Below are 144,179 nucleotides of genomic sequence, written 5' to 3'. Positions count from 1 at the left end.
CAGCAGAAATCTCTCCTCCTAATTTCCCAGACTCCGAGCTGGACCCAGAGTGGTTGGTCGGGAGCCAGAGGATGCCGGGACGATGCCTATTGAACGCCGCAGCAATGGAACGCAGCCACTAGCTGGTCTTTGGTGCCTGTGCCGGGAAATACGACTTTGTATCTGTATAAGGAAACCCAATGTTCTACATTGCATCTAGAGAATTCAATTGTTACCTCAACACAAGTTGATATCAATTAAATTCATATAAATGATGTATTTACTTTTGAGAAGCTAATATAGACTGATTAACGATAGTATAGCTATACTGAAGCAAATTCTTTGTTTGTATCTCTTCGTGTTTTGCATCTCTTTGTAATTTTATACCTTGCACTTTGATAACCCTCACTGTAAGATCTGGCACCTGTTTCCAGGCAGACTGTTATATGTTTTATATTCAAAATTTATATATTAATAAATAATATATCTCGTTTATTGAATCTGTGTGTGTGCATCATTGATCGATTGATTTTCTAATAGCCCTAACGAATTACCTTGTGATTACTGCTATAATTAATTAATTGTCCCAGTAAATTCACAAACCCCCAGAATTTACCACCCCACATTTGCATGTTATAAACAGTGGTAACGTGAAAATATATTGAAATTGTATTACATTAATAATAAGCATATACAATGTGTTATAGACAGTGGTAACATAATAATATATTGAAATTGTATTACATTAATAATAAGCATATGTCATGTGATTTCACTACCTCCATTGCTCCTCATACTGTATATCTGCTTTCTCCCATTCAGATTGAGCTGTGACACCTCATGATTTACAAATTACTAACTGCAGACAATCATATAATCTTCCAACATTTACATAACTAGACCTTACTAGTGATGGGTTGGGCTGGTTTACAGGTCTGCTGGATACAGCTACTGTATGAACTACTACTGTATGAGTTAATTTAAGGAGAACATAGCTTAGACTGTACTACATTACAGGCCCTGGACAAACAAGTTGTGTGGTAGCTTCTTCATAGGCCCAATGAAGGGCCTGCAAAGGAACAGAACTGGCCTACTGAACCAGTGCTGAAGAGTGGGGTATTGCTTGCTAAGGTAATAGTATATCTTCACCTAAAAGCTGAGATATTAGAAGCTAGACAGCAAATGTTGACAAGACAAGAGATATGTTTACCCAAAATATTTATTGTAACTTTGTTTTGTTTTTTTGGTTTGGTATGGTTTTTGGTATCACTTTTAATGTAGTTCAGGTGAGTAGCTGCAACAGCATGTGTAGGCTGCAAAGAAACAAGTAATAGGTTTATTCCATGCTGAAAAGAGAAGAAAGAAAACACAAAGTTTCGGCTGTGGAGCCTTCTTACACCAAAGTGTGTTTGTTCTAGATGCAATTAACCCACATCATCACAGAGTCACAGTGTAAATATGAAACAATAATAATAATACATTAAAATAATAAGTTGCATTTTATGCTCTGTGTCAGTGCCCTTAACAGTGTGTATATTTTGTTGTGCTCTTAGCATAGGTGGAAATGTTATTTATAATAAATGTAAGTTTGTTTAGGATAAACCTGTTTTCCATGATGTAAAAAATACTTATTGAATAATATATTACATTGTACTCATTCATACTTATTTCTTGATTACAAATACAATTTTTTAGCTGTAAAGAAAAAAATTAGATATATGAGATCATGCAAGCTTCTCCTACATAACATAACGCTGCAATGCCGCCTGTCGGATCTTGCTGATTAGTTCAACCAAATCCATAAAACATCAAAATTCAGATGTGTGTTCACCCTTGTAATATAGTAAATGTTGATATTGGTGTTTACTAGTTATATGGAATTAAAAATAACACACTATACCAGGAAAAGATCAAGCCAGTAATGTTGCAGAATTAAAAGTCCAGTTGCAAACAAATGTCCTGCTGCAAACAAATCCCTTAAAGCAAAATATTATAAACAAAAAAATATATTTTGAGAACATTCCTGATGTTGCAAGATGAGTAAAAAGTAGTCCTTCAATTGTATCTCAATCCAATCTGGATACTGCTAATTCAGCTAACAATTTTATAGCTGAATTCTGTATGTCCTAGGAAAACAGTATTGAAAAGCCAAAAGTAATAGTGGAACATTAACTGATGTTTTGCATGCTTCTCTGCAATAGGTACAGAGTAGAGCAATGAATTTTGTCCCTGGTCTTAAAGGAATGTCCTATTCTAATAGGCTAAAAGTTGAACCGTATTAGTCTCAAACATAGAAGAATAAGAATGGAACTGGTCCAAGTATTCAAAATTTAAAAAAGGCATTGGCAAAGTCAACCCAGTTAACTTCTTCAGTATCAACAGTGAAACATGAATAAGAGAGGTGTGGAAATAAGATGTGGAAATTATGTGGAAGTGCAGTTTAATTTCAGAAAAGGAGGCACTTAACTTTATTTACTGAAAAGGTGATGGGAGCCATGCTGTTGAAGCTGAAATGCTAAGATCTTTTGAGAAATGGCTGGATGAGATCCTTGGGTCAATTAGATATTAATTGACAAATGGACTAGATAGGTTAGACAAGCATCTCTTGGTTTTAATCTTTCTAATGATTTTATTTTCTTATACTAAGAAATCAAGAAGTATTGTTAGCATAACATAATACTAAAGGTTAAGAAAAAAAAACCTGGACCGTTTCAATGACTTTCATTATGAAAACAGCATAATGGTGCAAATTGTTAAAATATGTTCAACTGTCCTATTCAAATTATATATAATTTTAATTTTTCTAAATGTTCAAAACCAGTTCAAACTCCAAAATATATTTAATCAAAATATTTATGTTATTTAACTCCTCGTATACTCAGTAAATCAGTAAAACCTTGGTATTCAAAAGGGATAGAGTCCTTGAAGTCCTTGTGAATGGCAAATTTGTGAATGCAGAACTTAATACCTTATCGTCATTGTCCAGTGACTCAAGAAACCAGCATTTTCGTAGTAACATTTTTGTTATAATAATTAACTGTTTCAAAAATGGTGTTAGTAATTATTGGTAGTAAGTATTTTAATGTGAAAACACTGTTATTATTGTTACTGTTATTGTATTATTTTTCTTAGAAATAATATGATATAAATTTTTCATATTTTCTTTACTTTTTACTTTTTGATATTACTTTTATAAATACAGAATTATTGTACTGTAACAAAGTTTATTGGAGCACAGTAATAACGGACAAGAAAGCAAAATTAATGTACTCATTTTTCACTCAACCAACTCATTCTCCTATTCCAGCTGTTTATCAAATTCATTTTTCTAATTTATTTTATTTTTATCCTTTTCTGCGAGACAGATGAGAACTGAGACTGTGATAATGTAGTGTACCATGGATGTTTTCTTTTGTTATTGATCTTTCCTTTTATTTTGCACAGATTCATATGCAGGCATCTTTCTGATAACAATAAAGCACATCTACAGATGCAGCAATTCAAAATGCGCGGGCGATACCGCATTATTTTCCGGTACGCTGTACGCAGTCTACCGCGAGTTACCGGTAAGTACCGCAAGTTACCGGTAAATACCGCTAGCAAAATAATAGTATCTGGAATTTCCGCAAGGTGGAGCTAATAAAGCTCAACCTCTCATGTTTGAGCTGTAGCCATCAAAGTCTTTAACGAAGATATTACTAATAGTATTAATAATAAATGACCTTGGACAAGCTGTAAACTCAAAGTATTGCCCTGGTCCACATTATTTTTTCATTGACCGTCTTTGTAAAAGTAACACCACAGCATTTTGCAATCACGCATTTTTTTCCAATCATGCAAAGTACAGAAATTTTTGAGAATCGATTCACCATGCCTTTCACATGCTCATAAAAGAGATTGATTTAGGAACATAGACATATTACCGTATGCAAACTGTACTGTATACAGTATGTACATGTATATTTAATGTCTTAACTGTGCCCGTTTAAGTATTGAATATTTATATGGAATTTTACCACTGAAGGGAAATCTTAGTGCCTGAGCATAAAAAGAATAGGAGCATACTGCAACACGTGTGAAAGCCATAAACGATATTAATTTTGGAACATAAACATACAGTATATGGCTGGTCTCGGTACTTTAAAGAAAACATACACGAAACATGGTTTCATTATGACCAGAATCGGTCTTGAGATATTTTTAACTTGATTTACAGTATTTGAGAGGTATGTCTTGACACCGATACTACGTAAATACTGCTCACGTACTGTATATGTTTCTAGGTTTATATTATACATTTCATACGGTCAAATTACTTTTGAGCAACTGATAAGAAGCGTGAAACGGTATGCCCAGGGCGTTTTAGTTTCGTTTTGTGCGGGGACTGCTTTAACTATATCGCCGTGGATTGATTAGAGATATCAAGTACATACAAGTCATTTTTTAAATGTTGTAATTCGTCTTGTAAAAATGTTACGAGAACATCATCTGTCAACAATTACACAGGTTCTGTTTCCATATTGCGGATTTTGGTTACGTAATATTATTTTCTAATTTCACGTTGTGAATATATGATTTGGGCAAACAGAGCCGCAAAGAAGTACATTATGGGTTGTTGGTTTTTTTTGCAGTTTTATCTAGAACAAGCGACGCTTAAACCTTTGTCTGATTCTTGTGAAACTATCCACATGACAGTTACCTACAGTAGGAGTTGACTTCAGTGATGTCACTGATGGGATGTTTCTAAAAATCCATCCTCTGTAAAACGTCTTCTCTAGTTGTCCTGCATATGTATTCGCTAATGAAGCTGTGTGTTCTGAGCCTGGTTCTCTACATTTCTGTATGAACCAGCTTAGAGGGCTAAAGACAGCTAAATGACTTTATTTTTTAACACACATTTCTTTGAAAAAATTAATTTCCCTTGGTCAGAGATTAAATAAAACCTCACTCGCACCAAACAAATTTATATTTCTAAATATCACAACATGATCGAATTTAAGTCTTTTTAATAACAATGAATAGTCACCTATGCGTTACAAAATAAACATTTATATTGATTTGAATCGCGTTTTGATTTAAATCGTAAACGCGTGTTTAAATATATGTGTTTAAAGGCGATATACTGTATAAAAGCGCTGATTCTTATGGAATGTGTTCCGCCGGGAATTCAAAAAAATTATTTTTTTTAATCGCGTATCTAAGGAAAATTGCAGTATAACTTTGTTCATACACAAACAGTGGCATGTTACATTATAATTTGGGTGTCTCCTCTTGCCAGAAAGCTCTAAATTGCATTTTGAGTGCGGTTTTTGCCTTTTTCTAAATTGCAACCCATAAATAAAGCTGATACAGTTTAGACTTACTGTATTCTAAACTGTATTACAACAGCACATTGGACAATGCAACGTAAATTGCAAAAATACACTTGGAATCTGTCCAAGCCCTACTACGAAAAATATTTAAACTGCGACACTTATCATTCATCTTTAAATAAACTTTATTTTATATAGCATTTTAAGCGAATAGGTAATTAGATTGCTTATAAACCTAATCGCTTTTTCTACATAAACACAGCGTGATTGCTCTCTGAAAATGCTTTTCCTTTATATTTAGGCTCAGATTTCAACTATAGATCGTATTATTATAAACTTTCTTGGAAAAATGTCTTTTATGTAAACCATGTTTGCTATTAATTCATTTAGGGCTAAAATACGTTCATTGTCTTCCAATCGAGTCGAGTTGACATTGGAAGCTTGCCACGCCCGGACTGTTACACCAACGCATTAGCATGTTAAAGCGATTTCATTGAGGAGCCTAGCTACTAGTTAACACTGTACTTCCTACTTTGAAAATACCTGTGAAACTGGTTTAATTCGTCACAGCCAGCACTCCGGCAGAGAGGGGGTTGTACTTGTTAATGTCCGATGACATACAAGTGGAAAGATTACAGATTTTAATCGTCTTTTTTCTGAACCAGGGAAAATCTGATCATGTTTCTCTATAACAATAATAAAAAACTTTATTTTACATATCACCTTTAAAAGTGGCATCTCAAAACAATACAGTAGATGTAAACCACAGATTACAAGGTAAATACCCAGACAAACGCAAACGCGTTTTTAATAAAATGCTTTCATTCATTCAACAGAGAGAGAGCGTAAAACCTGGGTGTAACAGCTGTTCCTTTTTCTGATCACTCGCTCTCTGAGATACATGGGAATCCAGGCTTTTTTTTATCAACGCTTTCTTTTCCCTATACCAGATTTTATGGAACCACTTCAGAAGGGTGTCAGCCAGTCAGATTCCAGGAATCGGTACTTTAAAGGAAAAATACACACCGGTATTCCATTTCTCCCTAAACATTTTAAGCATCGAAGTATTTAACTAACATGTGAAATAGCGTGTGAAAAAGTGGTAGTTTTAAGCTTTTCTGCTAATATAATATGGAATCGCGTATCTAAAGAATTTAATAACGATATGATTATATTCGTGTACTGCGACAGGGCTGTGTAGGGCTGTTTCGCCTCTCTCTTCATGCGACTGTACCAGGAAGAGGATTTCTTTCTATTCGAAACGTGTATTTTAAAAGTTTAAGAAGTAAAAACCTTACAGCGTACACAGATTTCTAAACTGATCAGGATCGTTATCTTTGTCTTATGCATAATAATGTTCACCGCTCTGTCCAGCAAATTAATAATAAACTTTATTTTATATAGCGTTTTAAACGAATAAGTAATTAGATTGCTCATAAACCTAATCACTTGCTTTTTCTTTTTATTTAGGCTCAGATTTCAACTATAGATCGTATTATTAATAACCATAATAACAACCAACCAACAAAAACAACCATATAAACATAATACCAACCAAAAACATAGATAACAACCACAATACAAAATCAAATATATCAAACCATTATACTCTCGCAAATTCCTCCAATTATCATAATCCCGCCCCTTATGCAAAACCAAACCCTCCTCCCATCCCAGTTTATCCTCTTTATCATAAACAAAATCCACCTCAATTTTCAACATAAAGCATTACACAAAATCAATACCTCAACACTCCATACTCAACAACGATAATTCACAAACAGCCAGAACATGTAACTCCACATTCCCAAACAGACGTTATTTCCATAGCCCAACCCCTTTTGCAAAACCAACATCCCTCCCCTGTTCTCTCTCTCCCCTGGCATTTGTAATCGTTTTTATTTTCAAATAAATTTTAGCAAAGTCATGTATTTTAAAAATCTTAAGATTTCTATATTTATGTCTTTATTTAGTGGTTTCATTAGTGACAAAGGCTAAACTTTCTTGGAAAAATGTCTTTTATGTAAACTATGTTTGCTATTAATTCATTCAGGGCTAAAATATGTTCATTGTCTTCAAATGAAAGAAGGGTTCCTTTTGCCGTGGTCGGGTTGAAATTAGAAGCTTGCCACGCCCCGACTGTTACACCAACGTATTAGCATGTTAAAGCGATTTCATTGAGGAGCCTAGCCTTTCTTAACTAGCACTGTACTTACTGGGTTTTTGAGGGGGGGGAGGTGTCTTTCGCTGTGAAACCAGTTCAGAAAAAAGACGATTAAATTTAATAAACGATTAAGGGTATTTACCTTGTAATCTGTGGTTTACATCTACTGTATTGTTTTGAGATGCCACTTTTAAAGGTGATATGTAAAATAAAGTTTTTTATTATTGTTATAGAGAAACATGATCAGATTTTCCCTGGTTCAAAAAAAAGACGATTAAAATCTGTAATCTTTGCACTTGTACAGTATGTCATCGGAAAATACAATCAGTTTCTGCTTTGTGTAAGGATGGTTTCAAAAAGTAATCTAAGTGGTGAGAAAGCTGTGCTCCTCAAAGCGCTTTACAGGATAAAAACAATAACAACAATAGTGGCTGGGCAAACGATTTTTTTTATAGAAATACAAAATGAGATACTGTATAATGATGTGCATGAACAAAGTTATACTGCTATTTTCCTTAGATACGCGATTAAAAAAAAAATTTTTTTTGAATCCCCAGCGGAACACATTCCATAAGAATCAGCGCTTTTATATATCGCCTTTAAACACATATATTTAAACACGCGTTTACGATTTAAATCAAAACGCGATTCAAAACAATATAAATGTTTATTTTGTAACGCATAGGTGACTATTCATTGTTATTAAAAAGACTTAAATATGATCATGTTGTGATATTTAGAAATATAAATTTGTTTGGTGTGAGTGAGGTTTTATTTAATCTCTGTCCAAGGGAAACATTTCATTTTTTCAAAGAAATGTTTGTTAAAAAATAAAGTCATAGTTCCATGGGATTCGATCACAGACCGTGTGACATGGGAGTCAGGAACCTAACCCAGTCACATGCAGAGTGCTGAAAAAGCACTACAGAAACATTATCGACAGATAATAGCGTGTACTATTCTTGTGTTGCGGTACATGAATATAATTATATCGTTATTAATTTTGTTAGATATGCGATTCCATATTATATTCCCTTTTAATCAATTTCTAAAAGTATGCTTGTTGACTCCGGTATCTCTTTAGTTAAAGACTTCGATGCTTAAAATGTTTAGGGAGAAATGGAATACTGGTGTGTATTTTTTCTTTAGAGTACCAAGACCAGCCATATACTGTATGTTTATGTTCCAAAATAAATATCATTTATGGCCTTCACACGCGTTACAGTATGCTCCTATTCTTTTTATGCTCAGCTACTAAGATTTCCCTTTAGTGGTAAAATTCAATATCTACAACGGGCACAGCAAAGACGTTTACTGTAAGTCTTTCTACGACAGACCAACGGACCACGAGTGCCCCTGTCGGTCAACCAATCACGTACCGCGGTACCGAGCGTCATCTTGCGTCACAATGCGCGACGCCACCTGCGGTACGTGTCTGGAACGCGCACTTTGAATGGCTGCATCTGTACACACAAACTTCCCTGACGGAAACTGAATAACTAAAGTGTAACCCATGTTGCTCTTCTACATAAACATACTGTAACTCTTTATTAACCATAATTTTTTACTTGCAAATGACTACATAGACTGATGTAGGTCGAGTTAAGTATATCAGAAAGATGAAGGTGTGTAGCATCAAGGTACCTTGTTCAAGAAAGATTTCTAGTAATTTTTCTTGGGCCTCTGTGTAAAAGCAGAGGAATGCAGCTAAAAGGGGGCATCTGATAAGAAACATCTACCAGGTCTGGAACACAGACAAGGACATAGTAAAGCTGTGTCGATTCTGAAACACCCCAATGACATACAGTGATGTGAAAAATTAGATTAAAATTAATCTTAAATTTCTAAGGTTTTCCTTTTTAAAACATATCTAACCTTCACCTAGTGCTCACCAGATAAATCTAAACTGATGAAACAAGTAACACACGTACATTTTTTTGGCATTATTTATTAATTTATTAAACAAAAAAAATCAGCCAGCATTCAGAAGCCTTGTGTGAAATTGTTAAGAAGTTAAAAAGGTAATTAGAATCAGGTCCTGCTGAACAAATGCACATGATTAGTTGATCGTCAGGAAGAGATTCCACCTGTATATAAAGTCAAAAACGTGTCTGGAGCATACAGGTGTGTGGTAACATATCATGACTAGGTCAAAAGATATCTGTGACGGTCTCAGAGAATGAATCATTGCTGCTATTTCCAAACAATATGAAGCCCATCACTCCACAAAGAGAAAAATAATTTATAAATGAAGAAAGTTCGAGATGGTTGCTAATCTTCCCAGGAGTGGGTATTTCAGCAAATTTACCCCAAGATCAGACCGTATGATGCTCCTAGAGATTGCACAGAACCCCAAAGCTACATCAAGGGATTTACAGGCCTCTGTCAATAGGGTAAATGTTAGAGTTCATGATTGTACCTTAAGGAAGAGACTTAACAAGAACACCTTTCGTGAAAGGGTAGCCAGGAGAAAACTCCTTCTCTTCAAAAAGAACATTGCTGCATGGCATGGGTTTGCAAAACAGCACCTGAATGAACCACAAGGCTTCTGGAATAATGTTCTCTGGACTGATGAGACCAAGATGGAGTTGTTTGGTCATAATGCAAAACAACATGATTTACAAAAACCAAACACTGCGTATCTTATCTTATCACAAGAACCTCTACCAATTCTCAAGCATGGTGGTGGAGGGGTGAAGATTTGGATCTGCATTACAATGGCAGGACCTGGATGCTTTACAATCATTAAGTCCACTATGAATTTATTTCTATACCAATGGATTATATAGGAAAGTGTGAGACCATCAAACAGCAGTAAATCTACTACTGAATGGCCTAAAAAGAAAAGAATCAGAAATTTTTGAATGGCCAACTCAAAGTCCAGAACTCAACGCCAATGAGATGCAGTGGCGGGAACTAAACATCAATGAGCTGAGACAATTTTGTAAAGAGGAGTGGGTCAAAATTACTTCCAGGCAACATGAAAGATTGACAGACTTCTACAGGAAACATTCACTTCAAGTTATTGCTGGTAAAGGGGGTTCTACATGTTAGCATTTCACAAAGTAGGTTCTACTTTTTCACACAAGGATTCTGAATGTAGGCTGATTTTTTTTGGGTTAATAAAAAATTACAAAGTAAAATTTGTGTGTGTTATCTGTCACATGAGGTTAGATGTATCTACTGTTAGGACTTTGTGAGGACTATCCTGGCACTCTGACTTTCCTAAACACGTGATTGCAGGCAGTCAGAGTCAAGATGCCAAGCTGAGAGTGAGTCAGTAAATAATAGTGTTCTGTCCAAGATATTCTTTCTGAAACATAAGAAATCTTGTGTTCGGTGAACTAATTGCTATTTTTGCCTGATCAACAAAATTAAGAAAGTTTGACTTTTTATTAACATTCTGAAAATCCAGGCATATTTAGTAAAGTACTATAGCTAGGAAGAAATCTGTTTCTGCCCCATTCTTACTTGCAGCCATACCAAAGCAGACAGCTGTGCACAGACAATGCTAAGTTGTTGCAGAGCTATCCTCGGCAGCCCTAGGTAAAGTTCTCTATCTCTCTCATAATGGCACCAAAAAACTCCCAGTAAAGAGCAAGTAGTTGACAAGTAGAACCATTGACCAATCAGCTGTGTCCTAGCAGAAGTTTAAACTCATTAAGAAATGTCTCACCTAAAGATCTTTGTGTATATAACCTCTTTATTTACTTTATAATTCTTGAGAGTTGAACTATTACTCCAAACACATCTGACAGTTTACTTCATGAAGGTAAAATAATTTACTTGTATGGCAGAATATAGATGGGATTTATTTAGATTAGGCTGATAAAACTATGAGACAATAACACATTATAGTCGATATATTTTGACTCTGATGTTATTAATTCTTGTCTTTGCAAGCTTTGATTGAATGTTATTATTAATTTACTGTTTGAATTTCCAATCAGTATATTGAAATGATCACATTGCTTCATGTGCAAGAGGTTGCCTGTATTTACTTTTCTACTGTGCAGTCCACGAACAGACAAATTTGGACTGCAAATCCAGAAATAGTGGTCACTTACAAACCAACAAATGTAGAACTCATGAATTGAAATTTTACTGTACATAGATTTTTCCAAGATCTTTACAGTTTAATTCAATCCATGCTTATTGTAAGTCTTATAGACATCGTTGGTCATTGTGGAGAGAAAAACCAGTCACTCTACTGTTGTGCAGTAAATAGCAATGAGGTATTTCCATTCCACATATGGAATCCTAGCCCTTAATAATCCATAGCACTATTAGTAAAAACTCAGGTGATAACCCCCAGGTTCTGGTGAAATAATACTCTAAGCTTGCAAAATCAGGTCTACTCCAGGTATCTGCATCAATTCTGTGTTGCATATGTAAGTTAACTACTATGTGTCTAGTGCTTTGGGCTAAAAATATATTGTTCTTAAATTTAAATATAAATTATATAAATAATAAATATATTGAACAGTTCTTATGTCACTTAGTCACTGAGCTCCCTGGTACCCACTATATACAGTTTAAACCATTAAGAGTGAAACATTCCTTTAAGCTTAGGAAATATATTTGTTTGCTCTGCCGTGGACAGAATCCAGAGCAGCTATTATCATATCAGGGTAACCGAAACTGAGAACAATACCTGACATATTTTACTAGTATTAACAGTCCAATGTACAATTTAACAAAATATAAGTTGATTTGATTTAATTTGTACTGTTTTAATTACAGATGCAGCCATTCAAAATGCATGAAACAAACCTGTACCGCACGCAACTACCAACAAGCCACTGCGTTGTACCACGGTACGTGATTGGCTGGCCAAAATGACCGACAGGGACACTCATGGTGCATTGGTCGTTAGTGAAAAGAATTAATCATTTAATCTCTTTACTGTGCACGTTTTAATCCACTTAGTATTGAATGTTTATCTGAAATTTTACAATTAAAGGGAAATTTTAGTAGTTCAGCATAAAAAGAAGAGGAGCATAATGCGTCTGATGATCATAAACGATATTAATTTAGGAACATAAACATTATGTAAACAGCATATGGCTGGTATTGGTAGTTTAAAGAAAAAATATACACCACTATTCCACTTTCTTCCTAAACATTTTAAACATCAAAGTCTTACATGTGGTTATTTCGGAAATGTTTTTATGTGCTAAATAGATCCTTAAATTAATATTGTTATAATTTCTTTAGATATGCAATTCCATATTATATTCCCTATTAATCAAATTCTAAAAGTATACTTTTATTTACTCCAATAATGAGCATATTCGCAGAAAAGGATAAAACATCATGACTTTTCACAACGTATATAAACTTAATATGGTCAGAAGGAGCACATAAAAACATTTCTGAAATAACCACATGTAAGACTTTGATGCTTAAAATGTTTAGGAAGAAAGTGGAATACTGATGTGTATTTTTTTTCTTTAAACTACCAATACCAGCCATATACAGTTTACATAATATGTTCCTAAATTAATATCGTTTATGGTGGTGTATTGTGGTGTTACTTTTTGTCAATAAAAAAATAAAGTATTTTGTTTATAAAGACAGTTACAAAGAAAGTGGACCACAGTGATACTTTGAGCTTACAGCCTGTCGAAGGTCATTCATTATTAATACTATTAGTAATATCTTCCGTAAAGACTTTGATGCATAAAATATTTCTGCATAATTAAAATATTTATGATAAAGGTGGTAGGTTGTGTACTTTTGCCCAACTGAGCAATCTTGCTTTTATAAAATATACCGACTTTTTAATGTTTAATGATTAATATGCTGTAATACACAGTTTAAAATTATTAAAAGTCTAAAGAGTATACAACTTAAATTAATTGGAAAAAGACTGTCCTTCAGCAGTGACCAGGATTTGAAACCATGTGTTTTCTAGCAACAGCTCAAATGCTGTATATGAGAGGTTAAGCTTTATTAGCTCCACCTGGTGGTGATTCCAGATACTATTATCATAACTGCGGTATTATACAGTATGACGCGATAAGACGCGATATGATGTGTTATGACGCGTTGTGATGTGACACGCCCACCGTATTTTACCACAGCGTACCCCACTCGTTTTGAATGGTTGCATCTGTACATATCCTTACATTCTGTTGGCTGGTTTTATTGCGTATCCAATATGTTGTAAGTCATACAATATTCATTTCTTGCTATCAAGTAAGTCTTCGTGTCTGCATCTCTGAAAAATGGGGGATTTGTTATTCCTTGTTGTACCACAAAGACTAGAAGAACTGTGAACCTGTCACTCAAGGAGAGATAAAAGTTGCACAGACACAGACACAAAACCATTTGCCATTAGCAAAGTAGGTCTGGTGATTCTCAAGTCAAGAGAAGAGAATCATCAATACCAAACACAAGGCCATAAATGTGGGGTCACTATTTAGTAAGGAATGTAAGGAAGGACTTTTGCTAATCTTTAGTTTCAAGAAACTGAGCAACCATACCTTAAAATCATCCATATATACTGTATATGCTATGTACCACAAACACCGTGTTCAAACCTGTTCCTCTCATGTCTTTAGTATGAGGTTCGGGGAGCCCAGAAAAAGAGGGTCACAGCCTGAGAAGAGGAGACAGAGGAAGTGCTGTACGAGGGTGACAAAGTACAAGCTACAACTGCATTCTACAAAGAGCGCTTTTCAGAAAAGCAAATAGAGGTGGAGGCAGGCAATACTTTTCTGAAGGGGCCAAAATCAAGAGTGCCGGAGAAGTTGAGGGAGGACTTGAAGGGTCAGATTACAGCGGAGGAGCTGAGCGCCACACTTTGGTCCATGGAGAACGGCAAAGTGCCAGGGCCAGACGGACTCCCCAAGGAATTCTACACCTGCTTCTGGGACACCAGATCTGGTGAAGGTGGCACAGGAGATCTTCCTACAGGGGAAAGTAGGAGATACCATGAGGGAAGGCTTCGTCTCCCTTCTCTTCAAGGGGGGTACGCTGCAGACCTCAAAAACTGGAGGCCTATAATAATGTTCTATGTGGAAGTCAAGATCCTGTCCAAGCTACTGGCCAGTAGACTGAGAACCGACTTGCCCCACATCATCAACAGTGACCAGACATGTGGGGTGGAAGGGCAATCTGTCAGCTGGAACCTCCAGCTCACCAGGGATGCCATCGCCTGGGCCGAGGACCGGAATGTGCCCATGATAGTGGTTCTCTTCACAGAACCATTAGCAGAGGCAGTGAGTCAGAACCCTGTCATTGTCGGCCTGGCGATACAAGGAGATGCGGGAGAAACACTCAAGATCTACAAGTATGCAGACGACACAACGCTTATCCTGAACTTGGACAGGTGGTTGAAGAGAGTCCTGTAGGTCATGGAGCAATACTCCAGGGCCTCAGGATCTAAGCTCAACTGCCGAAAGAGCAAACATAAGTTCTTCAGACCCTAGAAGGACAGAATGACAGCACGGGAAGGTCTTGAGCTCTGCATGGAGCATCTTAAGATATTGGAGGTTTCATTCCAGAACCAGTACAACAAGACCATCAACTGGACTTAGTGTATTGCCAAGATGAACGCAAAGGTGGGTCTGTGGAAAACGAGGTCACTGTCCCTCATGGGGAAAGTGATGGTGTTAAATGCAGATATCCTGCTAGCTGTGGTTTACCTGGCTATTGTGTACCCGCTTCCGGCCAGACTCGGATAAGCAGTACAAGGGATGGTTTTCAAGTTCATCCGGAGCAGCAGGTACGAGTACATCACAAGGAACTGGATGTGCCAGCCAGTCGAGGAAGGGGGGAGAGACGTGCCTCATTATCCTCTGAAACTAGACTGCATCTTTTTCTGCAAGCTCTGTTGGGCGCTGCGAAAGCACATCAGCCACAAGTACCAGTACTTTGTCAGGCTGTGGGTCTCCTTCCCAATGAGGCATCTGGTCCCAGGTCCAGTGGACAAACACTGAGCCCAAAGCAGAAAAGCTATAGGAGACCTACACCCACGCTGTCAAGTGGAGCAGGAGTTATGAGGCCACGAAACAGCCAGAGCTCTGCACTAACCACAGAGCCCTGTACAAGGTGCAGGAGCAACTGGTCACCGATGAAAGGGTTCCCAGACAAGTCTGGGAAAGAACGCAGCCGAAAGAATTAGACAACAAGCTGAAAGACCTCAACTGGATGGCAGTACACTAGAGGCTCGCAACCAGATAGGTACTTTACAGACACTCGCTCACTAAGAATCTGCATTGCCCCTGGGACATGTTTTGTTGAGGAGATGCAGAAGCACGTGTTCTGTCTGGAGCTGTCCCTTCACCAGAGTGGTGTGGGGCAGAATGGACAATACTATGCAACTCCTGGGAGTGGAAGCAGTGCTGGGGCTGGCACAAACTGGACTGGAAAAGGGGAAACAGTACTTGCTCTAGCTACTAACAAAACAAGGACTGTGGAACGCGAGGAACACTCTCGTCCAGCACAACACAGAGTGGGGGGTGAGGGAGCTGGGGGAGAGGATCCAATCAGGATCCAAGATGTCCATCCGATCAGGGACCTGCAGGGTGTGGGTACCCACTCCACTTGGTAGCTTATTGACAAATCATCAACCGTATTTTCACCAGTTAAAAAGTGGTTTCACCTCTAACTCTGCCAACCTCCTCTCTCCACTGAATCAACAAAACCATGTATCTGCTGCACTTGTTGTCTGAACTTTGGGACTTAAACTTTTCCTGAAGCACCCGAAGTTAGAGGGTGAGCCCATACATAAAGACTGAATTCAAGGTCTAACCTGCAGCAGGACCTTGAAAAAAGCTAGCTACTACCATGTGTCTGCTTGCAATTGGACTTTTTGTTGACATGCCTGAATAGAGCTTTATTCAGTAGTAGTCGCTACGCTGGGAGCAAACCGAGTTTCTTCCCATTTTGTGTGGCTCGCCCTGACAAAACAGTCACCACCCTGTGTTTGGACTTTATCTCAGTTCAGCTCGATGCTAACCGGACATCCATTTGAGGGTATCAACTGTCCCCGACACCTCAAGCTGCCTCAGGACTGGAGTGACACCAAGCCAGCAGAGCACAGATTGGAAAGTGCTGCGAAGGACATTGTCAGCTGTTCCCCATTCTTGTGCACAGGAGTTATGAATCAATGGTTGTGTTTGAATATAATTCAATTTTCACCTTCTCGAGAATGAAATTGTTGCATTTACACATTAATATCAATTTAATGCATTTAAGTAGTTGTAGTTACTTAAGAGCACCTGAAAGTTGATTATTCTAATGAGACTGATGATGAGGAAGTAAGTGAAATCAATGGTATGCTAACATAGTATCCATGTTTTTATGCATCTTTTCTGTATCAGTTTGATATTTTGAATATTTTTGTACATATTGTTTCTATATATCAATAAATATTTTCTGTGTTGTAAGTCCTTGTGAAGACTCCATGTTGCTCTCCTAAATGATTCCTAATACCCAAGTTAAATTCACTCAATTTACTGTTACAACTAAATATCATGCCAGTAAATTCACAAAACCCTTACACATATAATAGAAGTAAAACATATATTTGAGGGACGGGTGGAAGTTGGTGAAATGGTGCAGGAAGAACTCAAGCTGATCGTTGGAGCATACATCAAAGACACCAACCACGTGCTCCAACTTTTTAATGATTTCCAATTTCAGGGTACCGAATGCTACATTTTTACCATGGACATCACATCTCTGTACACCGTCATTCCCCATATTGACGGCCTTACAGCCCTCAAGCACACGCTGGACAAACGCACAGTGCTTGATCCACCCACCCACACCCTGGTACGCCTTGCAGAATTGGTCCTTACAAGATTAACTTGGATGTTGACTGCAGTGTCATCACTTTCAACATTATAATATCTTGAGATTTTTATTCAGTGTTGGAACAGGATATTCTAGCCATTCATTCACTTATCTGATCAATGAGGTGGCAATGTAGTATGGGATACATTGCCACTAACAGGTTTCACACACAGAATTGGCTTGTGAAAAGTAGTCCTTGGTTTTTCTGACATAATGAACCACAGATAAGACACTGTAGGTAAAAATGTATTTCTGATATTAATTTGTTTTTAAAGGAAAGCAATGCTTTCTGTCATGTGTGATATGATAGCAAGTTCGTTATCCATAATAAACTTATAATGTGGATTTTATTATTAGAATATAAATATAAATTGAAACATCAGCTGAATAAAGGAGGAAATAAAGTTCAGTCAAAATTGTGAATATTTCCAGGAAAAAAAGACCTTAACAGCTAGATAATTCTGTAATATACTGTGTTTATTTTAAAATATGTACTCTGAATTAATGAACATGTCTTAATAAACATTATTTTGAAATCAGATTAAATGTCAAATTTAAAGTACAATGGCATTATGTGTTGGTTAGGATGTTGTATGTGTTAGGTGTATTGTAGGCTTGTTATTTAATTTTATGGCCCTTGTGGCACCTGTGTCATTTGAATTTCCAGCTAGACTTAGATAAAATCTATTGACAGTGCTTTCAAAGGTCAGAACTATCTGACCAGATAAACAGCCACCAATTCAGACATACAGTATGTGGCTAGATAGCAGCCTCCACAACCTTTGAGAATGGAATTTTCTGGATCAGCCAAACTTGGGTGACAGATAGTGTACTTAAATTAATAACACAAAATGACATAAGAGGAAAAAAGCAAAGGCGAAATGAAAAGAGGGGGGTGAAGACCTTTTTGCACTGCAATCTTTTTGGATTCCTAAATGATGGACCAAAACCTTCCATAATATAAAAAAGGTTATTATTGTTCTTATTACTGAATGCATTGACCTTAGGCGTATGCAATGCAGTTTTTTGTTCTGATATCCATTTATTAATTTGCATTAATTTCCATGTTTTTACACTGCTGGGCAATACTTGTCACTCTTGTTTGTAATTGGATGTATTTTGATGAAAGCTTATATTGTGTTTATAATCTGTTTACAGTATGGACTAACCAAAGGAGAATTACTTATTTTATGAAAATAGATTAATTTTACTATATTATGATTTGTGTCTGTTTTTAAGTCTATTAGGATTTGTCAATGTGAGTATCTGAATGAAAAAAGACATTCATATTTTTCACCCCATAGAATTCTAAAGTACTTTCCATTTTGGAAAGGACCCATTTTATCCACTACTGATGCACTCGCCTGACTGAGAAACAGTGAGAAATAAATAGGCAATAGTTTAAAACAGTAGTGTTAGCACCTTACATCTTGATTAACTTTATTTCACAGATATTAAAAACTGGGTCTGGTTATGGGACTGTGTTAGGATTCCACCAAGGAAATCTAGATAGCTTACACAGAGAGTTTGGGAAGCTCAATCTCTCTCTCATCCTAGCGTTAATCCCGCATCAGCAGGGTCCGCTTGTCGGCACGCCCGTCTCTATTTGGTGGTTTGAACCAAATCTTTGAGCTGACATTACCATTAAATGTGACCGAGAATACTCCAACTGGTGCATTGGCGCCTGCTGTCGGAGTAGTTTGGAAAGCTCAATGGCTTCATGCGATTATTGCCTAAAAGGGAAATGCAACAAAGTACTACATTTTACACTTTGAATTTTACTTAAAATTAATACATTACAATACTTACAGACTATCTCAGTTCAGATATCTCAGTAGAACACAAAGCGTGTTCTAATATAATCAATTGTAAGAGTGGGAATAAAAATAAAACGTATATTACTGTATAGTGTACTTGTCCCTCATATCAATATCCTGACCATAAATACAAATTGCTTGCCTGTTATGCAGAAACAACAGTTTTACCTTGTTGCCTCAATACATTTTGGGGGCAATTTAAATCCAGTCTGTGACTACAGAAACACCACAAAGTTCATGCCAGCCAAATTGTAGTATCTCCAGGGATATTTGTTGTAGCGGCAATGCTTAATAATAAAACAGAATTAAGTGTTGCTGTGCTTTTCCCAGTGAGGCCCCATCTCTCTCTCATAGACCACAGAGAAGCCATTAATTCTGTGTATTGTTTCAGGAATGTTTGCCATCCTGATAAGGAACAGTTCCCAGGATGGGGTTGCACCCATCTAGTCATGATGGACAGCCATTCCTGGCACCTCATTGTCTTAGTGAGACACTAATCCCAACTGGTTTATGGTCCTAGAGTTAGAGGTCATGGTTACTCATTCCTAAAGTTGGCCAACCAAGCCTGCAGCAAAGACTTCGTGAACTGCTAGCAGTTCATCTGCCTGATAAACGGAGTCATAAGGTTGGAGCTTTGTTGACATCCGGATACTTTTATTCAGAAGCAGCCTCTACGCCGGAAGCAAACCAAGTTTCTTCCCCCTTAATAGTGACTTGTTTTGACAGACGCAGTCAACCCTTGTGCACAGAGAGTTTCCTAGTTCAGTTCAAGGCTAACTAGCCGGTCCCTAGAGAGCAACCACTGCCAGTGTGAAGCAGCAGAAAGTTCTTGGTAACCCTCACAATAAGATCTGCCATCTGTATCCAAGAAGACTGTTATATGTTTTTACATGCACAATTTTATGTATTAATTAATGTATTTAGTGTATTTGAACGCCCATGTGTGTATTGCTGATTGTTCTGATGATTGATTCTTAATAGCCAGAACAACCACCAAGTAATTTACTGTTACAATTAATAAATTGTCCCAGTAAATTCACAAAACTCCTACACTGTTATTTGCATTTTTAATTGGCATATTTAAGTAGTAGTTACATGAAAAATGAAACCCGAAAATGAAAATGTATTCTGAAAATAAAACAAATAGTGAATATTAATAATCAACCAGAAAGCATGTGATTCTTTATATACTGTATCTGCTTTTGAAGGAAATAATGTTGCATTCATTTTTTTGGTAAAATCCCATTGTGTATTTCATTATCTCTCTGATTTAATTTTTTAATGTGAATATTTAAGCTTCATCAGAGTTTTATCACATCTCTTACACTTTACTGAAAATTTATACTGAAATGGAAAACACTTGCTAAATGACTTATAAGAAAAGGCTTTCTTTTAAAATGACAGCTGAAGGCAAGAATCTCAACTCAAGCTATGATAACCTTTGTGCAGGATTATTTTAAAGACATGCTCCAGTAGGCAAACCAGTCAGGGATAAACAGGAATTTTCAGGTGAAGTGTTATGATTATATGTCCAAAAACAAAGCCAAAGCCAAAGTCGCACTTTATGAAAATAAATTAGCAGTCAATAGCATCTCAGACAGACTTGCTTAATGACTACCATCATTTGCATCCTGATTTTGCAGGAATTGGACTGATTTAAACATTTCTGGGAAGGTTCTTCAATGCATATTCTAATGCAGAAATTCCAAAGAAACCTTGGTCTGCAAATGTAAGATGATACATTTATATCTGGATTATATATCTATTAATGTCTCTGTTACGCTCCTTAGTGGCCAAATGAAAATACTAAAAACAAGTCCAGATATTGTGATATTTAATACAAAAACAGCGTATTTCCAAAAAAGTGGTAGTTCTTTATACTTTTCACTACAAAGTGGTGGAAATGCATTACTAATACAATTATCAAGCACATATAAGAATCTGGAAAACAAAATTACTCCAGGTGGCCCAAAGGTCCATTTTATAGCTACCTACTTAAAAAGGTTCAAAATAATGATATAATGAACATGTTTTTGCAATCAACATTTTATTTTAGAAACAAAAAAATAACATTCAAACAACAACAAAATTCTCCCCCACTGAGAACAAACAATGAATATGTTCATTAATTTTAAATTACTAAATTTAATGTACAAGCAAAAATCATCTGAACTGAATCCAGATGAATGCTCAGGAAAAGAGTGGAAAACTAAACATTTGGTTTTATATGTACTGTAACTCATTGTATTAGTGATATGTTTATCATAAAATAAATCATAAAAATAGAGTTAAAATTTTAAAGGACTATTACTTTTTGAAGCACTTACTGTATGTACTGTATACCATGAGAGCTGCATGATCTTTGACACTGTTGCATAATGGTGGATATCAAACATGTTTAAATTTTATATAAAAAGAATCCCCATTCTAAAATTACAGTCTTGAATGATAATGATGTGCAGCCTTGCAAATACTTGTGTAAAATGAATCCTTATATTATCATCTCATTTGAGGCAATCACAGTAACCAGAGATCCAGATGGCCAAACAATAGTAGGAATTTTTAACTTGGACTAGAACCACTCAATTTAAATTGTTTATTTAGTTTAAACAATCAACAAAGACTAGATAAAAAGCACACAGAAGGGTAGAGGCAGAAAAAAATGTTGTAGCAGAAATGTTTATTAATAAACCAATTTATAACAGAATTATTTGTTGCTGTGGGTCTCCAGTGAGGCTGCTCTCAGTGATCTTAGCCACAGTGGTCTTTGCGTGTTGGAAAGTAAAGGAGATGAGTTTGTGTTTTGGATAAGGATCGTTTCCAGAATAGTGACACAACCCAGTACCAGTACACTTAATGATGAATGTCCAACGCTGGCACCTGGAGGTCTAGCAGAGAGCCACATCTGGATGATGAACTTAAAGTCACAGGTCATGGTCAATCTTCCAGAACGATGACCAACAAATCATGGACCTGCAACATATAGAGACCCACTCCACCTGGTGACTTCTTAACCAATCACCAACCAGATTTCCCCAGTTAAAAAGCAGTTTAGATCTCTCCTAACAATCTTCTCTCTAGTGAACCAACATGACTGGTTGACAATGGAAGCACATGACTGCCATAACTGTTGTCTAAGCTTTGGGATTTAAAATTTTTGCCTGAAGTGCTGAGTTAGAAAGTGACCCTGTATGTAAAGACATCTCAACCAGCACTGTACATCCACTTGATCATTGGAGCAATATGGTTGGACTTTCATCTACATGCCTGAATAATCCATTATTCAGAAGTAATCACTATCCCAGGAGCAATCTGAGTTTCTCCCCATCTGTGACTCACCTTCACAGGCAGTCACCTTTCTGCACAGACTTTGACCCAGGGACTCATTGCTAACCCAGACATTCCACTGGAAAGCAGAGACTGTCAGTATGATGCTACTGTAGATATCTAGAACCACTCAATTTCTGAGTAGTATTTGATATAAATATATCACAAGCTTCCACAGTGTTAGTACATGGATGAGTTGTATGTTTGGGAGAAGGGAGAAGGGAGAAAAATATGTTTACATTCATTTCTTCAAGCATGATTCCACTATAAGCTCTTACATGAATTGTTATTACTAATATCCTTTACATAGCTCAATACTCAATACTAGTTCCTATACCACCTCTGCAGTATGCTAACGAAAATGCTTATCAACTTTATAATTTCATCAGGATCAGTACAACATCCTCAATAACCAAATATGGAATACCAATTGTCAAATCCAATCCCAAGGTTTCAGACCACTCATATGAACATCTGAGCCAAACAGCCTAAAGCTTGTGATCAAGAATTTCTACAATTGTAGAACTCTACTTCAGTGTTATGGCATTTTTAGGTGCTTTTTGAGTCCTATTTCATTTCCATCACTTTAATTATGATTTGAACAAACTACTGAAATGGAGTTTCTAAACTGTAATTCAGTACAAAGTTAAATTTAATATCAAATATTTCTGCTCCCCTATGTACAAATATCTTTTCTCCTGAATGTCTCTTCATTCATTTTTCTCTCTCTACCTCATATTCACCCTTGTAGTAGCTCTCTGTCTCACTCTTAAAAAAGTAAGGGTTTAGCATAGTCCAAATACATTTAGTTTTTTTCTCTCTGTTTCATTAATTAGGATTTGAACAACTAGTGTATTGGCAGTTATTTTAAAAAACTCAGTTGTCAATCAAACTCAATGATTTTTTGAAAGTGCATTTGATTAAATGCATAAATAACACTTTTTGCTTCATGAACATATCATCATTACACATCAATCAAGCACATACAGTGGGTGTAGAAAGTACTTTATGTACCGCCTCTTGGCCCTTTGCCACATTTTGCTGTGTTACCACCTCGAATTGCAACTAATGTAAACAGTATTTTTTGTATGATAAACAAAACATACTTAACATGTTGATGGGACATAAACATTTTTATTATCAAAGAAATTTTTCAAAAAATAGAAATCCGGAAAATCCAACTTGGAAAAGTATTAACCCCCCTGAGACTTTAAGCATTTATTATTTAGTTGCCCCCTTTTAACAGCAATTACAGCCTCGAGTCTTTTGTGATATGTTGTTACCAGCTTTTCATATCTTTATTTTAATTTTTGCTCACACTTCCTTGCAGAATTGCCCCAGCTTTTGCAGGTTACTGAGGGAACAGTGATGTAAAGCAATCTTCGGTTTCCGTCACAGATTTTCTATGGGAAATAAGTCTGGACTTTGAATGGGCCACTCTAGGACTTCCATCTTTTTAAGCCACTCAATCGTTGCTTTAGCTTCGTGTTTGGGGTCATTGTCCTGTTGAAATATGACTCTCCATTCTAATTTCAGTTCTTTTGCAGACTGTTCCAGGTTTTGTCCAGATTCTGTCCATATTTTGCTCCATCCATTCTGCCCTGTATTTTGACAAGCTAACCAGTCCCTGCCAATGTAAACCAACCCTACAACATTATGCTGTCACTGCCATGCTTCAAACATGGGATAGTTGTCACATAGTTGTCACAATAATGCACTACTATATCTGTTTTTAGATTAAAACAAGTTATTAAAAAGTCATTTCTGCAACATTTTTAGTGACTGGTGCTCTTTCTAATCATATATTGTTACAGCTTAAGGTGACCAAAACAGTGTCTATTAAAGTTTATATAAAAGTTTGTGACACTTGGCAGAGTAAACACTACTAGCTTCAAAACTGTCTGGGGTTTCCTTGAGCAGAAACAATTGTAAAGTTTACCTCAGTATACCTAGGTAAGTTGTAAGTTGTAGTTGATTGTCAAAAAGCAGTACAGACACACAATATAAGATCACATTATGAACACAAGGAAAGGAATAGGGAGGAAAAAGAAGCAGGGAAGGTGAGGTGAGAGTTCAGAGGAAGTGGGACTTGAAGCTTATGCCAGGAGAGAACCCCTACTCCATGATCATCCAAACTAAACCTGACTGGAGCTAAGTATTTGAACCATGCTAGAGAGAGCTTGCTATTCTGTGTTTTTAGGGAACTTGGGTTTCCTGGGTAAAAGATACCTCAGTTAGAAATATCTTTCCTGCTTGTGTGTTGTATGTATTGTTGTGTGTGGTGTAGTTCATGTCTTGTCATTGTAATAAATATTTGTTAAACCAAGTGTGCCTACACTCACAAAAGCTTTGCAAGAGAACAAAGAATTCACATTACTCTAATTATACCAGCCGCTCAGGTATATTGCAAAAAAAAAAACTAAAAAAATGGTGTTTATGAAGAATTATTATTATTTTACTTATTGACTAAACCTCTTGGTCAATTCCTGATTTGCATTTATACTTGGACCAAGAAAAGTCTATTTGAAGTGCAACATTATTCCTAAGAGAATACAATGATGAAGAAAAGCAGGAAAAGACACCAATAAAAACAAAGTTAAAATACTGAAATACAATATGCATGTTGTTTTTTTTTCCTATCAACCATATCTATGAGATTTTCCTGTGTGATGAATGATTTCAGTGTTACCACTTTCTAGCTTGATGTCATCAAAAATATTTGAAGCTAAGTAAGGAGGGTCAATAGGATAATGAGAGATCTTTAATGCTGTACTCTTCCCATAGACCAGAATTTCCAAACCAATGCCCAGCTATGACAACAATGGAAAGTGTGCTGTAGGATGTCCCATTCTTTGAAGGGAATATAAAATTGAGTTCCTGACTACCTGGCCAGCAGAAACTGGTTTGAAAGAGTAGGGCTCTTTGACTCATTGTGATGAAAATCACTATACAGATTCAAATAATTATGGTTATGAATCCTTTGTTTTGTATGGTGGAGGACTAGTAGTTATCTAGAAAAATAATTAGACAAACTAAGCTTCTTCGAAATCTGAGTTCCAGGAATCTTCACAGGTGAATTGTTAAATATCTGCACTGCAGCTGCAGTAGCTGGAAACAAACCAGAAAAAAATAAAAGAAAGAATACACATATAACATGGCAAACAAAGCAGTGGCAAACAAAAGAATAAGCACTTTCATTCATTTCATTAGTGATATTCACATAGTCACTTCAAGTGAATTTTAATTTTCCTTGTGTAATCAAAAGGATAGTTTTTTTTACATTTCCGTGTGAGCGAAGTGAAAGGGATTATTTTTGACCAAAGAAGAAGCAGAGCACGTACACTATGTAATGTAAAAGCATGCTGACATTTGTCTTCAGATGTGATGACACTGGGGTGTATGACATGTATCAGACAAGCAAGTCAGAATCTTTACATAATGGTATAACAAATAATTTAAATAAAATAAAAAAAACTTAATTGACGGCTATGTTTGGAGTAGTTGAAACCCCTTTCTGTTGGTGTACAATATTTTGAGTGCAAGTGTCAGAATGAATTATGAGAAAGCAGCAATTATTTTTAAACTCTGTCTCTATGTTCATTCAGTTGAAAAAATAGACAAAATGAAAGAGGTAATATTTATTGTCACATTTATGTATGTGTATGAGATTTATGGGCTATTTATTTAAGCACAGGAGATGTATGGGCTATGTTTGTTAAAAATGTATTTGTTCATGTGCATTTGGATTTTTCTGTCATTTTTTTCTTTTCTATACACTTACATTTTAGATGAGTTTGAGCTGTTAATTAGCAATGTTGTAAAAAGAAAGAAACTATGCCAGTGATAAATATGCAGTGTGTGCAGCTGTGGTGTTTGTTGAAAGTGCTGTTTTGTAAACCTTTTTATTGCAAGCAAACAATAGTCCATAGGGAATAACTTTATTGTCAAAGTCAGATAAAATGGCTTCCATTCTTCTGAAAATACATTTGGTGTTTCTTGAACAATAAAACTATAGGGTTCAGTTTAAATTTTGAATATACTCCCAAAAGCTTTTGCTATGGTTATCTAAGTGCTTAATAAATTATCTTTAATTCTTCATGCCCTTGAGTGGTTACTCATTTGGATTGTGTATTCAGTATTAATTATGTTTTTTTTTCATGGAAGGTTACATACTAAGAATAGATTTAAAATGCAGCAGAAAAAATAATTACTGAAGTAATAAAATTTGTATAATGTTGAATTTATTTTATCATATTCTTTTTGCATGTACTGCATTTCAGATTAAAATATTTTTGCTTCAAACTATTTAAAAGCTTCTGTTCTAACTGTAGCCTGTGAAATAAAAATGTTATTCAGCTGCTATCGTTTTGAGGGCAATGCAGAGCATAAAAATTGAATTCATTGTTAAAAAGATGCTTCTATTACACACAATATGATTCTGCAATAAGAGAAATAGAGCGTCTCATTCTGCCCAACTCAATCAGGCTACAAATATAGACCAGGCCATGGATGAGTTCACTTGCTTGCACAGGTCAGTTTTGAAAGATTTTTTCCTGCTCCTTCATGTGCATGGTCAGTAAATCCTTTGGTTTACTTTTAAGTACTTTAGATGCATGGTCATGCTTGCTTTGTTTTGCACTGATTCAAGTACTGCCTAATCTAGTGTTTACATACTGATGTATGCATTAATGATGCATATGCATTTAAATTCAGTTTTCCTTAAAAAAGAAGCAGTGTTTACTTAGAAGAAACAATGATTAACAACTGTAGAGAATTATTTTTCTTAAATGCCAGGTGCCTTCTGAAATATACCCAAATTTATTAATTTTCCTAATCTGGGATACTTCTAGAATATTATTTTAACAGCATTGCATGGACTTTAAATACCTTAGCTATATGGCTGAGATATTAAAAATGTGAAATGTATCTCATCTGTTTTCATAATTGTTTTGAAATTAGCAGTTTTAGTGTATTTACTAGTGAAATCACCAAAAAGAAATGTTCAAGAGATATTGCAGGATAAAAAAAACACAGAAAATATTTACCACTATTTTATAAAACTCAATGGTATAAAAACAATACATTTTAACTAACTACAGTAATTAAAAAATTATAAATTGAAAAAATAAATTAGAACACAAGATGGATTATTAAAGAAACCAAGTCATATGGCCCACTTAGTTCTAAACATAAGAAATGAATCAATAGAGTAACTTATGTACTACTACTGCTACTTTCTGATGCCTGGCAAAGAATGTGCATGGCGTCCATTGGTGTGCCACAGTAGACACTACGGTGTACAAAGGTGAGGTGTGGTACTGTACCTCGGTGGTGGTGGAGGAGAGTCCCCATTACCTGTAAAGCGCTTTGAGTGGAGTGTCCAGAAAAGCGTTATATAAGTGTAAGCAATTATTATTATTATTATTATTATTATTACTACCTTATCCTTATTTTTCCACATTTGTCACATGTAAGACTGCACTACTCTGTAACACCTCCAGGTACTGCAGGACTTAATTTTTCCAACCACCATCCTGCTGCACACTGGAGTGCTGTCAGTCAGGGTCAACTGTGTGTGTCAAACATTTTAAAAAATAAATGAATGTAAATGTATAAACCACTCAAAAATAAAAAGTCATTAAAATAAAAAAACATAAAAAGCATATTAAGGATGGCTGCTTTTCTTGATCACATCATGAATGTGGTCATCAAAATGTTTTTTGTTTATTTTTGACTTCTGGGAAAGTGGTGTGTAGTGAGATTTAATAATTTTGTGTGCTGCAGGTGGAAAAATTGTGGAAATTTTGTTACCATAAGAGTACACTATAGTTGTGTGTGATCAACAGAAAAAAAATACTATAGTGAATCATAAATATTTAGTGTTAGTTTAAGTGCTTTTATGCACTGACCATATACTAGCAACAAAAATTGGTTGAACAACATAAACCCCTTTTCAGCATCACTGCCACAGTGACAATACCAAATGCAATTTATCACAATGTAACAATGATACTAAAATGACCAATTTTATAAGCACAGCATACTGTATACAATTATTAATTATTGTGCACACACAGCCATTCAGAATACGTCAAAAACCCCTGTGTGCAGCAAGTTAGCTGTGTCATACCACTTCCGAATTAAACTTTTCATTGGCCAAAAAAAGATTAATAGATGGCACTTGTGGTGTATTGGATGTTAGTGTTACGAAGTGTTTTTCAGGACCTTATGCAGACAGTAGAACCCGGAAGGGAGTGCAACAAACACCGGGAGGAGACGACGAGGAACTGGGCAGGTTGACGAACAGGCGGACGTGACAACAGTACACTGGTGCTTGGGGGGGCATGGTCCAGGTGAACAAGTCCGAGGGAGTCCAGGGGGGGAAACTGGGGCAAAGTCCAATAGTCCAAAAAAACGTGAAATCCAGAAAACAACAAGACAAAGTTAAAAACCAGAACGGGATCCGTGCAGGGAGAGGGAATAAAAATGGGAGTGATGAGGCCAGGCGCTCTGAGCCCCAGACTCAGCTAGGTCAGGACGTGGATAGGAGGCCTATGCCTTCAAGCCACGGGCGCAGGGTGACTTGGTTGTAGGCAGGCCTCTGGGCGTCTGTCTTCCATTGCAGAGCCCGGAACAGAGTGAGCGTCTGGCTTTTGAGGTAGGCTGGATAGGAGGCAGGTGCACAAAATCAACTAAAATGTGAAAAAGCCCCTAAGGGGGAGGGATTACAATTGTGACAGTTAGCCTCTGTAGCCTCATTTAATCTATAGTACTACTTCTTTTAATCCACTAAAAATGGAATAAAGTAACTAAAGGGAAATCTTGGTGGCTGAAAATAAGAATAACCAAAGTTTAATAACATTTTTTGACATCATTAACATCATTTTTAATAGAAATATAATATATTTATATATCCAGTAGTGGTAGATGAAAATAAAAAGTAAAGTACACAACAGTATTCCACCTTCTTAGCGAACATTTTCTGCATCAAATTCTTTAACTCAGTCACTTGCTGTGGTTATTTTGTAAAAAGTTTTGACATGTTTGTTTTAACTTCATTTTTTCATGAACAGTTGTTGTTGTTATTGTAATGTTAAATGATACACTTAGGGTTTCAATTAACCTTTTGTAGAAAATGGGAAAATGCTACCTTTTTTTATTTTGCTTGTCCAAGCATAGTGACACTGTGAAAAATCCCAGCACCTAAGCCACAAACTGTAGCCCTTAGCCAACATATCACTAGATCATGCATGCACAATTCGGTGGTCTGTCTCTGTTGGCTAGCAGAATCCCTTTTGGGGGATCAGAATCCCTTTTCGGAGAACCCTGTACAGTCCAAAAAGCTACTCCATCACAAATATATTAGCCAGTGAAGGTTCTTCTTCTCCTGTAGAATAACTCTTCAGTCTTTTATTTCACTGGAAGAGCCAGAACAGATGGATTCCTGCTAAACTACTTAGTTCTCCATTACTCTTCCTCGCCAAAATATAAACTCTTCCTTTTTATTGCCTGGAACCCCTGGCACTCTCACATCCATGGCAAGTCTTCATTTACCAGGAAGCAACCTGTCCCATACTTACTCTAGCACACTCAACTGGGCTTACCCATCCACAGGTGGTCTTCTCTTCACTGGAAGATACACATTCCCCATCTCATCGGAGATGGTACATCTTACCCGACTGGTACACCTTACCCGACTTAACCTCTAGTGCCCAGTTAACAACTATTAACAACACTATCTAGTACCCTACAGACTAGAGACTGCAGAGAAAAATTAATCCAGAACAAAAATGAGAAAAAATGCTAAATTCACTCTTTCATCTTTCTTTACTAAATCCAAATCCATAACAAAAAGCTACTCATACATTTAAACTTAAAACTGGAGTAGGACTGCCACCTGACTGCTGACATTAAAGCACAAGTATTGAATAAGCACTGCTTTTGTGCTTTTCTTTTGGATATGTCTTTCTAGTGTGTGTACTGGGTAACAGGTATTAAAAAATCTGATGCATCAGACCTGAAAACTAAGGGTTCAATTTAAGCCCTTAACCAGGCCACTATACATTATACACTATACATCCACTATACAAAGTTATTACAAAATGTGTAAGGGGATATCATTCCAGATGGAAAACACTTCTGGAGGTCTGTAACAAATAAGAGTAGTAAAAGGCTAAACTATTCTCTACTATTCAGGATACTAGTAAAACACCCACCTTCCCTGAACTACAGGAGCTTAGACACCCCCCCTACCCTGTGCTTTACAGATCAAACCATTCAGAATGCACAGCGAACAATCCAGCAAAATGCAGTGTACACAGTACACCACAGCAAACTGCGCTTTTAAAAAATATCCTGTTGCGGGACTGCACTACTTTGTAAATCACCAGATGGTGCAGTGAATGCTTAATGTGGCACGTGAAAGCATTTGCACTGTCAGCACTAACAGATTCCTCCATTTAAAATGTACAGTGAATAATCTAGAAAAATGTGGTGTACTCTCTCCTGAACTCCAGGTGCAGGCTCACAGAATAGTCTCCTTCTGGAAACTTCAGAAATGCTATTAAGAAATGAAGCAGGGTGATTAAAAATAGGTTATGGACAAGCTGGCTTGAATATAGTTACAGTAAAATCACCCTGCAACTCACAACTGGCACCCTCTGAAGCTCAAGAAGTGTGAGCCAAACAGGGGCATATCCAGGAATTGATTTTTGGGTGGGACTGTGCAAAAGTGGTTGGCCAAGGCTCTAACTGAACATCCTGTCAGCCTAGGGGGACCCCTCCAACAATTTACAATCCAATCCTCATGCAGTATAATCAAACAGCAGAATAAGTGGAACCTTATATATATATATTGTAGCGCAACGGGGTTGATGAGGATGGAAACAGGAACTTAGGCTCTTTTATTTATTTATATAACTTGGCGCTTTATTAGTCGTGCGTCCGGTGCAGCAACAACAACAGAGGAAGTAAAACTGGAGAAAGCAGGGTACAACACACTAGTGTCATTTTTGGTACAGGTACATGGGTACAGAATGGTAAGTGGGTACAGGTATAAAAGGGGGTGCAAAACCGGGGAAACAATTTTCAGGGATCTGGGCAACTTTTACACCTGTTCACCCATTCCAGATGGTCAGCGGCACTGGATACTGGCTCCCTTAGTCCCCTCCCTGGCTACTGTTCCGTCCTGCCCTTCGCCACGCACCTACAAATGCAGCCATTCAAAGTGCGCGTTACAGTCACGTACCGCAGGTGGCATCGCGCATTGTGACGCAAGATGACGCGCGGCACCGCAGTACGTGATTGGTTGACCGACAGGGGCACTCGTGGTCCGTTGCTCTGTCGTAGAAAGACTTACAGTAAACGTCTTTGCTGTGCCCGTTGTAGATATTGAATTTTACCACTGAAGGGAAATCTTAGTAGCTGAGCATAAAAAGAATAGGAGCATACTGTAACGCGTGTGAAGGCCATAAACTATATTAATTTTGGAACATAAACATACAGTACTGTATATGGCTGGTCTTGGTACTTTAAAGAAAAAATACACACCAGTATTCCATTTCTCCCTAAACATTTTAAGCATCAAAGTCTTTAACTAAAGAGATACCGGAGTCAACAAGCATACTTTTAGAATTTGATTAAAAGGGAATATAATATTGAATCGCATATATATTTTATGAAAGCAAGATTGCTCAGCTGGACAAAAGTACACAACCTACCTTCATCAGAAATATTTATGCATCAAAGCCTTTACCGAAGATATTACTAATAGTATTAATAATGAATGACTTTGGACAAGCTGTATACTCAAAGTATAATTTCTTTAGCACATTTGTACAAGCACTAGGAATCTGTCCAAGCCATACTTTGTCAGGCATTTTGTTTTACTTCAACGGGCATAAAAACTCCCTTGCTTTTAACAGGGCGTTTCATAATTTCTAACTACGAAAATGATTTAAAATGCGACACTTATCATTCAACTAGAGCTCAAAATATCACAAGTATCCTCAAGAGCACAGCAAAGACTGTATTAAAAGATACTTGTATGAGATACATGAGAATCCAGGCTTTTTTTATCAATGCTTTCTTTTCCGTATACCAGATTTTATGGAACCACTTCAGAAGGGTGTCAGCCAGTCAGATTCCAGGAATCGGTACTTTAAAGGAAAAATACACACCGGTATTCCATTTCTCCCTAAACATTTCAAGTATCGAAGTATTTAACTAGCATGTGAAATAGCGTGTGAAAAAGTGGTAGTTTTAAGCTTTTCTGCTAATATAATATGGAATCGTGTATCTAAAGAATTTAATAACGTTATGATTATATTCGTGTACTGCGACAGGGGTGTGTAGGGCTGTTTTGCCTCTTTCTTCATGCAATTTCCCCTGTAGCCTACTGGTCTACGTGCCCGCTTACCAACTCACGGGTTGTGTGTTCAAATCCAGCTGGTGCTGGACTTTTCTTTTAACAAACATTTCTTCGAAAAAATAGAATAGCGATATTATGGACAATCAATTGACTTTTATATTTCAAAATATCACAACATGATCGATTCTAAGTCATTTTTGATAACAATGAATAGCCACCTTCTTCCCTTCTGACAACGGTCCCTGCTTCTGCTTCCTGCTTCTATTGTGTATGTGTGTGTGTGTAATAGAGTAAATTTTTATAGAGAAATGGAGGCTGGACAGTATGCGATACAATATAAACATTTATATTGATTTAAATCGTGTTTTGATTTAAATCGCAAATGCGTGTTTAATTATATGTGTTTTTTTAATCATAATCAGGCTAATACAACATAAATTGATACAGTATCTCTGTCTTATTTTTAGTAAATAAAGTGCATTTTTGCACACTATATGTGCAAACGTTTTATGATATGTCGCTGTTGTGAATGTCTGTGGACATGTGCTGGCTGGACAGGAGGCTCCACTGTATACAGAGAGCTTAGAAGACAAAGATATCAATTTATTTTAGTCAAAAATTTATATATCACCTTTAAAAGTGGAATCTCAAAGCAAAGTAAATACCCAACACTGATTGAACCCATCTGGCATGCTAATAAAACACCTTGAATTGAATTGAATTGAGGGAAAGAGGGGGGGAGGCAAATAAGATACACTCCACAGGCATCCACAACAGCAACATATGAAACGTTTGCACATATAGTTAAGTTATTACTTGGTTTTCAAAGTCGGGAGACATTAGAGGCTTGCCACACCCGGACTGTTAAACCAACGCATTAGCACGTCAAAGCCCATTGAGGACCCGGGCGCAATAATTGTTTTGTCCCTTGATTTACTGATCTGCATTAATTATGGAAATCGAGTTCCTGCTCTGTGCAGACGACCTGGTCCCGCTGTCGCCCACAGAACAGAGGCTGCGCCAGAACCTGGCACTGCTGGAGCAGCACTGTCAGACCTGGGCGCCGACAGTCAATCTGGACAAGACCAGTTATGGTTTTCCAGAAAAAAAGCCAGACCTCAGGGAAACAGGTACAAATTCACACCTAACAACGGGAGCAGGGACGAATTAGGCCAGTACCCACTATTGTTAAACATACAGAAAAGGATATTAAAGTATTGAATATTAGTATTGGCTTTAGTGTTAGCCATACAGAACATTAAAGTGCCCCTTTTCCATTCAGCGGGTGCCTGAGCCGCTGTGTCCTATCTTCTGACAGTCGCCGTTGTGAACAAACATTTCTTTGAAAAAATGAGACGTTTCCCTTGGTCAGAGATATAAATATATAATATATAAATAAATTAAATTTAACTAACATGTGAAATAGCGTGTGAAAAAGTGGTAGTTTAAGCTTTTCTGCTAATATAATATGGAATCGCGTATCTAAAGAATTTAATAACGATATGATTATATTCGTGTACTGCGACAGGGCTGTGTAGGGCTGTTTCGCCTCTCTCTTCATGCGACTGTACCAGGAAGAGGATTTCTTTCTATTCGAAACGTGTATTTTAAAAGTTTAAGAAGTAAAAACCTTACAGCGTACACAGATTTCTAAACTGATCAGGATCGTTATCTTTGTCTTATGCATAATAATGTTCACCGCTCTGTCCAGCAAATTAATAATAAACTTTATTTTATATAGCGTTTTAAACGAATAAGTAATTAGATTGCTCATAAACCTAATCACTTGCTTTTTCTTTTTATTTAGGCTCAGATTTCAACTATAGATCGTATTATTAATAACCATAATAACAACCAACCAACAAAAACAACCATATAAACATAATACCAACTAAAAACATAGATAACGACCACAATACAAAATCAAATATATCAAACCATTATACTCTCGCAAATTCCTCCAATTATCATAATCCCTCCCCTTATGCAAAACCAAACCCTCCTCCCATCCCAGTTTATCCTCTTTATCATAAACAAAATCCACCTCAATTTTCAACATAAAGCATTACTGCTTACTGGGTTTTTGGGGGGGGGGGGGAGTTGTCTTTCGCTGGAAATCTCGCCTGCTTCTACTTTACGAGTACAACCCCCTCTCTGCAGGAGTGCTGACTGTGACGAATTAAACCGGTTTCACAGGTATTTTCAAAGTAGGAAGTACAGTGTAAACTGGTAGCTGGGCTCCTCAATGAAATCGCTTTAACATGCTAATGCGTTGGTGTAACAGTCCGGGAGTGGTAAGCTTCTAATGTCAACTCGACTCGATTGGAAGACAATGAACGTATTTTAGCCCTAAATGAATTAATAGCAAACATGGTTTACATAAAAGACATTTTTCCAAGAAAGTTTATAATAATGCGATCTATAGTTGAAATCTGAGCCTAAATATAAAGGAAAAGCATTTTCAGAGAGCAATCACGCTGTGTTTATGTAGTAAAAGCGATTAAGTTTATGAGCAATCTAATTACCTATTCGCCTAAAACGCTATATAAAATAAAGTTTATTTAGAGATGAATGATCAGTGTCGCAGTTTAAATAATTTTCGTAGGAGAGCTTGGACAGATTCCAAGTGCATTTTTGCAATTTACGTTGTAATACAGTTTAGAATACAGTTAGTCTAAGCTTTATCAGCTTTATTTATGGGTTGCAATTTAGAAAAAGTCAAAAACCGCACTCAAAATGCAATTTAGAGCTTTCTGGCAAGGGGAGACACCCAAATTATAATGTAACATGCCACTGTTTGTGCATGAACAAAGTTATACTGCAATTTTCCTTAGATACGCGATTAAAAAAAATAAATTTTTTGAATCCCCGGCGGAACACACTCCATAAGAATCAGCGCTTTTATACAGTATATCGCCTTTAAACACATATATTTAAACACGCGTTTACGATTTAAATCAAAACTCGATTCAAATCAATATAAATGTTTATCTTGTAACGCATAGGTGACTATTCATTGTTATTAAAAAGACTTAAATTCGATCATGTTGTGATATTTAGAAATATAAATTTGTTTGGTGCGAGTGAGGTTTTATTTAATCTCTGACCAAGGGAAACGTTTCATTTTTTCAAAGAAATGTTTGTTAAAATATAAAGTCATACAGTAGTTCCATGGGATTCAATCACAGACCATGTGACATGGGAGTCAGGAAACTAACACACAGCGCCACCAGATTTGATAACGCTATAAAAACGCTATAAAATAATGTGACTAGGCACAGAACAAGTTTACAGCACAGTACAATAATAAATGCTGACCATGACTTTAGAAGCATAAATTACCTTACACTCAATTTAAACACAAGCTCTCTTTAGCCCTCTAAGCTGGTTCATACAGAAATGTAGAGATCCAGGCTCAGAACACACAGCTTCATTAGCGAATACTGTACATATGCAGGACAACTAGAGAAGACGTTTTACAGAGGATGGATTTTTAGAAACATCCCATCAGTGACATCACTGAAGTCAACTCCTACTGTAGGTAACTGTCATGTGGATAGTTTCACAAGAATCAGACAAAGGTTTAAGCATCGCTTGTTCTAGATAAAACTGCAAAAAAAAACAACAACCCATAATGTACTTCTTTGCGGCTCTGTTTGCCCAAATCATATATTCACAACGTGAAGTTAGAAAATAATATTACGTAACCAAAATCCGCAATATGGAAACAGAATCTGTGTAATTGTTGACAGATGATGTAACATTTTTACAAGACAAACTACAACATTTAAAAAATGACTTATATGTACTTGATATCTCTAATCAATCCACGGCGATATAGTTAAAGCAGTCCCCGCACAAAAGGAAACTAAAACGCCCTGGGCATACCGTTTCGCGCTTCTTATCAGTTGCTCAAAAGTAATTTGACCGTATGAAATGCATAATATAAACCTAGAAACATATACAGTACGTGAGCAGTATTTACGTAGTATCGGTGTCAAGACATACCTCTCAAATACTGTAAATCAAGTTAAAAATATCTCAAGACCGATTCTGGTCATAATGAAACCATGTTTCGTGTATGTTTTCTTTAAAGTACCGAGACCAGCCATATACTGTATGTTTATGTTCCAAAATTAATATCGTTTATGGCCTTCACACGTGTTGCAGTATGCTCCTATTCTTTTTATGCTCAGGCACTAAGATTTCCCTTCAGTGGTATAATTCCATATAAATATTTAATGCTTAAACGGGCACAGTTAAGACATTAAATATACATATACATACTGTATACAGTACAGTTTGCATACGGTAATATGTTTATGTTCCTAAATCAATCTCTTTTATGAGCATGTGAAAGGCATGGTGAATCGATTCTCAAAAATTACTGTACTTTGCATGATTGGAAAAAAATGCGTGATTGCGAAATGCTGTGGTATTACTTTTACAAAGACGGTCAATGAAAAAAAGAATGTGGACCAGGGCAATACTTTGAGTTTACAGCTTGTTCAAGGTCATTTATTATTAATACTATTAGTAATATCTTCGTTAAAGACTTTGATGGCTACAGCTCAAACATGAGAGGTTGAGCTTTATTAGCTCCACCTTGCGGAAATTCCAGATACTATTATTTTGCTAGCGGTATTTACCGGTAACTTGCGGTATTTACCGGTAACTTGCCGTAGACTGCGTACAGCGTACTGGAAAATAATGCGGTATCGCCCGCGCATTTTGAATGGCTGCAGCTGTAAGCCGGGCACTCTTCAGCCGCAACGCCAGGCAAGGGCGCCACAATATATACATACTATCTCTCTCTCTCACACACACACACATTTTAAGCAACAACTACCTAGGCTGCCAAATGCTACTGTGCCACGGTGGACACACACACAAAAAGACAGTCAGTGCCTACTTTTGTTGTGAGGTTTTGGCCTTCTAGACCAGACGCAGGTGTCGGGGCTTGGAATTGAATATTGTGATAATCTTGTCACTGTCTAGAGAGTCGGCAAGCTCCCGTTCAAATGATAGTATAGACAAGTTGTTCAATCAATCTGATGACATTGAGGATTGTAAACGCGTCTTGATCTGATTAACAGTTGAAAAGAGTCTCTCAACACTGCAAGACGTACTTGGAAGCATGACTATTACTCTCAACAGTGCGTTAACTTGCTAATAAACCAAAAACCTAGTGCTAGATAGCTCTAAGAGTGTCTGATGATGACAATAGCCAATTAGGCTACGCCTGCACCGCCCTACTGCAATTACATAATTTTCTTATTGGTTGGTCACAAAAGATACAGTGAGCCAATAGCAAATTACATACTATTAAAAAATCATTTAACGCAAACAAGGAAAAAAAATCTTAAATTACTTTGGACTGATTTGGTAGGCCTAGGATCAATCAAAGTGGGCACTACACCCCTCGAGCCAAGCCAGTAATTGGACCCTCTGAGAAAGCTAAGGTTGCTGGTGGAAGAGGTGGAAGTGGAATTCATTGTGCCCAAGGATAGTGAAGGGAAGGACTAAACTGTAAAAAGGCTATGTTTTTCGGAAGAGATATATAACCCAGGTCCTGACTCTTCATAGTCATTGAAAATCCCAGTGTTTGTCTCAAAAAAAGTAAGGGTTTGTTAAACCCGGTGTTCTGGCCAACCCCATGCCTTTACCAATCCTGGCCTCGAAATACTCCCCATCTGCCCATCTCTTAAGTGCTTTCAGCTAAGTGTCCAGAAAAGTGATATATAAGCAAAAAAAAATATTATTATTATTTATTATAGCTCTTAGAATTATTACTAAGCCGGGAAAGAGTTGAATAATTTTAAATCCCTTCTTCATAAACGTTTTCTGCATCAAAGTCTTTAACTCAGTCACTTACTGTGGTTATTTTGGAAAAGTTTTGACATGCTGGTTCTCACTATATTAAGCTTATATACTTTAAAAAAGCTATAATGTTTTAACCTTTTCTATGAACACTTGCTGTTGTTATTGTTGTAAAATACTTGTTCTTTTTTTAAATCCACTTGATATGGAACATTAATATGGACTCATATAACTAAAGAAATTAATAACAATATTAATTTAAAGATCTAAATATAATATATTTATATAGCTTGTAATATTACCAGATTCCACTTTGTAAACATCTGCATCAATTTCAATTTCAACATTTTGACATGTCTGTTTCTGCTATGTTACTGAGCAGAGCTTTGGTACAGTAGGTAAGTGTGTATCTATCACCCAGAAGGTCCTGTGTTTGATTATTGATCTCCAATCTCTGATTATTATTTACAATATTCATTTATTATTTCAAAATTGTTGTATTTTGTTCAGGTTAATTTGTTTTCTCTGGCTTTCATAACCTTTGCTTTCTTATTAAAATGCCTATTTTTGAGAAACAATGTTTCAGATGTCAATAACTTTGCAAACAAAGGACACAGAGCCTTCAAACCACAGGCATATTAAAGAAAATTTTCACAGCTTTTATTTAAACATCCAGTAACTGGTTGCATTTTTGGAAACCTTAGTTTGAATAAAGCTGATCCCTGTTGAAAAAGAGTTCATAATGTGAGAATTACAATTCAAATGCTATGTATATGAAACACCTGAACAAATCAATCAAAATAACACAAACACAAGTTTCACAAATTTCTCTATTTTCTGTTTTTACTCAGATAAGAATAAACTACATGTGCAATTCTTTTGATAGAAGTAAAGGTGTTCTGTGCTCAATAGCTGTTTCACTACAGCACACATTCTGTTACATCTTTTACGCATCAGTTGAAGCATTCTGAAGTCTCTCAAATACGTAAAAGAATGTAACATAATGTAACAGATATCACAGTTGAGTTCACATTAAGTTTTAAATACAAATTTTAATGGCACTTCTTATACTTTTAAATGATAACATTTAAAATCTAAATTTTCAATTGTATTGTTTTTTTGCTACCCTTTTTTTCTTCCTAGTAGTTGATATTATTTATCAGTTTATATTATATTACATTAGTAGTTTTTATCATCAAATTTGTTAGAAATAGTTTTACAAATACATAAGAACAACAAAAGTGCACTTGTGGGGCATAGTACCTATTTCATCTTAACTTTTCTGATGTAGCACTGGAAGGCGTGTTCCCTGCCTTGAGGGTGTGTTCTCGCAATAGGGGAAGGGTTTTTTATTTTTAAATAAAATTTTCTCTCTGGTCATGTCCCAATTCTTGCACTGCGCTCCAAGTCCTTCCTCCAAGTCCACACTTCTGTGATGTAGCACAAGTGTACACTTAAAGTGCATGAGCATTCAAGGGCGCACCATTATAAAAATGGTAATTGTACACACTTGCGTGATGTCACTTGTTTATTACATGGCTCAGAGTCAAAATGCTTCCTGTTGATGCTTTTCACTGCTTTTCCAGTGGCTAAGTGTATGTCTATTGATATTTATTTTAAAAAAGCGTTTTTCATTCTCCGCTCGAAGTTTGATAAAATTGAATGCCATCAAGACTATCCCTGCACAAAAGTAGTGACACATCATGTTCATTCATGGTGAGCAGACTTAACTCAAAACAGGTGAAGTAAACTAAGTAAACCTTGGCAATATCACTCTCTGTTTATTCAAAACTGTGCATTACTAGATACATTTCTTATCATCTGTGCCAGTACAAAAATGACCATATGAGGAGTATAACACATTCATTCATGTTCATTGAAAGTAAACTAAATAAGGTGAACTTGGCAATACCTCAAACATTTGTACTGTTAAATACGTGTAACACTAAATATTCAGTTTACAAAATACATCACAGGTAAACGAAGATTCATCAGTCAAAATGGGGTGATGAAATAAAAGCTTTATGTCAATACTTCGTACCTAGAATACATACAGTTTGAATCTAAAGTACCCTAATGAAATTTTGTTTTCACATAAAATATTATGCATTTTAGAACTGCAAAACATTTGTGAACATTTTATTCTTCATATCAACTTTTCTCCACTTTGATAGGTTAGAAAGTGAAATGTTACCATTCTGCGAGGAATGTCTCTCCAAATCATTAATTTTTAAATTATTTCAGATGTTGTTTACTGTATTGCATGTAGTTCTGCGTTCAAGGCTCTATGAAGTGTAAATTATGGTACTTGTGGAATGCCTCATTTTCATATTTTCATTTTATAATTATCTTTAAAATTGTCATGGATAGAGGATCAGATCATAATTCAAATATTTAAAACTATTGGAAGATTCTGCTTTTATACATTCATGTTAACTTTGAAAGTAAAAAAAAAATATTGAAGCTTAAAAACCTATATCTAAAACACAAACAAAATTGCCAAAATATAAATTAAAAGACAAATTGTGAATATATTCTTGCCCTCATATGTAAATAGGAACAGTTGACAAAGTGATGCAGTCCAAGGTTACCCCAAATATTTTTGTGTATTTAATATCTCAACTTCAACTGTCTATTTTTTTTTCAAAATTGTTAGTCTTTTACTTGACAATGTTGTTATTTGTTATAGATTTTAAAATGCATAGGATAGTTTTTACTTATCTAATATGTCATGAGCAGCTTGTTTTCAATTTATATGGCTGAAGGTCTATCTAGATAAAAGAACAAATGGAGTTTCTAAGTTATCATTTCTACTCCAAATGAGAAAATAAAAATTGTGAGGCTGCCTGAAAAGTCTAATAATCTAATAATGTTAAAGAACTAGCTGTCAGCATTCCTTCTTAGTAACAGAATAATGTTGTTTACCTAAGAAAGGGAACCCAATCTCTAGAACAACAGCTGCTATGTACCCCTTGGTATTCTCTGTTTTATGTAGGAAACAATGCTGTGTATCTGTTATATCTCTAAAAACGCAGCACTTGTCAACATGCTCCCATAGTATTGACTGAGAATAGTTTTGGACTAATGGAAAATATTTCAATTGAATGACAGGTTTTTAAAAATAAAATTATTTATTTATTTTGGTGGTCACAAATATGTTAAATACCATGGATTCTGTATGTTTGTACATCTTCCAAATACACTGCACTGCTAAAAATACAAATGAAGAAATGTTATGAAAATGGGTATTTATATATAGTTAAAAATTGTATGAAAATGTATGTACCTGCATTCCATGATTTAATTTATCAGCCGTATGAAGTAGTTTAAGAGATGGATGTCCTGTTAAACAGATTTGTTCTTTTCATCTCACACTACTTTAATAAAGTGAGTGAAGAAAGAAGTACAAAATTGACTTAATTTTCCGATTCATTGCTCATACTGTATGACATATTGTAATTGTTGTTTCACATTTAACAGAAGAAAGTTTGGCACTTCATATTAAAATATAAATGTTAGTTCTTGGTTATTTAGTTTCAGAAACGCAAGGAGGTTTTGTTTCACAGCAATCACACACCTAAACATTACAAAACTATTTGTGCTGTATTAAATATCTAATTTCTCTTCCTGTTGCTCTCAATTGTATTTTCCTTTCTATAATAAAAAGTGCATGAAATATGATACCTGAATGTACTTGTACTAGGACTTTTTAATCAGGAACTTAATTACATCTAATACATGTGTGATTTTAATAATAATGTCTAGTTTCATCAGACATTAGTGTGCTATTTTACAAAAAAAATATCACTATTAATATTTAATATTTTCACAAGTAATCTTGATTTCCTTGAGCTTTTTCATAGAACTTTAATTTCATTACTTACTTTGAAGCAACATAAGAGTGAGCTATTAATGACAAAAAGAAATTAGTGCAGTAAAACAGCACGCTTCATTGCACAAGTAGCTTTGTAATTTAAAAGATCAAAGAACAATTTTATCACCACGTGGCAATTACATTAACTTTGTAAAAAGAACCAAGGTCTGACTAAACAAAGGATAATTTAGGCTGTGGTAATATTCTCGTTGGTGATTTTCATTGGTTTAAACTAATGTTGTGTTTACATCTCATCAAAACTTTTGTTTTAACTAGTTGATTCAATGCTGATCTGTACTGAAGGAACCTATGTCTGTAAGGTGTTAACAATTTTGTGCTCAAGAACTGTTTTACTGTTTTGTACACTCCCGGCTGGCCTAGGTTTCTTTGAGGTCTCTTAAGTGGAGGTGTAACTCATGTATCCTGTGTATGATTTACTGTAGCAACATGAAAGGGAATAGGATCTTAGTTTATTAGGGGTCTTGGTTAATTGCCCAAGGCTGACCTATCTTCCTAACTTTCCAACCTTGTTTACACCTTATATGGTAAGAAAGGCCTACTAACCAGTCATAAATTTGTGTTTTTGTAGGAATATTCTGCTCATCTTCAAGAGTAAAGGCCTGTTGTTGTTCTTAGAAAAGCAAGTGAGAGACAAGAATGTGCTAACTTTGTCTGACCTCTTTATTTTACTATAATAAAATATCCAGCTTGATTTACCAGAGTCATGTGGTTAACTGAGAAGAATCTAACAGTATGATAGGACTTTGCACTTCATTTTGAAAATTGATACGTTTTTATAATTTTGTAGTATTCAGTTATACATAGTTCTTTTATGTCAGTAGTATTAGAGTAGTTTATTGCCATATGTACACGTACATTAGAATTCTTAATCACGCTGATCTCTCGGGACATACAGTACAACAGACAACACCACACAATGTAGACAGTACATTACAAGCATAATAAATAATACAAACATAATAAAAAGGAACAATAAATATGTTGTGGACAATAAATATGTAGTAGTGAGCAAATAAAATCATGGTAGGCCATGCAAAAAGTGCATAGTGCTGATTATATTGAGTCAGAGGCATTGCAGTTAGCTGTTAAGGATGTGTACTGCAGTGGGATAGAAGCTGTTCTTGAGTCGGGTGGTCCTTGCTTTAATAGTGCGGTACTGCTTGCCAGAACGCAGGGGGGAGAACTGTTTGTGGCCAGGATGGATGGGATCCTGAATGATGGATTGGACTGTATTGCAACAGTGGATGGTGTGAATCTCACCGATTGATGGTAAATCAGATCCTATAATCTGTGCCGTTGCCACAACCCTTGTAGTGCATCTCATGTCATGCATTGAAGTATTGCTGTAACATACAGTGATGCCACTAGTGAAGACACTTTCTATAGTGTTGCGGTAAAAGTTCATCAGGAACTGTTTCCCCATACCACATATCTTTAAACATCGCAGAAAATGCAAGCACTGCTGTGCCTTTTTCAGACTGGCTACAGTGCTGTGAGACCAAGTCAAGTCAGTGGAGATCTGCAGGCTGACGAACCTGAAGCAACCTGAACTTGAACCTGCCATCAATTATGATTGGGGCGTGACTGTCTCTGGGTCTCCTGAAGTCTACAATGAGTTATTTTTGTCTTGTTGACATTCAGGGCCAGATTGTTGTCAAGGCACCATCTTGTATGGTGCTCCACCTCACTCCTGTATGCAGAATCATCTTTGTTGTTGATCAGCCCAATAATAGTGGTGTCATCTGCAAACTTAATAATGTGGTTGCTGCTATGAGTGGCTGTACAGTCGTAGGTGAACAAAGAATATAGCCTAGGACTGAGACAGCAGTCTTGGGGAGCGCCTGTGTTTAGGATCATTCTAGAGGAGATATTGTTGCCAATTTTCACCACCTGAGGTCTTCACATCAGGAAATCCAGTATCCCGTTGCAGATAGAGTTGCACGAGCCCAGATTTCTGAGTTTTGGGACCAGTATAGCGGTAACAATTGTGTTGAAGGCCAAGTTGTAATTTATAAACAGCATCCTAACATAGGTACCCGCCTGTCTAAATGTTCTAGGGCGTAGTGTAGTGTTAGAGATATGACATCATCAACTGACCTATTTGGGCAGTAAGCAAACTGAAGTGGGTCAAGGGAGTCTGGGACAGTGCAATATATATATATTTGACAATAATAGGTTTAACGTGCTGTTTTTTTGGTGAATTTCATGCAAGATTCTCGAAACACTGTGGGTACCTTTGGTTTCACTTGCTCTGCAAGCAATTAAAACATTAACAATTTTAATTTTTTGTTGTTCTTCTATTGTCTGGCTTCTGATCAGGTAATGTAGCATAAGTCGTATTATTTGATGTTAGGGTGTGCTTGTACTCAGTTCTACTGACTAATCAGACTAATCTCTGTCTAATGGGGGATTTGTTATTCCTTGTGGCTCCACCAAGGCTACAAGAACTGTTAACCACTCTCTCCAGGAGAGATAAGAATTGCACAGCCATAAAACTATTTGGCTATGAATAAAGTAGGCTATGTGATTCTCAATGAACAGAAGAGATTCACCAACACCAGAGACAAGGCCATACCTTTGGGGCCACACCTTTGCAAGGAATGCAAGGAAAGACTTTTGTAAATTGCAGTCTCAAGAAACTGAGCAAACACACCATAAATCATCCATATATATATATATCCTATGTAGTTCAGGTGAAGAAAACACCTGAAGACACCTGAACCCTTGGAAGTTAGGCCTGGGTAAATTATGTCCGGAATTTAGGCCCATGAGGTCTGGGAAGTTAGGTCCAAGAGGACTGGATGTCAAGACCCAAGAAAGCCAGCACACAAAGGAGAAGAAGTAACAGAGAAATCAACTGAACCAGGAAAGCAAAGTCTGATATGCTGCTCCAGCCAGCAGCCCATCTACTTGCGCTCGACAGCAATGCTGGATCAGCTCCAGACCAGGGTCATAGCACTCCTCGCCTAACAATTCTCCACAGATCAAGTTATGCCCGCTATGCATAAACAGAAGCAACCCTGATTTGAATTCATGCAGCTCAACCTCACTGCCATCTTGAATTTGGACTGTTAAGCATTATGTTAATTATCACATTAATCCGGCTTTGTTTTCAGAGGACAAGGTCATATAAGAGTTGGTGTGGTGATTATCACTAGATCACGAGACCTGTTTTATACCTGCTCTTGGTCTTTCAGTAACCTAGGTCACATCGTATGGGCCTTCTGGTCTGGTCATTTTATTTTAATCTGGCCTCCGTTTTGTTTTATATACAGTATATAAATAACAGAATATAATCACAAAAACTCTATTATACATAGTAGCTTTAAAAATAGTATATAAAAGCAAATATGCATGTATAAATCTTAATTTTGATTTTTGTTTAAGGGCATCTTTAAATTCCGTAATTCTCTCTGAGCATCCTGGAGATTGTCTTGGAATCAAATGACTGGTATGACTTGTTTTCTTAATCCTCCAGTGGCAGTATTCACATTTTTGCTAACTCTGAATCTGATTTATATAATTATTACATTTATTATTAATATTACCTTAATATTTAACATACTGTGGTATATAACATTAATAAAAATGTCAATAAAGAGTACATACAGTATTATTTATTAGGAACAAGTAAAGGTTTATTCCATGCTGAAAAGAGATGAAAAGAAACAACTTTTCATCTGTGAAGCCTCCTTCAGGTGTATGTATATTATTTATTATAGTTTAGTATTAAAGAAAGAGTATATTGTGCCAAAGGGAGCAATTTACAACTTGCTCATTGGCTGTGAATCAATATGGCAGGTGAGAATTCTACCTCTGAACTGTCAATGCATTGGTCTGATTAAATGAGCTAAATCTAACTACAAGAGTAATTTCCCCTTACAACAGTGATGACATGCTCATGGGAAATGTAGTTAAAACTAAAATCTTTCCAAAAATAACCAAAGCAATTGACTGAGTTAAAGAATTCGATGTAGAAAATGTTTATGAAGAAGGTGGAATACTGTTGTTTACCTTATTTTTATTTTAATCTATCAATACCAACAATATAAATATATTTATGTTCATAAATTAATTCACGAATTTGCCTAGAGAAGACACTACCGGTTGATCAAAACCAAAACCACCTGGCATCTGAACAGCTTCCTCCCCATGGCTATCACCCTTCTTAACCAGAACACATGAATATGAATGTAGTGTGTACATAAGTATTGACTCGTGTACGTTTCTGAGTGTGGTGTATATGTATTATTGTTTCTATGTTTTTGAACCGAGACTAGATCAGATTCCTTGTACATGTAACATACTTGACAGATAGAATGAGAACTGATTCATGATAACAAATTACTAGCAGCTGCTTATATAATGAATGCTTATATACTTCAATGATGAGTTATAAAAGCTATGATGTTTATTATCTGATCTCTGTACATATCAGGTTTCCCCTAGGAAAATATGAATAAGTGATTTGATTTTTGCTTTGTTATTTTTTGAAATTCATGCAATGATACTCCCAAATTTTTTTATTTTGGTAAAAGACATGATTATTGTGGAAATTGGGCAATCTGGAGAATCTAATTATTGCCTAATCTATATAATTATTATTATATATATTGAGAGGTCATGATATCTTAGGGCCTACCCAGAAAGCATAGCATAAAGGCTAGAACTACACTTTGGACAAAACTGTTGCAGAGTAAACACACACAAGCAAAATTTAGGAACACCAGATAACCTAGCCATATATAGATTTTTGGGATGTAGGTGAAACCTAAATACCTATTGAAAACCAACATGAACAACATGTAAACTCTGTCAATATGTTAAATATTTTAAAAAAATATTTAATTTTTTTAAAGTATTAATTGTTTACTGTTTTTCCTTGTTTATTATACTTCTAATACGTCTTATTCGAAAAAAATGAAATAAATGCTATATTTACTGTTAATCATATTTCATATTTATATCAACCAAATTACTTTGCCACAAATATTTATATTTTTACTTTTTACTCAATTATTTATGATAACAATTTTATTGTGAATACTTCAAAAGGCCTAGTATTAGTAAAAGTGTCCAATCAGCAGACTGTATCTCGATTGAATTACATCTTTGTATATTTATTTAATGTATTCCACTTCTTACTGTACAGTGTTTTTACAGTATAAGCTTCTGAAACTTTCTTTGATGTTCTTGAAAAATGTACTTCAATATACGTTTTAAGGCCTCTCTGATTATAAAACAAATTATGTTTGTTTGATTTTAAACACCTGTTGTTATTTTTTTCTATGTGCCACAGGGTACATTTCACTTGAAAATATTTTTAAGAGCTTTTTTCGTCATTAAGATCCCATCTTGTGGATAATTGAAGTAACACCATAGTACAGCATTATTCTAATGTAGTACACTTGCTGTGATTTTCTTCAAATATCCAGAAAATGCCACACAAGCATAAGGACTGTAAAAGGAAAGTCACTGATATTGTTAGAGTCCAATGGATACCATAGATCCCGAGAAGGAAATATTACAATTCAACATGTATAGAAAGTCTTAACTAGTATAAGATTTGGCATGAGACAGAATGTAGTCTGACGTGTTTCAGCTAGTGAGGATGTGCAAAACTGGTACTGTTAATAATACAATCTGTTGAGGCAGAAAACTTAGGCTCTCTAAAAGTGGTTATGTACCCTAGACTTTGTTCTGTATACATGATAGATGACAATACCTAAAAGTGGTCTCAATGGATGAAATATATGTTTGCTGCCAATTTCAAATATTCGGTTTGATTACATCGCCTTCTCTTTTGGGCATATACAGTATGCACTCAATAAGGACTTAGCACTAATCAGAAGTGAAGTAATGTAATTTCCACCTAAAATTCAATGTCTTCTATAACCATAACTTCACAAATATCACAGAGTACTCCTATGCATAGTTGCCATACTTTTTATTGAACTGGAATGTTGATTGGATAGGAAAGAGCAATATTTAAAATGTTTCTCTTTTTCAATTATTTCAGATGCCCAAATGCCCTGTGAGGTGGTATTATAGCATTATTAGATATAATTTTTTCCTGTCTGTGGTTGCTAAGAAACACTAATATTGCATTAAAATCAATCTGTTCATCCATTATTTGAAAGCCTGTCTTAAGTGAGAGTCACTACAAGTCAGAACCTTTCCCTGCAGCACAGGGTACAATTCTGGACTGAAAGCACATGACAGCTGTGCCTCTGGAAAGAATAAAAGTCCATTAAAGGACCATGGTGAAACGGAAAATGTAAATAGGTAATTAAACCTATCCAGCATGTATTTTGGAGATGAAGGGAGACACAAAGAAAACCACCACGAACTTTAGACCACATGCACACAGACATTCACCTGAGGCTGAAATTGGCTTTAGGACCCTGGAACTGTAAAGCAGTATCTCTACCTTATACACCATCATGTTAGCCTATTAAAAGCCTAAATTACTCGATTCCATAATTATACCATATACTTAAAAGAAAAAAAATATTACTGTAATGGAAAACAAAAGTAACATTTTTAACATTTTAGTTTTATGAATTCACAAGACAGTGATCATGCAAAAAATTATTAAGTCAATGTTGTTAGATATCTACTTAGTAATGTAGCAGCTTCAAAAGCTATATTATTCTCTATATAGGGAAAATTGTTTTACAACAGTCCATTGCAACAATACAACAAGCAACAATCATATGTGAAGCCTTTCTGAAACTTTGTTTTAATGTTTATAATTCTTATTTTTCAACAATATTTCATTGGTAAATTTGAATTGCTAAAACCACTCACATTCTGATTTTCTGTATCTTTTTTTAAAGTTGTACTGTCTACTTCTTCAATTTGTAAAGTTTCATAGTTTTGTAATTGCTTGCAAGATGTGAATTTCAGCATCTGAATGTATTTTTCTAAAACTGTAATTAATTTGACATTCACTTTGACATAATACTGCTGCTAAAGTTGAAGTTTAGGGCAATGAAGCATTGCACTATCACAAATGCTCCCAGTTCTTCTATTATCTAACATACTTCAGGTCAAAGTAGGTGATTGTTTTGCATAACACAATTACATTTTGTCATATCTGATGCCATCCATCTGTTTTTATTTAATATTATTCATTGGCACCACTTAAAATGTCCAGTGAAAACTAAGTGTTTACCTAGAATATGGTTTCACATAAAGCTTTGAATCCCTAACACAAATAGATTGATTACAAAAACAAAAAGGAGGGGGAAAATGATATTAAGCATCTGTTTCCTTGAAAAAAGCTACATTGAGTGATATATAGTTGACTATTTCTATTAAATGGTTATTAAGGTTAATTTCGATTGTGATGCCCAAGGTTTGTGTAATACCAAGAGAAAAGAGGAAGGAGAGATAATGGAGAAATATGTTTGATCGCCAATGGGTAATTTTAAAATGCTTCACTTTTAAAATAAAAAATGAAGATAAATGTACATAAGTGCTTTGAGTTGCATCCTTTCTGTAAATACAGTGGTTAAGAGAATATTTAAAGGAAGTGTCACAAAAATGAAAAACTGGACTCTCAATCTAAGTAAAAACTACTTCTTTAAAGTGTGAACCATTTAAATAGCCCACCCATTTCAATTCCAGTGGTAGAAATTTCCTGAAGTTCCTAAGCATGATTTAAGACCATTACAAATTCTGACTTGTGATGCAAACCCATCTTCTTTGAAGACAGAAATCATCTTCCCCTAATGGATTTTCTTCAAAAAAATACTAACAAAGATCATACAATAATACAAATCTAAGAATTCTGGACATGTACAGTAGTTCAAGGATGATAAAAATATTTTTTTTACAGAAATATTTTATTTTTAAAGAACTTTGAAGTATTGGGCTGCAAACCTTAATATAATCAAAAAAATATATTTGCTGAAACTTAGGATTTCACTTAAAAGTAAGTACTGGTCAAGAACAAAAAGAGTTAATAATAATTCGTAACTATAAGGTAGGTTTAAGACATAATTTTTATTTTTTTCCCCCATTACATGGCATTTTACTGAAGCTTTTAAGCACACTGGTGTTTAAATCAGTTAGCGGTGCAGGAAGATCCCTATCTGACATACAATCTAATCACTAGAGAAACTTTGACCTTGCAGTAATCCCAGTTCTGTAAAAGATAAGGCACTCAGGGGCTAAGAATGGTTCTCTTTCCTTGATGGATCAGTAAGTGCAGTTTCTGCTACAAAATGAATTGGTCTCAACTGGCTGCATTTAAACAACTGAAACCCTTTAATTTGGAGATCTGAGACTTTGTCTTCCTAAACATAAGCTTTTAAGAGATTAAATATTTAAAAGATGAGCATTTATTGTCTTTGTGTTCGTCCTGGAGTCTGAAAGCTTTTCACAAATGCACCAGCTATTGTGAAGGATGCATAACAACAGTGAAGTTTAAATGAAGACTTAAATGTTTGTAAACTAATTTTAAGGCTTTATTGGCTTTATTTATAGGCTGAAATTTCTCAAAATTACATAAGAATATTTGTGCATGACACATAGCCATTTAAATAACTAAAATAAACACAGAAATGCACTGGTTAAAATTGAGCTTTTTAACTAATGTAAAATTGTAATTGTAGCTTTGTAACTAATAGAAACTTTCATATTTGCTACAGTACAATTTTACTTTCAATTATTGTTATATTACAAGTTTCTAGATATGCACTTAGTCTAAAAATCTTGTTTGGTGAAGACTAATAATGTAAAATTCAAATTTAAAAAAAATTATTGTCAGAGTTTATACAGTGTTTACCAGTGTATTTTTTAATAAATACATTTATTTACCTTAGAATACAGGACATAAAGAGATGTTATTTGTTCAGATTGCAATAAAGAGAATCATCTTTTCTAAATCCGATTTTTGCATAAAGCCAAATATCATGCTAATTACAGTACTGCCATAATAATGGCTGTTAAATGTAAGCTTTTCATATGCAAAAAGTGGAATTAGAAGTAACTTTTGATGGTTCAGCCCCTTTCAGCATTGTGAAACAGCCATAATTCCTAGCAACTGATCTTAATCTGATCAGCTGCTGTCTATCAATTAGATAATCTGTTATTGATCACCTGATTATTTTAGTAACATTCGTGTAACATTTCTACACATACTGTGAAATGTGTTATATTTTTGATCTGCTTCTAATCTAAAACATTATAAAAGTGCCTTTTTGAGGTACTGTATGTGAGTGAAGCATATTTCCATCTAGTTTCTCACTGCTTTATCCAATATATGGTTGTGGGGGAGCAAGCAAAAGGCACAAGGTGAGGTACATCCTAGATGGGACACCAGTCCATTGCAGGGCACACACAGACACAAACATGCACGCACTCACACAACAACCAGTTTTCCCACAAGCCAATTCACCTACCAATATGTCTTTGGACTGTGGGAGAAACCCAGAAGAAACTTGTGCAAACAAGGGGAGAACATACAAACTCTATCCAGATAGCACCCCAGATCTGGAATTCAAACCAGGGCTCCAGTTCTGTGAGGCAGCAATGCTAACCACTGCACCACCATGCTGCCCTGAAGCATATTTAAATATCTAAAATTAATTATATAATTTGTTAAAGTTTTGCACTTTTTCAACATGAATACCTGAAATTTTAATCAGTATTTCTCTTCAGGGTTAATATCTCATGTGATGTAAGATATGCTTTCTAATAAACCTCCCTGACAAATTTAAAGTCTGTAATAGGATGAATATAATTACATTCCATTTAAATCTCCTGGTCTGTGGGCAGCAGACCTGGTGAGATCCAAGTTTAAAGTACGTTAAGACTAAAACAATGAAAAGAGTTTGTTATCTTTATTTTTCTTTCTTTACCTATATCTATTTCAACTGTATTATTACTGAAATCTTTATGCTAGTATATTTACGTTTACTATATAGCTAATACAAGAAAAATGAAAGTGAAAATGAATTCCACTTTCCCTCTCAATTCATATGGTGAATTGAACGCATCGTAAAAGCTTTCATTAAATTGAACCCCATTACTTTTATATCTTTTCTATTAAACTGACAGACATTTAGAAATTGAAACTGTTTCTCATCTGTATATTCAGCCAGAACAAAATTTCCAATTACAATTAAATAATCTAATCATGCATCTGAATGTTCACTATAAACTTATATTAAATATTCTGTTAGTGACTGCTAGTGAGAGTAAATTATATATCATAGACCTCACATTTGTTAATCATAGGATGTACTTTACTTCAAAGCAAAATATAAAAATAGTTGTTCAATTAGTGGTTGTAAATTTTATGTTATGTTAATTTCCATAACCTCTAAAATGATAAACATCACCATGTGTCACTTTTACAGAGACCTTGCAAAACAAATCATATCATCAGTAAATTCTCTTATCAGTATCCAAATGCCAGCTAAAACCTCTGAGCTGAATTTTAAGGAAAGATCTGCATTTTCTCCTGTCTTTCACAATCCTGATTAATTAATGTGTTCTATTTATATAGTAGTCATAAACGCTGTGTTAATGTCACAGAGTGCCAAGACTGAAGAAGGGAAAAGGCTTAAGGACTGTGATTAATTGAGTTTGCATATAGTGGCCAGTGATTGTGTCAGTATCAGTGTGTTTGTTTCGTCCCCATAATCAAAATTGTCAAATGCAGACAGTAGGGCAGGAAGTAATTAACAAAGATAAAGGAACACAATATTTGCTCAGTTTCCACAGTTTGACATAGAAGTGTCAAGTGGTGCCGAACCAGTTTGGACTAGACCTTGGGCAGAGGAGGTCAAGGAAGGAAATAAAAGACTGATAGGGTGCTATAATACCCGGAGATCTGCATACAAACAGCTCTCAAACAACTCATCATTGTTTTGCCAAGCTTCCTCTTATAACCAACTGGACAATCAACTGCCCCTATCTGAGACAATACCAAAAAAAAACTCAGACTGAAAATGGTCAGCTGAAAAAGAACATAAGAAACCTGGTTAAAGGAGCTTTAATAAAAAATGAGCTGAAAAAAGAGTGGTTAGGGAGGACACCGGGGACACCTTGTTCAGAATGCCTGGGCTGAAGAAGATACCAAAGAACCAATTTAGGAGATACATGGAGGACAGAACTGCTGGACTGTATATTTGAGATATTTGTTATGGTAACTGGGTTCCAACGGAGTACTTGAATGTTTGCTACTTGAAGAGTTTGTGTCATGGGTTCTGGAAATTGGATAGATACTGTAGGATTTTGTAATTGCTAGAGAATGAAAAGGGCACTTAAGAAATACTAACTTTGTCTGGTCTGTGGCTCTACTGGTGGTTCTTGAGATGAAAAGGCCTGCATCAAAAGAAGAAGGTTCCTAGCAACATTTATAATTGCTAAGTGGGACTGTCATGCAAAAAAGCAAAAGGGGTTACCATTCCATGATATTAACATTTTAAAAGAGTAATTTAGCATTTGTTTCAAAACTGCATGCTTTCCCATATTGCTATTGCTTCTGAAATTTAGTAGACGGTACCAAAAGTTTAAAAATCTTCTATTCCAGTAATATCATAATCATGCATAATCAAAGACCACTGAATTATTAATTTGTATTCACTGTAACATCGTGGGAGTGGGAAGAGCGAACAGCGGTTAAAAGTTGACTCACCTAACTGAGAGACGGAAGCACCAGTGTGAGGTTAGCGAGAACCAAAAATAACACAAAGAAGGTAAAAAATAAGAACAAAAGACAAAAAGAAAAACCTGCCTCTCTGCATCACGAAATCCAGGCTGTACTTACCCTATTTAATGGGATCCAGCCTGGATGAAAAGGGAGTGCAAGGCCAAAACAAAATAAAAACTTAATGTGTGAAAAATGTCAGCCTGCCCCGACAGAGATACCTGATAGGATGAGCAAAAAGAAAAAAAAATAAAGAAAAATGACAGCCTTACACTTGGATACAATCCCTTCTGGGACTGCCAGTGAAAGTTCCTCTCCTTCTGGGATTTGCCCTGCTCAGCCCTTAGGGGGGTGTTCAGTGTGCTTTTATAGAGCCCTCACAGCTGTCGCTTATCCTCAGGCAGCCAGAACAGCTGTGGCTACTAAGGCAATGTGTCGCCTTTCATCTAAAGCTCCACCTCCACACTAAACACACCCCTGCGTAATACCACACCACATACATTGATCTTGTCTGCATTAAAAAAAAGATTATACTGAAATTAAATCTTTTTCCTGGAGATATCCTATAAGATATCTCCAGCAGAGATCCACTTATTCCTTAATATTATGCTGAACTTATGTTCATTGCACAAATGACAACAAAATGACACGAAGCCTTAACAAAGCACAACAATAAATCTTTGTTGTTGCCATAGTGTCTCCCCTCATCAATATCAGAATTCAGATATACATTTATATATATATATTTGGTAAAAATACCACATAGATCTTCAGAGTTTTTTATGACAAGTGATTCACTCAGACATTAGGTAAAATGTTGTGAATTACCAGCATAGCATTAAACATTTACACCATGCTTATGAATTTGACATTCAATGCATAACAAAAATACTATCAGACCAGGAGGATGCCATTGTTAATATTTGCTAATCTTGATATTGTTGTGGGAAATCCTTCATCAAAGGAGCAGGACACAGTCTTGCATGGATTCAGTTGTTTTATTGAGCTCAATAATGACATCAACACGCGTTGGGTCTGCCCCTCAGAACAGACGAAACTGCAAGGGTTTCCCAGCTCTTATATACAGTATATCAAAGGAAGAAGTTTTGTTTTACCGCTTCATGGGTATTCGTCTTGCCCTTTTGATATGTAGCATGAGTTGACCAGTTGGTCCTGTCCCAAGTCCTGTCCTTTGATGTGTAGCTGTCCTTTGGTATGTAGCATGAGTAGACCTGCTAAGTCCTGTCCCAAGTCCTGTCCTTTGATGTGTAGCTGTAATTGTTGGAGCTGCTTAAGATATGTTAAGAAAGCCGACATATTACACAATGTGCTTGAATTAATACTGCAGTGTTGAATACAGCTAAATTATATATGTATATTTTCCATCAATAATATATATATAAGTGTTTTATGTTCTACTGTGTGCTTAACATAACCCTGGGAAACCTATTAAAATCAAATTAGCACACCAACCACATCTTCAGGGACCATGGGAAAATATTCAGATAGATTTTACGGGTCCTCTACCCAAGGATAAGGGGAAAACATATTGTCTGTTAATTCTAGATCATTTCACAAGGTGGGTGGAAGCTTTCCCAACACAGGATTGTACTGCACAAACAGCAGCCAGAATTCTAGCAGAGGAACTAATTCCACGCTGGGGTGTCCCCCTTCAAATGGATTCAGATCAGGGCACCCATTTCACTGGTAAAGTGATGAAGCAAGCCTGTCAGTTGCTTGGGGTCAAACAGCGTTTTCATGTCCCATATCATCCACAGAGTTCAGGGATGGTGGAGCGCATGAACAGAACGCTAAAAACAGCATTAGCTAAAGCCATTGCGGAAACTGGCAAGGGTTGAGTTGACACCCTGCCTGCCATCCTGATGCGGCTCAGAGCTACCCCGAACCGCATAATTAAGCTCACCCCATTTGAATTAATGACAGGTAGGGCCATGAGGTTTCCGGAAGGCGTTCTAACAGCCCAAGGAGAAACTGGCTCTTTCCGAGACAGGTTGCGCCAATATCTGGTTAGGCTCTGCCAACAGCTGAAAAGTCTGAAAGACATAGCACAAGAACAACAAAAACTAGAAGATCAGAGAGTTGCAGAGTCAGGCTCTGCTCTTAGTCTTCCAGATATTGGGGATAAAGTCTTAGTAAAAATCCTACATCAAAGGACTGGTTTCGAACCATGATGGACCGGCCCACACACAGTAGTGCTTACCAGTGATACATGCGTATGTTTAGATCTCCCGGGAGGTAGTAGGTGGAAACATTGGACACAGATCAAACCTTATAAACCATGTTCTGTTTCTTCCAACAGGAGGGTGGATAGGCGGTGTCTAAATTATTTCATTTCAGGTGTCCTGGAAAAACCCTCAGCTCTAGGATGAAACTACCTGTCCCGCTTCTGGCCTTGATGTTCCAGGCAACCCAGGGAATTCATGTGTGGTATCCCAGGGTCACTAGGATTTCAAAAACACAATGCCTCAAAGAAGGACAATACATTCAATTGCCAAAGAGAGAGGGACCTCAGGAACGCTGGGGATGGGTAACACTGACTCCATACAACAATCACTCTAAAGGAATGTGGCTGCTCACAGACAAGAAGTCATGCCTCTGGAGCACGGAGTCTAACAGACTGACCCCTATATCTGTATGTAAAAATGTCTCATACTGTTCAGAGTGTGTATGGGACTGGGAGAAACATAGTGGGAGCATTCTCGAAACTCCTGACCTTCAGGGTGGAGGAGGCCTGGGACTTGGAAAATGGGTAAAGGGTAAAGAACGGCCTCACTGTCGTCCCTCCTATCAGTTCGTCACAGACGTGAAACCCGAAACCCCAAAAAGACTCAGGGAACCACTCCCAAAATATACCTTCCCTGGTGTCCTAGTGCATATTCCTCTAAATACAACGCACACCAGGTGCCCCTCGCAAGTCCCATCACCTGACCATGGGATTATTATAGAACCCACAACGAAGCATATGATTCAAAACTCCCACTTGGTAACACAGAGGATTGTATATAATGTATCTACTATTTTGTCTGTTTTAAATATTGAATGTGGTAACATGTCCGACGCTAGAGACTGGGCCAAGTCTCAGCTGCAGATGAGCATGGACAGGGCTAGCAGACAGGCACAAAGACATAAGAAAAGAGACCTCCTGGATACCGTTCTAGGTGGTTTTGGTACCGCAAATTCTATCAGTAACTCTTTTGCTCTGTGGAGTGAAAAGGGTTATTCTGAATGGATTGCCAAAGCCGCCGCACAGGGCATCCAGGAATTAGCAAATGGTGGTGACTCTACATTAGCCGCCCTTACACTCCAGTCCAAATCGGTGCTTAGTTTAGCCACCACAGTCTATCAGCATTCCAGGTATATCAATTACCATCAGGCCTGCTTAGATTATGCTCAAGATTTAGTCTGTAGAGTTAATCAGGATCTGATGGAACTTAAGCTTGGCCAAATTCCCAATCATGCTTTACAAGATGTGCGAGCTATAGTCTCAGAATGGTTCAACTCTCCTGAAGCTCAATCACCCCATTACGATGAATTAATAACTGCCAGGTCGGTACTAAACAAACCTTCTTTAGCTGGGACCGTCACCTTTGACCTAATCTGGCCACAATATCTCCCAAGTATGACTTTTGCGGTCTCCTGATTCCAGTCCATGGGCAGAGTAATAGGTGATCACGTATTGCGATTGGGTAGAAAGGGATACATCAGACAGACCCCCAACATCACCTACGTGTCGACCTCCGACTGTTGTCATGAGAGTCCTTCATGGGTGCTATGTACCTGTTCCACATGAGACCGTTCCATCTCAATGAAATGGTGACATGGGACTGGATACCACTAGCCAAGGGTGAAGGCATGTGGCAAGTCGGTGGAACACAGTGGTGTATAATCAGCAGCCAAACAAGCTTTCTTTATGGACATCTACACTGCCCTGCGACTAACCGCTCCTTCTGTATTGAAATACTGGACCCCCTCACAATGGGAGAACTGCATGTTCCCCCATTCCCTAAACACCAAGTTATCAGTCCATGGTGGGAAGATACCCTTACAGAGGCCAACTCTAAACTTTTACAAGAGATGATACAGACAATACAAAAGGACACCATTTTAATCCAAGGTCTCACACAACGTGCTAAGATTGCCATTAATGCAGCTCAATAAACGGCATGGGCCTTGGAACATACAGTAAACAAAAAGTTTTACTATGGCACCTGGTGGGACTGGTTTGTGTGTGGAATTTGTGGAGTATTAATTTTACTGGTGGCATATAATACTTGTTTGTGTTGTATTATGTGAAAGCTTAACAAGAAGTTACACTTTACCTTTGTCTCTGCCCGTACCTCAGTCTTCCTACCTAACACTGCCAACCAGTCGATATCTCAAACAAGCTATGCCTTATAACCTACCCGTGCTTTCACTGGTTGGATAACAGGAGGGACTAAAGTAGAACATAAAACACTTATATATATATATTATTGATGGAAAATATATATATATAATTTATCTGTATTTAACACTGCAATATTAATTCAAGCACATTGTGTAATATGTTGGCTTTCTTAACATATCTTAATCAGCTACAACAATTACAGCTACACATCAAAGGACAGGACTTGGGACAGGACCAACTGGTCAACTCATGCTACATATCAAAAGGGCAAGACGAATACCCATGAAGCGGTAAAACAAAACTTCTTCCTTTGATATACTGTATATAAGAGCTGGGAAACCCTTGCAGTTTCGTCTGTTCTGAGGGGCAGACCCAACGTGCGTTTATGTCATTATTGAGCTCAGTAAAACAACTGAATCCACGCAAGACTGTGTCCTGCTCCTTTGATGAAGGATTTCCCACAACAATATAAATGCCACCAGTAAAACAAAGAATTGTCTCTTTTGTGTGACTCTGTTCTCTAGCCTTGGTCCCAAAGAAGTCTACTACAGCAGCTTTTATACATAGCTTTTGAAACATCAATACTTTCAAAATGCCCATAATAAACTTAACATTGATGAATTACACAGGTACTGTGTTCAATAAAAGTGCTGCAGAGATCATTTAGAAGAAAAATCTGAATATCCTTCAGCCCTCAAGAACCAGTGATCCTTTCATAGAAACATGACTTGCTTAAATAAGTGTTCCTAATATTTATGTAGCAGATGATTTAGCATTACCTAATTCATCTGTTATATAATTATTATATTATTAAGAATACTTGGATTGGGACTCTCCAGGACCAGGGTTAGAGTCCCCAGACTTGAGCTATAATCAAAACAACTAAACAAATTTACTGCTAGACTAACCCATCCTTTAAGAATAATTATTCATATGCCTTTTAATAGTGTAAACCCCCTCTTGCTAGGTGCAGGCAGAATAGAATAAAATGCTAAATTGATTAAAGATATTAAGATCTATTATGACAAAATATGAACTAGACCCTTAGAGATGATTAAATCTGAGATGTCCCCACAATTTTGAATGACCCTTATCAAGGGAAATACCATGAAAGGGCATTTTTTCCAATGTATTTTTACAGGATGTCTTGGGGGGGATTGTTATTCATGCCGCATGAGTGAATCAGAATTGCTCCTGATGTTAAATTTAGGGACAGAATAGCAGCCTTAAGTTTAGAGTACATTCATCAAATTAGTCTCCTGTTTATCAAGTGAAAATGGAAAATAATTATTGTATTCCAGCTCCTCTATAGTAACAAAGGGGAAGATCAGGATAGAGTTGTGAGTCTGTGCTTCTAAAGTAGAAAATAAGGGGCCCACCACAATCTGACCTAAACACACAAACCCCACAGGTCTAGAATGATCAAAAATGTATTAAATAAATTTTTGAGATTTTCTTATATCTGCCAAAGTTCTTTACGTATATGTTTTTCCATAGGAACCATTTAAGTTCTTGGATAGCATTGAAGTTTTGAATGTAAAAACAATTAGAAACTCCAAACAAAATAATTTCAGCTACTTATTACAAAGCATATATAACATTGCATTATCATTAGCTGGAGACATTGCTTTAAAATTAAAATACGCAAAGATAGTTAACAAGATGCCTAAGCTATTACACTTTCAAAAATTATATCAATTAAGATATGATTAAATTAAATGTTATTTTATTTTATTATTTTATTATTTATTATTAGTCCAAATCCTGATCTTATGTGTATTTGAAGGAAGGACCAGTCAGTCATTTAGTTACCCCTTAATCCTTCTGCCAGATCTCAATTAAACATGACCCACCGGAAGCCACAATCACCCATTACTCCAACTATGGCTAAAACACAATCACATGTAAGTGTAGACCACAGTTACTAACAGTTACTAACTATCCTTCCTACTGTAACTGGCACAGACACATCCTGCTATGGGCAACTGGATGACTCTCTTGGAACTTTTCCTAACCCTCCTTTTGGGATTAGAGTAAGCAATCACCACCACATGTGGGTGGACAACAAAGTCTAGTCAGCAAGACTTGTTGAACCCATTGTCAGACATTAGCTGTTTGTGATTGTTTTGTACCTGGGGATTTTTTTAGTTTAATGTTTTCCACACTAAATTCCAGTAAGGCTTAATTTCTTCAGAAGATCTACTATTATTAGCTTTTACCTCCCACACATAACATCCAATTAATTCACCAACAATACTAAAAGCATGATAAGAACTGTTAATCTTAAATTGAGAATAAAAAATGTAAATTTGTTGCACTTCGCACTTTTTGTGTGGTCTACCATTTTTTTTCTCACCACAACATATTTATTGTTCCTGTTGTTATTATGTATTATATTTGTAATGTACTGTCGATGTTGTGTAGTGTTGTCTGTTGTACTGTGTATGTCCCGAGAGATCAGCATGATTAAGAATTCCAATGTACGTGTACATATGCCCATAAACTACTCTAATCTACATGTAATAGAACCCTAGAATTATTAGTCTTCCGTTACATACTTGGTCTAGAATTATATCATTTGGTTTTGTCATTTTTATGGATTGATGCAACATTAAGAATTGTTGTACATTTTGTAAACAAAATACATATCCTTGTATTCACTTACTAGTACAGTGACATGATTTTAACAACCCCACCAATCATATTGCAGCACTATAAAAAATCATGTATAACAATGCTGTTTAGTTTCCATTTAGTACATTTAATACTTGATCAACTTGTTGAATCCTCAAACCGATACATTATTACAACTAGTTACTTTTTTATATGATCCACCATTAAAAAAGTGGATTATAAAAGTGCCAAATTTCAATAGACTGTGGTGATATTGCTAAGCCTACTAGACTAATAGTGCTGTTAATAGTCTTCTTCACCTTTTATTTTAGTCCTCTAGGTATGAATAAGATTTTAATTTATCTGTACACTGTCCAAGATATACAAAAGATGTAAACAAAATATATGATGATTTGTGAGTTAGGGGCATCTTTTAAGTAAATATTAAATTCTAATTCTAATAGACAAAATACTAAATACCGAGTTTTGTCCTCCCACTTATGCTCTTGGTGTTGAGTTTAATATGCATTACTATGTAATGGCTGGTCATTTTAATATGATAGGTATCTGTTTTCAATTCTACTCAGATATAATAATCGAATATCAAACTTGGTAAATCAATGCCATGAAAGTAACTGCAGATAAGAATGATTGCACCATGTTAATCTTTGAAATATTGTTTTCAGAGGTTATATTCAGTCGCCCCATTCCACATTATATTGCATAACAATCAATTATCATACTGTATGTTGTTTATGTGACTGATACACCTGTAATCAAATAAAAAAGTTTTTTGTATAAATACAGTACAGTCTCGATTATCTGACCTTCGATTATCCAACATTCCGTTTTATCTGACAAAACCAATCAACGTTATATACTGTATGCGTGTGCATGCATAATATTTTGCCCAGTCCCATACTGCTTTGTCTCTCAGTGTGTCACATATTGCCATTGATGTACAGATGCAGCCATTCAAAATGGGTGGGGTATTTCGCGGTATACCCCGGTGGGCGTGTCGCATCAAAACGCAGTATAACGAGGTATATCGCGTCATTTGACGTCATGCCGGAAAGTATCCGGCATCACCTTGTAAAACCGCCAGGAGGAGCCAATAAAGCTTAACCTCTCATGTACAGCATTTGAGCTTTTAAATTTAAACTGTGTATTACAGCATGTTAATCATCAGTCATTAAGAAGTTGGTATATTTTATGAAAGCAAGATTGCTCAGTTGGACAAAAGTACACAACCTACCTTTATCAGAAGTATTTATGCATCAAAGCCTTTACCGAAGATATTACTAATAGTATTAATAATGAATGACTTTGGACAAGCTGTAAACTCAAAGTATAATTTCTTTAGCACATTTGTACAAGCACTTGGAATCTGTCCAAGCCCTACTTTGTCAGGCATTTTCTTTTACTGCAACGGACATAAAAACTCCCTTGCTTTTAAAAGAGCGTTTCATAATTTCTAACTACGAAAATTATTTAAACTGCGACACTTATCATTCAACCAGAGCTCAAAATATCACAAGGATCCTCAAGAGCACAGCAAAGACTGTATTAAAAGATAATTGTATCAGATACATGATAATCCAGGCTTTTTTATCAACACTTTCTTTTCCGTATATCAGATATTATGGAACCACTTCAGAATGATGTCAGCCAGTCAGATTCCAGGAATCGGTACTTTAAAGAAAAAATACATACCGGTATTCCATTTCTCCCTAAACATTTTTAATCATCGAAATCTTTAACTAACATGTGAAATATCTAAAGAAATTAATAACGATATGATTATATTCGTGTACTGCGACAGGGCTGTGTAGGGCTGTTTTGCCTCTCTCTTCATGTGACTTCCCTATTAGCCCACTGGTCTACGTGCCTGATTACTAACCTACAGGTTGTGTGTTCAAATCCAGCTGGTGCTGTGACTTTTCTTTTAACAAACATTTCTTCGAAAAAATAGAATAGCAATATTATGGACAATCAATTGACTATTAGATTTCTAAATATCACAACATGATCGAATTTAAGTCATTTTTGATAACAATGAATAGTCACCTTCTTCCCTTCTGACAACGGTCCCTGCTTCTGCTTCCTGCTTCTATTGTGTGTGTGTGTGTTGGGGGGGGATCCCTTTAGATCACCCTTCAGATTTAAAAGGTTATTAATCATATCTTCGGTGTCACATCTTACCAGTGCAGCTGATCTTTTGCTGCCTGGGTCAACTATCACAAAGCTTTAGAGAACCTAACATTTCTATTAACAAATTGTAAATATGATGTTTACATTGGCATTATTAATATTTCACATGGGTGTATGGAGGATTGTCAGCTGTCACTGACAGTGGACCCCCCTCTTAGGCTGCACACACGATCTTTTAAATTTTTATAGAGAAATGGAGGCTGTACAGTATGCGTTACAATATAAACATTTATATTGATTTAAATCGAGTTTTGATTTAAATCGCAAATGCATGTTTAATTATATGTGCTTTTTTAATCATAATCAGACAAATGCAACATAAATTGATACAGTATCTTTGTCTTCTAAGTATCTTAATAAACTTTCAGCATAGCTTTCTCCCCATTTAGACTTATTTTTCTTGGAATTTTGGGATCAAACATGGAAGGATTAGATTGTAATCGTTTTTATTTTTTAAATACATTTTAGAAAAGTGTAATCTATACTAAAAAGCTGTACACCACCTGCTATACAGATACATATTGTAATACTTTCGGGTTTGGATAGGACGGACACAAGAACTCAGACTTGCGGAGTTAAAGCAAGTTAAAGCCTTTATTTTTCTTCTCCATCACCACCTGCTAGCCCGGCTCTCCCGTGCCCCCGCCCGCCAACAGCGCGAGTCAACACACTGCCCGCGCGCCCGAGAGAGAGAGAAAAGAGAGAGAGAGTAAGACCCAGGGGTGCAGAAGCAGGGAACTATTTACAAGGAAAACAGATACCTCCCCAGACTGTACGCCCGCTTCACTGTGGGACAGCCGCACTGGTCGGCGGCCTTCCTAAACCCCGCCCTGACCAATTTCACTCCTGTCCTGCTCTTCCCCGCGCACCCCAGCCGGGGGCTCTTCGGCCTCTGCCCGGGGCGAATGTATATTTAGATATTTAGACCCGGCGCGACACCAAGAGAGCGTCTGCATTTATAACTTAGTTTTTAAAATTAGTCAAGCAATATGAAGCATCTCCTTTTACTTTTAAGTCCCTTAATTATCATTGAGCACAGCTTTCTCACCACTTAGATTACTTTTTTATACCATCCTTACACAAAGCAGAAACTTCTTGTATTTTCCGATGACATACAAGTGGAAAGATTACAGATTTTAATCGTCTTTAATTTTGTTACGTTATACGTTTTAGGAACATTTCATCTATACAAACACCACAAAACTATTCTCGATTGTATTTCTGAATGTTATGTTACACCTACAGTAGTTCACTGTTTTAAATACATCTAATTAAGAAAGTTAGGTGTAAGCACTTTAGATCTTTTTTTCTGAACCAGGGAAAATCTGATCATGTTTCTTTATAACAATAATAAAAAACTTTATTTTACATATCACCTTTAAAAGTGACATCTCAAAGCAATACAGTAGATGTAAACCACAGATTACAAAGTAAATACCCAGACAAACGCAAATGCGTTTTTAATAAAATACTTTTATTCATTCAGTAGAGAGAGAGCGTAAAACCTGGGCGTAACAGCTGTTCCTTTTTCTGATCACTCTCTCTCTGGATACACGTCTCACCTGTTCTGTTCTTTGTTTTCCTAATTTGCTGATTATGTCTGCTGCGATCCACTCCTGCCCTCACACCAAAAGAAGACTATTTTAAATTTCTTTGCGCGGTCCATTGTGCAATTAACCCTTGTATGTGCTGTCCTTAAGGTGATATCACATAAAGGTGATATGTAAAATAATGTTTTTTATTATTGTTATAGAGAAACATGATCAGATTTTCCCCGGTTCAGAAAAAAAGATCTAAAGTATACTAGTTTGTCACTAGTATACTTTTAATACAGTCTTTGCTGTGCTCTTGAGGATCCTTGTGATATTTCGAGTTCTGGTTGAATGATAAGTGTCGCAGTTTGAATAATTTTCATAGTTAGAAATTATGAAACGCTCTGTTAAAAGCAAGGGAGTTTTTATGTCCGTTACAGTAAAAGAAAATGCCTGACAAAGTAGGGCTTGGACAGATTCCAAATGCATTTTTGCAATTTACGTTGCATTGTGCATTGTGCTGCTGTAATACAGTTTAAAATAATTAAAAGTCTAAACAGTATCAGCTTTATTTATGGGTTGCAATTTAAAAAAAGTCAAAAACCGCACTCAAAATGCAATTTAGAGCTTTCTGGCAAGAGGAGACACCCAAATTAATAATGTAACATGCCACTGTTTGTGCATGAACAAGGTTATACTGCTATTTCCTTAGATACGCGATTAAAAAAAAAAAATGTGACATGGGAGTCAGGAACCTAACCCACAGCGCCACCGGCAAGGTCACATGCAGACTGCTGAAAAAGCACTACAGAAACATTATCAACAGACAATGTACAGCGTGTACTATTCTTGTGTTGCGGTACATGAATATAATTATATCATTATTAATTTCTTTAGATACACGATTCCATATTATATTCCCTTTTAATCAAATTCTAAAAGTATGCTTGTTGACTCCGGTATCACGTTAGTTAAAGACTTCGATGCTTAAAATGTTAAGGGAGAAATGGAATACTGGTGTGTATTTTTTATTTAAAGTACCGAGACCAACCATATACTGTATGTTTATGTTCCAAAATTAATATCGTTTATGGCCTTCACACACGTTACAGTATGCTCCTATTCTTTTTATGCTCAGCTACTAAGATTTCCCTTCAGTGGTAAAATTCCATATAAATATTCAATACTAAAACGGGCACAGTAAAGACATTTAAATCTTTCTATGACTGACCAACGGACCACGAGTGCCCCTGTCGGTCAACCAATCACGTACCGCGGTATTTTGCGTCAACGTGCGTCACGATGCGCAAGGCCGTAGCCAATTACCTCCTGTACGTGTCTGTGCCACGCAATTTGAATGGCTGCATCTGTAGCTTCGCTTGCTCGTTTGAACTCGTGATTTATTTTTGTACTGTACATACAGTGATTGTGTTTTATTTCTCCTATTGTATTTTCCCTTAATGGATCTGCACTGGGACTAGACAAATCTGAAAGAATCAGTCACAGCGAAGGGGTCAAGACTCTTGAAGTGGCACTAGCTTACATTGAACAACAAGAGGAGGCAACTGCTACTGATGTCATGTTACTAAGAAGGAAGAGAAGCACATCTGGGAAACAGATTCCAATCACTCATTTTTTTTAGAATAATAACTCTAGTATAGAACAATAGTTCTATACTCTATTATTTTAGTAATACAGTAGATTAATAAATCAGAATTCAGACTTATATTTCCATTAATCTATGATTTGTCTACTCAGTTTCCGCATTATCCAACATTTTCGATTATCCGACATACTATCGGTCCCATTTAGGTCGGATAATCAGGACTCTACTGTAATCACTTTCCTGTGTAATATGTATAATTACCATTTGATTACTGTTCTGATGAGGGAAAGAGGTGGGGGGCACAGGAGTCAGGAACAGTGTCCTTGCACAGGCAGGTAGTTAGATCCTCAACACCAGCCTGCAGTATGCCTGATGTGTAAATACCTGTAGAAACCCTCCATTTTTTTTAATTTGTTTTTTTAAATAAACTTTTAGAAAGGAGTCCTGTGTGAGTTCCTTCTGCACACACTGGTGAAAACAGATGAGACAACTCTGAAGTTATCAGTACTGAGAAGTACCTGCTAGATGTCACCACAGCCAGGCATCATAAGGACTGTGACATAAACACCATCAGGACGTTGCCCAGTGTGTTTTATAGGACTTGTAGTTCCTAAGTCAATGCTACATCCGTGAGCAAACATAGCAAGTTTTTTTATACCTGTATGTGCTATTGTACCTTAAGATAGGGTACAATAGCACAAACGGTATACTGTATATATAGAGAGAGGGAGTATCAAAAGAAGCATTACTTACAGTATAACTGCAACAGATTCATAAATTTATTATGGCAATACTGTCAAAGGCAGAAAACTCTATTGAAAGTGGTGAGTGGGAAACTTTGTGTCGAGACTACTAACTCTCTTGATAAGCAGTACAGAAAATCAAGGAGACATCATGACTAAGGAGGTTATAATAAAAACTATCCATACAAACGTTAACACACTTCATAGTATACCAAGTTGCTCACATTTTAAGTTTTTAAACATGAATGCCAACAGAAATTAAATCCTTCTTCCCAGTTGAAGTGCTTTGTTGTTGAATTTAAAGCAGCTTAGTTCATTATTAATTTCACTCGTTCTGCTACCATACTGCTGAATGAAAGAGACAGCAAAGTGATGCATCACCTAAACAATTAGAGAATCATTCATTGCTTCATGCTATTGAAATGATAAAGAGCTCTCAAAAAATTTAACTGTCCTTCAATTGCTTTTATTGTTAAACATTAGATACTGTGATAAATTCAACTCTTAGACAATTGCTTACAATGGTATCTATAAAATCCTGTCAGTCACCAATTTATCTTTATTATTGTCTGTTAACAGGAGCTGGCACAGGATTGATTACTTGAATGCAGTGATGGTGCACAGATTATACTAACAACACACACATGCCTCATTGTTTTTGAGGAAGACAAATGCAGCAATACAACAGTGCACAAGAAAGGAATAAATAACAGCACTAATTTTCTTTATCTGGAGTTTAAAAGAGTTCAGCTGTGCCTCGACAACTTATTTTTTGTTGTTCTGCTAGAATCAGTGGGATGAGCTCATATTTTTTTAAATTTCACTAGATTTCAGAATATAAGTAATATGTGGTAAAATGTTTCTGTCATTATTACTGTTGAAAACTGTTTATTGAATTTAATATAGCAGTGTTAGAGACAGGGGCAGTTGTTTTCAAGTTATTCCTATTTTCTAACATATATATATATGTATCATATATTTTAATTGAATAATGCTTTATAGTTCCTAGTCTTGTTTTAGTATCTATTCATATTGTACCTCAACACCTAGAGACAGGAAAGCTTTTAGTAAAGCCTTATAAAATACAGGAAATGTCCACTAAGTGAAGATTTGCTTTGTAAGAACATTACATGTAAGAGAGGTTTATAAATTACACTGGAAGACAAGCTTTTGTGTCTTGCCAAAAACAACAAAGATTAATATATTGTTGTTACTCAAACATCTTTAAATTCCTGGTTATTATAATTTGCACAAATAAAGCGGCATACAATATTACATTCCATTGCAACCTATCAGATAAATAAGATATTGACACTACTTCATTATTGCGTTATGCAATTAAAGAAAAGTAAACTCTGAGAGCTCCACTCATCTGTGATAACACAGCCATGTGGGTGTCACCCAGACAGACCTCAAATCAGCAGCACAGAATGTACCAGCTAACATCACACTTTGTCACTGTCCATCTCTCTGCATGCAAGTCACTTTGTCGTTACAACCTCTTTGCTGACTATAAGCCAGCATCACTTTAGTAGAAATAAAATCGCCTTTGATATTTCAATACAATTCTAGCCATTTTCAGGAATGATCAGATCAGGAATGACAACAAATTCATACAAATATGTTGCTGATATATTTATAACCAGATCCCTAAATAATATCACTACAAATATTTTTTTAGATTAAATACACTATGTATGTTAGACACTTTATAACCCATCTAAAAAATATCCTTGCAAATCATATGAGAAAAAATGCCACCCTAAGATCATTGACATTAACATTAAAATTAAGCAATTGTTAAAAAAAGCAATATCAGGTGATGCGAATGATTAATTAAACAGAAATTTCTGTCTCTAAAACTGAGATTTTATTAAAATTTATTGGTTTAAAGGACACTCTATTAGGAAAAGGTAAGGGGTATAAATATCAAGATTTTTCATTTTTTAATTGAAAACAACAAAATTTCCTGTTTTTAATAATTAATTGCTGCTATGACATACACCAAAGACTTCCAATTAATATTTTTTGTCAAAAGGTATACATTTGAATCTATAAATGCAAAAGGGTAACACATATAGTGTAAGTATATACCAGTAGTACTTTGCCAATTTAAAATCAGCTGTGCTCATTGACTATTTTAAGCTTTGATATTGATCTTGATTCATTAAAAAGTAGGCTGTGTTCCACAGTTAAACTTATGATTTTTAAGGGCAGAATAATCGAACCCCACAATAAGCGAGCTCATCTTTATGCTTATTAAAGCTTTACTATAAGAAGTATGGAGGGAATTAGATAGCAGATAGCAAGAAAAATTGATCTTAAAATGCAGCATATAAAAAGTAGATACATTTTCAGACAAGAAGGATTTGGTTGTATACAGTATATACAGAATTACCCTAATATTGGGTCATTTAATTAGGATCACCATCAATTAAAGCAGAGTTAATTATTTCATAGCATAGGGGAAAATAAATGGGAGAATAAGCCAATTACTGTACTAGCAATAGCCTCTACAGAAAACATTAAAATAAATTCCCTAGAGTACATAAGTTAAACAGTGTTGGGAAATTTGAGCTCATTTGTCACTTGCTAACTTAAGTTCAGAGTATTTTTATAATTAATCTTAAAACATTTTCCTGGCATTTCATGAGATTTGAAAACTAGAATAGCATCAGCTAATATATACAGTATAGTACATTTGGCACATTTTGTTCAGCAATATCTTCAAGGTTTTGAAAGGAAACTCACACATGCTGACATGTGAAGCTACAAAACGACATCACTCTATGCTGTTTTAAGTACATCTAAAATGTTTTAAGACTTCATTCGTTGTTTTCTACTTAAATATTTCACAATGTCAGTCACAAACCTAATAAAATAGTTGTGATTTGTTCATTATTTTTATTTTTTCATAAATCAGCTTAATCTCCCAAGCACATCTGCAATTTAGGTATTTGACACAATTCATGTAACAGAAGTGCATGAACATCATTTACATCCATCCATACACTGTGCACATAAAGTATCCCAGAAGCATTGGGTAAAAGGCTGAGCTACACTCTGGACAGAACTATCTATAGCAGGGCACACTAGTCATCTTATCTTTGGAAGATGGGGTGAAACTGGAGCAGGTAGTGAAAACCCTTGTGAACACAAGAAATACTCCACAGAGAATGTGTTCTAGTCCAGAATCAAAGACCAAATTCTTGCATACACTGGTGTCATAGTTTTTGGGAAATTGTAAAAAATCTGTTAGTCTGAGTATTCTGTAGGTTGTGAGAAAAACTAAATGCTAAATAAATTGATCTCCCGCCCTTGTATATACAGATGCAGTCATTCAAAACGAGCGGGGTATGCTGCGGTACAATGCGGTGGGTGTGTCTCATTTGGCGTTATACCATACAGTTTACCATATGCAAATTAGATTATGTTAATAGAATCACCTTGTAAAACCGCCAGGTTGAGCTAATAAAGCTTAACCTCTCATGTACAGCATTTGAACTGTCACCAGAAAACACCCCGATTTGAATCCCGATCACTGCTGAGGGACAATCTTTATTCAATTAAGAATTTAAGTTGTATACTCTTTAGACTTTTAAATTTAAACTGTGTATTACAGCATGTTAATCATTTTACATTAAAAAGTTGGTATATTTTATGAAAGCAAGATTGCTCAGCTGGACAAAAGTACACAACCTACCACCTTTATCATAAATATTTTAATTATGCAGAAATATTTTATGCATCAAAGTCTTTACTGAAGATATTACTAATAGTATTAATAACGAATGACCTGTAAACTCAAAGTATTAACCTGGTCCAAATTCTTTGTAACCGTCTTTGTAAACGAAAATACTTTTCATTGACAAAAAGTAACACCACAGCATTTTGTTGATCCGATCACACATTCGTTTCCAATCACACAAAGTAAGTCTTGAGAATCTCCGATTCACCATGCCTTTCACATGCTCTTAAAAGATATTAATTTAGGAACATATTAATGTATGTAAACTGTACTGTATATGGCTGGTCTTGGTAGTTTAAAGAAAAAATACACACCAGTATTCCATTTCTCCCTAAACATTTTAAGCATCAAAGTCTTACATGTGGTTATTTTAGAAACGTTTTTACGTGCTCCTTCTGACCATATTACTGTACGTTTATATACTTTGTGAAAAGTGATAGTTTTAAGCTTTTTTTGTGAATACGCTCGTTATCGGAGTAAACAAAAGCATACTTGATCATTATGATCATCAGACGTGTTATGCTCCTCTTCTTTTTATGCTCAGCTACTAAAATTTCCCTTTAGTTGTAAAATTCCATATAAATATTTAGTACTAAGTGGATTAAAATGTGCATAGTAAAGAGATTAAATGATTAAATATTTTCACTACTGACCAATGCACCACGACTGCCCGTCAGTCATTTTGGCCAGCTAATCACGTACCGTGGTACGCCACGGTGGCTTGTGGGTAGTTGCGTGCGGTATAGGTTTGTACCGCGAAGTTTGAATGGCTGCATCTGTAAAAGGTACTGGAACCAAAGACCAATTCCATCTACCAGATGAGTTAGGGATTTTACCTTGTCTTCATTACCTGGTCTGTTTGGGAATCTTTCAATACCATTATCTTTAGTACTTATTAGTTTACTGCTGAATGAAGTCTTCTTCCTACATTCTAACACATACACACATATCACATATCAAATATAATTATCCAACCTTTTCTAACAAAATTACACATTTTATTATTATTTTAGTATTTGCTTTTTTGAACGATAACCTGTTTTTCTTCTTGCTGTGTGTTCAGCCGTTTGTTAATTTACCTTCTAAATCAGAGTGAACTTTTACAATGAAGGAACATGAACAACATTTCTGATCACTATTCCAAAACATATATCTTAAGACAAAGACATCTTACCACTTGCAATGCTACTTTGTACCATTTGTCATATCTGCATCATCTTTCTCCACTACGATATGTTATTACAAGCAGCACACATTGGTGAAAGACCTATCACCATGGCACAGAGGTAGATTCTATGTTTGGATTATACTTAATCTTCCAAGGGCACTGCAATGCACTTTAACTCTTTTTTTATTTTACATTTTTCAGTTGATAATATTTGAACAAAGCACACAGATCTCTTGATATCTTCTAGCTTTTTGCAAAATCCTTGGGAAATCATGTATATATTAACCATAGACTTAATTTTCTGAAAATTAATTTTCTGATCTGCCTTTTTTGGTAGCTTCATGAAGTCTTTAAAGTCATTGTAGTTCATCCAGTTATAGTGCAAATATAATTGTTCGCAGTGAATTATAGGTGACTTAAGTAGGATACATATATCTTCAGACCTTTGTCCTCTTTATCAAAGGCCTAGGTAGCTTAGGTCCTCAGGTAGTAAAGTAGTTCTATACAATGATTCTCCCACCACAATATGTCAAGGTTGGGATGAGGTTCTTCTATTCAAAGGCAATGTTTGGTGTTCACCACAAAAAAAAAAATCCTATTGTGTCAAAAAAGTTTAACTATTGACATGCCTGTCTAGAGAACATTTTTCCAGTAGTCTTGTGGATTGCCAGGTGCTCCTTGGTGAACTTGAGACAGACAACAATGTTGTTATTAGCAATGGTTTCCTCCAGTCTATCATCCCATAAAGACCATCCTCATTTAGTCTTATACTGATGATTGGGGAATAAACACGGACATCTTATGCAGAGAAAGGCATACAGATCCTTAAATGTTACTCTGAGGTTCGGTGTGACTTCCTGAATGTTTTTCTGGTTAGATCTTGAGGAGGTCTTATCAGGATAACCAGTCCGGGATAGAGTTTCATGGCCTTGAAAATGGAAGAATGGAGCCACAGAGGAGCCATAATTAAATAAATAAGATACATTGATTAGTAAATTCACACATCTTCAATCATACTATTATTATTTACATTTGGCCCCCTTATATTTTTTTTAAATAAACTATAGAAAAGCAAAGTAATTAATGCTGAACTGAGATCACAAAAAATCATAATACAACAATAATAAAAGTGTTCGTTGGCTATCTGCATATAGAGTCCCTGCACAAGGAGAAAAAACATTATGAAATATTCTTCTAATACTAGCCATTGCATCTAACTCCAATAGATAAAATAATGCAATCTTTAATTTATGCAGTAGTGATAAAAGGCATTTTTAAAGGTTTTGGTTTCAAATGAGCCCAACTTGTAACATCAATTCAAGTTATTGATGCTAACCAAATTGTAATTTATTATAGAGAGCATTACTGTATACTGTAGGACATTTCCAATATAATGAGACAGATTAGCCATTTAAGAGTGGAAAATGTGTATCTGGTGCTTGATAAGGGAAGATTGGGAAAGATATCTCAGAATTGAGAGGCTTGGAAGTGATGATTGACAAAAGCACTGGGGTATTTCACTGCCTGTCCTAGTTAACTACTGTAGATCAGATAGTTCTCTGCTAAAGCTGCAGCTTAAGACAAAACGTATTTCCTGTCTGCTTCTGCTGTGCCTTTGCTTGCTAAAAAACATTTATACATTTACATTTTTCTGTGCTTTAATTTGTTGTACTTATGTATATTTTAAGTTTTTGTGTCATGTAAAGTGAATATAAATAATTTAGTCACCTGTGAGAAGAATACTGTGCCTGTATATCATTTTATCAAATTTACTTAAAATTGGTACACAGATACAGAGATATTAACATGGGATCATAAACATGTAAATGGTTTTGGGGAAACATTATCAGGAGGTGAGATTGTTTGCATTTTGTGTTTTATATAAGAAATGCAATTGCAGATAAGTTGGCTTTCTTACAATCATAACCCCCTTCATAGTCACAATCATAACTGGCTTCTCACAAAACTTTACTATAAGGCAGGTAACAATGCTGCCTCAGCGGTAAGAGACTCCTGCAGGCAAAGAAGCCTATACCTGGTCCCTTTGAAATTTGAAGAAATTGGACTTTGATGGGATTTTGAGTGTCCCAGTCATGAACACCTGTCAAGGTTATAGCTGAGACGGCATGTACATGAGATATGGAGGGAGCTGCTAATAAAAGCAGGGTGTATAGGGCTTGTCATATTCTGTCAAACAAGCATTCTTTAAGAATTGTCTTCTTAAAGTTCTCTGAGTTATGCTGAAACAGTCCCTGTTCAATGTAACAATATTGCAGGAGTTCCTAGACTATGACAGGGAGACTCATTTGACTTTGCATTTACCTTCCTTGGAGCTTACCTTCTTGTCTCTTTAATATGCTGTGGGCTTTTGTCAAGCACAGTTCACCTTCCATGGGATAGTAAAAACATAAAACTGTTGCAATTGGGCCAAGTGATATCCAAATGTAACTCAGGACATTCCACAGCACTCTCCTAAAATGATTGTCTAGTGCAGTTTCATTTCTGATGGGACTATGCTGGTCCATATTTCCTGCAAACATGTTTCATTACCAGTGCACGACATTGTAAACTTCTGTGGGAGATTGATTTAACTGAGTTACAGCAATATAGAATTTGTGGTGACTCTATGTATAGGATGGCATTTGTGCTCACATAGCTACTCCTCTGAATAACATGCTCTTAAACACATTTGACACAAACTATGTCATCAGCCATATTATTTTGACTTATGTGGTCTGCAAGATCACTTGACATCACCACTATGTACTTCTGGCTATGAAGTTTTTGGAAGTTTCTGGGTATATCTCAACAGTATAACACTTCTGCCTGTGATTCAGCTTGTTGTTAAATAATTCCCAGGGATATTTTTATTTCTGTAGTTTGCAATAGAAATAGGGCTTATTGATATATACGATCAACACTGGGCTCATATTGATCAGTCATTCTAAATGAGCAGCACCTAGAGATCATTTTCATGCTGGTGTTCATGATTCCATAATGTCAATTGTGAACTTTGTTGAGAGCTGATAAGAGATTTGCAAAAACCCTAGAGATGTATGTATACATATACAGTATATGACCTACAATATTGTGATATCTACCATTTTGCTGTTGTTTTGATCAAAATCAAAGGCTTTGCAGCAGAAAAATGATTTGTTATACCAAATAATTTTAATTTGTCTTGCCACAAATTACTGTACAAGCACAAGTATCCTTTAGCATTCTGTAGCAAATTAGCATTCAGTTACAATGAAGTTTTTTGGTCATGATTCATAAAATGTTCATGTAAGAATGCTGTCTTAATGTGTTTTCTTTTTTTTCTTGTATGTTAAATTAAAAGGAACTGCACTGCCAGGATATTTAATTATAATTAACTTTAAATTGTATTTGTATTTGTATTTAAGCCAGGCTTTCTGAATTGCAAACGATATCAGAGTTATTGAAAATAATGAATACATACTTTATTTTCTTGAAAACAACTGTTTGAGTGATGCACATTGCAACAAAACAAGTTTGCAGTCTAATTCATGTCCTTTTCACTTGTTAGCAAATCAATGTTGAAATATAGTTTTAATGATTAGGGAGAAGGAAAAATTTTACCAACTGTAATAAAGTGCTCAAAACTCCTCCACTAAAAACACTGAATGTAATGCATGTACAGGGTTCATGTCAGCATGCAAGATATGTAGCGAAGAAAAATAAATTTCATGCACACTGGTTATGAACTTGCAGATGCTGTTGTGTTCATTTTTTACCTTTGTATTTCGATATTACATGTCCATAAGCATACAGCATTTCTTTATTATTTGTTAATAAAGTAAGCTGTCCAGAAGTCCAGGAGATAAAGTTTATTTGTATTTTCAGAACACAAAGTTGAATATAGGATACATTTCTGTAGTGATCAATTTATTGCTTTTATTTGTATATCACTTTTCATCCCAAAAGATCGCAAAGCACTTCACATACTGTATGACAAGGCGCTACAACATTCACTACTGAAGTGTTGCACCCACCAGGGTAACATCTGGAAACCATGAAAAAATGATTTATGATTTTTTACCATTCATATTTTTACTTGACTTTCTTGTAACAGAAACAGGAAGACAATACAAAAAATGCATACATTTTAATGTTTTCTAAATATTCTCAATAAATGAAAATGAATTTTCAGGCAGAACTTCAGTATATTAAGCATTTCTATGAACATCATCAGTACAAATATTCCTCAGTAAGGAATCAGTGTGCAAAGTACCTACATCAAATTCATCCATTACCATTACCAGAAAGACATGCATTACCTGTAAAGACTACAGCATGCCTAATGCTGACTTAAATAGTTAAAATAACTAGAATTTAGCTAGGATTCAAGTCAATTGCAGGACGCAGACACATTCATGCATAAGCTCATGGGGACTGTTAAAAACTTTCCAAAAAATTAACAAAAATCACCTAATCATCTAGATAACTTAACTAAATGTTGGGGAAACTCAAAATCTTGAAGAACACATGCACACTCCACACTCCACACTAAAGGCACCCAGTACAATATTGAACCCAGAACCCAAGTTAGACAGCAGCACTAATGTCATGCCAATGTCTTACAGGTGACCCTATTTTCTTCTTCTTAATAACCTAAGATAAATATGTACTGCAGTAGCATTTCTTTTTAGCCTGCAGAGGAAGGACTTTAGTTCAAATTTTCCTGAAGCAAAATATTTATTATTTGTAACTTATGTACAGCATAAAAACACATTTACTTGCATATTTCTCATACAATGAGAATACTCATACAAATACATGTTAATATACATTACATCTATACTATATATTCATAATTGTTTTTGATTCACTCTGCAAATTAACTAAAATCCATTCCATAAAGATTTATTTTTGCTTTAAATGGCATTAGTTGCTATGCATGTTTAGATTTGTGAAAAGACCAATCTGTCTGTTAATTGAAAATCTATGACAGTTTACACTAAGCTTAGTATTTATTTACAGCGGTATTAATAAAAAACATACTGGATCAGATAAAATAGCAAATAATAAATATGATTGACACATGAAACACTTTGGTATGAAAACATAAATTAATATTTAAGTGAAGAATTTATGTCACATCCAGTTGTTTGGGATTATTCATGATTGAATATGATCAAAATGTCATTCTGAGTTCTTGAATTATACCAATTGTTTGCATTGTTCTTGACAAAATCTTTTGTGGTTGAGTTTGTACCCAAGTAAGCCCAGAAGAAATCATCTGGGCCTAACTGTACTACTGAATTACATCTCAGTGTATCAAAATGCACCCTGGGAATGGTGTTAACAGGAAAACAGGCACATGTGGAAATGTGTAAAACATAATCTTATGCTCAGTATTGACAATTAAATAACAGGTGTCAATTGGGATTACAGTGAACCTTTCTACCGAACAGAAAAATGGAAAACATATCATGTACTAAAAAGTATTGTGATCCACATTGTTAACTTGTTTGCCAATCTAATTTATTTCAAAATAACATGTCTGGGGAACAAAGCTGCTCAAATAAGCACCATCAAGTCCTTTAATTATTTTTAACCTTTCTATATAGTACAATTTGGTGACTACTGGCACATAGTGGCCTTTAAGAAATGTCTGGTAGCAGTGTAAAGAGACTTAAGGGAAATATTTCCTCTGCAGTAGGAAACAACACAATTCTTATTTTAATATGTTGTACAGTATGCATCTTCTCATTGAAGTACTTCTAGTGGTACATAAATGTACAAGCTTCCTCACACATTATGTGTACAGTATGTACGTTTATATCATATCTTGTGCCACAGAGACTGCACATTTTTTTGTATATCCCGCACCCTGAAATTTAAGGAAGTAACACATATGGTGGTTTATTACTTCTAATCAAAGGAATAGACTGATCACTTTTATTTCAAAATAACAATGTAAATACTAAATGCTAAATACAGTAATGCTAAAATTTTACAAAAACTGTTTTTTTTTTGGCAGAACAGCAGCATTACCACAATGTTAGCTTCGCCTTTGTGATCTCAGAAGCTTTGCAAGTCTGGTGAGTATTAGGATTATAGACCACTATGAGGAAGCAGTCCCTCAAAACTGATGATAAGGGATATTAGGATAGCCCCACAATAAAATACCCCCGTGCCCCTTGAGCAGGCAGATTTTTCCACAAACATCACAGTTTACTGAGGTGTGTATAAACAAAAGTACACCTTCTATTGTTATAAATTAGATATTTGGCTTAGCCTTTGATTTGAGAAAATAATAGCAAAAATAATTGTTACATTTAAACTAAGTCAGCAAAAAAGTGAAGTAAAGAATCTAGTTAAGACTCCTTAGCTTAATTGTAAAGTCTCCACTCACTAAGGGAAAACAAAAATCATCACAACTTAGTAGTTCTTCTCAGTAATGAATCTTACCCCCAAAATGAATGAATCTAAGGGTTTATATTCCTATATTCCCTATGTGGTTGATACAAGGCAAGGTCTATGGATCCATGGAGAAATTAATAAAATATATAGTTGTGTCTCACAGAAAGAACAAACCTAAGTACATAGTCAAGACAAATAATTTCTCATAACAACATACAGTACATATGGTTAACCAATACTGGGCATTTCTGACATGAATGGATGATCTGGGTAATGGCACACTCCCCTATCTGACAATACGGATCAGGTAGTAGCCCTATTAAAAAGCAACTAACAGAGGTGGGTTCCCAGCAAGACACTCCCAACCACACCGCAAATAACATAAATGTTACAATAAATTAACAAAAACTGGACAGGGTTAAATGATTTGTAGTCTAATAACACTAATAAATATTTATAACATCATAGAGGTGAGCACACACTTGTCACAACAGCAAAGGAGTACCAAATCATGGATGTAAAATGGTGATAGTAGAACAATTTCACTTCAAGCTTGTACAATTTCGCCTTACTAAAGGTGTATTTCTCACTCATCTTTCTGGCCTGCAATGTAATGTAATCAATGTAATCAGTGCTGCTGATATGTAATCTAACATGGTCATGTTAGATATCAGAGTATTAATATGGGAGATTTCCAGATTTCCAAAAAATCAGGTTGTTGCTATAAATGAAGTTGGTATAGGATTGCTAACCATTGTGTTTAAATAATCTAAATTCCACTTTAGCTTTCACAGTTGTGGCTCTTCCAATTCCCCCCTTAATTCTATTGGTCACATAATTTCTCACTTTTCCTCCTGTTCTGTTGTGTGATACAGGTTTTGATGCAGAGTGGTTGCCATGTGTTCCCCAGGTGGATACTTGTGACACAGTAGTGCTATATAGTGGTGGATGAATTTAGTTCCCTCCAATAAATATTGCATTGTATACTTTCTTCCTGCTTCTCTCTTCATGTGTCCGTATAGTATGTATTACTATTTCAACCCACTGAAGCTAAGCAGGTGTGAACCTGGTCAGTACCTGGACAGGAGACCTCCTGGGAAAAACTAAGGTTGCTGCTGGAAGAGGTGTTAGTGGGGCCAGCAGGGGGAGCTCACCCTGCGGTCCATGTGGGTCCTAATTCCCCAGTATAGTGACAGGGACACTATACTGTAAACAGACGGCATCCTTCGAATGAGACGTAAAACCGAGGTCCTGACTCTCTGTGGTCATTAAAAATCCCAGGGCGTTTCTCAAAAAGAGTAGGGGTGTAACCCCTGCATCCTGGCCAAAATTTCCCATTGGCCCTTACCAATCATGGCCTCCTAATAATCCCCATCTATGAATTGGCTTCATTTCTCTGCTCTCCTCCCCACTGATAGCTGATGTGTGGTGAGCGTTCTGGCGCACTATGGCTGCCGTCGCATCATCCAGGTGGATGCTGCACATTGGTGGTGGTAGAGGGGAGTCCCCATTACCTGTAAAGCGCTTTGAGTGGAGTGTCCACAAATGCGCTATATAAGTGTAAGCAATTATTATTATTAAGGTGCTTTACTTAAAATGAATATCAATAACATAATCTTAGTAGTTTATGTTTTCCGATGCTTTGGAATGTGTTCACAGTTTCTATTTCAAAATCAACATTAGTAAGTTTCATTTCCAAACAATCCTGTGGCCTCCATTGCCTGTGGCTATATGGAGTTTATTTTCTGAAGTAAAAAGAACACTTGTCACCTCACAATTTATCATCAACCTGTTACAACAGCTTCTCAAATGTTTTTTTTGTTTCCAAAATAAGTAAGCACAATTAGGTACAGGGGCACATTTGAGTTTAATTGCTTATTGCTTATTAAATGTAATAATAATATTATACTATTTTTCATATACTATGAAAATACAAAAAGAGATGAAGAAGAAAAGGGTGAAGTAAAGGTCTTCCTAAAGAAGAATATTGTAGACAGACTTCAGTGTTGTTAAGGTTTCGATAAAGGAAATTTTGAGTCATCCATGTTTTTATGTCAAAGATGAAATTAGAGAGAATAGAGACAGCAACATCAGTGTCAGGTGTGTGTATTGTCAGCATAGAAACAATAGTTAAGGCCATGGGATCTTAAATACTGACCAAGTGGAAACATGTAAATGCTGAAAAGTAGGGGGGTAGTATTGAGGGCTGAGGAACACCAGGCTTAAGGAGTCCAATTTCAGAGCAAAATCTACCAAGAGATACAAACTGAGAGCAATCAGTGAGGTAAGACTTCAACCATTTAAGAGAAGTGTCAGAAACTCCAAACAGTCTCAACATGAGAAAGCAAGATACCATAGTTAACAGTGTCGAAAGCAGCACTGAGATCAATGAGGATAGAAAGAGAAACAGAATGAGAAGCTATTAGAAGATCATTAGTGACTTTGACTAGAGCAGTTTCTGTGCTGTGAAGTTGTCAGAAACCAGATTAGAGAGGTTCAAAAAGGTTATTTGCAATGAGGTGGTTATTTAACTGAATTGTAACAGCACTGATGACTTGGTGAAACATAGCTGAAGACTTGGTGAAAGAGTTTGTTAAATTGTAATTTACAAGAAAACATCAAAGAATCAAATGTGTTGTTAACATTTATTAAGTATTTTAAACATAATACAATATGTATGCTTTAGAATGACTGCTGGGTGAGCCACAGGTGGAATGTCTGACAGGCTTGGGGCCAAGGAAGATGTGCAGCAGGAACAACAGGGGTCAAAAGGGAGAAACCCGGGGCCAAAGGCACCAAAGATGTTGAGCCATGTTAGACTCCAGGGATGGCAGCAGGAGGAAAGGCAGAGATTAAAAGCTATAGGACACTCACCTACAGATGCAGCCATTCAAAATGCGCGGGCGATACCGCATTATTTTGCGGTACGCTGTACGCAGTCTACCGCAAGCTACCGGTAAATACCGCGAGTTACCGTAAATTCTCCTATAATACGACAAGCAAAATAATAGTATCCGGAATTTCCGCAAGGTGGAGCTAATAAAGCTCAACCTCTCATGTTTGAGCTGTGGCCATCAAAGTCTTTAACGAAGATATTACTAATAGTATTAATAATGAATGACCTTGGACAAGCTGTAAGTGTAAACTCAAAGTATTGCCCTGGTCAACATTCTTTTTTTAATTGACCGTCTTTGTAAAAGTAACACCACAGCATTTCGCAATCACGCATTTGTTTCCAATCATGCAAAGTACAGTGATTCACCATGCCTTTCACATGCTCATAAAAGAGATTGATTTAGGAACATAAACATATTACCTTATGCAAACTGTACTGTATACAGTATGTATATGTATATTTAATGTCTTAACTGTGCCCGTTTAAGTATTGAATATTCATATCTAATTTTACCACTGAAGGGAAATCTTAGTAGCTGAGCATAAAAAGAATAGGAGCATACTGCAACGCGTGTGAAGGCCATAAACGATATTAATTTTGGAACATAAACATACAGTATATGGCTGGTCTCAGTACTTTAAAGAAAACATACACGAAACATGGTTTCATTATGACCAGAATCGGTCTTGAGATATTTTTAACTTGATTTACAGTATTTGAGAGGTATGTCTTAACACCGATACTACAGTGCTTAAGTACTGCTCACGTATATGTTTCTAGGTTTATATTATGCATTTCATACGGTCAAATTACTTTTGAGCAACTAATAAGAAGCGCGAAACGGTATGCGTTTTACTTTCGTTTTGTGCTGGGACCCGTGGATTGATTAGAGATATCAAGTACATACAAGTCATTTTTTAAATGTTGTAGTTCATCTTGAAAAAATGTTACGAGTACATCATCTATCAACAATTACACAGGTTCTGTTTCCATATTGCGGATTTTGGTTACGTAATATTATTTTCTAGATTTCACGTTGTGAATATATGATTTGGGCAAACAGAGCCGCAAAGAAGTACATTATGGGTTGTTGTTTTTTTTTTTGCAGTTTTATCTAGAACAAGCGATGCTTAAACCTTTGTCTGATTCTTGTGAAACTATCCACACGACAGTTACAGTACCTAGGAGTTGACTTCAGTGATGTCACTGATGGGATGTTTCTAAAAATCCATCCTCTGTAAAACGTCTTCTCTAGTTGTCCTGCATATGTATTCGCTAATGAAGCTGTGTGTTCTGAGCCTGGATCTCTACATTTCTGTATGAACCAGCTTAGAGGGCTAAAGACAGCTTGTGTTTAAATTGAGTGTAAGGCAATTTATGCTTCTAAAGTCATGGTCAGCATTTATTATTGTACTGTGCTGTAAACTTGTTCTGTGCCAAGTCACATTATTTTATAGCGTTTTTATAGCGTTATCAAATCCGGTGGAGTTTCCTGACTCCCATGTCACATGGTCTGTGATTGAAACTTGTAAAACCGGTTTACCCCGTCACAGCCAGCACTCCGGTTGTAAAGTAGAAGCAGGCGAGATTTCCAGCGAAAAACACCTCCCCCTTCTTCAGGTGTGAGGGTCTTCTGCTCAGAATGAAACGCTAAAATGTAATGTAGGCTCTGAATGGGTTTAATTGTGATTTGGGCTTGATTAAGGTCGCTGCCTTTCATCTAAAACCCTACTTGAATCCTTCTAAACTAAAAATCAGTGTTTGTGAGTTCTAAATAAAGAGGTATCCAGGTAACAGTGAAATGGGCGGACAGTCTGGGGAGATCGCCCGTTTTCCATGTAAATAGTTCCCTGGTTCCGCACCCCTTGGTGTTTCTCTCGCTCTCTCTCGGGTCACCTGATCATTAGCTCGAAAGATTTGAGTGCTTTGTGTATATTCTAACGGTAGTGGGGGCAGGGTGTGTGGGAACAGGTTTGGTTGAAATTGCATTGGAGATCTATGTTCTTCACACCTGAAACATTTTCTCTGAAAGCATTTTCTTCGCAGTTTAACCGATCTTGTTACAGCATGTTACAGTTTACTATTATTAACCATATTAATTTTAAGTGCTTAATGTAAAATCTTGTAAAAATATATTTTCATTGTTCAAATATACATTAAGTCTGACTATCATATAATAAGTTAAATACAAAACTAAAGAAAAAATAGGGTTAAATATAATTCAAAATATTTTGCTAACAATGTTAACTGTTTATGAATAATAAAATGTATTAGCTAAGGAGTAGGATGGCACAGTTGTTAGTATGTTTTTTGTTTTGTTTCTTTTTCATAAATACAACAGTAGTACCTGATGTCTCAGTGGCTTTCAAAATTAAATTATGCATGCAAACCTGTGAACTAGAAAGATAACTAAGATATCCATCCATTTATAATGGTGGCAAAGTGGTTAGCATTGCTATCTTGCAGCACTGGGGTCCTAGGTTCAATTCCTGCCATCCTGTGTGTGTGGGGTTTACATGTTCTCTCTGGGTTACATGGTTTTTCTCCATATGTGTGATATGACTCCCTCTCGCACTCCAAAACATACTGGTAAGTTAATTGGTTTATGGGAAAACTGGCCCTGGTGTGTGTGTGTTTGTGTCTGTCTGTCCTGTGATGGACTGGCGCTATGTCCAGGGTGTATTCTGCCTTGTGTCCGTTGCTTACTGGGATAGGCTCCAAATCCTCTGTACTGGATAAAGAGATTAGAAATGGAAGTAAAGGCACTGTGTGGATGGAACTATACACAGTGTTAGAAACCCACTATGAAATGGCAGCATCTCACTGAGAATAAAATATTTTATACTGCTGGCTTAAGGAAACAGCCTTTCCACCTCTCTTGCACATCAGTATCCATACCTAGTTATTTAAACAACTTGCCTCTAATTATAAACATCTTAATATGCTGGCTCTGTGGATCCGCATCAGCTATGTTTGCCCATTCCTTCAATTCATGTGCATCCAACACACAGTTCAATGCCAGCAACTACACATAATATAAAATACAATCCTTATTTCAGTATCTATGTAAACATATAGTCTGTTAACTTCATCATCTTCATCAAAAGTATGCCTAACCCCATTAGGAAGTGTTCTTGTTATAAGTGTATTCCTCAGCTTTCCCCAAACTATCTTCTTCTTGCCAACATCTCTAGTCTTTTATCCTGCAATAACTCAGCCAACACTTAAATCTCCAAAAGCTGCTTGTGTTAATTTCTTTAAATCACAAATATCATGTGTAAATACTGGCCATGTAATATTCTGCATTGTGGAATAATAGTTTATTTTAAAGGGAACTAGAGAAACTAAGAACTAGAGAAATCTAGTTTTTTTCTAGAATTAATAAATGCACATCCTGTTCACTGAGGAAATTAAATCCACACTGAGCAATCTTCAATATGTTCAGAATATGACAGCAAGAATCCTATCAGGGATGCATTACACCTGTTTTCAAGTCCTTGCACTGGTTACCTATCAGATTTCGAGTCAACTTCAAAATCCTTATCCTCCTTATATACTGTCCTACAACTGTTATTATTGATCTCCGAATTATTGTACTTGACATGACTTCATTCAGCCTTTCCTGAACGTCTATGACAGGCAGAGAGAGTGCTGTTTCTGGTGCGATCTTTTACAGCTGACATTTCACTGTTTTAAACGAACAAGAAATTAGATTGCTCATAAATCACTTATTCTATATAAACATAGCGTAATTGCCCTCCGAAAATCTTCTTTTTCTTGTTCGTTTTAGAGACCTTGATCGAAACTGATTTTAGATGTCAGAAAGGATTTATTTTCTCTGTATTTCCTACATTGCTTTGTCGAGATTTTAACTTTATATCTAACTTTATATCTAGGCTCAGATTTCAACTATAAATCGTACAGTAATTAATAGCAGTAAATACTGATGTTTATACATAAAAAAGTCATGCCTTGGAGTATAGACCCCCAAAGGAATGCCATAGACTCAAACTGCAAAATAAACACATACAGAAAGAAAGTATTTGTATTGTAATTGCAAATCCTGGTACTGTATGAGTGATTGGTATGACTTTCCTCATTACAAATCTCTTATTAGAATTTAAATTTCTCTGTAACTCCAGGTCAGAACAGAGAAAATGTAACTCCCTGGACATAGCGCCAGTCCATCACAGGACAGACAGACACAAACACACACACACCAAGGCCAGTTTAAATCTAACCTCAGAACACTAAGAAGACTTAGTGTCTGTATCTGCTTCATTTTCTAATTTTGGTAGCACCTCTAACTGCTTGTCTTTCTTATATGCATTTACTTTGTAATCTGTGGTCCTTTTATCTGTTTTTACATCTACTGTATTGCTTTGAGATGCCACCTTTAATGGTGATATATCAAATAAAGTTTTTTATTATTGTTATAGGGAAACATGATCAGATTGTCCCTGGTTCAGAAAAAAAGATCTAAAGTATACTAGTTTGTCACTCTTCTAATTCCCTTTGCTAAATTACTTTTCATACTAATCTGATCAATCTAACTGCCAGTTTTCTGTGCTTTCTCTATCCTGCTAGATTTGCAATTATTCTGAAAATTTTCATCTTGAAATAACTCATTTCTAAATACCTTTTTCACTGTTAACATCTTGCAGCAACTCTGCGACAAAATATACACTCTGACAGTTCATCCTGCTACCAACATTAAATAGAACAAATCTTAAGATTTCTATATTTATGTCTTTATGTAGTGGTTTCATTAGTGACAAAGGCTAAACTTTCTTGGAAAAATGTCTTTTATGTGTTGTGGAAAAAACTGACTTGCTTTAACAAAATATGTTTACAAATCCTTTCACCTGGCATTTTCGTAGTTAGAAATTATGGAACGCTCTGTTAAAAGCAAGGGAGTTTTTATGTCCGTTGCAGTTCTTTTGCAACATGAATATAATTATATCGTTATTAATTTCTTGAGATACGCGATTCCATATTATATTCCCTTTTAATCAAATTCTAAAAGTATGCTTGTTGACTCCGGTATCGTGTTAGTTAAAGACTTCGATGCTTAAAATGTTTAGGGAGAAATGGAATACTGGTGTGTATTTTTTTCTTTAAAGTACCAAGACCAGCCATATACTGTATGTTTATGTTCCAAAATTAATATCGTTTATGGCCTTCACACGCGTTGCAGTATGCTCCTATTCTTTTTATGCTCAGGCACTAAGTAAAAGGAGATGCTTCATATTGCTTGACTAATTTTAAAAACTAAGTTAGAAATGCAGACGCTCCTTCGGTGCGCTGCTCTGGTGCGCCGGCTCTCACACAGTGCCTGTCTGCCGTAAGCGTTACAATATACATACCCAACACTGCTTGTACCCATCTGTCATGCAAATAAAACACCTTTAATTGAATTGAATTGAGGGGAGAAGGGGGGGATACTAAAGCCAATACTGGCTCAATGGGCTTTGACGTGCTAATGCGTTGGTTTAACAGTCCGGGTGTGGCAGGCTTCCAATGTCAACTCGACTCGATTGGAAGACAATGAACGTATTTTAGCCCTAAATGAATTAATAGCAAACATGGTTTACATAAAATACATTTTTCCAAGAAAGTTTATAATAATACGATCTATAGTTGAAATCTGAGCCTACTTTAAAAATAAAGGAAAAGCATTTTCAGAGAGCAATCACGCTGTGTTTATGTAGAAAAAGCGATTAGGTTTATGAGCAATCTAATTACCTAATCGCTTAAAACGCTATATAAAATAAAGTTTATTTAGAGATGAATGATCAATGTGGTAGTTTAAATAATGTGAGTCAGGAAACTAACACAGCGCCACCGGATTTAATAACGCAATAAAAACGCTATAAAATAATGTGACACAGTACAGCACAGTACAATAATACTGACCATGACTTTAGAAGCATAAATTACCTTACACTCAATTTAAACACAAGCTGTCTTTCTGTATGAACCTCTAAGCTGGTTCATACAGAAAATGTAGAAATGCATTAGCCTGATTATGATTAAAAACACATAATTAAACACGCGTTTGCGATTTAAATCAGAACACGATTTAAATCAATATAAATGTTTATATTGTAACGCATACTGTCCAGCCTCCATTTCTCTATAAAAATTTACTGTTGCACACACACACACAATAGAAGCAGGAACCGCTGTCAGAAGGGAAGATATGTTCAAAATATCGCAAATATCGATCATGTTGCGATATTTTGAAATATAAAAGTCAACTGATTGTCCATAATATCGCTTACCTATTTTTTCGAAGAAATGTTTGTTAAAATAAAAGTTCAGCACCAGCTGGATTCGAACACACAACCTGCCAGTTGGTAGTCACGCACCTAGACCAGTAGGCTACAAGAGAGCTCGCATGATCAGGCAGGCGAAACAGCCCTACACAGCCCTGCCGCAGTACACGGATATAATCATACCGTTATTAAATTCTTTAGATACGCGATTCCATATTATATTCCCTTTTAATCAAATTCTAAAAGTATGCTTGTTGACTCCGGTATCACGTTAGTTAAAGACTTCGAAGCTTACAATGTTTAGGGAGAAATGGAATACCGGTGTGTATTTTTTTCTTTAAAGTACCAAGACCAGCTATATACTGTATGTTTACGTTCCAAAATTAATATCGTTTATGGCCTTCACACGCGTTACAGTATGCTCCTATTCTTTTTATGCTCAGCTACTAAGATTTCCCTTCAGTGGTAAAATTCAATATCTACAACGGGCACAGTAAAGACGTTTACAGTAAGTCTTTCTACGACAGACCAACGGACCACGAGTGCCCCTGTCGGTCAACCAATCACGCACCGCGGTATCCCGTGTCATCATACCTGCGGTATCTGTACCGCGGTGTCTGTGCCGCGCACTTTGAATGGCTGCATCTGTACTGAATCAGAGGTAGAAAGTTAGACAGGCCCAGTATTGAAGAAATGGTGTCAGAAGCAGCCAGGGAGTTGGATGAAACCAGGGTTGAAGGCATCAAAGTCATTAGATTGGTCCATGTTGGGTTTCAGGGATTGAAGCAGAAGAGAAAACAGGAGAAAGAGATAAAATTAATGAACAGGAAGATGAGGGAAACAAGATGGAGCAGAAACAGCAGAAGGAGCAGGAATACTACACCAAAACAGATACAGGAAAAACAGAGAATGTGAAGAGGTAATGAAAAACAAAAACAGGTTCAAGGTTGAATGAAGTGTGACAGTATGGGCAACCCAGGGGTTCTTTTTATAACTATCATCTAGCTGTATGCTGGGTGATGTCATTGCTGTGGGTAGACATATGCTAGATGATAGAGTTTAATCGTTACAGATCTCAGAGAGGTAGAGAGAGAAAAAATGCTGCATTCCTTTTGAAGGGAATGCTGTGATAGTAGAGAGACCAATCTTTGATGTCAGAGATAAGATAAGATCACTTTATTAGCCATATAATAATAAATAATAATAATAAACTTTATTTTATATAGCGCCTTTAAATAGGCTTCTCAAAGCGCTTTACAGGATGACAATAACAATAAATAAGAAGACTACAACAATAAATAAGAAGATTTCACAAGATAGGACACAATTATAATTACAACAATACAACAATAACAATAGAGGAGACCGTGGAAGGTGGTATTAAGAAGAGCAGAGGGGTGAAGAATGGAACCAGTTAAGTAAAGGCTTTTCTGAAGAAGAAGGTTTTGAGTCTGGATTTGAAGGAGTTTAGAGAAGGTGACTCTCTAATATCCTTGGGCAAAGAGTTCCAGAGCTTGGGGGCATAGCAGGAGAAGGCCCTGTCGCCCATACAATGTAGACGGGCTTGGGGGACAGTAAGGAGGGCAGAATTTGAAGAGCGGAGGTTGCGAGGTGGGGAGTAGGGCGATAAAAGTTCAGACAGGTATTGAGGTGCCAAGCCATGTAAAGCCTTATAGGTGAGCATGAGGATTTTAAAGTCTACGCGGAATATACAACTTCTTGCACTAAGAGTTGTCTTTTCACATACCCCAGCTTGCTCTCCATGAGACACAGACACACAGACAAGGAGAGAAGCTTGGGGTTAGAGCACAGGGTAAACCATTGTACAGCACCCCTGGAGCAGTTGGGGTTAAGGTCCTTGCTCAGGGGCCCAACAGAGTAGGATTCCTCTACCAGCCATGGGATGTGAACCAGCAACTTCCAGCGTCAGGTGTAGATCTTTATCCACAGTCCCACCGCTCCGCCCTAATTGCCATAGATTTTGCCATAATGTGAAAAATGGTGGATTAATACAAGAGCAGAGTCCAAAAATGTCAGATCAGCAGATCTGGGGATTCATAGTGAAGAGGAGTATTTTTTAAAGGGACACAGCTCAGTTTCTTTCCTTCTATCCATGTTATGTTGCTATACTAACCTGTTGAGCGCAGCGGCTGAAGGATGAGAGGATGAATTTAGTGGCTAGGCTCAGAGCAATCAGCAAGTGACAGGCGAAAGTAAAACTGAAAGAAACTCACTGGAAGCTGGGCATGGTGAAACACAGTTTTTGAAGCACAGAAGAAAATCCAGAAGTCAATCTCAAAGAGCAAGAAAGGGTCTAGCTGGGAATACAGGAGATAGACAAGCTAATAAGAATGTGGGAGAACTGTCAAGGTCATGAGCAAGGGTCTGTATGCAACAAGTCAAAACTAGGAGACAAGTTGAGGTCACCAGTGGAGATGGGAAATACTCAATGGAACAGACAAACAGTGCTAGGGAACACTCTCGGAACTCAAGGGAATAAACCCGACTGAGCACTGAGCAGGAGATGAGGCAGGACTTAATTACTGGAGAGAATACCAGGAATAATGAGGCAAATACCTAATTAATTAGAGGCAGAGGGCACTGATAATCACCCATACCTCATATGTACTGGTTCAGTAGCAATTTCAGCCAAAATGTAGACACGGTTAGGTACCATAGAGGTGTGGAAGTCATGCTGACATATGCACAATCTTTAACAATCTTAGGATGTTTTGTATGTTCAGTTGTAGATGTTCCACATGACACACGTAGTTCTGTTTTCCTTCTGGCATTTTGATTATTTGGTTTGTTTTTATTAGTTTGTTAATTTTTTTATTTTACTCAATGGTAAGGAGCACAGTCTACTTGTTGAAAAATGAATGTAACAAAATGTATAGACAAAGCTTGCGCCAGGCAAGAGCCCCTACTTCGTGATCATCCAAACCAAACCTGACCGGAGCTACTGTGAGTATTTTAACCTTGTTAGAGATACTTGCTATTCTATGTTTTTAGGGAACTTGGGTTTCCTGGGTAAAAGATTCCTGAGTTAGAAATGTCTTTCCTGCTTAATGTGCTTTTTTATGGATAGGGATATGGGCTCCCATTTATTTTGTGGCATCCGGGTTGCAGACAGAGAGATTTAACTGCAGGTTGTATTGTATTTAGTTACAAGGCAGTTTATCTCTTATGTGGCCTCTGAAGCCATTAAGAGTTTAATACTTGGTAGCAGTCTGGAGCTTTCTGGGTGACCAGAATATTGGGCCTCTGAAGCACCTCGTTTGTGAATACTGTACATAAAGTTACTTGTGTGTTGTATGTTTTGTGGTGTGTATTGTGGTTTTTGTCATTGTAATTAATATTTGTTTAACCAAAGGTGCCTAGATTATTACTCCTCTCACCAAAGCTGTGGCAGAGAACAAAGAATTCACATGCTTTCAATTATACTAACTGCGCAGGTATATTCAAGACAAATCAGTTACAATTTGGGGGTTATGAATAATTATTTTACTTATTGAATAAACCACTATGTCAAATACTGATTTTAACCATTTTCATAACCCCCATTTCTAACAGTATTATAGGAGAATTTGGGAGAGAATGACAGAAGCTGTTGTTACTTAATGCATATACTTTAGGATGTTAGTTTCTAGTGTAGGATAGTCTAGATTTATTTTTCAGATTTGATTCTGCATTTTCTTATTTTTACACATTAGCTGTATCGCAACTTAAATGGGTATATCTGTGTTTTGAGAAATGCATGAAATTACATTGGATGACACATCATATTTTCTGTTACTTTGGTTTGAAAGGGCACTTAAATATGTTTAGAAACTGTAACATTTCTTGTGATTTCACCTCACATTGCTTCATAATGTAGAATTCTCTGTAACATGTCAAAATATTAACATAACATAACACAAAATTATTGACAGATTCACAGACAGAATGAACATGTGTAATATGGAAATTAGTCATTGAAAAAAACATGTTCTATGTCAGTTTAGTCAGTGTTGGATACTGAAAATTATATTGACTAATCAGGAAATGACTCACAAGAGGGTCTTGGTTTTATCTTTTAGCTCTGTGACAGCAGAACTAAATGTGTCTGCGTGGAGATCACTCAAATGATTCTAACTAGTTCTTCATGTTGAAAGATGAGTTGACCTAACAGTGACATTACATAAAGAATTGTCACAGGGTTTATTGTTTCTAAACCAATTTTTCTCCAGTTACTTACAGTGCATTTTTTAAATTGTGATTAATACAAAGTTACCCGTTAAATATATTGACTGATTCAGAGAAAAACAATTGTAGCACAAACGATAAAGGAACTACTGTATATTAAATTAAAACCTTGGTTTTAACTGCAAGTTGTAGATTGTAAACTCAATACTTTTTTTTTGCTTACCAAAGGCCTCTTGTTTCCAAGCAATGGAAATCCACAATTGTGCTTTTAATCTTCCACTGTCAGGTGAGCTGAAGTTTTCATTTAATCAGTTACCCTACCAAGGGTATTTACGGATGCAGCATTATTCATCTATTCATTATCAGAAAGCTGCTTATTCCTGGTACAGGCTGTAGCCTGTAACCTACCCTGGAAGCACAGGGTGCTGGGCAGGACAACACCCTGGATGGGAGGCCAGTCTATCACAGACACACACTCAAAAACACACAGGGATAATTTTGAGAAATTAATTAACCTAGATAGCATATCTCTGGAAGCTGGGAAACCAGAGCACCTAGAGAAAACTCACTAGAATATAGAGGACATATGCCAACTCTACACATTAGGTGCTCCAGCAGTATTATCATAGGTTTTTATTTGAAACTAACTAATCTCAGGGGTCTACAGTTCCTAACATTGGGTAATTAAAGATGAACAACTTGAACCAAACAAAGCTTAAATTTTAGACATATCTGCTGCCTTTACAATGGTGTTTAATTAAAAAAGCAGTATAATATTTATTGATTAGGGACATGTAGTTCTATTTTGTTGTGGGTTTCATTTTAATTTCTTTAAAGAATGCTTAAAAATATGGGGCTGAAAGTTTCACAAAAGTGATCTTAATCTTATACAGCCTGGGAATAGATTGTGTAATTGCGTACCAGGGGAATTTGTTTTTGAGTGTCTGAAGACAGCTTACCATATGTGGCAACCTTATTAAATTTAAAGCATTTGCAAAAAAATATTAAGAAAGAAATTTATCCAGAAATGTTAGACATAAACCAATTTTGATATTAATTAATATTTATCAAAAGCATCCAACCATAAATGTCTCTTGTGACATGAAAGGGTACTGAGATATTTTAATTGAAAACACTGAGTACCCAACACTTTTTCCAGAAGTAGCTTCCAGGAGTACATCTGAATAACAACAACAGAATACGTCAGTTATCTCTTAAAATTATTCTTACAGAAAATGTTAAAGAGAGCGATATTATGCATAAATAATGCGCTCTCACCCTGCGCTCTCTCCCTGTCTGTGTGTCTCTTGGAGAGGGAGTTGGGGTATGTGAAAAGACAAATTCCTAATACAAGAAATTGTATATGGCCAATAAAGTGATCTTATCATGATCTTATCTTATCTTAAATATTTAACAGTAGTAGTGTTAGCTTGGTTGGATGTCTGTATTCTCTGAAGGGTCTCAACTGAATTATAGTGTGACATTGTTAGAAACTGGTGTCTGATCATTCCTGGTGTGTCAATTAATGGTTTGGGACAGACAACAGTATTGAGAGAGACATTATAATGGTTCATTTGTTTTATTTGGATATATGTTTACATTCATTCAGTTTTTGTTTGTGGATGGTTACAAATTATTGGACATTGACAAACAGATTTGTATTTTATTAAGGCCTAGAGTTTATTTTGAGTGTAGTTTCATTATTTAATTAGAAGTTTCCTGATAATGTATTGGTTCAGGTGGGTAGCTGTGTCAGCATGCGTAGGCTGCAAAGGAACAAGTAATAGGTTTATTCCATGCTGAAAAGAGAAGAAAGAAAATACAACGTTTCTGAAGAAGGCTCCACAGCCGAAACGTTGTGTTTTCTTTCTTCTCTTTTCAGCATGGAATAAACCTATTACTTGTTCCTTGATAATGTATTGTACATCTTTAGGCCCCCTGCTTGGCACTATTACATACTATCAAAGTACAATTCCATAGCATTGTATAGCATTTTCTTTCAGGTCAATCGATACCTTTTCAAATAGTATATACCAGAACCATATTGAACCACAGAAAACCCTGATAGTACTCATATGTGTAAATCTTTTTGCAATACTGCTTTATATTTAACACTAGCCATACCTTATGTTGACAAAACAAAATGTAATTCCAAAGTACTACTAAAATATATAGATAGATATTTTAATCTGAATGAATGACAATTTATTAATGCCAAGGCCTGATTGGAAATAGAGTATTATAGTATATTTAATTTGGTTCCTATTTATCATATCTCTATCGGTTCTCCGGAGAAAGACATACATACAACACAAGTTTGCTCCCCACTCACAGATAAGATTTATTTTTATATGCATCCTGTACTTCAGAGATACTGTCTCTCTGATGTAATGGTCAATAAATGCATAATCAGGTATCCACACTACTGCTTATTTTATCAGAAGTAAATGGTTAAAAACTGGAAGTGACTGTAGTACTCTGATGTCCTGGAGCTTGACCTGTAGAGTTTTAAATATTCAGTATTTCAATTAAATTTTGGTATCTGTTTTATAAATCAAGGTGAGTTATAAGATTTTCAGTTATAGCATATGTTGCAAAGTTTAATTTGTCAGGAAAAATAATTAAAACATTTCAAATATGGTTTAGGTACTGTGCTTAGACAAGATGTGCAGATTATAAGATGTTTGCTCTAAATGTATAACCATTGCTTGACTAATTGCTTTAGATTGCACACTTTTAAATTAACTCTTGCCTTGAATCCCATATTCAGACCTTTGCACAATTTTCACAGTGTTTTTCTTTAAAGCTTTAAATTCATGAGACTACTAAATAACAATTGCTATCATTATACATGCAACCTACTTCACACATTCAAAGAAAATAAACACAAAGAAAGAAGTAAATACATAATTAGTATGAAAGAAAAAAAGGCATGATTGCATACGTATTCAATACCTATATTGTAGCAATCTATGTGAAATAAAAGTAGTCCACATTTTTTCAGGCTGGTTTCAGTCAACCAGTGAATTTCAAAAAAAGATTCAGCCATGAAGACCAAGGAGCTTTCAAAACCATTCAAAATTCAGTTGTATAAAGGTACAAATCAGGAGACTGGTATAAAAACATTTCTAATGTTTCTTTGAGCATGTTAAAGTTGATCATTAAGAAATGGAAGGTACCGAGGCATCCTAGATTCAAGATCCAAATGGGAAAAGAAGGAATTTGGTTAGGTATGTCGATGATATTTTTAATCAGATTTGAAAGACTTACAGATCTCATGTCTCTCCACAAACTGTGTAACAGAAAAAAACATCTCAAACATCTCAAACCTCTGTAGTGGTTTGCAACAGAGCAACTAAGTGAAACTGCAGACATACTGTATGTCAACAGATTTTGTGGTCTGCCAAGACAAAATTGAAACATTTTGGTCAAAATACCCTATATAGTATGTCATTTGGTCAACACCATTCCTACTGTGAAACATTGTGGTGACAATATTATGTTTATAGTTCAGAATTCTCACCACTGGGGATTGGGAAGCTTGAGTGGAACTTGATTGAATCAAGACTGATTGGAATGTACTGTAGATGGAGCAAATTACTGGTGAACCTTAGAGGGAATCCTGTTTCAGAAACAAAACTGGAAAAAAAAATCAGTTGCAGAGATATTCTGTTAAATTTAGAAAAAGAGAAAAACATCATGTTCTCTTAAATTGCTTGACTCTCTTTTCCTTGCTGTTGCTTTTGAATTGTCTTTAGGGGAACTTGGAAGAGCAGGAAAAACAAGGCAAACAATCTAGACAAAAGCAAAACAGAATCATTCAATAATTTAAATGTTTAGGTGATACATATATTACCTTTTTTTCTCTTTGTAAAGAAGGAGATGGTTCTAAGTGTGTTTCTTATAAATGTTCTTTGTTACAATTATGGATCAGGAAGCTGTTCTATGAGAAATAGTAAATTTAAATAGTTTCTATATCCTGTCAGAAATATATAACCCAAATATCAAACAAATGATGTGATTTTAATAATTGTACAGTGGAATGCTTGAACATAGAATAGAAGAGAACTTAAAATTAAAACATTATGACACATTTTGTAGTGTGATATTTTGAATAATACATTCTAGCTTTTGTGATGGTAATGTAAATACTAAAGCAATACGTTTTACAGGATTTTGGCAGAAAGACGTATGCTATATATATCTATATACACCCCCACAAACGCATACAAACAAAACTGCAAATACAAAATGACAGATTTAGAATAAGGGTGACCCAATGCCAGCTTACTGTCATTCGCTTTCCTCTGGTGGATTAATTTGTCATAAACATTAGGTATATCATTTCTCAAGTCAGCAATGAATGGCACCGGATTAGCAGCTAAAGGACAACAGGAATTTACAGGGCAAAATGTTGACTTTGTATAAATTACTGCTTACTTGAAACTTTAGATTGTCTCCTGTTCATCAGAGAAATGTACACCTGTATGTTCATCTAAAATCCCAGACTGGATCTTTAAATGTCAAAAGATGCAGAGGCATCTATAAATGATAAATATAGCATACCTATGAAATGGAGCTGTGAAATAAGTAAATAATATTTAATTAATTAAAAAAATTAGGACTTTACTAGGCCTAAAAAAATCCCTTCTGAATCAGTAGTATTGTGTAGCAGTAGTATTCCTGAAGGGTGGGGTGTCACTCACTTTTCTTTATCCTTTTTCTAAAGACCCCTTTTCAAGATATCACTCTCAATAGGGTACCTCTCAGTTTAAATAATAAATTGGAGTGCAATGTAGATGTCTGACAGATAATGCTGTACATTAATAGGCATAGTAAAAAAACAATACCTGTTACACTTCACTCAGTATAAGAATAAATATGTATTAAATTATGCAATTGAGCTTCCAGATGAATTCTATGATATAAATATAAATGATCTGTTACACTAGTAGCACAAAAGTAATATGTTAACCACTGATAATGTAACACTTTTGAGGCACTATCCTTGCTGGAAATGCTTCTGATTTAAATTATAGATCACTTTTATTAATTAAAAATTTTCTGTATTGTTTTAAATGTTGTGCAGTCCTGAAGTTTTCTTCAAATAAGTAAACTTCACTTATTTGTGTTCAATATTCTTTATAATAGCTTCTGTTTTAACCTATGCATTGAGAATGCCTTTTAAATACTTATATCTATTTAATTAATACATATTGTATATTTGCTGAAGCACCAAAAATATGACATAATATCATTATGATTTGGGAGAAGATATGTTTCAGCAAGCTTAGTAACATTTGAACTCCCCCTTTTGATTTCATAACTCTGAAGATTTCAAACAATTGATATATTTTGCTGTATTTACAGTTATTGTCCTTTGTCTAAGATGTGAATATGGTGGAGGACACAGATAATCAAAAGATGTTCTGATAATTTATTCCAGACAATTAACTTCACTGTAAGTCATTAAGACTAACATATTATAGAATAAATATTCAATAGTGGCTGGGACATTCTTTAAGGTTATTAAGTCAATCTCTCTAACAATGGAGTGCTGCAAAAGAGACAGCTCCTTCATAAAGACTGATAAACCAGATTTTGTCCAGTAATCTGAACATTAGAAGAGTACTCTACTGTTAATAAAATTAAGGGGCATGCTGTTTTATATTGTTGGAAATATTAATTTCAACATTGTTCCATGTGATATTGTTTGGAATAGAACAATTGGCTTCCATTCATTTAGCATCCATTTCAGAGTGTAATTTAGTCTGAGCAAGATCCTTGTTTAATAGGCTACAGGTTTCTTCATAGCCCTATAATTTTCTCCTGATTATAGCAAACATTCTGTGTTTTCTGTATGATTGTCAGGGCCTAGGGTTTAATTCTAAACCTGGAGTACTTTGTACATCGAAATATTAAATTTATGGAAAATCTTCTTGTTGGTATAAACATTTTCAGTGTTTACTGTGTATTAATGGTGAAAGTAATAAGATGATGCATCAACATTGTAAAAAACAATGGAGCAAGTCAGAAGATCCAGTTATACAATATTCCCTGAGAACAAAACTCTCCACAACATACTGCAGTATGGAATGACAATGAAAAAAGTCACAAATTACAGTTTTGTCTTGGTTATTGCAAAGCATCTGCCTTATCAGAATCATCTGCTGAAGGTCACTTTTGTTGGCTGTGCTTTACTACCTTGCCACCCATGTTAAGGTAGAACTAAATCTTGGTCAAGTGATTTGGTTCAATAAAGTCCTATTTTTAAAATTAATTAGGAAAATTTTGATCTTAACCACAGCGGACAAGGACACGGCAACCGTAATGAAGGCGGCATCCGGATCCTAGAGCACGTGGAAGCCTGGGATCTGGCCATCACCAACACCTTCTTTAAAAAGCGGGAATCACACCTCATCACCTACTACAGCGGCGGTCGAACATCTCAGATTGACTACTGGATGGTGAGACGACGAGACTTCAAAATGGTCACTGACACCAAAGTAATCCCATACAACAGCATCGCCCCACAACATTGGCTATTGGTGTTGGATGCCAAAGTCCGCCTAGTCCAAACCCCGGCGCGACCAACCACCAAGATTGAACGCATCAAATGGTGGAAATTACCAGAACATCGAGCTGTCGTGAAGGCGACACTAGGACCATTGGTGCCCAATCCAAGATCAACAGTCGGCGAAGATTGGAACTACCTGGCTGAACGCATCAAGACATGCGCCGCAACCACACTGGGAACCACAAAACCAAACCGGCGCTTTATCGACAAACAGACCTGGTGGTGGAACAACGATGTGCAGCAGGCAACCAAGGCAAAAAAGGACGCCTACAAGACCTGGCGGCAGACAAAATGCCCAGAAGATTTCGTACGATACCGCGCACTGAAATCCACCGCAAAGCGAACTGTGGCGACTGCAAAGGCGGCGCAGTACCAGGACCTTTATGATCAACTGGACACGCCTGGTGGGGCAAACAAGATCTACCAACTCGCCCACGCATGCAACTGTGCCACACAAGACCTAGGACACGTTATCAACATCAAAGATGAAAATGGACAGATGCTGCAGAAGCCAAAAGACATCCTCCGGCGCTGGAAGGACTACTTCGAGAAAATATGTAACGAGGAATTTCCACATCCTCCACTACCAGCAGCCGATACCATCTCCGGCCCAGTACTCACCATCACAATCGCAGAAGTAACCACTGCCATCAACAAGATGAAAAGTGGCAAAGCAACTGGCCCAGACGACATCCCAGCCGAAGTATGGAAGCTCCTTACGCGGACCTCTTCAATAAGATCACTGAAGAAAAGGCACCCCCTGAAACGTGGCAAACCAGCATCACAGTGCCAATTTGCAAAGGCAAAGGCGATGTTAATGACTGCTCCAATTACAGGCCGATCCGGCTGCTGTGCCATACAATGAAGATTTTCGAGCGCGTGCTGGACGCATGACTAAGAACCATCGTCGATATCTTGCCAAACCAATGCAGCTTTGTGAAAAACTGCGGAACCACAGACGCCATACACGCAGCCCGCCTACTGATGGAAAGGCACCACGAGAAGAGGAAAACGATCCACATGGCATTTCTTGACCTGGAAAAGGCATTCGACAGGGTACCCCATGATCTCATCTGGCTGGCGCTGCGACAGCACCACGTCCCCGAAGCCTATGTCAGCTGGAAAAAAGCTCCTGTACCAAAAGGCCACTAGCTCAGTACATTGCGCAGCTGGAACCTCAGACACCTTCCCGATCAATGTTGGCGTCCACCAAGGCTCAGCCTTGTCTCCTCTGCTATTCATACTTTGCATGGATACAGTGACCAAAGATATCTAAATGAGGCATCCATGGACGATATTGTATGCTGACGATGTTATGATAGCAAGTGAAACACGACACGGCCTCGAACAAGAAGTACAGGAGTGGAAGACGTGCCTTGAACGATTCGGGATGAAATTGAACATCAAGAAGACGGAGTACCTGGAATGCAGTGATCAAACCGATGGCACAATCGCAGCTGGTTGGGTCCAACTGAACAAAGTGACACAGTTCAAGTACCTAGGCTCATGTGTCAAATCCGACTGCACTACCCTCCAAGACACCAAGACGCGAGTCAGCGCTGCTTGGATGAAATGGCGGCAGGTCACTGGAGTACTATGCGACAAGAAGATCCCTTTACGCCTAAAATCCAAAGTCTACCGCTCAGTGGTCAGACCAGTGGCCCTATACGGAACTGAATGCTATCCAACGACAAAGAAACATGAACAGGCACTCCATACGATGGAAATGAAGATGCTGCGATGGACCCTCGGCTTGACAAGACTAGACCATGTCATGAATGAAGGGGTGCGAAAAACACTAAGAGTAGCCCCAATCACTGAGAAAATGAGGGAATCACGCCTGCGATGGTATGGACACGTGCTCCGCAGCAATGACACATCAATGGCAAAGACCACCCTCGAATTGAATGTGGAAGGCCGCCGGCCCCGTGGACGACCATTTACTCGCTGGCTGGATCGGCTGAAAGACGACATGCGCCTCACAAAAGTCACCTGCCGAGATGCCGCAGACCATACGAAGTGGAAAAATTGGTGCAAACAAGCAGACCCCACAAAAGTGGGAAAATGCGAAGAAGAAGAAGAATTAAATATTATTTACTTGACAGCTCCATTTCATAGGTATGGTATATTTATAGTAGGTTAATTCGCTTTATCTAAAATGGATGAAGCAATTCATATATGGATGGATGTAAATAGAAATATTCATCATAGTAAAGCTGTGACTGATACTGTAATCCACATATCTCATGAAGCTTGGTTATTGTAACAATATGTAGTTACGATCCAAGAATATCTTGAATTTAAAACATATTGATTCCTGAACACTGATGTTTCTATGTACTGTACTCCAAGTGCCCATGTATCCTATGAATGTTAAAATATAGACTTTGACTTTAATTTTATATCAATAATGTGTAGCTACGAGGTGTTGTCCAATACCTCATAACAAATATAGTTTTCAGCGGTCATTCATTCGGACTTACATTTGTGATGCTGAAAGCAAATCTCAAGTCTCACAAATATAACATAAACACAATAATTAAACGTAACATTCTGTAGGTCAGATATTCTGATTTTGTAAATCTGTGGTAACATTTCACCCAGTTTAGCAGTATTTTTTTCCTCTTGTTGGTAAGTCAGAAATAACCTGTTTTTTTGGATGATAATATAAATGTCAAGAACTGCATTTCATGTAACCTAGCAGCTCGACTCTTCTTAATAAATGGAAATTATGATTCATGGTGCCACCCACCAAGAAGCTTCAATTATTGAACCTAACTCAACATATTGTGCTCTTGTTTTTATTTTTCAATAGTGCATACGTGTTTCCTTCAGATAAGGATAAATAAAATACTCATGAGAGAAAATTATATCGCAGAAGGAGAAATATATAATAAATGAAACAAAACAGATGGCCACCTGCTTGAAAGCACAGCATCAATAAATTGCATACATACTGATTTCAACAATGCAGAGCAGTTTCCTGGATTCTTTTGAAGCCAGTTGTAGATTTATTGCCTTTACTTAAAATTCAGTTATTATTTTAGCCGTGCATGTATTTGATTACTGATTTTGCTTCTCTATAAATCCCTTTGTCACATATATTCAGATTAATGTTTCTTCCTGACTTATCAATATCTTATTGGCCTGACTAATTTTTTCTGCTGTATTTTCTTTGCTAATTCAGATTGTGAAATGCATTATTTTTCTTGAATCCATCCAACCTACACAAATCCCAAAAAGATTCAATTAATGTCATCCTGTCTTAACGCCCCCTCCTGTTTATGCTAAATGCAATGAATCCATTTCTCCTCAATAAGATTTACACTGTTACTTGCCTAAAACTAATGTGTGATGTAGAATGAAGGGGCTCCTCAGCTCAAGCTTATACCATATCTCCTCCCCAAGCTGTCACAACATAAATATCAATTTTAAACTCAACACAGACTGTATATGAGTCCATTAATTTTATTTCTAATTTTATTCTACTCTATCAAATTGAATATCAATAAAGTGTTTTAAAATCATTCTACATTTTTAGGTATTATTAAAGAAATTAGCAGTTCTGTAAATATTGTATATTTTAAAATTAGTGCAAGTTTACACTGTTTTTCTTATTATACAATTTAATATTATCAAGGATTACGTTATATACTGCATGTAATATTTGTAGCTAATACATTCATCCATCTGTTGCAATTCTCTCAAGCATCATAAGGAGAAAATTCTGCAAATAATGGAGATATATTGTCATAACCTGAACTCCAGCAGTTGCAATCAATTTTGAGTATAAATTATCTGCACAACAATACATTTCATTGACAACAAGGCATTTTGAGGAATGGCTTAACTTGATCATTACAGATTTATTCATTGTCTTTGCTTAAATGTTTTTCGTAAGATAAATCCTTAATGTCTGAACATTATTCTAAAGTGCTACCAAAATATTTACTATTTACAAATATGGAGTAATATTTATAATTTTCTCCAACCTTAGCATACTAAGATGAAAACATATTTATATTTGAACCAGTTTGTTTTTTTTTCTTAATACAATGTATTTTTTGACTGACAGACATGTCAAAATTACATTTGAATTTCATAAAATTTTCAGGATAAGTAACTATTTATTCTTTGTTCATGCTTTGTAACTGTTTTTGAAAATGGAATAAATACAAGTCTATAGAGAACAAACAACATACTGTTACAAATGGGTGGTTACAAAAATGATGAAAATCAGAAACTGAACAAGCGGTTTAGTCAATAAGTAAAATAAATATTCATAACCCCCAACTTGTAAGTGATTTTTCCAGAATACGCCCGAGTGGTTGGTTTAATTGGAAGCACATTAATTCTTTGTTCTCTGGTACAGCTTTGGTGAAGAGTGTAATAATCCAGGCACACTTAGTTAAGCAAATGTTTATTAACAAGGATGATAATATAACATACAAGTTACATAAAACACATAAAAACAAAAAAACACAAGTGGCTATGTGTACAGAGGCTTAACATTCTAATCACTCAGAAAACCCCCAGACTTTCTATTAAGTATTAAACTCATAATAAAATTCTGTTTGTCCTCCTTACACCAACACCCTTAACTCTTATCTCCAACAACCATGAGTACTTCTGAACCCCTTATATATGGTTAGGGCATACCATTACCAAGAGGAAAAAAAAAACAAAAACACACAGGACAACATATACCACATAAAAATGTAGTCTGGACTACTTGGACACACAGACACATAAATATTACCAGCAATAATAATTTCAGTGTTCAGTTTTTTTTTTCTGAACATTTAGGACCTAGGCTTTTACTATATGCAGAGTTGTTTACAAATGTTAGTAGGTGATTTTTTTCCCTCTACCTCTATACTGTGTATAAGCAATCATTGTTATTTGGTGAGAATGAGGGTCTTTTATATGTTCCTCTCCACCCCTTTCTTTTCCACAACCTGCGTGTGCATCCGGTTTGGTTGATGGTTACAAGTGGCAGAATCCTTTTCACACTCAAAAAAGAACATTCTGCAATTCTACCACTGTCCTGGACTAAAGGAGTCAACAGCCTGAAACTATGTAAACTCACTCTTCAAGACATCAACAAAAACACAAGTGGTCGACATGCCATGTAGTTAAGGTTATTATTACCATGAAGTAGCTGTTGAGGACAAGACTTTACCAAAAATATCGATGGTGAAAAACTGACATCTGTTAATATGTTGTTCATTCTCTTTGAACTTTGATTTTATTTGTGTTAATTTTTTAAAAAACATGAACAAAGCATGAATATAAAAGTTAAGGCATACATATACTTCTGTTAAGCTTTAATTAAAGGCAATGATAGTGGAATTGCTGGGATGAAATGCACCTCTGTTAATTCCAATGCAGAGGATGTACTGTATAGACAAAACTATCAAGGTGGATAAGAAATGCAAACCTTTTCTGGGAATAGATGTGAAGGCACTGAGCAAATATATAAAGAAACTGAGTATACCAAGCAATGCAATCACACTGCTTAATCCCTGTTCACTAACAGACAGCAAAGTTGACCATGTGAGCAGGCAGAATTTGACCTATGGTGACATTTACAACTGTCTGATAAATATAGCCAATAGTTACACAAGAGACTCAGTGGAGACCTACAAATCACTTGATGGGTATAATGTGTTCATTTCAAGACATGCTCAGAGTTGTTTCATTTACACCCTTTAAAATGACATCTCTGTGTGCTTCATTAGAGTCAATGTAGGGCCATCACAGCTACTCAATGACCCACTTTGAAAGCCACGAGTAAGCTTGGACAAAAAAGACTGGCTGAATGATCTTGGATAAGTTTAAAGTATTTCATTTATGGTAACATTTCACTGTTATGGCATAACTATAGAAGGAATGGGCAAAAATGTTTTTACTGATTAATAAAGCATATTAAAATGTATTGCATTTGTTGAAGCTAATCACAGTATTAATGTGTATCCTTGTATTCTAAGGTAAAACAAATATTCACATTTATGGGGTTTGACAAACAAGTAAATGTCATATTGTATATTATGTGGAAACACACCTATTGAAAATTGTAATACTATTGTATTACAGAGTTAATGTAAAAGAACCTCTTCTTTTTTCAATACCTTGATCATACATAAAGTACATCACATAGTGTTTTGTGAGTGGAACCAAATCACTTGGCCAGATTGAGTTCTACCTTAACATGGGTGGTAAGGTAGTAACGCACAGCCAACACAAGTGAAATTCATTAGATCATTCTGATAAGGCAGATACTTTGCAATAACCAAGGCAAACCTGTCATTTGTGACTTTATTTTATTGTAATTTCATCTTGCAGTATATTGTAGGGAGTTTGGTTCTCAGGGAATATTGTATAACTGGATCTTTTGACTTGGTCCACTGTTTTTTACAGTGTTGATGCATCATCTTATTACTTTCACCATTAATACACAGTAAACACTGAAAATGTTTTTACCTACAAGATCTGCTGTAAATGTTATATTTCAATGTACATTACAGTATTGTACTGTGAACTAAACTATTGAAAAGTAAAAATAAAATGAGCAAAGAAAAATAGAGGCAGAAATGTATTTGATGAATTTTGCCTTTAGCAAATAATTCACAGAGGAATGTAATTGAATGACTGACAAGAAAATAAGACACACATAATATTGCCTTTGGTAAAAACATTAAATGCATTAGCCAGGCACTCAGCCAACTACAGTGCTTTTCAGCTCAGCTGTTGCCAGCATCCCTCTTTTTATGGCTCTTATCCATGTGATATTTCATGTCTTTTTCCTTGCAGCACTAATATGTACCATTTAATAAAACTGCTATGTTATATTTGAAGCACCTTCAAAATGTTACACTGACACTTTCAGTAATACTTGCATGTTGGTGAAACACACTTTCTACATTAATTTCAGTGTTTGTTTTTTTTCTGAACATTTATACCCAACATACAGTACTAAAATAATTTGAGCTTGTAAAACCTTCTGTACTTAAAGTTCATGTCTTCATCTTTCTTCAGAATGTTATCCTCAACAGCTTCATCCATTATATACATGTATATGTGCTCTCCCTTCTTCTGGATAACAATGTCTTTATTTTTGTTGAAAGTAGCAAATTACAGGGGTGTCAAATAATTCAAATACAAATGGTTAGTACATTGGAAAGGCATCACAAACCCTAAAGACTATTTTATACTTTGAGTATTTCTCAGGCATCTTCAATTTTACTCTAGCAGTTTTAACAAGTCATTTCCCTCAGTAAGCATTAGTTTTCATTAGCCTTCTTGGTGTTGACAGAAAATCAAAACTACCCTGGCCACTGTGTCCCAAGAGAGAAATTATAATTTGACAACTAGCTCTCGAGTGTTACAGTTGAAGGTGAAAATAATACTATAATCATACAATTACAGGGTCATCTGTTGTGCTGAATATATGAGGAAAGTCACTTGAAATTGCTTGCAGAGTTTAGTGAAGAGAACAGTAGAGATCTTTTTGTGTTTAGTCTCACTCAGAACTAACATTTTCCCCAGACATTATATATGGAAAGAATTATTGTAACCAAACTGAATGTTAATTTTTACATACCAACCTGTCAAGGCAGTTTTGTATAGAAAATTATTTTAATTTAATCTAAATTTGCAAATTGGTTGCTTACTGTTGTTTGAAAAATAAACACTGAAAGAGCATGCTTATATTTTCTTTGGTAATGAAAATCATTCCATTTAAAACTGTTGTGGTACAAAGGCCTGATATACTTAACATTTTACTATCAATCGAACTGGTGGCTACCAGTGAATGCACTGTGCATCTAGGAGCTTTGCGGTGTGGCTAATATATTAGAAGAGAAAATATATAGCAAAGAAAATAACCAGAATATAATATAAAAGTATAGCCTTTCACACAAGAAAATTTGTTTTTTTTAAGCAACTGAACATACCTGGACTGACCTGAGGGTTGGAAAACAAATTTAAAAAAGCAGTAAGATAAAGACCTCAAGACAACTGTACAACTGTACAGTATAACTGTATATACTGCACCACTGTGAAAATGCTTGCTGGAATATATCTGCAAGAGAGTAGCACATTGAGCAATTCCATGCACAAATAATTTATAATATGACAGACATCAAGGTAATGATCATATGTTATTATGCACATACACATACAGTAATGGGGCTAATGCTGAAAATGTGGGACACATTTTGTGGAAGGAAATATTCAAATAAATACTATTTTTTTCAACCAGAGATGTGAGTGTGTTGGAATCCCAGAAAATACTTTAATCCGCATAGCTTTTTTCTTGTAGCTTTAGAAACTGTACTGCTAGAGCAAAGATAATGTATTCCTCCAGCCATTTATTAAATGGTTGCAAAAAGCATCTCTTCCAAGACATCAGAAACAAGAAAGCCAAGCATAAACCTTAGTTACAGTAAAGCTATTATTTCTACTGTTGTTCAATGCTTTTTCTATTGCCTGTTTTTTCTTTTGACAGTTCAGATATTTAATGTAATGTATGATTAATTTAAAATAAAAACTTTAGTTTCGGAAAAAGACATTACATTGATTGAATGCATAAAAAAACATTGTATATCTTTGCAATTTGTCTTGATTGCCAATATTTTTTTTCACATAGAAATATAGCTATATCAAACACTCATAAACTATTTCCATCCATCTAACCACTTCATCCAATTCAGGGTCATGGGGGATCCAGAACCTATTATGGCAAACAATGCACAAAACACACTTACACCAGAGCCAGTTTTCTCAGAAGCCCATTAACCTACTAGTATGTCTTTGGACGATGGGAGGAAAATGGACAACCATGCAGAAATCCACACAAATGCAGAGAAAACACGCAAACTCCGCACAGGTAGCACCAGAGGTCAGGAACAGAACCCAGGCTCCCAGCACTGCAAGGTAGCAATGCCATAAACTTTTTAAACTATTTAATTTCTCAGAATGTAGCCCAGTTTATTTAAATATTATGCCTTTTGGTTAATATTTTATTTAGAAAGAATCCAATACAAAGATGAGAATTTGAAGTATTGTAATTGAACTGGTAGATGTGATAAAGATGTGATATCATACTGAACTTTTATATGTACATCATGAAAATAAACCTGATGGTATTATTACATTTTAAAGAGTTCTAGATATTACTTATATAATAACTGAAATGTTATTCTAATAGCATTAGACATAAAAGTAAACTTAATCCAACACAGATTTTCTAAAGTTCAGAGAAGGCAATTTTGATTTTTACAAAAGCTGGAAGTGCTCAAGTCACAGACTGTAAGTCCATATATAATTTAACAATAAGTAATTTAACCCCAGAGAAAATATTGCAGTAAAGTTTTAAACTCTACCTACCAATCAAGGACAAATGCACATTATAAACATTGAATTTGTCATTAAGCCACACATTTTTATTCTTTCCTAATGTAAATTAGCAGTGTGGCCATAGGTTAAGAGTATGAAGTGATGTACTTTTTCAGATTAACATTCTTATAGCAAAGACTAATTCTGAATCTCCACACATGAACATATAGGTATGTTGAAGGTTAATTGTTTGAGAATGGTTTTAATTATATTAAACACTTGAAAATGCACAAACCATTAAATGTTTTAATGCTACTTCAAAATACATAATCTGTAAAAGGGTGAGACAAGCAACCTGCATCAAAAAGGTCATTAAACAGATCAGAGATTAAGGAATCAAACAACTGGTATAACTGGGAAGACATACAGTATGACATACTGTATGATTAGGAATTCAACGCAAAAAATACAAAGTCATTCAGATGGTCAGAAAATTAAGAAATTGCTTTGTCTAAAAAATATTTAAATTTTCACATTCTTTTCCCAATCTTATAGACCAAAACATTTTACTGAGACATGATTACAAGTTACTAAGGTTCATACCATGCTGGCTATTCGCTAATAAGCTTTAAGACAGCATTTCTACATACATTGGAAGGCAGAAAGATGCACAAGATCATCATGAAAAAGAAAGCTAGATGGAGGAGGTCAGCATCTAACTAGCGTCAACATTTGCTTTTCTTGGTAGCTTCCAAAAAAGGAAGGAACTGACGTGTTTACTAAGTTGTATTAGGTCTGAAACACATTGATCAAAAGAGGTTTACCTTGGTTTAGGTATTTGTTAATTATTAAGAGTTACCAACAGTCCAGTAACACAGGATAAAAAGACAGGAAAGACAGAGAGGAAGACAGAGGACTGATGATGGATAGAAAGACACAAGGAGAGAGAAGAGGTAGTGCCAGACAGGAGGTCCTATAATAGGTATAATAAATACAATACACTCATACCCTGGTATCCAAACCTAATTTACTCCTGAAAATATGTTCGGAAGGCAAGGGATCATAAATCAAAAATAAAAATTCCATTATTTCTAATTGGGAAAATCTTACCCTGTTCCAAACCAAAAATAAGTGCACTCAAAAACTACCCTAAACAATACCATGCAGACCATTATAGCAAGCATAGTGAACAATGAAGTTCTACTCAAATAAGCCACCTATAGTTGTAAAGTAATTAATGACATCATATATACATTTTTCATTCTTTCGTAATAGATCGGTATCCAAGCAATAGGCTAGAACGAAGTGTATAAAAAAACACAAAAAAACACTTTGAAAATGAGAGCACAAGGTTTCGCTGTGATCGTAAACAAAGCACTGCTGCCTCACGGCGTCCTTAACCATAATGCCTTGTGCCCGCGCAGAAATAAACAGCTCTTCATTGGCACTGAACTGAAATGTTCACAGAAGGTTCTCAACCAAAGTTGGTCACTTTACGAACTTCAAAGTTTGGATTAGCAAAATTTTGGGGGTTTTTTCTAATTACAAGGTACAAAATCTTAGAGTTCAGATTAATGAAGATTCGTATACCCAATGGTCTTATACCGGGTATGAATGTGTATGAATGCCATTAATATGATAAATATATGTAATGCTGAAATTATTAAACTTACTGTAAATCTTTCAAATTATGCTGTTGGATAAATAAACCCCAAATTACCATTCCTATTTCATGTTTTGAAATACTTTGTTAATTTTCCTAGCAAAATCTATTAGGTATTATGTGAAATGTTGCTCAGTACTCTTTTTGTTACACCATGGCTTGGAGTTGAAAAGCTAGTGGCTGGCTGAGGGAGAAAAGGATCCATCTGTGAGAGGGAGGGATGATGAAAAGAGTGGCTTGGAGAGACAAGGAGTCAAGGTACAGAAGCTTGAATAACAGAGCACTAATTCAGTGGCTAGTGGGGGTTAAATACCTGGATGATTATTTGCCTACCATACTGGGTCTGGGTGGTGCTGGGAGGACTCGAGTAGCTGGGGTGAATGCGGTTAGTCCCTATGGAAACTGAGGACTGGGAGCTCTGACCCGTCTGACCCGTGATTTTGAAATCAATGTATACTGAGAGGTACTAAAAACCTAACAAATGCTATTGCTTCCAGTACTTATTTGTTCCATTTTTCAGTATTGTTCAGTATACAATTAGCATAAGATAAGTACATAAAAATCATTAAGCAATGATCCTCTAAAAATAAATTTTATTTTTTTTTGTCACAGCTGTCTAAACCTTTCCACTTCTCTGTAGCTTTATTTTTGACACTTTTCACACTACATAACTATAACCATTGTTTTGCAAACCTATTAAATTTTAAGCACCTCAGTAACGACCTGCATGAAATACCTCACACAAGAGATTTATCCTTAAAACACCTAAGAGTGGGAAAAAAGTTAGAATTGTTATTTTCAAATTGGATTTGATGTACTCAACTATGGCTTTATTTCATGTATGCATGTTTTTTTTTGTCTGAAACAAACCAAAGAAAGTTACATTATATTATCCATTGAAGTGTATCTTCTTTATTCTACCTATGTTTGAACTTTATTTGTTCAGAAAACTGTATCACTGCTGTATGCTTGCATTAATTCATAGTTCTGAACAGCTTGCATTCAGGCTATCTGAATGGTTTACATCATACTGTATATATAATCACAGAGAAATTAATATACGTTCAACCGTTCGTCAGTTCACTTCCGAGTTCAGCAAACATTGTATGTAAAGAGGATATATATAAGACAGGGACGTCAAATGAGCAATTAAAACAGTAACAGTACAGAGCTACCTTTTTAATTATATTTGCTCAATTATTTGAGGAATGTTCAATATATTGGAATATGTGTAAAAACTCATAGTATTTGCAAACTTTGTTTTGTGACTTTTTTTAAAATACTTTAAATACTTTGACTTTGTAAAATGACTTTTTCTGTTACAAGGACAAACTATTATGTCTCAATGCAACTTGTTTTTCTCCACCAGTAAATGGGGTTTATAATTCACACCAATGAAGCCTCCTGAAAAAAAATTGCTTCCAGGTGGAATTAATCAGTGATAATCTACTTTCTATTTACAATGGAGTAGTGCATGACCTCAATTTGTAAATTGACTATAATTTTATCAGTTTAAGGAAATTGTTATTCAATGAAGGAAATTATTGCATAATAATCCATACAAGATTATATCATCTTCTTTTTCATACATTATCCTCTTGCTCTTTCTCATACTGTAATTATGTAAATATAGAATTTCTCATCTCGAGCCTATTAGGCAAAATTTCTTTACTTTTTTCTCCTGAGACATCACTTATTAACTTTACCACAACCTTCTTCAACTACAAAAACAACAAGCAACTGCACCAATCAACATGGAAATACTGTAAGAAAAGTGGTAAGACTTTTTCTGTGCTTCCATGAACACAGGCTTATAGTCTAAAAATATGATCCCCAGGGGATACAGATGTGGCAGACAGGAGATTATATTGACCAAAGACTGAGAGAAGTATTGTCTCCCAGAAAATAGTTCATGCTGAGGATCATGACTTATGATAATGTATTGCAAAACAAATTATATACAGAAATCACCTACTAAGAAGCCATTGACTAAGGGTTGTCTAACTTGTCTAGTACTTACAGCTAAAAGAAGCAACATTACACAGTCAAACTCACCATCTGATATAGTTACTTATGATATTTCCTCCTGAGAGACAATATAAAATACATAATAAATATGTATGTTATATTCTGCAAAACATAAATAAAAAGCAGAAGCTATCCTAACCTACAGAGAACTGTGCTGTTGTATTGTGTAGCATGGCAATGCAACACTGTCATATCATATGAATAACAGCAAGTTTCTCTTCCTATCACAGAGAGCACTAGCACAGTCCCAATTATGCCTCTGCATAGCAAGAGACATAAGATTCAGAAATATGGTCTATTTCATTGAGTACCTATTGTTCTCTACCATACAGTCACTCTGAATATCATCATTCTCAAGCCTAGTAACAACTAGTGTATTTGTCAAACTAAATAAGTCACAAGTGCTTTCAGCTCTGGTATTGACCTAAAGTTTTTATGCATTTGTCCACATCACTCTGTACATGCAGATTAACAATTTAGGTTATATTAAGTATTTGTTAAATTTCACTACTGATGCAATTAAATGAGTTTTCTGACAAGTGATGTTTTCTACTATTCCATATATCCCCAACCTCTTGGAAAAGGCATTGCTTTTCTGTTGTAGTTTAAGAAAGATGACAAAATAGCTGACTTACCCAGTCCTCCTTAATAACAGTTCTAGTCATGTTCTGCACATGACATGATAGACTATTTTGGTTATGGCTACATTGCAAGCTGCAAATTGGAATAACCACTGGAACATAATCCAGTACAGTCTACTTCAAGTGTAAAGTCTAAAGCAAAATAACAAAACCTACCACTCTCCTTTTCAAGGCCAACCTGAAGTTTGTGGCAGATGTCACCAATTGTTTTATTATTCAGACAATGTTTTTGCTGACTTTGTGTGACAGGCATATTTCACAATCTACAAACCTGAAGAAAGGGTGTCAAGACATCCTTACTTAATTGCGTATCCTTCTTTCCTCTTATTAAAAAAAAACTAGGTGTATTGATAAGAGTAATCTAAATACTAAAGTATTTTTACTCCTGCTTGTCTTTGCACAATTTTAAGTATTTGATCCTCCTTTTCATGTATTTTTCACTTATAACCTTGCTCAAAGTTTAATGCCAACCATGACACTATGTACAGGTGTAGCAGTTCTTTTTCCTTTTGTCTTCGGTTGACCAAGTGTAAAATGAATGATGTTGCATGTGAAGAGTTTGTATTCCTCTTAATCTTTACTTTAAAATTATTTTATATATATAAAAATGAAGAGCAAACAGAATTCACAACACAATGCACTTCTTCACATAAGCATCACATGACAGTCTTCTGAGGAAAGCTTAAAGAAATACACTACTACTAAGAATGGATTGAATCATTCATTTAATAAGAATGGAAGAATGGTTACAAATGAGAGGAGGCCTTTTGCCTAATCAAGGCCATTTGGTAGTCAGTAGAAAATTGATGCAAGAATCTCATACAGCTGTTTCTTGAAAAAAACAGGCTATCAGGTTGTTAGCATGTTCCATACTGTGTAAAGAAGTCCTTCTTGTTCTAAGATTCACGTGTGCCTCATTGCAGTTTACACTTCCTCTCTTTAATTTCACAAAGAACAATGATATTCAAGAATCTGAAGCTTTGTGAATGTTTATTTAGTATTTATGTATAGTACGTTTGTTTCAACTTAAGCATATTGAGTTAGGGTCAGTCTCATGGCCACAGGACATGGATTCTAAGAACCCCAGTCAGGGAGAGGATTTAACTAAGGGGTAGCTGCAAAGGGAGAATGGGCTAGAGGTAACATGAATGCAACAAAATGCAACAAGAGGTCTTTGCTACAGTATGTATATAGTGAAAATCAGCAATGATTGTGATATAACAAATATGGGTGAAATATAGTCATCTTTGTTCAAGAAAAAAAAGTTTAGTTCTTTTAGTGTGTTAGTTTACTTGTTGCTCTTCTGAAAATTCATCTAATTTTTCTTACTCTTCATCTCATTTTTTATGCATGCTATATGTAGCTGCAGCTATGGTGGGTATGTCACAGAACAATACCTGGGTTTGAAAAAATACAGACTGAAACACTAAGAGAAAATTGGGGACATCAAAATGAAAGGGAATGATTGCAGATAACAAAAACAAGTAATTGATTTTTCTGTATTCTCACAAGAGAAGCTTAATTAATGAGTGGTCTGATAGCCAGCCTTCATATCAGCATTTTTAAACCCATGCTAATGAAAAAAAACCTAAGGGTTTCTATAGAAATATTTCAAATTCTCTATGGAAACTTAAAAGTCATCAATACATTATTTAATAATGCAGGGCTTCCTAGTTCCAGTCTTGGGAAATTTAGTGTCTTCAAATTTTTATTTCAAGTATTTATTAAATATTTAATTAAACTAATAATTTGCTCAGTTAAACTACTTTAATTGCTCTCAACTAAAAATTGCACATCTTAGGTCAATCTGGTAGTTTGAAAATCAACATAAAATCATAAGGTGTTTAAGGGGTGTCTACTTTCTATGTATGATCATCAGCAGGAGGCTCACAATACTGTATAGTCTGAAATGTACTGTATAGTCTGAAATAAAACTGATAACTTCCCTGAAATTATATACCTCCTTGAATTCAGTTAGGAAACAATTTGCAACTAATTTACATTACTAAACTATCACAAGGAAACTTTTTTGTAGAAGGTGCAATAGCATAATATGTAACAGACACAACATGTACTGTAAATTTATCGTGCCGATTAACATTTGTCATCAACAGGGGTCTACTGTGAAAGTCACAAGCTAGTAGTATTTGTGGCCAATACTGGACACAAAACAAGGTGTATATCTGCAGATAATTCTTTGTACCAGTTGCAGATGCTGTCTATGTGGGATTATGTGCCAATCCTCTCATTGAACCTTGATGAAATGTGTCTGTGCACTTGTCTCAAATATTCAACAGGGCCCAAGTAAGGTATTCACAGTATAACTGTCACATTCTCATCTCACAAAGACAGTCTTTGTTAAATGATGAGGACATGTGTTATCCTACAGTACTTTTGCCATATCAAAGTAAATCCATAGGAAGGGCAAGCAGTTTAAGTCGCAGAATTGTATTAATATAGCACCAAGCAGTCAGGATGCCATCAATCATTACAAAAGTAGTTCTGTACCAGTTAGTCACTCCTCTTCAAACCATCACACTTGGAACTGTCCATCAATTGGTCTGTTGTACACAACAATTAACATTCTGCATGTCTGTGCCATACTCACCAATATCCATCAGGGTCTATATTGATTTATCATTAATTAGGATTTGACTCCCCTGCTGGTACAGTAAGTCCACCCGGTTGCTCACAGAACCTCATTCTGTTGTGTTGAGGAGCATTAGTGAGCTCTCAACCTATGCTGTTTTCTGGTTGGTGAACAAAAATTTGTTGTAACCTGGCATTTCTGATGCAGTGGAATTGGAAGTGCAACAACCATTATAAAGATGGAGCATGATAATGTGTTAATCTTGTCTAGGTGTCATGACGCATGGTTTTCCAGATCATGGCCTATTATTGACAAACTATGTTTGTAACATTTTGCTGGGATATAAAATGCTGGCAATGCACAACCGAATTCCAAATGATGATGAAGGCCACTTTTAGTGTGTAACAGTTTAGTGCAGCTTTTAACATATCAATGACAAGAAGGCACTGTTCTGATTATTATCAGGATAAATTGGCTCCTTTATTTGTTTTTCACCAAGGTTGACACCTTGACATCACCTCATCGTCTAATCACTTCTCTAAATATTGAGGTGATTTAGGGGTTTTCAACAATAAAGTCTTTTAATTGTATCACAGTGATAAATGTTGAATGGAACAAAATTACATATAAAATATGCAATCAATATCCCAAATTCATACATTACTTTACATGCAAGTGCATTCATAGAGTTGTTTCTTTTAATGTTCAGTAGATATAGTATGTAACAAATGTGCAAGAACACGATAATTTACCAATCCTTTAATAACTATCATCTGTCTCTCACAAAATGTGTTATGGAATGATAGATATGGTTTTGATCATTATCCTTGTTTGGTTCAGCTTCAATTGGACTGCACAACTAAATGTGCCAAAGAAATTCTGTAGTGCAACTGGTAATTGAATGCTTTTTTAGACAACCAGGATGTTTAATTTTATTGGAAAACGCAACACAATTCAGCAATATCTCATCAAAAAAATGGTTTTCTCATTTCTCTTTGCAAATAGATTACAAATGTATCCACAGAGAAATCAATAAAATTTAACAGAAATGGACAAAGAGTGGGTCAGTGGCACGGTGGTTAGCCTTGCTGCTTCCCCATGTAGGGGTCCTGGGTTCAATTTCGGACCTCAGGTGCTGCATGATTTGTGTGATCCCCCCATGTTTGCATGGGTTTCCTCCTGGTGCTCTGGTGTCCTCTCACAGTCCAAAGGCATATTGTACTGGTAGACAAATTGGCTTTAGAAAAATTAACCCTGGTGTGTGTGGGTGTCTGTCTGTGTGTACCCAGCAAATGGACTTGCATCCTATCCAGGGTGTATCCTGCCTTGTGACTATTGCTTGCTGGGGTAGGCTCTAGCTTCCCTAAGACCCTAAATTGGATGTAGGGAGAAATGGTTAGATGGAAAAATGAATAAGATTGACTTTTACCATATTGTTAGAATCTACCAAAGAAATTGGTTTTCTTTTTTTATCCAGTTAAATATATGCTTTTTGTGGACAGACATATTCAAGGACTTGATTTAGATGCTGTACTAGCTTAGTTTGTTTATTTCATGTGCTCACAAAGAAACACAAACCTCTTATTGAATTTTTTATGTTTTGTAATTGATGCAATAAAATATGACTTCAAATTTTCCTAATACATGCTAATACAGTACATGCTAAATACATCACTAATCAAGCCTTAACATTATTCTCTGTGATACACTATATCACGTGATGTTAGTGCATTAGATGGAGGTAAGTTATGTCATTTATAAAAAAGGAACCATAAATCCTTATGGTATAATTTCCATTACAGGAATCTGATGGATTAGCACATTTGGGATCTACTTGTGTGGACAGTTGGGAGAGAACTAATTTAACTGCTAGTATTACAATAAAATTTTAAAGTTAGTGGTGCTTCACAAATTCCTCACTCACTCAAGGCTGGGTAAAACATTATGGTACAGTCCTTACCAGATTCACAGTCGCTCATTGGATCAGAGCTTATTCTGGCTTCTGTAGTTTTAAGTGGACTAGAGATAATGTGACCGCCACAGAATGGGGAACTAGTGTAACGAACAGTTCTTTCCGGACCCTATGCGGACGACACAGTCCGACGGAGTGGGGGAACACTAGGGAAAAGTCATGCAGGAAAACGGGGCTGAAGACAAGGGGGCGTGTCCAAGGTGCGCTGGTGCACGGGGGAGGCGTGGCGTGGCCGAGGCGAACAATCCCAAAGAGTAATCCATAGAGTATCCAAAACATGAAGGTAAGTCCAAAACCAGGAGATCCATCAGAGGAAGGAATTAAAAACCACGAAGGCCGGGTCGGAACCGGCGGACGGGGAACAGGAACGGGAACAGAGGTTAAAACCTTAACGGGACCAGGCGCTTCCTGGTCCCGGACTCGCATGATATGGAAATCAGATGCGGAGCCCGGATGAGCGTCAGCGCCTGGCTTTTAAGGTGGGCTGGGAATGGGGAACAGGTGCAGAGAATAAAGTCTTAGTGAAAGGGCTGGAGCACCCTTAAGGAGGGGGGACTATAGTCGTGACAGTACGCCCCTCCTTTTCAGGGCGGCTCCGAAGCCCTAAGAAAAAAAAAAGGGGAGAAAAAAAAAACTGATGGAATCCAGGCTGCCAGGGTGCCGTCCGCGGGGTCCAGGTGTTGGCTCTGCATTCTGTAACGAACAGTTCTTTCCGGACCCTATGCGGACGACACAGTCCGACGGAGTGGGGGAACACTAGGGAAAAGTCATGCAGGAAAACGGGGCTGAAGACAAGGGGGCGTGTCCAAGGTGCGCTGGTGCACGGGGGAGGCGTGGCGTGGCCGAGGCGAACAATCCCAAAGAGTAATCCATAGAGTATCCAAAACATGAAGGTAAGTCCAAAACCAGGAGATCCATCAGAGGAAGGAATTAAAAACCACGAAGGCCGGGTCGGAACCGGCGGACGGGGAACAGGAACGGAGGTTAAAACCTTAACGGGACCAGGCGTCTCCTGGTCCCGGACTCGCACGATATGGAAATCAGATGCGGAGCCCGGATGAGCGTCAGCGCCTGGCTTTTAAGGTGGGCTGGGAATGGGGAACAGGTGCAGAGAATAAAGTCTTAGTGAAAGGGCTGGAGCACCCTTAAGGAGGGGGGACTATAGTCGTGACAACTAGTCCATTGCCAGCAATGTTCTTCCCCAGTTATGGGTACAACAAGTAATGTCAACAGCAGAAACCTCAACCTACAACCTGACAGTTATGAGCCCAGGTCTGTGCTATGTACTGTTCATTTTGATTTTATGCATTTTATAACATACTTTTCTTCATTAATTACATCAGAAAGTGTGGTGTACTGTAACCATGATACACTTTTCTAAAGCTCACAAATATAAAATCTTTGTTTTCTTTCTGTTTTAGCCCTTTTTGTTTTTGTAATTAGATTTTGCATTTTAGATTATGCATAATGTTTTGTTTATTATATACAGTATATACATTGTGTCATTTTTTCTTTGGGCATACAGTACCTATAGAAAGTTTAAAAACCTAACAATTCTGAAAATAATTACAAATGAAACCCTAGAAAACTGCTTTGGATATGTAGATACACCCCTTAGTATTAGCAATTGTAAATTAGCTGTGGTGTAACCAGTTGCATTCCAAATTACTTAACAAACTTATTAGCCTCCACCTGTGTTCAATTGTAGTGATTCTGATTATTTCAGATCAGAATAAAATCAGCTATTCCTGTTAGTCTCTTCTGCTTTCAGATGCCCTAAATATCTTTTGGAACATGTTGAAGATTATTATTAAGAAGCGTATGGCAAAGACCTTACATAGATCAGAATGTCCCTCCAAAATGCATGATTGAGCAAGGGGGAGACCAATCAGAGAGTCCACCAAGAATCCAATGGCAACTTTGAAGGACTTTCATGAATTTATGTCAGACTGGTCTGAGTGTAAATGCCACAACAATATCTGCAGCTCACCATAATCCTGGGCTGTATAGGATGGTGGCAAGAAGAAAAGCCTACATTGAGACTTATTTGAGGTACTGTATGCAAAACACCACTGTGGAGATTCTGAACCCAAGTGGACAAAAAAAAAGTTTTGTGGTCTGATGAAATCATGATAGAACTTTTTGACTTGCAAATACAGCACATCAACCAGTTTAAAGAAAAACTAATGCCCTTTACAAGGCAGCTGAAATTGGGAAGGAAGTTTCCAATGACATGACATCAACCCTAAGTACAAAAAGATAAATGCCCTCAAGAAGCTCAGTCTGAACCCTGACCTCAGTCCATTTGAAAGTCCATCAGTGCTCCCCTCGCATTTTGAGTGAGCTTGAACAGTCCTGTTAGGAGCAATGAACAAAAATTGCAAAATCTAGATGTGATGCATTGGTACAGGCATTCTGTACCATTTTGACATTCAGTAGACATTCAGACATTCTGTACATTGACCACATACAGTTGAAATTTTCCTTTGGCCTCATTGAGACAACATACAGGTACAGACTGTGTCCAATGGACTTTACAATATATACAATCAATGCAACATAAATATCAATACAATACAATAAAAAGCATAAGTTTTAAGTGTCACATACTGTACAATACATGCTGTCAATACAGCGCTGTGAAGAAGCTCATACATCAGTGTTTAAAAGAGTAATGGCAGTCAGAATGAATGACTTCTTAAAATGTTTTTGTAGCCTTTGGTACTCTAAAACATTGAATAGTTGGTAGTTTTTTAAATTGGAAGTGAAGTGGGTGTGATGCATCATTTACTATTAGCATTATATTCCTGCAAACACTCTTAGTATACATGTGGTTCAGCTGTTCTGTTTCTGACCAATGATTTTGCTGCTAATCCTTGGGAGTTTAGCACTACCCCTAAAACCAAGATTCGATTACCAGGTGAAAATGTTAAAAGAGAGCACGCTCTCTACCAGACATGTGTACCAACTCAAGAATGTGTTTGCTTAGGTTACAGCTACTCAACCATCTCAAGAGAAATAATCTCTACGTGGCTTTTTTAAAAACATACTGTGTTGTCTAAGAAACATATATAAAACAAGGAACAATCTCCACAAGCTGACCATTTATATTTATAGGTTGAATTGTGGCCGGCTCAAATCTTCCTGAGTCTAGCAGTATTTATTTTGTTTATTTTTATGTTTATTTTCAGTCTTTGACCGGTTCCAATTAATAAGAGTTATCACTTTGTTAATGAAAAATGTTTGGTCTGGACTTAGACTTCCCTGCTGAAAGCTAACCAAAGCCATGTCGCCAGCATATTTAAATAAGCTAAAAACACCATAACTGATCTGCATTTCATTGATGTAGATTGAAAACAACACATACAATTACAGGACACTTGGTGATTGAACACATACTTGTAGATGTTTCCATCAAGTATTGACTCAAGAGTGGGTATACTTATCCAAAATATTTTTTCTAGATTTTGTGTTTGTAATTATTTTTCAGAATGATTATTTTTCACTTGGAGGTTGTGTGTTGCAATGTGTAAATGAAAGTAAAATAAATACTGATTTACTGTGTCTGAATTTCGGCCACAAGATGTCTTACATTGGAAAGGGTGTGTAGACTTTCTATAGGCTCTGTATGACACAATAGCAATTTGAGTTCAAAGTTCATTCTGATACATACTGATTTTGGGGTAGCGTGAGATGTTTCTAGAAGGACCCTTCATATTTAAAACCATCAATTTGTTTTTTTTTCTTTTGAAAGTTGAACCTTTCTAGTGACCCTGACAGAATATCTCACAGACAACATACACTCTTGTACACTGTGACTGTGATCTATTCCACTGTGGTAAGTGATGAATTTTGCATGAACTACCCTTTGAGAAAAGCTATTAAGTATGTGAACAAAAAATCTACATCCCTAAAAGTGCTTTCCAAGGGCTTTTAGAAACAGCAGTAGGTCAGAGGTTATTTGAGATGGCTTCATCTTGATAAAGGTTTTTATGTGTCACTTCACTTATTAAGTGTAGATGAATATGTTTTTGGAGCAAGACTGCTGTCTGCACATCCAAAGAAATCAAAATTATGTATGGAGAGGAATAAGCTGTCCTTTAGTAAAGAGCAATTGAGCAGTAGAAAAAACAGGAGAAACAAAAATGTTCATGTTTCATAAGCTACTACACAGTATATTAAATACAACAATTTAATCAAAACTGCTTTTACAGAAGATACTGCTATTTATATTTTAGGTTAAGTTATCTGATTGCATTTTATGTTTAAGGTGTTATTACTGTAAATTACTGATTTGTTTCTTTTAAAGCAACATTTGCAGATAAGTAAATGCATTAAATCAAAACTTTAACCCATTCTCCAAACAAAATATCAATGCAGTACCTGATAGTTGGTTTTCATTTTACTTTCATACAAAGAATCTACCAGTCAGAATGTCTCTTTTATGCTGTTGATTCATACCTCATGATTGGTTTTGGGTAGTTGGATTGTGCTTTTCTGTTAACATAACAGACTCTTCTGATTAGGTTTGAATTCCCTTTTCTCTGATTATTTAAATTATATTTTTGAATGTGTTTTTTATGAATGTGACAGGCAAAGGCAAAAGTAAGAGGGACAATGATTACCAATGCTAAGCAGCATGTTTTATATTAAGGCAGAAGAAGCTTGGATGTTTACATGGTTTTAATTGAAAATTGTTGTGTTTATATTACAACCTGTTAGTAGAGGGATAGCAGTAATTAAGGGTGGGGATTATTGAGCAACACCTCAGCATGTAGTAATTAATGGTGCTAGTTATTTGTGTTGCAATTCTCTATTATCCTGTGAACACAATAGATATTGTAGATAGGGAATGTTTTCTTCTCCAGAGAAACAGTCAGATTATTTTATCCACAATTTCTTTTTTATTTTGAGATGTATTTATTTTATTTGGGTTCTTAATCCAAATTGTATTAGAATTTATATACATCTTTATTGTCTTAATATGTTTGCCTTGCAAACATTAAAAATTTCTTGGCTAAACAATAAAAAATGTTGTGTACAATTTCATAATTGCTTCAGGCATGATGTGCACCAAATGAACATCAATACACTTAAGGGTGAAAATATAATTGAGAGATATTATATGATGGTAACTATTACAATGTGAACTGCCAACCTGAACATAAATTCTTATGTCCAGTTTTTATTCTTGGAACCAACCAAACAGACTATTTTCGGGAGATTTTTGAACAACCTTCAATGTATAAATAAGCCAAAAGAGAAAACATAAAACTAAGTCTTTAAAATAAAAATATGGAACAATGAAAATTGCAGTTCATCCTGTATGTCTGAGCTGCACTCCAAAGGGAATTGTTCTCCTTTCTCAACTTAACCACAGTTGTAATCTTATTTTCACTGAACTCTTTGGACTACTCCACCTTGTTAACTTCTGAAGACAGAACAAGTCCATTCATTATATAGCTCTCATGATGAATGACTTAGGTAGACAGTAAGGGAAAGCCTAGGTGTAAACACTCAACCTCTCATAAATCACATGGACACTGGAGTCTAGGCCTTTACCTAAACACAGTCCACTGTCTAAGAATATGCTGCACTACACTGATTTAGGAAATGTTGGGTAGTTGTCTAGGGATAGACCTTGGTTTCTAGCTATTACAATGTCTCTTAAGAATTGCTGTCTATTTTGAGAATTTTACTGAAGTTTCATAGATTTTTTTAACTGAGGGGTTATATTATTTATTATAACAAAAAGCTTAGTACTAATAATACATGATATGTATATATTTTCATGACAGTAAATATTTTCATTTCAGATGTAATCAAAGGACTTTTCTATATATGGGAGGGGACCTACTTAATCCAACACAGAAGCACAGTAACTAGCTGTATGTTTTGTATGTTCTAGCATGAATATAATATGTTTTATTTCTATTCTAGCAGCTGTACTACTCAACATATCATGAGAAGAAGTTCAAATTTATTTCAATTGAATTGATGATGAATGAAAGGCCAGACTGTACAAGCTCACACTGTAATTTAGCCAAGACTCTGCAGACACCATCATTTACACCAGTAATACTACATATTCGAAAAGAGCCATTGTTTTTTTTTTTAATAACCAAGCAGTCAGGACCTGGGTTTAACATCTCATCCAAAGTAAACATCCTTAAACAAAACATCCACAAGCACTAGAGAGGCAAGAGCGCCCCCTAACTGTCTACTAACACTGCCTGTAGCAGGAACCTGATTTTCTACAACTCTCAAATTGCAGTATTGACCAGGCCAAGCTTTGTACTATATGTCTTCTGAGATCTGACAATGTCACACTTTCAAGGTTAGGATGTCATTATCTGTATAAATTAAAATGTTAAAAAAATAATTTGAAAGCTTACTGTTAAAGATAGGTAAAGAGGGGAAAATGAAGCAATCTGTATTAAATATGATTCAAATACTTATTTCAGTACATACTTAAGTATATAAAATATGGTTTATCACATACAACAAAAGATGTGGATTGGAATGTAAATTATTTATTTAGAAGTTATTTCTGTGTTTTGCATTAAAAATATGTACAGTGATTTCTTCCCATTCAATGATCTATCATTAATTCGTTGTGAGATTAATAAGTGCTACTTGTGATTCATTATTAAAATTTCTTCATCTAGTCTCTCTATATATTACATTTTCAAACTTTGAAAAGAGTTTCTATTACTATGTGTGTGCATGTTATGCAGCTACCATTCGTAGTCAAAACACTGCAATGAAGATAATTTATTATTTTAAATGACCTAATCAATAAATTTAAATCTGAAAATTATTGGTGATATAGGATGATTTACAGTTTTCTGTAGCTTTTCTTGCAAAGCTTAAACTCCACAAAAAATGATTTCCAGAGGTCTGTTCTTTTATTTCTATTATCCTTTGAATTTCACATTTACTGTACATTTACACTTATTTTCTTGAACCACTTCAGCACATTTAATCTGGAGAAGTGAGGTTTCTTTTGATGTTCTTTTGTGTGTTGCTGTAAATAGTGCTGACTATATTTTTAGTTTCAGTTCTGACTTGCAGCCCCTTCTCTAGAAAAAAAACATAAATAAAAAAGCACAGTGCTGTGCATGCAACAAATTAAATTTTACGGTCATACCCTTTTCTAAACTAATTATACACTAAAGAAACCTTTAGTTTTGAAATGACTATCCCAATTTCAGAGATAATTTCAAGTTCAAATATTGACTTCTGTTGTTTTTTTGGGGTATTCATTTAAAAATTCACTTACTCAGTACAGGAGTGTATACTTTCAAACAGGTGCAGAAAAACAGAACCTAACACTATTTTTCTGTTAATGAGTGCAGGTGCAGGCTACTTATGGTTTAATATGTTTACCTTCTGTACCATACTTATATCCTTTCAGCTGTCTTCTGGTTGTTCTACATTTTTGATGTTCAGTTAAAAATACTGTTGACTGAAAAAAGTATTACAATAAATGCCATAGAGCCTCAGTTTTTCATTTTTTTTAAGGAAAGGTTGTACAGTGGTTGAATGGAGCCTCTGTCTGCAAAGAGATTAAAAGTTCAAATGTATTACCCCTGCCATTTATAAAAACTGGAATTCAGTTAGAATAGCTTGTAGCAGATCTAACAAGGTAAGTCACCAAACAGGGATAGAAATAATTTTGCACGCTGAGAATTGCAGGTAATTTTGGAGATGGGTCAAAGTGCCTACAATGTTTAGAAAGAAAGGCAATTACTCTAGGCTATCTTTTCAATATTGTAAATTGAATGACTTGTCTCATTTGTCTCAGACTATTTTTACCATAAAAATAAAACAATAACCCACCAACATATACAAATTAGTACAACAGATATAAAAAATGCCTTAAATTAGGTCAAGTTATTGCATTGTCCTTTTCAACTGTTTATGGGAAATTTGTATTACTAATCATGGTATTATAATTCCCCTGCTGCCTGTATAATGCAAAACTGCAAAGCAGAAAAGAAACAAAGAGCCAATGTCTGTATAAAACAAAACACAAAATAGAAATGTTTTTTAAAGGAAAAAATAAACACAAAAGACAAATTGAATCAACTCTGTAAATATATTCTAAGAAATCAATTGAGTTCATTTGGAGTGAAAGAACTGATTTCTTATTACAGACTGATAATCTATAATTTGTAATACAGTGTTAATTATCAATAAGTCAGTCAGTAAATCAATCAATCAGTTATTCTTATATAGTATCTTTCAATACAGAACATTCTCAAGGCATTTACATAAAATTTAAAATAAAACAAAACAGTAACGTCATACAGGATATACCAAAAAACAGATATAATTGAAAAAATTAAAAGAAAGAAATATAGATTAAAAATAGATTATAAATTAAAGACCATTGTAAACATATACTGTACATTTTAAGGCAAGATTCATAAACATCAACAGAGGGCACTGTACATATTTAATATGATTAGTAAGTGTATTCCAAAGACAAGGGGCTACCATTGAAATAGCTTGATCCCTTTGGAATGTTAATCTAGAACTAGCTGAATGGAGTGAGTGAAGGGGGATAATAACATTTGAAGGTACACAGGAGATATACGATATATAGATAGATATACAACATACGATGCCTGTTAGGTCTACAAGAGAATATTAAAATCACACACAAGCATAGGAAAAATATGTTCAATTTTTTAGTCTTGGTAAGCAGTTGAGCAGCACAGTTCTGGACATACTATGGTTTCTGTAGTAATTTCTTTGATGAACCAGCTAGTAAGGCCTTGCCGTAGTTCATATTGAGGAGATAAAATCATGATTTCTCAGCATCAGTAAGAGAAAGAATTGGTCTTAAATGTTTCACAAGCGGGAGAACGATGAGTTGTGCACTTTTTAAATGTAATTCAATAGATAAGTATGAGACAAAAAAGTTTTTAACAGAATTTGAAGAGTCAGTTTCTGTATCACCGTAAGTGAAGGTTATTTAGAAAGAAAATCAATTTAAAGTGATAATTTAATGTCAAGCTTTCAAATTGCGTTCAAATCTTTATTATGCTGTTATATGTAATTGAAGTAGAATGAGTGGGAAGTTGAAGTAGTATGAGTGGAAATTATGAAGACTTACCACCAGAATATTGATACTACATTGCTTCTTTGATGGATCTAAATAATTCAACACTAAGTGAGAACAAAATGACATTACTTCTAAAATACATTACATGTAATACCATTACTGAATATAAGCCATATTTTATGATATATATATATTAATTTGTAAGTGGTGTTGTCTTAACATTATTTTTTGTATATACAGTACATTTCAATTTTATTACTAATAATTTTGTATTTCAAGTGAGTGGCCATAGTTTATGCTGGAGTGGGACAGAAAAAAATATCTTTGATGGGCTGTCCCAGATGTGCAGCTGTGAATGAAGTGAACAACCTCCTACATGAAAGGCATTTCAGAAAGAAATACTTTGAAATTTGATGTCCATCCCAGGGAAAACTTTTAATCTGAAAATGTCTATGTACTATACTCTGATTTAGATGTTTTAACCAACCATGCAGATCCCTTCTCCTACATGTAAAGGCTTAATTGTAAAGTACTTTATGGAAACTAAGCACCAACTAAAATATATGTTTTTTTTTCCTTTTCAAGAAAGTTCTAAAGACTGGTTTCAAAATTCAGTGTATATTTTTGATGTTTTATTAAAGAACCATTTAATAATAAGCAATACCTCCACGGAACACGTCTCTGTATATTAAGCTTCAAAGATATGGAGAGATTCACTTTATTCATAAATAATACAAAAAGTACCTCTAATGTGCAAGACTAATGTTGCCTTACTTTTCTGCAAGTTCATACATATCTAAAATATGCCATACACTATTTTTCCCTCTGTCCCATTTTTTAGTCTATTTTTAAATCAATGGCTTAAGCCTACATGGGTGACATTACTTAAAAAGGTCATATTTTAGATATAGTGTTCATGTAATACAACTCTTTCAGTCCTGGCTAATGTCACAAAAATGACAAAGTGGCTTACAGGAGCTTTTAGAAGGAAAAAAAAAGTGCACATATTGGGACACACAGACTCAAATGTAGTTTATTTCCAACCAAATCTAAGTCTGATGTTTGGCTCAGGTCCGCTGAGTTTTAAACCCTGCAGGTGAATAGAATTGATTCCAGTTCAGGCAAACAAAGCTTTCAGCATTCGTACCCTTCAGTCATGGAATGAGATTGCACTGAGATTAGACACTTAAACATTATTACACTTTCAGTTCCAGAAAACCTAAGTTTGGAAAATAGCTCAAATTGTATAACTGATAGATACAATATCTAATGTAGGTTTGTGATTGGATAAAGAGCTAATTAATATTCACACCTGTAAACCATTACAACAGCTGCTGCTCTTAACTTCAGATAGTTTGGATGAGGCAATCATTATTTTTCTCATTTTACCTTTTTATAAAATAGAGTGTGTTATGTTGTATTGTATATATCTGTCACAATACAAATATGACTAAATGACTTGATACAGCACCCTGAACCTATTCAGTTTTGTAGAATGAGGCTAATTATTTGAAAATTATATATAAGAAAATGAAATAGAAATAACTTTAAATAAACACTATTCAAAGCAAACAGGTCATAGTCAGCTGGTTATGCCAGAACAATATATTGGTCAGATCGGTTAATTAGGTAAAGTCAACTTAGGAAACCCAGAAGGTGCATACCAACAGACTGAGGGAATGGCACATTAGAAAATCCAATGGTTGAATATCGTGGGAAAAAAAACACAGGAACTCATAGTGCAGTTGGAGAACTCTTTGGGTAATTGAAGTGAGGTGGTGAACTCTGGAGATAATATACTGTAAATATTGCATCTTACTGAGATTTTTAAATGGTTTATATGAGGAGATTCTGACACAAGCTATATATTCTATATATATACTGTAATATATCTTTAGAACTATAGATTTAAATATATTTATTTATTAAAATAGTTGTGACTAGGTAGGTTAGTATAGCAATGTGTAAAATCTGTGATTACAATAGCAGGATACTGTATAAGACTAGAGACTGTGACCTGGAAATCCTGAGTACAAGAAAGTGATCTGGAAACTTTATCAAAGACTTCGGAAGGAATTAATAAGAAGATTATTTCTCAACCATTTAAGAGAGAAATATAGAAAAAGAAATTGCAAAAAATATATTTTTTATATATATTTTTATATATAAAAAATAAGCATTAAGATCTATTGCTTAGTAAATGAGGATTAGTGCCTCTTTAACTTGTTCCTTAGGTATTTACATGAAAAACAATAAATTTGCATCTCATGTCTGAATGGGTTTGCAGGGACCTGTACATAGTAAGAGTGGATGACAGGTTATGTGATGAAGAAACTGTAGATGAGTGAAGATTTCACAATTGAAAAACGACAAAAGAAAGTAACATTACAGCTACTTAACTAGGCCTCCTGGAGCGTCCACAGTGATAGGGGCTTCAGTTTCATATGACTCTCCTGCTGAGACTGTAAACAACATAATAAAGCTATGTGGCCAGGGATGAAAGTCTCCCAGAAGCATTGTATGTACCTGATGGCCAAATGTGGTGTGATGTCACAATCAATTTTATACTCAACTTTTTTTGTACTGAAGAGACATATCAGACAACAAAAGAAAGAAAATAATAAATATATTGTATTTAGTGTATATATATATATGCAAATGCATGATTCAAATTACTTCTTTTCTTCTACCGAATTTTACAATGAATCATTTTACAGTGACATCCATTAAACCTGGGACGGATGTTACGAAAATTCAAGCCATTTTAATTAAAGTAAAAAACCTCAGATATATAGTTATAAGCTAGGAGACAAATTAAAGACATAAAAGATCACAATTTAATCTAAGAAAAAGGAGCAGAAAATAATATCATCAGTCACACATACTGTATATCTATTTCAAAGTAGGCTATGTAATTTCAAGATACATATATAAAATTCTAAACCACAAAACAGCCCTGGGTTAACTATCATTTTTAAGAAGGCCAAGTGTTTGAGATTGTTTTGTTAACGCTGTGGAGCAGAAATGCTTTTCACTGCAGGCTAACTGAGGAAGTTCTGACTGCTTTGTCACCAACTTGATTTGTTTTTGTTTTTTTCGCTATAGCGTATGAATAGACTAAATTATTTGATAAAATATTTTTAAATGTATTCAAATGTATATATATATAATTAATCAATATACTTTTAATTCATCAATGTCCTACTTTAATGCAATTATTTTATATTGTTTTTTTATTACTTTATTGTACCTTCTACAAATGCGATAATTATTTTTCTGATAACTTGCAATTCCTTGTTACAAATTGCAAACTCTTATGAAAGGATGCTCAACCTGAAATAAAAATTATCTTCATATTTAATATTTTCTATTAAATATAATGAAAAAGCCTCTATAATATCAATTTTTCTCTATTTTAGTAAGTACTGTCTTTGCTAAAAAGAGTCAAGGTTATTTAAAGAAAAGTGCGTGTGTTGTTAGAGGCTGTAGCCTCTTTGAAAAAGTTTATGGAAATGTGCACAACAACATTCAGTTCATTTGTTTTTATTTGCAATGGGGGAAAAAGTAAAGGCACTCATTTTTCATGAATGTAAATTGCATTGGTGATAATGATATCAGAAAAAAAATAGAAATCTTCAATAGCAGTAGTGTTAAATCTGAAATATTAAAATACTGACAAAAATAAAACAGATTATTTCATTTTTGTTTCAGCAATTTCACTTTGTGTTATCCATAACACAAATATATACTTTCTTTTGTCATTTTTTGTAATTAACTTTATCACCTTTCCAGCTGTTTTAAAATGCCATCATATCTGTCAACAAATACACAGATAGGGTCACAACCTCAATCTCTCCATATCCCCTTGTGACTGTTGGTCTTACTGTTGCCTTGTGGAAATGTTGCTCCAACAATAATTCAAAAAGTTATAACTGTTTATTATGGGGCTTTTTGTTATCTGTAGATCTGGCAAAAATAACATATTTCACAGTTTGAGCTCAACAGCTGTTACCCCTGTTTTTGGATGTGAATTTTAGAAAAAAATAAATCGTTGCCTTTTTTGTCTTAACCTGTCTGTTTGATCTCATCAGATTGCCACAGGAATTGTGTTGATTGTGTAATAATTTATATATCATACAAAAGGTCAGTGATGTTCAAATTTTCTGTGCAACTTATTTTAATTATGTTGTTAGCATCATTTTTCAAATGTCATTGATAGGGGGAACCTGATCTGGGATATTGGTTAATTTACTTAACAATGAATACCTTAGTCATAATGAAATTGTCCTCATTATTTCAGATCACCAGGCTGAGTCCCTAAACATCCTTTATCGATTTACCTTTTGTAAACAAAATGTTACAAAATGAAAACAAAAACCAATGGAATTCTGATAATTTTGACAATATGGCATTACTGATGGATTTCTTTGGATTACTCTTCAAGTGTGCATATAAATTTGATTTTACCTGTTCTTTTCTGAGGCTCTTTGGTGAAATAGCCAAAAAATATTTTTAAGGAATCTCCCAGCCATACACATTTGTAGTACTTTTTGATAGAAATAATTTATTATGGGTGTTATTACCATTCAATTTCTCAACATGCTTCTCCTGTTGCCTCATTCAACAAGGCTGGGTGAATGGTCATATTGAGGTGATGTACTGTAATGAGTGGAGTACCACAGGCTCACTGCTCTTCCTAATTAACATCATTGATCTACATTCTGGTATAGTTAGGATACTAGTGAAATGTGCAGATTATAGCAAAATATGAGGATTAGAAAATATCTAAATCTATCAAAATATAGATTGAAATTCAAAAAGATTTAGATCAAATTAAGGAGCACAGCTGTTTGTGAGGTTAAACATCAGGAGGCTGAGGCTTACAGTAGTTATTAACTTCTGTCTTGGAAGAGAGCAGAATCTCTGTTATGTTTCAACAGAGGGAGTAGGGGGGAAAAATGATTGATGAGCCTGTGGACATTAGAGTTCTTGATAAAGAGGTTTTTTTTAAAGTGTTTTAGGATTTGTAAGGGACTTTAGGTTTTGATGCTAGTAAGCAGCTTAGCTGCATGAATATGTTTATAGAGTGGGCATAAATGGATAAATAAATTGTACTATTGCTGTTTCCCTGAGACCTGGCTAATTAAAAGATGTCGGCTACTTCACTGCACTCTTGGCAATGTTGCAATATAAAACAAGAAACACTAGGCTAGAATAGGCTACTTATGAAAAAGATTTGGATGTTTATATTAACATATCTTCTAAACAATATGGGGAAACAATAAAAAGGCAGACAATGTTGGAACATACAGTCAAAGGAGTTCAATTCATATCAAGTGATGTTATGTTAAAAATGTGTGTAATATACAACTACGTCTTCATTTAGAATATTGAATACAGTTTTGGTCATCATGTTATAGGAAATATATTGCTGCTGTGGAATAGGTCCAAAAAAGAGCAACCAAGTACATTCTGGAGCTTAAGGAAATGTCTTACAATGACAGGCTAAAATAATTTAATCTATTTAGTCTTGAACAGAAAAGACTCAGGAGATCATAACCCAGTATTCAAAATCCTCAAAGGCACAGACAGTCGATCAAGTGAACTTCAGAATAAACAGTGAAACATGAACAAGACAACAAAAGTGGAAGTGCATTTAAACTGCAAACACAATGCATTCTTTAATTAAAGAGTTGTGGGAGTATGGAACAAGCTACTCAGCCATGTTGTTTCATCAAGAAATTGCTCAATGAGATATTAAGTTGGATTAGCTACTAACTACCAAATGGAAAAGGAGGACTAAATCCAAAAATTTACTTCAAGAATTGTTATGTTTTTGTTCTATTCTTATGCCTGCACAAGTAGTCATTAAGGTAAATGAAACAAAATGCTGGTATGGTCATTAGCCTACCTTGACCAATAGGTTTCATGTCATTGCTAACAGTAATGGAAAGGAACAGAATTTCTATTTAAGTATGTTTTGTCTCCTTGTGTGAGTGTACTATTTTAATATAAATGTACACAAAAGTATGACAACTGAATTATGTACTTCAGTGAATTGAAGAAATAAAAACGTATATTCCACTTTCTTCTCCAGCCCTCTAGTTTAGTGGCTAAAACTTGGGGTTAGTGCATTTGCTGAGCACTAAAATGAATACTTTGCATTCACATTGTCACCATGATGATATCTGATGATGAATATTTGAAAGGGAATTGGTGCACAATATTTTGCTACACGTAATTAGGCTTGCTTACCCTGTGCATGTACTGTATAGCGTTGACGGTGATAATTGCCTTATATCTTGGTGCAAATTGAAGAGTTTTTTTCCTTTTGAAGTGATTAATATTTTCTTAAGAATTTCAGGTGATTTAATTTAGTCATAGTGGGAGACACCAGTCTGTGAGGCCACTCCAGATGCTAATGAAACAGTGTTTAAGCTACTAGAGCATTAATTTCAAAGGGATAAGGCTTTTGGCTTTCAGCAGCAGATATTGTTACACACATGCAGTACACATGAATAAATTAAGACATGCACTATAATAGTGATTTTTGTGTTTGCCTTCACATTTTGCTGTGTAATTACTATATATTTTATACTTTACAATTGTGAGATTTCAGTAACTAGTAATGTCTTAAAATTTCAAGCATTTTTTAAAATTTTGCTACATGAGTACTTGTTATTGTTTTTAAATATTTTTTCAGAAATTCTGAATCACATCTAGTGGAAATATTTGAGTGCTATCACTGAGTGTATTGAAGCTACAGTATAATAATGATACGGAGCTTGTCATTAATGAAATTCTAAACATTGATAAAAATCTCTTATTCAGAATGTATAATGTAAGTATGACAGAAAAGCTTTAACATTATTCTTGTTAACATATACACATACAGTACATTATGCCATCTTCATCCCTAATCCCCCCTTCTTCATCTAATAGCAAGTGAAGGCCTTCTTAAATCTTCTTCTCTTGTCCCAAGCTAGGAACATCAAGACCTTCTTTTTCATACAAGGATGCAGCTGATGGCTTCATCTTATTCCATTTCATCCTCATGCAATATGTCCAAATCATTGCTGTTTTGGCTGTTTCATTCAATAATGACATTTTTGTTTTCAGATCTATTTCTGTTAATTCTTATCTAAACCATGATTTTTATCCACTTTTATTTGTATATAAGATAGAATTTGAAAACAATATTAACTGTAACAAAAAACTCCGCCATAGACGGTCCCAAGCCCATTTGCGAAAGGAAGAGGGACTTCAGTGACAGGCTGTGCAACAAGCCGGCTGAAGAAAAATTCCTTGTTTGCGTCAAAATGCACACGACAACTCAACGACATACGGGAAATGCTATGGCGTCCCCCTCAGGCGAGAAATGGGCGAGGGCTACCGGCTCAAGGACGGAGACGGTTAAAGAAGCTAGTCCATCATCACCACCACCATCATCATCATCATCATCATCATCATCAACAACAACAACAACAACAACAACAACAGCCAAAAAGGATCCGGCTGGCGACAATCAACATCGGAACAATGACGGGCCGAAGCTGGCTAATTCCCTGAAGGAGCGAAAAGTGGACATCGCCTGCATTCAAGAGACCAAATGGACCGGCGCAAAATCAAGAGAAATCGGAGAAGGCTATAAGCTGATCTACCACGGTAAGAAGACGACACAAAATGGCGTTGGTGTGGTCGTAAGCCAATGGATCCGCGACAGCGTCACCGAAGTAGCCCAAATCACCGACCGCCTCATGTCCACCAAAATCAGCATGGAAACCAGCACACTGTGCGTTGTGTCATGCTATGCACCGCAGGCTGGCTGCCCAGACGAGGAGAAAGAGAAATTTTGGCATGACCTCGAAACGCACGTCCAAGCCATCGATGACAGTGAAATTCTTTTCATTGGCGGAGACCTCAATGGGCATGTTGGCCGAGCAAAGGATAATTTTGATCGTAACCATGGTGGACAAGGACACGGCAACCGTAATGAAAGCGGCATCCGGATCCTAGAGCACGCGGAAGCCTGGGATCTGGCCATCACCAACACCTTCTTCAAAAAGTGGGAATCACACCTCATCACCTACTACAGCGGCGGTCGAACATCTCAGATTGACTACTGGATGGTGATGCGACAAGACTTCAAAATGGTCACTGACACCAAAGTAATCCCGTACAACAGCATCGCCCCACAACATCGGCTATTGGTGTTGGATGCCAAAGTCCGCCTAGTCCAGACCCCGGCGCGACCAACCACCAAGATTGAACGCATCAAATGGTGGAAATTACCAGAACATCGAGCTGTCGTGAAGGCAACACTAGGACCATTGGTGCCCAATCCAAGATCAACAGTCAGCGAAGATTGGAACGACCTGGCTGAACGCGTCCACCCTGGGAACCACAAAACCAAACCGGCGCTTTATCGACAAACAGACCTGGTGGTGGAACGACGATGTGCAGCAGGCAGCCAAGGCAAAAAAGGACGCCTACAAGACCTGGCGGCAGACAAAATGCCCAGAAGATCTTTTACGATACCGCGCACTGAAATCCACCGCAAAGCGAACTTTGGCGACTGCAAAGGTGGCGCAGTACCAGGACCTTTATGATCAACTGGACACGCCTGGTGGGGCAAACAAGATCTACCAACTCGCCCGCGCATGTGACTGTGCCACACAAGACCTAGGACACGTTATCAACATCAAAGATGAAAATGGACAGATGCTGCAGAAGCCAAAAGACATCCTCCGGCGCTGGAAGGACTACTTCGAGAAAATATGCAACGAGGAATTTCCACATCCTCCACTACCAGCAACCGATACCATCTACGGTACCCAGTACCCACCATCACAATCGCAGAAGTAACCACCGACATCAACAAGATGAAAGTGGCAAAGCAACTGGCCCAGACGACATCCCAGCCGAAGTATGGAAGCTCCTTCGAACACAAGGAGCAGCATGGCTCGCGGACCTCTTCAATAAGATCACTGAGGAAAAGGCACCCCTGGAAACGTGGCAAACCGGCATCACAGTGCCAATTTGCAAAAGCAAAGGTGACGTTAATGACTGCTCCAATTACAGGCCGATCCGGCTGCCGTGCCATACAATGAAGATTTTCGAGCGTGTGCTGGACGCACGACTAAGAACCATCGTTGATATCTCGCCAAACCAAAGCGGCTTTGTGAAAAACTGCGGAACAACAGATGCCATACACGCAGCCCACCTACTGATGGAAAGGCACCACGAGAAGAGGAATACGATCCACATGGCATTTCTCGACCTGGAAAAGTCATTCGACAGGGTACCCCATGATCTCATCTGGCTGGCGCTGCGACAGCACCACGTCCCTGAAGCCTATGTCAGCTGAGCAAAGCTCCTGTACCAAAAGGCCACTAGCTCAGTACGTTGCGCAGCTGGAACCTCAGACACCTTCCCGATCAATGTTGGCGTCCACCAAGGCTCAGCCTTGTCTCCTCTGCTATTCATACTTTGCATGGATACAGTGACCAAAGATATCCAAACGAGGCATTCATGGACGATATTGTATGCTGACGATGTTATGATAGCAAGTGAAATGCGACACAGCCTCGAACAACAAGTACAGGAGTGGAAGATGCACCTTGAACGATTCGGGATGAAATTGAACATCAAGAAGACGGAGTACCTGGAATGCGGTGATTAAACCGATGGCACAATCGCAGCTGGTGGGGTCCAACTGAACAAAGTGACACAGTTCAAGTACCTAGGCTCACGTGTCAACTCCGACTGCACTACCCTCCAAGACGCCAAGACGCGAGTCAGCGCCGGTTGGATGAAATGGCGGCAGGTCACTGGAGTACTATGCGACAAGAAGATCCCTTTACGCCTAAAATCCAAAGTATACCGTTCAGTGGTATGGGACAGAATTCTGGGGTCTCCCCATACCAGAGATTATGGTAGGGCTTCAGAATGGTGATTGGCTGACACCATCTGACACCCCTCTGATTGGAGAAAAAAGACGTGCTGGTTTGCTATACATACTGTACCAGGAAGAGGATTTCTTTCTATTCGAAACATGTATTTTAAAAGTTTAAGAAGTAAAAACCTTACAGCGTACACAGATTTCTAAACTGATCAGGATCGTTATCTTTGTCTTATACATAATAATGTTCACCGCTCTGTCCCGCAAATTAACAATAAACTTTATTTTATATAGCATTTTAAACGAATAAGTAATTAGATTGCTCATAAACCTAATCACTTATTCTACATAAACACAGCGTAATTGCTTTCTGAAAATGCTTTTTCTTTTTATTTAGATAGTTTAGATAATATACTTAGAAGACAAAGATATCAATTTATGTTGCATTTGTCTGATTGTGAATCAAAAAACACATATATTTAAACCCGCGTTTGCGATTTAAATCAAAACGTGATTTAAATCAATATAAATGTTTATATTGTAACGCCTAGGTGACTATTCATTGTTATTAAAATTACTTAAATTCGATCATGTTGTGATATTTAGAAATATAAATTTGTTTGGTGCGAGTGAGGTTTTATTTAATCTCTGACTCAGGGAAACGTTTCATTTTTTCAAAGAAATGTTTGTTAAAAAAAATTCACGGCTCCAGCGGGATTCGATCACAGACCGTGTGACATGGGAGTCAGGAACCTAACCCACTGCGCCACCAGCAAGGTCACGTGCAGAGTGCTGAAAAAGCACTACAGAAACATTATCAACAGACAATGTACAGCGTGTACTATTCTTGTGTTGCGGTACATGAATATAATTATATCGTTATTAATTTCTTTAGATACGCAATTCCATATTATATTGCCTTTTAATCAAATTCTAAAAGTATGCTTGTTGACTCCGGTATCACGTTAGTTAAAGACTTTGATGCTTAAAATGTTTAGGGAGAAATGCAATACTGGTGTGTATGTTTTCTTTAAAGTACCGAGACCAGCCATATACTGTATGCTTAAGTTCCAAAATTAATATCGTTTATGGCCTTCACACGCGTTACAGTATGCTCCTATTCTTTTTATGCTCAGCTACTAAGATTTCCCTTCAGTGGTAAAATTCCATATAAATATTAAATACTTAAACGGGCACAGTTAAGACATTAAATATACATATGCATACTGTATACAGTACAGTTTGCATATGGTAATATGTTTATGTTCCTAAATCAATCTCTTTTATGAGCATGTGAAAGGCATGGTGAATGGATTCTCAAAAATTACTGTACTTTGCATGATTGGAAACAAATGCGTGATTGCGAAATGCTGTGGTGTTTCTTTTACAAAGACGGTCAATGAAAAAAAGAATGTGGACCAGGGCAATACTTTGAGTTTACAGCTTGTCCAAGGTCATTCATTATTAATACTATTAGTAATATCTTCGTTAAAGACTTTGATGGCGACAGCTCAAACATGAGAGGTTGAGCTTTATTAGCTCCACCTTGCGGAAATTCCGGATACTATTATTTTACTTGCGGTATTATAGGAAAATTTACGGTAACTCGCGGTAGACTGCGTAAAGCGCACTGCAAAATAATGCGGTATCGCCCGCGCATTTTGAATGGCTGCATCTGTACATATAGTATAGTATAGCATATAGTAAGCCAACATCCCCACTACATGATATAGCAGAAAAGTGAAAAAAAATAATCTAATTTTATTAAAGGTGAAATTTAGGTAGGTAAAATTGTACAAACCCAAAGTTAAATTTAGCCAAGACACCAAAACCTTCTTCTTAAGAAGAGCCTTTACTTAACTGGTTCTGGTTTTTACCCCTCTGCTCCTACTGTATCCAGTACCTCCATCTACTGTCTATTCTCACTGTGTATTCTCACCATGCATATAAGTTAACACCCATACTCCTTCAAAAAGTGTCATGAGATATTTAATGACCAAGTAGTTGAGGAATTGAATTTAACATGTCATCCTGTACATTCTATATCAACCCTGCTCCTGGAGAGCTCCAATCTAGCAGGTTTTGATTTGCTATACTGTATAACATAATTCAAAGATCATTCAGGAATAAAATCCAAATACTCTTCAGTCTTCATGAACCAGACTGGACTGGAGCTCTCAAGGACATGGATTGGTGGCCCCTGTCCAACAAGATAGTGTCCCCTGTTATCATAGATATTGGTCTGGAAATTCTGGTCCAGAGGAAAACAGATTTCTATCTCAGTACTGACCAGTCTTATCCTCACTTAGCTTCTGAGATGTGACAAGATCAGGGTAGAATGGAGTAATGTTGCTGTCACATTTCCAAATCTGAATTCATATTCTTCTTTCTGATAGATCAGTTTGAATGTGGAAGTGGCAAGTAAGTGAAAAAAAACAACATTACTTTCCACATTGAAAGTGACTTTCCTTCCATGCACTTTTCATTGCAGCTAATTAAACTTTCCCTTATATCAATATATTATATGTAATTTATTGGTCCCTTGTGTCACTAGCCTTATGTCCAATGTGAGCAGTCCCTGCTAGTTTTAACACTGATGAATTATTGTCCTAATGGCTATGAGAAATCAGAGTCTGAGAGGTTAGACTAAATTAATGATTTTTTAGAGATCCAAAGGCATTCTTAATCAATGAGCAACTAGAAGTTGATTCCGCACTGAAAAGTAAAATTACTAAAAGAAGGCAAAACAAAATGTTTCAGCTGTGAATTATTTAATATTGTTATGTCCACCACTAATCTTTAACTGTGTATTCTTTTTACAGTTTTTTTTTACAGTTTTATAGTTTTTTAAACACTAAAGTCAGCATACTGTATATTGAGAACTCTACAACTCTTTAGAATGACTGCAGACAATACTGCAAACTAAAAACCTTTCAGCAGGTTGTTATATCATCTTAAAATATGATCACATCCCAATGAATAAAACATATCATGACATGCGTTCACCCTATACAGTTGCATAATCCACTACAATTTCTAGTATATATGGTTAAAAGACACAAGTAACCCTGCTTTATACGATAGCACTAAAGCACTAAAGCACTAGTGCATTAGCTAAGTTAGTTAAATTAATATTGATCAGCTGAAACAAAAACAACAGTAATCACCAATATATAGTAATCCACTGTTCCATGATTAACATGCCCCATGTAAATAAAATAAAACTGTAAGTGAGCCTGTAAAATCATCTGCAGAATCAAAAATTTAGCTTCTTTCCATTTTCGAGTTTTCCTAAAAATGTGATAATCCTAACAAATCTATAGTAGAAATGTTGATTTGGTTATTTTAATTTGAAAAGGTTTTATTTATATATTAAATCCATTAAATGTAAAATACAATTAAAATATAATACAAATCATGTGAATTATTGGATGTTTATTAATTCGAGTCTGTAAATTCAATTTTGTAGGTAAAGCTTAATACTAATGACAACAGTAAACTGTATCTGGAGAGAGCAAGGAAAGTTGTTATCTTGGTTAAATAACAAAATTCTTTACAGAGAAAATATTGATCCATCTATGCACTAAGGGCACAATTAAAAATGCGTTAACCACCTTACTAGCTTTATAGTCCTTTTTCTGACAAGATGAAGGCTGATAATTTCAAAGAAGTAACAGAAGGAGTTGTTGTTTTACCTCTCCAAGGTTGAAACACATTTTTTCACAGAACATGCGTTTCCTAATATTATACTGGGGAAGGCTTTGTATTACTGTTTGTCAACTTGATTATAGTATCAATTATATGCTAACCTTAGAAAAGTGAACACAAGTCATCCTCCAAGATAATTTGCAGTTGAACCAGATGCCTATTTATAAGGACATATCAGGAACTGATATGGTAATATTTACGGACCACTTCATCTAAGACTTGGCACTTCCTACATGACATCTTTTACTATAAAGGAACAAGTAATAGATTTATTCCATGCTGAAAAAAAGAAGAAAGAAAACACAACGTTTCGGCCGTGGAACCTTCTTCAGGTGTGAGCCAGAAGCCAGTGATTCAGGGTTCACCCCCTAATGGGGGGTCTCCTCCAAGACCAGGCCAGCAATCCACTGTCAGCTCAGTCTCCCAAGTTCCTCACTCCAGGTGAAGCGTCCAGGTGTGAACAGAATTGGATACCCAGTCACCCTTTGAATCACACCAGGGGAGACATCTGTTAGGGACAGGTGACAAAGAAACCCATCTTAAGTCACCTCTCTTCTGTCAGAGGCCCAAGCTAGCAAAGCTGCAGGGGATAGGCCCAGTCAGAGCCCAAGAACAAAGGAATCCTCAGGGATTCCTCACTAAGCTTCGAAATGGATTCCTAATCCCTGGCTCCCTGAGAGAAAAGAAAAAGGTTTTGCTGGGGCATTGAAAGGTGGCTTGGAAAGGAAGAAATAGAAAAAAGGAAAAGTGACCCAGACAACCTGAGGAAAGAAGATGGGAAAAGGGAAAGTCCTGAAGTTCTGGAGAAAAAGAGTCTGCTCCAAAAAGAATGCAAAAAGGTGGCAGGGATAAAGGCAGTTGGAGAACAGGCTAGTGTTTAGAACATTCTACTGAAAAAACAGGGCCACTGGTAAGGGGGAGCATGACTGCACACAGAGAGCCCTGGGTCCAGGACAACAAGGGCTGCCTGCTGAAGTGAGTTGGATGATCGACGGGGAAGTCCAAAGCTCCAGGGAAAAGGCCAGATGCCGTCATTCAGACTGGAATGTGAAGCAGAATGAAGACTTGGAATTGGACCTGCAGTGCAGGGCAAAGTGAAGACTTGGAACAAAAGCTGCAGTGCAGGCTGCTGTGGCAGAGGGGGCTTTCAAAGTGCAGGCTGCTTCAGCAGAGAAGTGCAAGGGTGGTTAGCAAAGATCCCTGGATATCAGGACAGGACACTGAGCCCGTCGACCAGGATTGGGAAGCCTCAGCATTTAGGGTGTCACTCACTCTACTTTGGGGAGCAGATTCCTGCTACCAAGCTCCCAGGAAAAGAAGGACACATGGGTCAGGTATTACAGGCATGACTAGCCAGGAAAGCTCAGCATGCTGGATGGGAGTCACATGGAGAGAGTGGAGGCAGTACTGCAACCTGGATGAAGAGTGGATTAATATAGTAATGAATAATAGTGAATAATTGAAATCATAATTGATCATCTAAAGGGAATTCAGTAGGAGCGGTAAGCCCTGAGAAACCTTGTCAGAGAGAATGTGATGGTGGACAACCATGGGCCACAGGACAGCAATCATAACAATATATTTTTAGCTCTAAAAGATCTGTAGTGCCTTTGACCCTTTGCCACATGAAGTTAATTTCCAACAGCATCAGCAGAAAGTTGTTATGAAAACAACAAAGCCAGATACGGTACTTGGATTTATGCCCTAATTGTACTGCAAATTGAAAAGTTCATGACATTAATTGACATTAAAAGATTCACACACACACCAATAATGGATGTCAACAGTTCACGGCTATGATGTAGAGCCACTGCACTATAATTAATACTACTATGACATTTTTTAAACATGTTACAAATACTCGTTTTGTGGTAAAGAACATGTGATTAAAACAATATAAAAAAATATAATACATTTGATACATACAAATATCCATTCATCTATTTTCTAACCATTTAATCCAACTCAGGGTAGAGCAATGCTTGCAAGACAGGATTCAGCCTGGACAGGATGCCAGTCCATCAAACACACAGAGATCCAAACATACTGTACATGCACACACTCACACCACGACCAATATTCCCAGAAGCAGATTGACTACCAGTATGCAATTGGTTAGAAAACCAAAGCACCTGGATTAAACCCATCTGAACAACAGGAGAACATACAAACTCTACACAGATAGTACCCTGGGTCCAGAATTGAATCCAGGACCTTGCAAGGCAGCAATGCAAATCACTGTGCCACCATGTCACCCTATATCCAATTTACTATGTAGTTGTACTAAGAGATCTTCATACACCATTTTTCATTTGTATTTTAGAATTACATTTTAAATAAATTGAGTCTCCATATTTAAATTATGTTTTCCAGAGGTGTTATCAGGATTATTTGGATAAGCTGTCATGTTTCTTCTCCTAACAATGGCTACAGGCCAATACAAAGGTTACTTAAAAATCAAAAGCGGAATCAATATTTCTTTTTGTGCAGCCAGATGATATTTGCAAGCTGTAAGAAGTCTCCCCAAGGACACCTCTTCTGAACAGAATATTAATGTCCTCTACAGCACTTTTACAGTATTTAATGTGTTGTATAATCAACATGTTGTTTAAAGTGTTTAGATTAATGCACTAACTGTAGAAATAGGCTTAGAGTTTTAATGTACACCTTCCCTATTTCTGCTACCATTACAAATAATATGTGGCACAAATACTGAGATGTCTAGCAACAAGTAACTTAATTTAACTTAAGTTTTCTGTGCTATGAATGAGTTTAGAAACAAAGAATTTGTTTCATTAAGCTTGAGAAATTAATAAAAATAAATGTATATTAGAAACTGAATATCCACAAACCTGAATTAGTTCAAGTACATAACAGTATTTTGACAAGTCACACAATTAGTAAAACAGCCCCCTATTGTGTGCATTAAGAGTGGCTCCCATCATTTAAGAATAATCACACTGTAAGGTCCTTCAGTTAGGGAATATTCAATATGAAGAACAAGGATCTTTCAAAACAATTCAGGGAGAAAGTTACAGACAAAAACAGAGCAGGAGAAAAAACAAAAAGTTAAATGCACAATATCCCTTTGAGCATGGAGATGTTGATCTTTAAGAAGGGGAAGATGCATTTCACCATCCATACACTGCCTATATCCAGATGTCCTTCCAAATAGAGCAGCCTTGTATGGAGAAAACCACTGCGAGGCCAACAAAAACATTGAAAAAACTACAGAGTAAAATGATCAAGATGGGAGAAAACATTCATGAGCCAACATGCAAATGCAAAGCCATTCAAATACAGCCATTCAAAGTGGGCGGTACAAACCTGTACTGCATGCAACTACCTACATAATACCCGGTACGTGATTGGCTGGCCAAAATGACCGACAGGGGAACTCGTGATGCATTGGTCGGTAGTGAAAAGATTTAATCATTTAATCTCTTTACTATGCACGTTTTAATCCGCTAAGTATTGAATATTTATATGGAATTTTACAGCTAAAGGGAAATTTTAGTAGCTGAGCATAAAAAGAAGAGGAGCATAACACATCTGAAGGTCATAAACGATATTAATTTAGGAACATAAACATATTATGTAAACTGTACTGTATATGGCTGGTATTGGTAGTTTAAAGAGAAAATACACACCAGTATTCCATTTCTCCCTAAACATTTTAAGCATCAAAGTCTTACACGTGGTTATTTTGGAAATGTTTTTACGTGCTCCTTCTGACTTAGTGTGTATTTTTTCTTTAAACTACCAAGACCAGCAATATACAGTACAGTTTACATACAGTAATATGTTTATGTTCCCACATTAATATATTTTATGAGCATGTGAAAGGCATGGTGAATCGGAGATTCTTAAGACTTACTTTGTATGATCGGAAACAAATGCATGATCAGATCAATGAAATGCTGTGGTGTTACTTTTTGTCAATGAAAAAATAAAGTATTTTCATTTACAAAGATGGTTACAAAGAATGTGAACCAGGGTAATACTTTGTGTTTATAGCTTGTCTAAGGTAATTCATTATTAAAACTATTAGTAATATCTTCGGTAAAGACTTTGATGCATAAAATATTTCTGCATAATTAAAATATTTATGATAAAGGTGGTAGGTTGTGTACTTTTGTCCAACTGAGCAATCTTGCTTTCATAAAATATACCAACTTTTTAATGTATAATGATTAACATGCTGTAATACACGGTTTAAATTTAAAAGTCTAAAGAGTATACAACTTAAATTCTTAATTGAATAAAGATTGTCCCTCAGCAGTGATAGGGATTCGAAACCAGGCGTTTTCTGGTGACAGCTCAAATGCTGTTTATAAGAGGTTAAGCATTATTAGCTCCGCCTGGCGGTTTTACAAGGTGATTCCGGATACTATTAACATAATCTGATTTGCATACAGTATATTGTGGTATGACACAAAATGACACATTTGGATGCGACACGCCCACCGTGTTGTACTGCAGCGTACCCCGGTCGTTTTGAATGGCTGCATCTGTATATCTTGCCAAAACCCAACACAAAAATGGCGGTGGTAGCATTTTGTTACCTGTTTCTTAAACAGGAACTGGGGCACTTGTGAAGATTGAGGGAAAAAGGATGGCCAGGCAAATCTCAAAAGTACAGGTAAGGTTTCTATAAGGTAAATCTTATAGAAAAACCCACTAGTCAGTAAAAGACCTCATAATTGACCTTACATTAGGATAATGACATAAATCACAAGTAGAAAGTTCAACTGAGG

General features: G+C 36.0%; 1 pseudogene; it reads left to right on the top strand.

Annotated features, from left to right (window-relative positions):
• Positions 1 to 56,541: 56,541 nt before the first annotated feature.
• Positions 56,542 to 128,161, top strand: LOC148836012 (uncharacterized; annotated as a pseudogene).
• The last annotated feature ends 16,018 nt before the right edge of the window (positions 128,162 to 144,179 follow it).

This window comes from Atractosteus spatula, chromosome 4, assembly GCF_055471065.1.
Source record: "Atractosteus spatula isolate fAtrSpa1 chromosome 4, fAtrSpa1.hap1, whole genome shotgun sequence".
Classification (NCBI taxonomy): domain Eukaryota; kingdom Metazoa; phylum Chordata; class Actinopteri; order Semionotiformes; family Lepisosteidae; genus Atractosteus; species Atractosteus spatula.
The sequence above is the reverse complement of the archived record's forward strand: the minus strand, read 5'-3'. Positions and strand labels throughout refer to the sequence as shown.